General features: G+C 40.4%; 1 protein-coding gene across 1 annotated transcript; it reads right to left on the bottom strand.

The window, feature by feature from the left end:
• Positions 1 to 133,301: 133,301 nt before the first annotated feature.
• PABPC4L (poly(A) binding protein cytoplasmic 4 like) lies at positions 133,302 to 134,471 on the bottom strand. The gene has a single exon (XM_056134520.1). The coding sequence runs from the start codon at positions 134,469 to 134,471 to the stop codon at positions 133,302 to 133,304; it is 1,170 nt and encodes a 389-aa protein (XP_055990495.1).
• Positions 134,472 to 144,179: the final 9,708 nt, after the last annotated feature.

The raw sequence follows: 144,179 nt of genomic DNA, 5'->3' as shown, positions 1-144,179 counted from the left end.
ATGACTCCTGGGCAAGTGCTCCAACACTGGGCCACATTCCACTAGGCCTTGCCGTGGAATTTTTTGGTAAGCAAAAAATAAATATAAACAATAGTGAAAGCATAAATTGTCAAAAATAAGAAAATTAGTGTAGCATATTTCTGAATACAGTTTTCTTGCTACATTCCTTTTCCTTTTCAGAACCATAGTGTCTCATTTTTATGATCACGAATCACCTGCTCTCTACCGATTTCTTTCTCTCATTAGTAGAATTCACCAGACTCACTTCGGTAGATGAGTATAGCAAAACAATAACTAAAATAATGATTCCTGTGCTTAAGTTGAGCCTGCCTGATGTTAAAGAGACCCTACCTTTCACCATTGAGGATCTGGATTCGGGTGTTTCCATCACTTTATTCTGATTCTAATACAAAGATGTTTTGGAAACTGATAACTAGTAACAAGTGGCAGTGAAAACAAAAGTATGCAACTCCTGGTGTTAAAGTAAGACAGGTGATAAGGGAACAAGAGCGTGTCCCTTGCAAAGCCCCTGGGAGCAACATTCTTCCACTTTCCTGAACCAGTCTGGCCTGCAGGGCATGTCCTGCATTGGGAGCGTCTCAGTCGGAGAGTTCTCATCAGTATGGTCTTTTCCAGTGTTGTAGCAGAGATGCCGGTTCTGGATCCCAGATTTTCACCTAACGTGAACTATGTGGTGCGCTTGTAGCTTTATGCTCAGTTTAGAGAAGTGTAGGGGGACAGGGGTGATTGAACCCAGGTCAGTCACTTGTAAGACAAGTGCCTTACATGCTATATATTCTCTCTGGCCCTAGCAAAAATGTTTTGTTTTGCTTCTCACTAGGACTCAAACAGCTTTCTCTCAACTATCAGGGCCAAGGAAGGACTTCTGCACACCTCGCGCACACCAACCCTCCTCTCCACATAACATGAGCTCTACTATATTTATTGAATCATAGATTGCGTTTCGCTCCGAAGCATCGTGTCCCAACCTTTTACTGACCATTATTCCCTCTGACCTTGTTTCCTTCCACTGCCCTCCCATCCTACCTGTTGCCCCTCCAGTCCTGTGCTGTGCCCCCTTGATAGGTGGTTCTCACCCAGGGAATGTCCTGTGTGTTCAGAGGGGCCTATGGCCCCCATTGAGAACACTTCTCTATCACTCATTTCCTAGATCTCTTACATCTCTACCATCTCTTCAGACATCAGCAATATGAGCTTGGGCTTTTCTCTGTCACAACGTTGTCTTCAATGACTAGGGAAAGGCTTGGAATAGCAGATTTCACTCTTTCGGAGATTAATAACATAGGTATCTTTTAAATGGGATCATATTAAAATTTTCAGTGTATCTTCTAGGTCAGGAACATCTTAGAATAACAATGTCACTTCGACTACACATTTTTGCCTCTCTGGGATATATTCCCAGGAGTGGTATTGTGACCAGCAATTTTTTAAAATTTGAAATAGAATACACATATGACTGTGAATGAGACCATTTCAATAACCAGTAAAATCATGTCCATAAAGTACAGTAATGTTTTCTGGGGAAATCTGAATTTTTTTATAACCTGACTCTGATTTCTGAGTGAGAATAAAAATGATTAAATACAAACCTGATTTATATGAGAGCTCTATGCAATTATATTTTATCGGTATACCCATGTGTCCTAGATGCATGTATGTGTGTATATTTCTGAACTATATACTGAAAATATAATATTTCTTGAAAAAATCAAGATGAACTTCACTGCCATTGATTGTGACATATTTTCTGTCCCTTATCCAATCATTCAGTCACAGGTTAGAGAGGAAAGGCAATTAAATTCCAGAAAACGTGATCAAAGAATGTAGAGATGCATAATCCTTAATAATAGACCTGGTAGGCATAGTCAACAAGCACCCAGTGTGTGCTTTGTGCCTCAGCAGCAGAATTATGAAATTTATGTTTAATACATATCATCTTCTATTTTCTCTCCATACCTGATCACTTGTATGGCATCATGATTCTCGCATAATATATCCTTTCTCCTTCTGCTTCAACAGCAAAAAATGAAAGCAATGAGATAATTCTTCCGGCAGGTCAGCTTCAGTAAAGCTATATACCTTCAAACCAAATATTTGTCTACTATTGACTCTGTCAATAGCGGGTTAAAAGTCGGAATTTACACTATTTCCTGACTTTCTTCTGAGAAAACCTTTTTTCCCCATTGATCACCAAGGGAAAGTAAATGCAAAAGAAGAAAGGAAAATAATAGAACTAGCAAATATTATACTCTTCTAAGTGTACTGATTCCTTCTGATAGTGATCTTATGAAATAGTAAAGCTGCAACTGATTGGTTGCCTACGAGAAGGACATAATTAAATTGGTAAACATAATCTGAATATGGCTCCTGAAAGATTCCCCTTCACCATGTCAAAAAACTCTCACTCTTTTGCACCAGCATAGACACATCTTTTACTGTGTTTTCCTCTAGTTCTCTCATTGTTGTAAAGGAGACTTTTGGTCCTCGAGAATCTCTTGGGAGTCCAGGACATAACTTGGAGATCTTTAGATCTATTACTGAGAAAACTAGAATGGCAATGCTTTTACTTTTTTTAGTTTAAATTTTTGACCTAAAACAAAAATCAATGGGAGTGTCCGAAGAAATGAATGTGTTATGAAAGGCATCTGGATGGATTCTAAGGACAAAAATCTGGGTGTAGGGGCTGGAGAGATAGCACAGTGGGTAGGGCGTTTGCCTTGCACGCGGCCGGCCCGGGTTCGATTCCCAGCATCCCATATGGTCTCTTGAGCACCGCCAGGGGTGATTCCTGAGTGCAGAGCCAGGAGTAACCCCTGTGCATCGCCGGGTGTGACCCAAAAAGCAAAAAAAAATAAATAAAAATTAAAAAAAAAATCTGGGTGTAATAAAAATTAACTATAGTTCTATTATGCTTTCCTGAGCCATCTTTAAAAAAAAGTATGTGTTTGAAAAGAGAATACTACATAGCTTTAAAAAGAACAAAATTCTGTGATTTGCAGTAATATAGATAGAACAAGAGTTAAGCCAGTCAGAAATAAAGGGAAAGATACATAATAAGCTCTCCCTTGGGTGGACCTTAAAATACACAGCAAGGGAGAAAACAAGGGTGAAAGGTAACTTAACAGGAGAACAACGTGTCCACACTAACGAGTTGGGGATGTCGAGAGGGAGGAGTCTCAGCATTTAGAAGAAGGAGGTAGGTTCATTGGTGGTAGATGTTTTTGGAATCATATGCATTGAGAAATCATTATTAAAAGCATTGTAAACTATAGAATCTCTATTTAAAAAATTGGGAAAAAAATGCCTATGATTGAAACCATGTGAGGAAATGGATATAAATTCGCATCAGTAGGCATTATGGAGGGTTTCTTGCCTTCCAGAGAGCCCTCTGGGGTCTAATTTCAATGTATTCCCGCGGGTTTTCTAGAAAGGATGAGCCTAGTTCTTTGTCTTACCTCTATTAATTACTCAGTCCTACTGGCTTCTGCTCCAGCTTTGTTGTTTTCTCAGTATTTTGGTTTGGGGGTCACACCAGGTGGTATTCAAGGGTCACTCCTGGCTCTGCACTAAGAAATTACTCAGTGCTCAGAGTACCTTATGGGATGCCAAAGAAGGACTCTGGATGAGTTGTGTGCATGACAAATTCCCTGCAACCCACGTGCTCCAGTTTTAGGGACTGGACCTTCCCCGCTTCTCTGGAACTTTCCCTCTTCAACACAATGCTGGAAAACTGGCAGCAGTGGTCTGAAGATTATTATTCATCTTTTTAATTATTCCCCCAGATTCCTGGCTGTTCTCCCATCTCTGTGCTCAGGAATTGCTCTTCATGGTGCTTAAGGAATCACGTCACACCAGAATCCAAACCCAGAGCTTCACACACGCAAGGCATGCGCCCTGCCATGGAATGGAAACATTACCGTAGCACCTGTGGAATTTCCAAACTGTGTTTTCTAATCTGATGGAGAGAATCGTATGTTTAAGGGTATTCAAGTTCCCTCATTACTGTTTTCACTACACATCACACACACCTGTGTTATTTTCTGTTATAAATAAAGCAAAGCTTGGCATGCTTCAATGATACGACAATCAGGAAAAAAAACTGTCAGGAGAATCTCTCTCTCTCTTTCCTCTCTCTCTCTCTCTCTCTCTCTTTCTCTTTCCAAGGGTCTCCCTCACCAACGGCTGTTTAAAGCTCCTGTCCACTAAACCCACAAGCCTGCCTGTGAGGGACCATGGCATTGGGAAGTGACCGGAAGTTAGGTTGTGTGTCACATTTGAGTTTCTTTTGCCCCTTGATGCAGACTGGGGAGACAAAGTATAAGGAAGAAACTGATGCCATGACAGGTAGCAGAAATGAGAAAATTCAGGTGGGCCTCAGGTTCAGTTCCTGAAACTGAAACAGATTCAGTTTCCCAGTAAGGAAATAATGTGTTAACTCTCCAGTCTGAACCCACCTGGGAAAGTTCCTGGGTCCAATAAAGGGGCTCAATCAATCACTATGCCTCATTAAAATGCCCCAGAAATTATCTTTTCTTAACCTTAAGGAATGAGTAGCGGATGTAGCCATAAACTGTTACTGGAAACTGTTGTTTAACTATTGCCTGACTACTGTTACCCTAGACTCTTGCCAAAATGCCTTTGTTGGTAACTAAGTAAGATTTTCTTCTGAAACAATAAGGCAGTTACTGCTTACAGTTATTGCTTATGTATAAAACGCTTGTACTTGGAGCTTGGGGTCGCTATCAAGAGACCACTCTGTGGGTGAGGCAGTTGACCCCGGTATACTGGAATAAGACTCCTACTGCTTTTGCATCATCGGGTTTGTGTCTCTGTTTATTTGGCCACATGGGAAACCAAAGTTTCAGGCTTATCAAAAGGAGGACGACTGTGGGGGGTTCCAGTTCAATGTCAACTCTTCCCCCGCAGAATCACAAGAGCTTTGTTAAGCCCAGCTCCCACTGCTCATTTCTAATACCCAAAAATAAAGAACAAGTAACACCATTAGAAGAAAGTGAGAGTCCCCGGCACCAGGCCTCTGCTCTGTTTACATCAAGAATGAAAATTCCCTCTGGCTGGAAGCACATGGTGGAGTGGAGGTGAAATCATTATCCCCCCTCTCTCCCCAAATTCACTGTTCACAGATACAAAGGGTTCAGCTCTCATTAACACCTTGTCACAGTTTACTGTTTCAGATGCTCTAAGAATTCTGTAAATAGCAGGGGGAGATTCCTTCCGGCTGGAAACCGAGGCTCTTGGAAGAAGTACTGGAGAGCTGGTGCAGGTCAGGCGCTTGCCTTGCCTTGAGGTTCAGCCCAGTTAGATCCTCAGCAGTGCGTGTATTCCCCTGAGCGCAGTTGGAGTTCTCTCCCAAGCACAGAGTTGGGAGTGTCCCCTGAGCCCCGGAGCTGAAGTCCAAGCCAGCCCCCCACAAAAGCAGTGAAACAGAAAACTCTAGGTGGAAGGGAAAGTTAATTAGCCTTTCTTAGAGGACCTCTGAATCCCCAGCCCAGCAATGAGGAGGCAGACAAAATAGCTGTAAGGATCCTCTCTGTTGGTTTCACTGGAGGATTTTTTTGTCCTGCTGCTATCACGCCTGTGACTAGACCAGGCAGCTATAATGTTTTCTTCTGTCTGTTGGAAGGGATTCGAGAAAAAGAACAGATATGAGGTCTTCGCGATGGTTGTGAAATTGCTTCAGTGATGTTGAAATATTCTAATGGTAGAGAAGGCTAAGCATTGGAACGAGCTTTTACACAGCATAATGAAATAAATGTCCTCTCAAAAAAGTTTCCATCAGGATCAAGACACTAGTAAGAGATCTTCCAGAAGACAAGGGGTACAATTAATTATCTTTTAAGTTGGTTTCTCTTTTTATAATGTCAATTTCGTAAGAATTTTGGTAACTTGAAAATCCATCTATATTTCATCTTTTTTTTAATGTTCATTTTCAGTTAAAGTAATTTAGGGGAAGAAAAGTCCTTAGGAGATTTATTTGTAATCATCTATACCAGAGGTAAGGGGTTAAGAATGACTGCTGTCTGCTGAAAGTAGACTATAGACCAAACATGATTGCCACTCAATGGCTCTTTTGCAAACCACAGCACCCAAAAGGAGAGAGAGAACAAAGGGGAATGTCCTGCCACAGAGGCAGGGTAGGATGGGGGGGATGGAGGGTGGGAGGGATACTGGGATTAGTGGTGGTGGAGAATGGGCACTGGTGGAGAGATGGGTATTTGATCATTGTATAATTGAAACCCAAGTACAAAATGTGTAAGTCTGCAACTGTACCTCATGGTGTCTCACTAATGAAAATTAAAAAAAAAAAAATGGCTGCTGTCTTTCTGTGGTTCCGTAATTCATAACCTTTACAAAAAATGTTGAAATTTTCTTTTACGAGAGAATGCAAGAATAAGCCCAGACTGGTTGAAGATGTTTAAGTGAAACGTGATTTTATGAGGGATAAAGTTATGATTTTCATTTCAACCCAAGCCGGAGAATCTCTGGTAATTAAAGCAATCACTTAGTCTTTGGGGTCATTCTTTATAGGGGAGTAGAGAAGAAACATTACTACTGCATTCCTCATGTACCTAATTAATTTATGCCTCATTATACAATGCTACTGAAGATACACCTATTAAACTTGGGGTTCTTTATTTCTTGCTTTTCCGCTCTCTCTTTCTTGTCTGTAACAAGAATTGCTGGTTCTATGGCTCAAATGATTTTCTCTTCTCATTTCCCTATGATATTGTCCCATTGCCAGTGTGATTTGATGAAAACAGAAAAGATGTTCCAATGTTATCGTCAAAATTCTTTTATTATGTGGAATTGCATCCGAATTCTTCAATACAGAGGTAGGAATATTAACAAGCGCCTTAGGCCTGAGGTAGATACCTTTTATTTCTTTCAAGTTCCTGAGTTTGAAAGCTTGGCTGGATTCTAATTACCCCTTGGGTATGAATAATGACATCAAACTCTGGACAGAAATCTAGATTTAGATATGATTCACATCACTTCAAGCTTCTGGGTCATAGTGTCACTGTCAAATGCTTCAACTACAATAGGGAGTCTCCTTGTCACAATTCACATCTGGGCAACAAATTATAATAATTTAGTGATCGTTAGAATCTGGCACAAGTTCTCCAAACTACCTGCTTCAGTAAGATCCAGCCTGATTACTTAAGATTTAAACAGCTGATGATGTCCTATAAAAAAAATATAACTCACCTTCAAATATATGCTGAGTCCAATGCATTATTTTGAGAAAATGACAATGGAGTGCAGCAAACTGTTTTTGAAGGTTGCACCAATCATAGAAACCTAGTGAACAAATAACCTGTCAAGCTTCAAAGCTAAATTTAGATCCCTTTCCTCTATTTTTTCTAAATGTAAATTAAATAGACGTTACTGTGACAGCAAGGAATTTTTTTTAACAGATAATGAAAAAGACGCCACGGGTCAACATAATTATTGAGTATCTCCTATTTTATTATTTCTGCTGTGTTATTTTCTTAGTCTGACAAAATATACTAGACTGATAAGAACTTCAGGAGTGATAATATAGGCGATTTTATTAATTTTAGCACTCTTGACTAGCTTAGTGCCAAGAAATTCAACATGCAACTGTTGAAAATAGCCCCTGTGTAGCTGTCTCACTCTATTCCCGTTATTATAACCAAAATCCCAGAGATTCTACACAGCAAGTTTCAGAGACTTGGAAGTCTGAGATCAAGGAACAGACAGACTGTCTGTCACGTCCTGCTTTCTCATCCAAAGATGGTCGAACTCTCCTGTATCCTCAAAGGAAATACAGGGGCTCTCCTATAAAGCCATCGATTCCATTCAGATAGACTTCTTACTCCCCGAATTCCCCACCTCTTAGTATAATCATACAGGGTAGTAGGTGGTTTCCACACACTTGTTTGAAGGCACACAGCGATACTGTGCTGTGACGAAAATGTGGTAACAGTATCTGCTACAAATTCTTTTTTTTTATGACTCACCATGAGGTACAGTTACAGGCCTACACACTTTCATGCTTATGTATCAATAATACAATGATCAAGTACCCATCCCATCACTAGTGCCCGTTCTCCACCACCAATGTTCCCAGTATCCCTCCCACCACCTCCACGACCCACCCCTGCCTCTCTGGCAGGCACATGCCCTTTTTCTCTCTCTCCTTTTGGGTATTATGGTTTGCGATACAGGTATTAAGTGGCCATCATGTTTGGTCTCTAGTCTACTTTCAGCACACATCTCCCATCCTGAGCGGGTTCTCCAAGCATCCTTTACTTGATGGTTCCTTCTCTATCTGAGCTGCCTTTTCCCCCAGCATGTAAGGGAAGCTTCCAAGCCATGAAGCAATCCTCCTAGTCCTTATCTCTAATATCCTTGGGAGTTAAGTTTTCCATTCTGTCACTTTATAGTCCACAAATGAGTGTAGTCCTTCTATGTCTGTCCCTCTCTTCTGACTCATTTCACTTAGCATGATACTCTCCATGTTGATGCACTTATATGCAAATTCCATGACTTTATCTTTTTTTAACAGCTGCATAGTATCCGTTGTGTAGATATACCAAAGTTTCTTTAATCAGTCATCTGTTTTTGGGCACTCAGGGTTTTTTTTTTTTTTCCAGATTCTGGCTATTGTAAACAGTGCTGCAACAAACAGGCAAATGTAGATGTCATTTCTACTATACTTTTTTGCATCTTGGGGATATATTCCCAGAAGTGATATTGGTGGGTCAAATGGGAGCTCAATTTCTAATTTTTTGAGAATTACCCATACTGTTTTCCAAAAGAGCTGAACCAGTCAGCATTCCTACCAGCAGTGAAGGAGAGTCCGTTTCTCCCCACAACCGCACCAACACCAGTTGCTTTTGTTCTTTTGGATGTGAGCCAGTCTGCTACCACTTCTTCCTTCTTTTCTTATGATCAGACCCAGCCTTTGCAGTCCCTTTAGGATAATTGGCTTTGCTTTGCAGAACTTTAACTTACGCATTTCTTGATCAACATGTTATTCAATTACTAGGATTATCTGATTTAGCCCTCCAAACGAAACATGTGAAATGAGTCTAATTCAGTTCATCTCACCAGTGATAATTTAGCAAAATCATAAAGTGTGAGGAAACCTTGTTTGATCACTTAGGAGAAGTCACCCTAGAACTTGGAAAATGAGTGCAGTTGTGAGATGTCAGCGTTTGATCTCAGTTCACCAGCGGGATCATGCTCCTGTGTCTTGTAGATAAATTTAATTAAAGCATTTGATATGTTGTGATTACCTAATGTGCACTCTTAAGACTAATGTGAAAGATTATTTAATAAGAAGAGAAGATTAAGAAAAAGGTAAGAACTTAAATAACATTCTGTTCTAAACCTTTCTTCAACATTGTAGGCTTGAGCTTTAAATTGGGAAAGCTTGGGACAGGCAAGAAGGTCATTTAATTAAGAGATCTCAGAAATGGGGTTTCTTAATTTAAATAGTGAATGACTCGAGACAATTACAAGTGCTGTTTTAAATGAGTCCAGATTAGTTTTAATTGATGGCAATGAAACAATATCAAGACACGGCAAATCGCTCCTACCCCATTTAGATCATTGAAGAAGACAGCCTTGAATGAAGCAGAACAGTATGTGTGTAGACATGCATAGGTGACTATTTCATAACAAGATAGTAAGAAGATGATAGCTTAGAGGTTTAAAATATATATATTTTGGAAATAGAAAAATCACTATTTTGACCTGATACTGCCCTCAGAAAAGGTGTGTTATCACATTTTTCCCCATCAGCACATATTTTAAAAAGTTTGTAAGTTCCCTCAGAAGAGGTCTATTATCCCTTTATTTCTGAATTATTCCATATATAAAGAATTTATATTAAATAATAGACCAACCTCACCCAGTGCTAGATGCTGCATTTGAAGTAATTTTTAATTATTCTATTTGACATCAAAACAATTTTGAGCATTCTCGCTAACAGAGATCAAAAGCTAATACTTTTTAAAGATTACTGATTTAATATCAAAATGTAATTATGAGATTGACTAATCAATACTTTCATCTGGTCACTAAACCCAGTTATCAACTGAAACCAGGTATATAGAAGAAATCGTATTTGACATATAAGCCATGAAATCCAAATTTTAAAATTCTAGGCCCGATTTTTTAGAGAGATATCTCTTTTCTGTGGCCGTAACAGGGGAGTCAGGGACAGAGTGAAAAGTAGAACAAACATTGCATCCAAATGTCAATAAAATGAAGACAACTGAAGCTCTAATTGTGTGTGTGCGTGCATACGTGCCTGCGTGCAAGTGTGTGTGTGTGTGTGTGTGTGTGTGTGTGTGTGTGTGTGTGGTGAGGGGTGGAATGATGGGACTACATTCAGTGGTTCTCAAGGTCTACTCCTGAGACCATTTTCAAGGATCATGGACTTGCTTGGGGCTGATGCATTCAGGCACCTAAGCCCACACATGTTGTAGTTGTTCTGGCCACAGTTACGGAGGTGCCTGACAGTGAAGCCACTGAGAAGGGTTTGGGGATTCTTTGCCAGCAGAGCACCACAACAGGAGAAGCACCACTGCGGGTTTGAAATCGGAGACAGACACAGCTTGCACCATGAGAATCCCCACTGCCAGCTGGGGATTCTGCGTACCGTGCTTTCAATAAGTGATGGAGTCAACACAAATTTAGATGCACTGATTACTTTAGCTTTCGGGGTAAAGGATTTTATGAGAAAATGTTCTTTTTAAGCATTGAAAAAAATCTTTAAAGTGTAAATAAGCCTTGGGGAGTTATTTCCGCTAATGACACAGCCCGAAAAGAACTGAAGCAGCAAAAGCCCCGTCTGAGGTTGAGATTGATCGTCACTGAGAAGAGGAGTTCACAGCCTCTCTGGCACCCTGGAAATAGCACCTTGGAATGCGAAGCCGTCTCTTAATTTTCTTAGCTAATGGGAACTCTTTTGCTGACTTTCAGTGAGTCCAGGACGAACGCTTAATGTGTACATATGCTTTCAGATGTCATGTGCATCCCTTCCATAGGACAAGAAAATTAGATGGCATCATCAGAGAGAAATCAAGCAGGAATTGTGTGCCCTTTCCTTGCTTATTTCATTCATTTATCAACATCAATTTTATTAACGCTTAGGAAGTTATCATCGTGTTAAAGTTTCTGATCTAGGTGGGCAGAGTTATTGCATCCAATCACCACCAAAGTGCGTGTGACCCTGCCTCCAACACGGCCTCCCTATCACCCTGCCCGGGCTTCTGTTCAACAAGGATAAAACCAATTAGTGAGAAGTGGGGGGAGAGAGGAGTGGAAGACCAGACCATGCAAAGTGTTGTGAGGATCCTCCCAGGGTGGGAGAAGCATGCTGAAAGTAGACTATAGACCAAGCATGATTGCCACACAATGCCTTTCTTGCAAAACACAGGACCCAAAAGAAGAGAGAGAGAACAAGGGGGAATGCCCTGCCACAGAGGCAGGGTGGGATCGGGGGATGGGGCCTGGGAGGGATGCTGGGACCCGTGGTGGTGGAGGATGGGCGCTGGTGGAGGGATGGGTACTTGATCATTGTATGACTGAAACCCAAGCACAAAAATTTGTAAGTCTATAACTGTACCTCATGGTGTTTCACTAATAAAAAAAAAACATGGCTTATTGGACAAAGGGAGAAACAAGAAGCGTAGTTTTGATTTGAATAACTCTATATGTATATATTCTCTGCTTGGCTATGTTAGTAGGGTCACCAGCTCAGAACAGAAGGGAAATTCATGGAATACATTGAACGTAAAGATTTTTAGGTTTCTGGGCTACCAAATCTCTCTAAGTTGATTTCCAAATATTCTGTTTTCTGCCACAAATATCACACGAAGCCAGGCAACACCACAACAGTTAACATTTTAAATTTATTATTCTTAATTTATTACTCTTCTTCCCTTTCGTTTTTTTTTCAGTTCATACACACGCATGCAAGCTTTGAATACATATGTGGAAAGAGGATATATTTAATGTTTGTTTCACCTGGGGACCACAAGAGTAGTGCTCAAGACTTATTTTTGTCTCTGAGCTCAGGGAGCAATCCTGACAGTGCTCAGGGAGTCACATATAGCACCTAAGACTGGACCATGCGTCAGCGTCTTAGTATCTGTACTGTCTCTATGGCCCCAGAATTAACATCTGCCCTCTCACATTTAGGAAATAATGCAATATTCTCAATTGACCTATTATTAAGTATTTAAAGTTCTATGTCAACTTTTAAAATAATTAGTTGTTATTTTTTTTCACTTTTCCTTGATAACTTTGGATCTGTCATCAAAATTAGAGACTGATTTTTTTTTAATTTTTATTAGTGAGACATCATGAGGTACAGTTGTAGACTTACAAATTTTTGTGCTTAGGTTTCAATTATACAATGATCAAGTACCCATCCCTCCACCAGTGCCCATTTCCCACCACCACAGATCCCAGTATCCCTCACACCCCCCACCTACCCCCCATCCCACCCTGCCTCTGTGGCAGGGCATTCCCTTTTGCTCTATCTCTCTTATTGGGTGTTGTGGTTTGCAAACGAGGCAATGGGTGACAATCATGTTTGGTCTATAGTCTACCTTCAGCAGGCATCTCCCATCCTGGGAGGATCCTCCCGACACCCTGAGACTGATATTCTTTAATCTCTGCTGAGATTTGCTATGAAAGTAGCCCATGGTCAAAAAATTTTGTTTGGTATATAAAATGGAAAATGCCCAGATTTACTGTTTTTAAAAGAAATAACATAAGACAATGCCTAAAGCTCATATGCTGGCATCTCTGACTTTTGTTTTAAGTATATAACAAAGAAAAACGTACACTAAATTGTGGAAAATACTTAATTGGGTCACAGAGAAAGGATTTGGTTGATATTAGAATGATTTGGTAGCATTGGCACTGCATGGTTCTGATGCAGGAATGGTGTTTCTTAAGAGGTAAAATGCATATGCAGTCCTATTATTTTGTTTTGGTTTGTCCTCTAATATTTTTTGATCACCAGTAATTCATTGTTGGTGTTCTAACAAAAGAAGTAGTGAAATGAACAGTAAATAGTTTAAATTCTTTTCCATTTCATAGAGGTGATTATTTTGGTATCTTTTGAAGAATTCCATTGCCTGAACTACTTACACCCATGCTGTGGAGTGGCTATATAATATATATGATGGAGCCACTGATTCGTGACTTGTTTCCTTGAAATCCTAGTTGCAAATTAGAGCTTGACCACAGTGAAGAGGAGCAATTGTGTTTTACACTTAGTTCAACTTCAACAAATTCTTTCCTCAAGCCACTTGGAAACAAACAAACAAACAAAAAGCCCCGTACAATTTAATCAGCCTTGAATCTGTAATCGCTTTTAGAAATGAACTTGGTACGTTTTTAATTAGTTTTCTATGTGCAACTAGAAGCTGCTGCTTTGGTGACCTGCATTGCCGAGTGCTGCCGTTGCCCGTGGAAAGACACCTTGGTCCGGGCGCAGGGCAGCGTCTCCTCAAGGGGGAGCAGAAATGACTCATTACCTGTGGGCCACATTGCTCCGCTCCTCACATGACCGCTCTAGAGGCATGCGAAGCGAGGGAGGTAAAATCAACAAACACGGGCCAGGTCCGGAGTAACTACCCTGTAGAGAATAGAGGTAATTACCTGGAAAATTTAATGCAACACATAAAATATTTAGGAAAAACCGGACTGAAGAAAACATCCTGAAGTCAACCGTTTGCAACATTTTTCCCAATCTGTGAGAAAATTGCACCTGTTTCTCTCGACCACCTTCTCCTAAGGACGGGACACATTTTAAAGTATCAGATGTGCACATTTCATAGGATGGACTTCAAAAATACATTCGTTGAAAGAAACAAGGTGTACGTTAAAAAATCCTTTGGGTGCTGGCGTGATAGTGTCAGAAATTGGGTGCTCACCTTGCATGTGGTTCGCCCAAGTTTGATCTCTGGCACCTTTGTTGTGTACCGGACTGCACTGGTGGTGAGGCCTAAATACAGAGCCAGGAGTAAGCTGTGAATATATCCAAGGATGGCCCCAAATCGCCAAAAATCGGTGGTTAAAAAACTATTTTAAAGAATACTTTTATCATTGAAAGAAGACTTGAACTTCATAACATTTCATCTATGATCAACTAGCAAATACATGACCATATTCAGTCTGTGTGTATCTACTCGTAACACAAGCCTCAATGTTACCCCCTACCTCTACTTTTTTTCTGTAGAATGATAATAATTCTGAATAAAATTTTCTAATAGTGAATACCGGTCATTGTCCTCCTGTTGTTCATTGATTTGCTCAAGCGGGCCCAGTAACATTGTGACACTTGTTACTGTGTTTGGCATATCGGATACGTCACGGGGAGCTTGCCAGGCTTTGCCGGGTGGGTGAGATACTTTTGGTAGCTTGCCGGTTTCTCCGAGAGGGGCGGAGGAATTGAACCTGGCTTGGCCAGGCTGGCTGTGCACAAGGCAAACACCCTACCTGCTGTGCTATTGCTCCAGTCCAGTGAATAGGTAAAATGAATGAATGAATAAATAAATAAATAAATAAAATCCATGAAGGGAAGGAACATCTGTGCATTAGTTTTCCATAGCCAATTATTGCCTCTCTGTGCTATAACAAACAACAGCTTAACAGAAATTAATTATGAGACTTTACCGAACTTAGTGACTGACTTTCAGAAGAATAAGAACAAATCTGTCAGAATAAATTAGTCATTTAACTATACACATAGTGTCTCAATTATGCTATCTTTGTAATATAGTTTTGTATTTTTAAAAGTAGCAGACTCATAATTCTCTACATTGATTTCATTATATCATAATTTCTCTTCCTACATCATTCATTATTGAAATAATTGATGGCTAATGATGTTGAGTATCTTCCAGTCTTCTGTCCTAGGGGCTGGAGCAATAGTGCATGGTACAGTGCTTGCCTTGCTTGTGATTGATCTGGATTTGATATCCCAACACCACATATGGTACTCCTAGCATCACCAGGAGTAATCCTTAAACACAGAGCAAGGAGTAAGACCTGAGCACAGGTGTGGTGTGGTCGCAAAATAAAACAAACATGATAACTAATATACAATATGCTTAGTCTTACATTCTTATATTCTGTTATAGTAATAGTCTTACATTCTGTTATTTAAGGAATTCGTGTCCAATCCAAAATCCTTTGACCTTAAAATGAAGGTGTTTGGGAAACGGGTCGAGAAAAAGATAGGAAGGATTCAATAATGTCATAAAGGGTTTTTTTTAATGATATTTTCCTGTGCAAATGGGGAATCAGGAGACAAGGGGGGAGGTGGTTACCTTTGAACACTGGAGCAAAGGTTACATGGGCACATGGGAAGGACTTAGAAGAGAGCTTCCAGAATACCCCTCGCGGCACTGAGCCCCACACTCCCAGATCACACACTAGGGGCAAACTCATTTCTTATGCCCCAATCTGTGTTGACTATAACTGGAAGCCCTAGAAGACACACGCATATCTTTCATTGAGAAAAATAAACAGAAATAATATGTATGCCATGCAATATATATATCCCATATAATGTATCCTATTCTCTTTCTATGTTCATTAAAATATTTCTTCACTTCCTTTGCTCATACTACAATTGTTTCTAAATCTGAATTTTAAGATCTTTATATACTCTAAATAGTAGTGCATTGTCATAAGCAGTAGCAAATATTTCTTCCAATCTAGACCTTTTATCATCCTCTCAACCAGGTGTGCAAAGAAAATTTTGCAAAAAAAAAAAAATTAGGTTTAATGATTCTATTTATTCCTTGGTTTTAGGGGGTTATTTTTGGAATTGATATGCTTTTATTGTCAACTTTAACTACTCTACTTTAGCCTGAGTTTTCAAGATCCCTCTCCCCTTTCTTTTCAGCTCAGAGAGATGGGAATATTCCAACCCTCTAGTCATATTAATGCACCCTCTGACAAATAGTCCCATCCTCCAAATGTTGCCTAATCAGCATAAACTCAAGTGTATTAGAAAGGGGGTTATCATGCCCTATGTGATAAGCAGTAACACCTGTAAAACTCAGGAGATTTCAAGCATTTAGGAGCTTTGAAGTGGGAGTCAGGTCATATATATATATATATATATATATATATATATATATATTTCATACTATTTCAGGAGACAATATTATGACTTCTTGAGGTCCTTTGCCAGAAAGGGGGAGAGGGGGAAAGAGAAAGAGAGAGAGACAGAGAGAGAGAGACAGAGACAGAGACAGAGACAGAGACAGAGAGACAAAGATAGAGAGACAAAGATAGAGAGGGAGACAGAGAAACAGAGAGAGAGGGAGGGAGGGAGGGAGAGAGGAAGCAAGACAGATTGAAAGAGGCAGAGAGAAGGAGCCAGGGAGAGAGGGAGGGAGAAAGACAAAGACAGACACAGGGCCTGAGGAAGAGAGGAACAGAGGGAGGGAGAGAGAGAGAAGGAGAGAGAAAGACAGAAAAAGAGAGAGAGAGTACAAGAGTAAGGCATAGGCACTTGTCTTACATGAGGATGACCCTATGTCAGCACCATCACCACCAACAGAGCAACCGGAGTCATCTTGGAGCACAGAAACAGAAATAGAGAGAAGAATGACCCTCCTCCCTATCCCATAATAAGTCTTGTTGTTGTTGCTATTTTTTTACTGTCTCTCCTTTGATTAATCAACTTTCGACATATAGGTTCTATGTATTTGTGTTAGTTTTATATAAAATATTTTATTCTTTTTTAAAATTTTTAACAGTGAAACACCATGAGGTAGAGTTGTAGAATTATAAAATTTTGTGCTTGGGTTTCAGTTATACAATGATCGAGTATCCATCCCTCCACCAGTGCCCATTTTCCACCACCAACAATCCCAGTATTTCTCCTAAAATATTTACTTCTTGAATATTTGGCTTATAATTTAAATACTGGAGTGCATGTGCTCATTGCTGGAATATAAAATGCAGGATATTTTTCAACATTTATTGCATATCCCTCAAAGTGACCAAGGTTGCCTGTAAATTCTAGGAAGTTTGTTTTGGTCATTTTGGGGGGGAATTTTTTAAAAAGATAATCATATCCTCTCCAATAGGGACAGTTTCATTATTTTTGTTTTTTGTGCCCCCTTTTTTACTTTCCTGAAATATTCCACTGGCAAATACTTGCAGCCCGATATGTAACAAGAGTGGTAATAGCAGATATTTTTATTTTTTAATTTTAGGGTAAAGACATTTAATCTTTTATCATTAAGTATATAAAACTGAGCTATAATTTGCTCTGTAGATTTCTAGATTAAGATATTTACTCTCTATTCCTATAAATAATGTTTTTAATGATCTCTAGTGTTTTTATTGCCTTGAGTTACATACTCATATAACTTTGCTTCTTGGGCTCTGCCCTTCCACTCTTTGGCTATAAGAAGCAACGTGTCATTTATTATCTGTCATAATCAACAGAGGTGCTGAGGCTCTTATTTTGTTCAATTTATCTCTGAAAATCAAATAAGTAGTTTATATTTTTCTATCCCCGGCTCAAGAATCTTTGCTCTGTTTTCTCTAATCTATTGCCCCTTCCTTTGAGATGACTATATCAGTTGCTGTATGTTTGTTAATACTAACGTAGACATTTTGTTTTTCATATGTTTATTTTTTCCTCACTTTATACTTTGGTGTTTGAAATGTCTTTGTAACTCTTCCTTGAAATAATTTATGATGGCTTTTTATTTTGTTTTTAAGATCACACTTGTCTGTGCTCAGGTCTTACTCTGGGGGCGTGCTTGGGGGACATATTGAGTCAGCCAGCTCAATGTGACCATGTCCAAGGAAAGTGCCTTAAGCCCTATCCTAGGTCTCAAGCTTCCGTGAGTGTTTTTATTTATTATTTTTTTATTTTGCTTTTAGCTTTTTGGGTCACACCTGGCTTTGCACAGGGGTTACTCCTGGCTCTGCACTCAGGAATTACTCCTGCTGGTGCTCGGGGGACCATATGGAATCCTGGGAATTGAACCTGGGTTGGCTGCGTGCAAGGCAAACACCCTACCCGCTGGGCTATTGCTCCAGCCCCACTGTGAGTGTTTTTCAACCCATCAGATAATTCTCTAGGTCATTTCACTTTGACATCTTTTGAGTATCATTGACACCTTCCAGGCTTCTGGTTGGAGGAGTGATTTTTCTAATGAAATCTGAATATTTTGTATGTTCTTCTGTGATAACTCCACAGCTGACTGAAATGCTATGTTTGGGCAGAACGGTAGCTAAGGGTGGGGCATGGAATCGTGTCATCCCTTCTCTACAATAGGCAGTCCTGCCTCTGCGTGGCCCCAGGCTCCTTGTCACTGAGGATACCTGGTAGAGATGGAGGGATGGGGGTGAAGTGATCCCTGGAAACTTGGATACTGTGGCTCTTTTCCCTGTGATGCTTTTGAGATTGGGAGGAGTCGACATTCCTCCTTTCTGCTCCCACATGCTTTCCACAGGGACTGTGAGTGGGGGATGCTGATGACTGCTCCATCTTAATTGTGACGACAGTCTTGTGTATTTGTGTGTGTGTGTGTGTGTGTGTGTGTGTGTGTGTGTGTGTGTGTACGTGCGCCTACATGTTCCTTTGGGTGGAATCAACACTCAATATTCATCTCCTTCCTCTGGCTTTCACTGAACTGTTCTTTATGGTAACTTTCCACTTCTTGGACAGTGGGAGCAGACGCCTAGTATGCATTTGCTCTAGGATGATGAGTAGTGCCCGGTCTCTCTGTGCTGTTTCTCTGGAGTATTGTGATTGTTTCAGAACAGTGTTTGCTCTGCTTGGATGCTGCTTTCTGGCCCTTTACCTAAGAAGAGGAGGCTGTGTGCCCAGAGAGCTCAGTCAGTACAGCATGAGACTCTTAAAAAGAGGAGACCTTGTTTATTTATTTATTATTTTGTCTTTACAAATGTTTACATCTGTACAGTCTGGCTTTTTCAGCTAACCTGAATCACGTGATGTAACACGAAACACAGGGAATTTATCACCTGGACTTCATTTGTTCTCTCTCTCCACCTTTAGGAGTCTTCTGATGTTTCATTTATATCGTGTGTTCAGGATTCCATGTGGTCAAGTAAACTCTATGTGCATTGTTGGGAGGAATATAATAGGTATTTCTACTCTTTCTTCCTGAAGGCAGATAAGCAAGGATTCTTCTAGGGGTGAGGGGATATATTCAAAGATCTTTTATGAAGTGTAGAAAAACTGCTTCTCATGTATAGTCACATCCAACTTGTGACAAAAATAACATTCTCTGATATAAGTTGAGGTGATGAAAAATAATTAGGATCCAAGTATCTAGAGAGGAATTGGAATGAAGTTATGTAGCTCAGAGAATTGAGCGAGATTAGAATTTTTAATTTGAAAGCTTCTTACATACTGGTAATTGGTCAATTGTAGAAATGATTGAGATTTCCAAGAAAAATTATAAAGCAAGGAAAGAAAATGTACAAAAAATTGGAGATAATTGATAGTGAACCAAGTTGAAAAAAAGCACACAAAAGAAATGTCTATTTTTCCAGAACCTATGCAAAAAGAGAAAAATCCTAATAATTTACTCTTATATCATTCCCTAAATATAATTTGCAAATGCATAATAAACTTGACAAGTACACCTTATTATTAACCTGATCTTTACTTCAAAATACTATTATTATATTTCATTTTATTTTTTATTATAAAAGTAACTCCACTTTAAAGATGATACAGATAGGAAATAACAGTCTCTGACACACACAGACACACACACACACACACACACACACATGCATGCTTGTGCTATTGAAATTCAGTAAGCAAAAAAGGATAGTCTGTTTCTCAGTCTCTTCGTTACGATGCATTATTTAAGCACTTTGGAAGCAAGGGACACTGAGTGTAAAGAAAGAAAGACATGTTCATTCAGTCTTAAATTTTACTTTTTATATGTAAAAAAATGAAATGCTTACTGATCACATCAATAGATATAACTACCCTTGCTCTTGAAATCAACTCTAATTCTCTCAATAAACAAATACATTGAATTGAGAACCATATTTTCCTTTTCTCCTTCTTGCAATTCTAGCATGTTTGACAGTAAAGGCACACGACTCTATAAGCAAACAAATAGATAAAGTCAAAGAGAACAGGGGAGAAGATGACAGTAGATGGGAGATATCAGTGAACTTTCAGAAGACTAAAGAAGTTTAAGATAATAACGAATTTAGATGAGTAGGAACATTGAAAATATTATGGAAGAAACCAAAAAGAAGCAAGTGGAACTCCACTGAAATTCCAGGAAGATTTAGTTATTAAAGTGAACAAGTACCTCCACAGACAAGGGTGAGTGGAATGTTGGGGACAGTCAGGAAAAAAATCATGACTAACCTCTTCTAGGCTTCCTATCACATCTCTAAGTAGTCAGACAATATCTGCGCTTCATCTTAAATGAACAACACTTTATGCTCTACTCAAAATTATCATACGTTTACCTATAAGGTTACCTATAAGAAGCCATCTTTACATACAGTCTTATTTTTGGGGGGTGAGTGTGGGGGTTTTACTTGGCGGTATTTAGGCTTTACTCCTAGCTCTGTGCTCTGGGATCACTACATGATGGACTTGAGGAATCTTCTGTGGTGCCAAGATTCCAATCCAGATTGGCAGCATGCAAGGGAAATGTCCTACTTATGTTATCATACTGACCCCTCATCTAGCCTTACTTCTCTGCATAAAGTTCCACCTCAGAGTGATCAGAAGACTGAGTAAATATTTTTGTCACAAAGGTCGAAGATGAAAGAATTTACTAAAACATCTAATGAAAGAAGTAGGGACAATTTATGGATCAGGAACATATATCTACATAAGTATGCTCTACAAACATACTGAGCAATAGCACAGCAGGTAGGGCATTTGCCTTGCACACAGCCAACATGGCTGACCCGAGTTCGATTCCTCCACCCCTCTTGGAGAGCCCGGCAAGCTACCGAGAGTATCTCGCCCACACGGCAGAGCCTGGCAAGCTACCTGCGACGTATTTGATATGCCAAACACAGTAACAACAAAGTCTCCAATGGAGACTTTACTGGGCCTGCTCGAGCAAATCGACAAACAACAGGAGGATGGTGACAGTGATATAATGTACCTATTAGAACAAGTTTATATTCATATATGCAACACATAAACATTATTATCATCAAATGATCATAAAACTGATAAAACCCGCAATTATATATATATATAAATAAATAATATTTATGGACATTGTAAATACTATCTGAATTTTAAATATGATATGAACTGAAATTTCAATTTCAACAGAAACGTTGAATTAAGAACTTGGGATACAACCAAATGTATAGAACAAATAGATGCAAGTCAAAAGAAAAAAACACGAAAGAGCTGCAACTCCTAAGTATTACGAAACAAAATAAACCACAGAAATGGAAGAAATGATCAATGAGGAATTTGAAAATCTTCCCAGAACTTCAAGATGCATTTTTATGCCAAAGGACTCTTAAAATCAGCATATCAATAGATGTTAAAAATCTCACTCTAAGCACATTATATCCTTTTGTGAAATAAAAATCCCTGGAATAAGATCTCAAAATGTACTGGGGAGAGATAAAAAGAAAGAGTGAGAAAACCAAAAGCTCTTTAAGAAGAAAACTTCTACTTGATGGATACATGTAGAAAGGCACATAGATGGGTAATGCAGATAGATCTTTTCATTGCGTGTATACACACACACGGATGTGGAACCACAATGCTTGTGCCTTATCCCATAGCTTCAACACTCTTGGCTTTTATTGTTAGAGACAGTTAAGGAGGTGGGAGTATAAAAGTTTCCCGTGAAATTTCTGGACTGAAAATTGACCTCAGTTCAGCCAAATCCTCATGCCCTCGAGTCATGTCTTGGGGAGTCTTATTATTGGGTTGGAAAGATAAAAAGAGAATGTAAGAAATGAATGGAAATGAAGAGAAAAAAAAAGACGAAAGAGGGTAAAGGAATGGAGAGAAATGAATACAAATAAAATACGAGTGAAAGAAAAGAATTTTATTTCATTTACTTGTGTTTTCTTCCATTTTGTACTGTTGAGCCCAGTTGTTGGGCTAACCTTGCTCTGTGCTTGGAAGTTGTTCCTGCAGGTACTCAGGGCCTCTCTGAGGACAGAGATCTAACTCGGGTCTTTCGCATGCAAAGCAAAGACTTAGTTCATTGAGCACTCTCTGTGCCACAATAAAATAGTCTAAAACATTTAAAAAATGCTATAAACATTGAAAAGTAGCCCCCACTGGATGCGAGTCAGGCATCCAGGGGTGGTTTGTGGAGCGAGTACAGCAGGTAAGACTCTTGTCTTGCACACAACAGCCCAGGTGTCATGGCCCTGGCCAACACATGCAGCCCCTTGTGAGCACCCGAAGTACCTTTGATTACACAACAGAAGGAAGCCTTAGCATAGTCACGGGTGACCCCCAAATAAACAAAAATATAAATGAAGCCTAAAATCCAGTAATCATAGAAGTTGTTAACGCAAATTGGAAAAAAATACATCATCATAATTGGTAATCATACGAATGACTTTACAGTCTGGGTTATAAGTAAGCTTTCTGAAAATACTGAGATGTCAGTTTTCATCAAAATCAGAAAACTGATGCTCAGGTAATAGAACTCAAATCAGAAAGACCAGTTGCCTGAGCTATTAGGCATGTACCCGTTTTCCAGTACTCAACTCCAGATCATCAACTGTCCTGTGTTGTCTAGATTATTATTAGTCATACTTCCCTTTTTTTTTTCCAGCCATGATCCTGCTCACTCACTTTCTAAAATAAAGACATTTGCTTTAATCCATTCCACATTATTAGTATTGTAGAGGATTTTGCGTGGATATAAAATGCTCCAAGACCCCAAAGAAACAGAACATTAAACATACATTGAAAGTGCTGCTGCTATTACAAGAGTTGCAGGGCAACCAGTCACTGCAACTGAAGAGGAGTCAATTCTTGGATTTCTGTGACATTGATTAAAACTTAATTGTTACCAGACGGTGAAAGTTATGCAAATTATTTGAATATGTTAATTTGGTGATAAAAATATTAGGCAAGGTCTAGAGACTATGTACCAGGACTAAACTACCTGCCTTGCATGTGGTTGACCACAGCTTCAAGACTTCAAGCTCCCCCCCCCCAAATACATATATATTAGAAAAGTCATTGAGTGATGCTGTTGCAACAAAATTCTGAGTCATAGTACTCACTTTCTATGTGAAAGCCCTTACTTTTTATAAACATATATTATATCCCATAGATTACTAGTATAGTAATATCATAAGTTATATTCCTAGTAAAGTAACATCTAGTATATATATTTTATATATGGTATTCAGGGATGGCTCGATGATGAGAACCATCCTTGCTCCAGGGAGAGGACAAGTTCAATCCCTCACACTCTCCACACATGACAGTTGTGGTGCTCAGAGGCCTGTTGTTTGGTACATTTCCAGTACTGCAATAGAGTGTGCAATTGTGCACCCCAGTCCGGCATGGAAAAGCACCACAACTAAAGTGGTTTAACCCCAGGTCAACATCACAACAAAAACTGTGTGCATACCATGACCAGGTGTGCAAGCATTGGATATCACATGTTCAAGAATTGGCCACAGTGCCTGGATGCCCTAGAAAGCATCATGACCAAAGTGCCTGTGGCATGCTCAGCCACTGCAGCAATGGCAGAAGGAAAAGTGGAGTTCAAGTGAAGTGAAAAACTAAAGTGTAAGACTAAAAGGAATGGCAAAGCCCACATTATCCTCCAGAAGTGCGCTACGTGTCCACTGATGATGCATAACCTATTTGGAAAAAACGAGACGCGGGGGAACGCTTCTCCAGCACACTGTTCTTTCAAACTTCCAAGGTATCTATTACTTCTATTTCTGGCCATGGTGGCGTAAGTAATTCAAACCATTCTTTTCTCATTGAAGGAAATAAGCAGGGCGAACTATTTCTAGTATCTTCTTCGAAGACTTCTGAAGGCTTGAAGAAACAAGCAAGGATGTGAAAGCTTGTGGATTTGGGTCCAGGAAGGAAGACGGTCCAGGGAGCTTAACTTTCGGGGTGACTCTTCCTGAGATTGATGTGTTGCCATAGGGAAAATAAAGCAGAACAGAGACTCAAGGAATCTGCGGTGCTTTTAATAGACTTGCTGCATGGAGGGGACACAATTTAGATTCCAGGGCCTGACACGGAGAAGGTTCATTATTAATAGAACTCTCTAGAATCTCATCCCCTTTGGAGCGCCTTGTTCTCTTTCTAATTTCTTAGTACAGTGCTGTCAACATAAAAGAGCAGGAACACAGGGCAAGTCAGGACACTGCAAGTGGATGGCAAAGGGGAAAGCACATGCATGGAAAAAAATTCTATAGTAATATGTGCTTTAGAAGGAAATCATGATAATAGAATTGATGACTTTAAGTGGGCAAACAACAATAACGAGAAAAAAAAATTGCGGTTATTGACCCTAGAGTAGTCACAAAGCTGAGCTCAACACAAATCTGTTATCATTAGAAAACACAGTTATCATTAGAAAACACAGTGAAACTATACATTATTAATTTTAATAAGGAAATTCCAGCCTTATTTTAAATCTGAAATATGAGTATACACATTATCATTCTAGTCAACATGCAAAAATATCATAATACAGGATGAGAAAACATACATAGGTTGTTTTAGCTTCACTTCAAATAAAAACTAGTCCTCTCATTTTCAGATATATTTCTCTAATAATCTTTTTCTTGTACACTAAGGTGTTTATGGATAAACATATCACTGTATCACTGTCATCCTGTTGTTCATTGATTGCCTTGAGCAGGCCCCAGTAATGTCTCCTTCGTCCTAGCCCTGAGATTTTAAAAGTGCCACATTCAAGGCTCTTTCAGGGTCAGGAGAATGAGACCAATTATTGTTACTGATTGTTGGCATATTGAATACGCCACGGGGAGTTTGCCAGACTCTGCCGTGTGGGCCGGATACTTTTGGTAGCCTGTCAGGTTCTCCAGAGTAAGAACTAAATGATAAATTGTCTTCCAGGAGCTGGGTTTTATAGTCTCTGGGTCTTGGCCGTTGATGGATTACACGAGCGCCTGGGGCAGTTGGTGGGTATAACTCCTGCATACTGGAAGATGGGGGATATGGGTGGAGGAGGCCCCAGTCCCAATCTGAGCAGGCTTGGAGATCTACGCCCTGGGTCCCACACACCTGGGTTCCTCTGCTGGTTCCTTCATGCATGAGGCTCGTCCAAACGTGGGGAGAGTGGTCTTAAGCATGGCTGTGGCTAGAACCGGAGGTCTTCAGCTGCCAGGGCTCTGTTTGGGGTGGGAGGGAAACTCAACTCACCCTCCTCCAACGGGCCCCGGTGAGGACAGCCAGGCGGAATAAACATACACTAGCAAAGAAACTAACATTTACAAATGTTGATGGTGGCACTCGCCAACTAAATTTTTATCTGATTCCAGAACAAAAATATGTTCAAAAAAAGGAACAGTGAACAATCAAAAGTTATTTTCTATGCCTAATATGTTTTATGGGCTGGAGCAATAGCACAGCAGTAGAGCATTTGCCTTGCACGTGGCAGAGGAGGGTTCGATTCTACTGCCCTCTCGGAGAGCCGGCAAGCTACTGAGAGTATCTCACCCACATGGCAAAGCCTGGCAAGCTACCCGTGACATATTTGATATGCCAAACACAGTAACAACAAAGTCTCACAATGGAGACGTTACTGGGCCCGCTCGAGCAAATCGATGAACAAGGGGAGGACAGTGCTACAATGCTAACATGTTTTATATATTTAGAAATAGGTGCTGCAAATATCAAGAGGAGTAATACCTAAATTCATGTGCATGAACTTGTCCAAATGAAAAGTTGGCCTTGTTTCTCATAAAGATTTAGGGTGAGTCAGATGAGTCAAATCACCAAAAAGAAATTAGATCAAATTCCAGAAGTATGCACTATAGCACTGTCCTTCCATTGTTCATCCATTTGCTCGAGTGGGCACTAGTAACGTCTCACAACAAATTGTGAGCCTGTTGTTATTGTGTTTGGCATATTGAATATGTCACAGGTAGCTTGCCAGGCTTTGCAGTGTGGGCGAGATACTCTAGGTAGCTTGCCGGGCTCTCCGAGAGGAGCAGAGAAATCAAACTCAGGTCGGCTGTGTCCAAGGCAAATGACCTACCTGCTGTGCTATCGCCCCACCCCTTGGGGTACTAGTGGAAGGAAATGGGGATGATCTATGCACAAAAGTATGTTTAACAGTATTTTAAATCCTGATGCCTCAAATAAATTGGTCAAAAAAAATGCAAAAAATGGGGGCATGGTGCCGCCAGTGGGTCAATCTCTACCTGTGAGGTGAGTGCATCAGCAGCCTGATGGCGCCTTCAGACTTCCAGATACCCCAAAATTGCCGCTGTGCCTTTGGCCAGACCCCAAAAGCTTGGGGCAAAGCTTACCAAGAAAGTAAACGGCCAAAAGTTAGGCATGTGGGAGACACACCCACAAACCACCTCCAGCTCAGCTATATAATTGGAGGCAAGGCCTCTCTGGTTCCTGATCAAACTGCTTAATGGCCATGATCCCAGAGACTCAGAAACAAATCTTGAAACCCAACGGCTTTTCGCAGAACTGCGTTCGGTCCCTGCAGTTGGTTACCGGTGCTGGGTCACCCCAGGTGGGAATAGGTTTTGTGCCTTGGCCTTTCCCCCTGGTGACCCAGTGGTCACCATCCTCCAGAGTGCACTGGACAGTCAGGTTTGGGCCCGCAGTGGTGAGATATGCAGGGCTTCACAGGATGGGGGTGGAGCCGGCCCTTTCCTTCCCATCCCAACAAGACCCTGAGTCGCCACCCACAAACAGCCTCTATGGCTCCTGATCAAGCTGCTTAACGGCCATGATCCCAGATACTCAGGAAAAAATCTCAAAACCCAGCGGCTTTTGGCAGAAATGCATCCAGACCATGCAGTAGATTACTGTCGCCGGACCACCTCAAGGGGGAAAGGGTCCTGTCCCTCTGCCTGTTCCCCTTTGGCGGCTCGGTGGCTGCCATCCTCCAGAGGCCATTGGGCAGTCAGGTTTGGGCCCTTAATGACGAGACACATGGGGCCTCACAGGATGGGGGTGTAGCCGGCCCTTTCCTCCCCATCCCAATGAGACCCCGAGTAGGATTTATAAAATTAAAGATTAGTATTTATAAAATCTCATGGTATTCTACTATTAAAGCCTTAATATATGATATATAATTAAATATAACTCTATGATTTATTAAAATAGGGAACGCAAGAAATTAAGATGAGGACCATGTGGTGGATGTTAATTGGTAAATTAGGATGAAGGGGCCCCCATCAGCTGCAGGGGCCTTGGGCAGTGATGCACCATCTTTCAATGTGAGCGTGGATGTCATCTTTATAAAGATAAAGGCTACTTTCTTCTCCTCTGTCATAGACAATGATGATTTCATTCAACAAATAGTTGTATTTGACAATGGGGTAGTTTGCCAGTTTTGAAACCCTGACCCCCTCCATTTCCATCAGAATTATTATTATTAAAATCTTTGACAGTGGCCTTAATCTACAAACTGAGAAAGCCACACTTGTTCCTCAGGCTTCTCTTCCAGGCTCTGCCTTCTAAGCGAGATGATTCTCTCTAGACTGAGCTCTGAGAGCCTTTAGGAACATGGATAAAAATGCTTGAGACACTTCATATATTTTAGTAGGGACTAACTCTGTCACTCATTCACAAAACACTTTTGTGAATCAAGATGACACTTATATTGAAAACATAATTTGCCTTTTTTTTTAATGAATCTTCATAACTTACAAACCTTGTCAGGGACTCACAGTCAACCTTCTAGCCCGACAGGCCTAGAAATGGAGGGTATGGCTATTGGACTTCTGAGATTCTGACCCCTTCAAAAAAATTGAGATTATCTCTATGCACGCCCATGCATGGCAGGTTGGAATAGATATTGGAAAAATATCTCTGAAAATTAATTGTTTGAACTTACTTTTTAAAAATATTTTGGTGCAGTATTTTCTTGGCACAATTCTATTTCTTATAGTTATTCTAGTAAAACAGTAGAAATATACAGGTGACCAAACATATAAATATTTGTTAGTGATTTTGAAACAATGAAAATGATCAGTTAAATAAATAGTAAAGTAAAAATTCTCTCAAAAAGCCTGTCAGATCTATGTTAAAGTGGAAAACATATTGATATGCCTTAAATATCTTGTTTATTTTAATCACAACAATGTATATTCATTATTTTTTAAGAAATAGTTAAGATAATGAGTATTGTATCTGAGTATGATTCTAATCATTTTCATGCCTATGAAAAAATTGCAAGGAAAGAATATGGATAATGTAACCTCATATCTCTGAATTAAATCTACTGAATGGAAGACAGGTAGATGCTATATAGTTACATTGGGTGTTATTAATATGTTTTATAATTATAAAATAGAACATTAATATACATACTCCATTCAAGATTACTGAAGTCTATATGAACCAGCAATATAACCCGCAAGCTACCGAGAGTATTCGATATGCCAGACACAGTAACAACAAAGTCTCCAATGGAGACATTACTGGGCCCGCTCAAGCAAATCGACGATCAACGGGAGGGCCTTTACCTTTACCATATATATATATATATATATATATATATATATATATGTGTGTGTGTGTGTGTGTATACATACATATAGAAACTTTTCTTAGGATTAAATTATATGAAGAGAATTGATTGCATATGTCTATATATTGGGTAGAAGGTTGAGATTGTTTGAAAAGGAGACTTATTTTCATGGTCAATTGTGAACATGGTAATCTACAAAAACGTAATCTGCAAAAATGTATGGACAAGATGAGTGGGTCAGGTATTTGAGTAAATAATTTAATATCTTCAGTAAAGAATACCAAAGAGAAAACCAATTTAGAGAAATCTTGTGGAATTTCTGATCAGTTTAATGGGCCTTGTTAAATATAATGAGAACAACTTTACAGCTGCCTGAGTGAGAAACGAACTTTGGTAACCGTTGGCAACCCAAACCCAAGTGTGAAGGAAGAAGATCTTAAGATTCCTCTAGAATAGTTGTCTTATCCACCAAGAAATGGTGAAGGGAGAATGCACAAAGAATTAACATACTGACAAATATGAATTGCAACATGAGCATAACTTAAACTTTGTTTTAGGACCTAAAAACTATAAAATTATTTTTTATTGATTTGGTTTTGGATTCACACCCAGCTTGTTCAGGCCTCATTCCTGGTTCTCTGCTCAGGGATCACTTCTGGCAGACTGGGGAGGGGTGGGAGGACTATATATGCCTCCAGGGATCAATCACACATGTCTGTAGGACAAGCTACGTACCCACTTCACTATCAGTTTGACCCCCAGGATATTATTCCCATTTGGAACTTTTTTTTCCTGCGATAGCAAAATATTAGAGAACAATGAGTCACATAAACTCTGTGAAAGTCTTCAGACTTCCTTGCTCTCTCTGGAGTGCAATGTCCCCTAACACCTAGACATCATCCCCATTGGTTCCAGTGCCTTCCATGAAGAACAGATGTTCCATGTTCTTACTGCTTCTAGGATTCATTAGGCAGTGACTTATTATCAATACTGTCACGTGGGCTAGGTCTCCTCTTGAGTTTTCAGTAACTATTGGCGTACAAACGAATAAAGGAGCATGCTGAGTTGAATGAGCATTCATATTCAGTGAATCTTCCTTCAGGATTTAAAAGAGGGATTAGAGAGGCTGGAGAGATAGCACAGCGGGTAGGGCATTTGCCTTGCATGTGGCCGACCCAGGTTTGATTCCCAGCATCCCATATGGTCCCCTGAGCACCGCCAGGAGTGACTCCCTGTGTATCAACAGGTGTGACCCAAAAAGCAAAAAAAAAAAAAAAAAATAGGGATTAGAGGTATTTTAAGGACTGTGATGGAGGGCCTTGTGTAATTTGATGGTGATGAACATTCAGTAACTTTTTACAGAAAAAACATAAACATTTAACATTATTGAAATCCTATATCCTAAATAACAATAGCAATGCATGGTTCCATGTTGAAGTCTTGTTCGTTTTCATTTGTTTAAAACACAAAAGTTCATTGTCTCTATATTTTAGAGACAGTCAAAAAAGTGGAAAAGCATGGTTCGGTTTTGTTTAGGTTTCTAGGCTAAACTTGGAAGTGCTCAGAGCTCACTCCTCAGGGCAGGGAAGAGCTTTGGAATATTGAACCCAGTTTGGCTGGATGGAAGGCAAGCACCCTATCCACTGTACTACTGCCCTGGGCTGGAAAACCAGGAACTGGGAAAACAAGACTTTGGATTCTAGAATTTCAAGAATGCAATGTTTCTCATTAGTTTCCACAACAAAGAAACTAAGATACCCTGGCTAATCTCTTTAAAAAACATTTGACAATAATCACAATCAGTTAATCTCATTTGAATGAAAGAGAAAAATCATTGCATATTCATTGTTGAGTAATATCAAACCCCATGTGAGCATTTATTGGAGTGGTCAATAACAAAATTAATAGGAAAACACAAAGAGGTAAGTAAACTGGGTATTTCCAACAAGTTAACGGAAGCGGAAGTTGTGCATTCTTGAGAAAGCAATCTACTGGAATCGGAGGGCAAGTGATAGAAAAGTTGCAATACTTTTAAATAATTGCAAATGATAGGATGTCAGTTTGGGAGCAGGTAACACACTGAAAAAGGGAAAAGTACTGTGGGTAAGGAGGATCAAATCCGACGATTTCAAAGGGTCATCCGTGTCTTGAACCTAACCAAACAGTACAGTTGTTAAAAAGCAGCATGGTCCTTGCTAACAACACAATCGTGAGAAGCGAAGGGAAAAAAGACACATTAAAGTCAAATTAAAAATTTTAAAGAAAAATACAGTAAAAAAATTTTATGTTGGAGCAGGCAAACGAGCAATGAAATAGAAGGTGGAGGTGGTTTCCTGTCAGTTGTGCTTATCTGTTTTTGCCTCCTGCCTGAAACAAATTTCTCCCAAACATCAATAAAATGTCTTTGCTCTTTTCTGTGGTTGGGGGTCTGCATTCAACTTCCATATATTCTTTCATTTTTCCATAATTTTCCTTTAATTTAGGTATTTTCCTTGATTCTCCTTTAATTTAGGTATTTTCCTTTAATTTAGGTATTCTTTTTTATTTATTTATTTTATTAAAAAATTTTTTAATAGTGAGACATCATGAGGTACAGTTGCAGACTTAGACATTTTTTGCTTGGGTTTCAATTATTTAATGATCAAAATTTAGGTATTCTTATGCCTGTTTTTTTTTCCCCCTTGAACGACTACTGTCAAATGACATTTCTGTTCTCATATATTCTTCCAGGTGTGTTCTTCATGTTTGCAACCATGTGACTTTGATCATGCTTTGACAATCACGGAACTATTTGATTAAATTACACAGAATGGCACGGTTTGGACATATGCCCATGAGGAGAAAATGAGAAAGATAAACAGACCCTGAAAAAATGGAAAAACAAACTGTGAGCATTGAGCTACTTAACTAAATCAATTCTTTAGAAAGTTAATGATTTAAGGAACGTAATGACCGATTTCCAAAAACCAGTGTATACATAAATAACACTCAGGTGCAGGACAAGGATTATTTGAATCAGTTCAGCCATGCTTGGCACCCTACCTTCCTAATCAAGGCATAACATTTGTCCCTGAACTTTTCCAAAAATGGGATAGCAAGCACCAAAAGCATGTGCATAAAAATAACCCACATAGGATGCTTTATTTCCTAGTTGATATCACTTGTAGATGTGTCACATGCTGTGTATTTAAGAGGATCTAAAGGAAAGTGGATACTGAAACAGGAAATGATACAACTCCAACTAGACAGCATTTGCTCTACTGATGAAAATTTACAAAAGGGAAAAGAAGAAAGAAAGTAAGCCACATTGGCCTAGTATCCAGGAGTTTCCTGGAAAATCAAGTCCTTGATCATTGCAAAAGTCTGACAAATGCAGTCTGATGTTAGGAAAAGACATCATGTTATTCAAAATTACTAGGCTGGAATTTCTGGAGAGAGAGATATATTTGGAAGCATTTACCTTTTAATATTTGCATCTTTTCGTGATGATAACAATGTAGAAGTATGTGATATTTTCCCCCTTTAATTCATAGAGATTGTGGTAAAATATCATTCTATTCAATTGTTGAATTTGATAACAGTTAAACTCCATCAAATAGAATAGTAATTCTAGAATGTAATATCAGGTTGTTTTTATAAGACTATTCTGGTTTGTTATAGCTATTCTAGTAGCAGGCATTCACCTGAATTGAAGTCTGAAGCTTGCATATGAAAATACTAGAATGCTAGACAGACACAATTGACAAACATGAAAGTTGATAATTACTTTATATTTTTCTCCTATTTTTTTCAATTAAAAGATGTTTTTAACCTGCACATTTGTTATGCTGCAAATATAGTAAAGAGATGATTTTCTACAGAAGATTGCTAGAAATAATAATAGCTTTAAGGCAAAAAATACACGCAGTTCCCTAAGTTGTTTCAGAATATTTGGAAAATATTCTTTTTCTGAAGTTTGGCTGTATTTTGAATTATGCAGTGTGAGCTAGAAATCAAGATTTTATCTCATTTCTTCCTTTACTACGCTATTTTTCAAGATGCCTTGCTTCAAAAGAGAATCTAAGAAGTCTCCTTCCAGAGTCTGTCACCTCTTAGCTGTCACCTTATCCAGTTTTGCTATTATACCCAGAGCAATGTTTCTCTTTTATTGGTGATTTGCATTTGGCATCTGATCAGGCATTGATTTTTGCTTCTGTTCCCAAGACAGCAGTAAGACTTGGAATGTCTAAGTTGTTTCTGATATTTCATTTGGGAGTTCTTACAGTGTTTCATTGCCATTAAAATCTATTCTTTAGAAGACTAGAGTTAATTGTTCAAAGATAAGAGTTTTAAAGCTACAATTTGGGAATAAAAAGTACCGAACCTGGTTCATGAAAGAGGAAAGGAATCACCTGATCTTTTTAACTAATCAAATATGGTCACTGTATATCACATAAAACAAAATATACGTTTACACCAAAATGTAGAGAACTGTAGGAAAAAGAAATAAAGACTTAGATTTTTAAAGTTATTATTCCTTTAGGGATCAGGGATGCGACTCATTAGTAAAATACCTTAGAAGCATGACACCTTGGCTTGACTTCTAGCAATGAAAAAAGTCATATTTGCTTTTTAAAAAATTTCTTTGGGTTTCCAGAGAGATAGTCAAGCATGCAGAGCATTTGCCTTACATGCAACTGATCCAAGTTTGATCCCCACAGCACACATGATTCCCTGCACAAAGCCAAGAGTGATGATCATTGAGTGCAGAGCCAGGATAAGCCCTGGGCACAACTGGGTGTCACGGTCACAGTCACGGTCCTCCCGTTGTTCATCGATTTGCTCGAGTGGGCCCAGTAATGTCCTCATCGTGAGACTTGTTGTTACTAGGTGTACCAAAAAAAAAAAAGGATAAAAACAATTGCTTGAGAGGTGTTACATTGAGTAGGGCACTTACCTTACACACTAACCTACTTACCCACTAACCAGGGTTCAATCCCTGGCATACCAGATGGTTCCCCGAGCACCACCAGGAGTGATCCCTGAGAACAGAGTAAAACCCCAAGGACACCAGTTATCATCCAAAAATCTAAAATAAATAAAACAAGTTTTCTTGGAGGCTGAGGGAGAGTCATATTTAAAAACATCTGCTTTGGAAACATTTGGTCTCAAGTTGGATTCCTATAGTCCAAAACTGTATATAGTATAAACATTCGGACTAGATTTATAAGAAAAAACTTGGAAGCAAATATAGGCATCAGGGATGACCACTCCTTCTTTCTAAGAGGCTCCTGGAGGTAAGAGGAAGTGCCCTGGGAAGAATGTAAAAGCAAGATATTTCAGTAGGTATGTTGGGAGGTGCTTGTACTAAGAGGGTGCTTATACTTCCCAACCCATAACACTATCCTACTCTTACCTTCCTGATGGAGGCATGTAAAACGCAAATACACTTAAAAATTCAAACAAAACGCCATACATTTCTGATTCACATTAGAACCCGTAATGATGCTCATTACAACCCTAACTGCATTTTAATGTTGAAATATAATACCTCTATTCATCATCGGAATGGAATTCGGATGCTGACAATTGACGAAGCTTAATAATAGAAGAGTTCACAAAATTCAAAACTCGCTGTGTATATTTTCAGCTCGGAAAGAAATGTGTGATGGATACTGATCAGCTCCAGGAAAAGTGCAGTGACACTTCTGATAGAGGAAATAAAGATAAAGTGATCGACAAAGGTTAAGCAGCTTCACTTCCATTAGCAAGCAGGCCGAAGACTGAGTGAAAGCTTCCTGACAAAATTAGCATGGGAGAGAAGGAGTTTCTGATGAGATAATTTTTCATTCCAAGGAGGGTTATTATAAACCATCTTCTCACCGCACCATATTCTGTCATCTTCCAATCTCCTCTTTCGAAGCCAGCTTGATTTGCTCCTGTGATTCTCTCTCTCTCTCTTTTTTTCTCCTTGAGAAATATGAGCTTATTTGTTGTTGCTCCTTTTAATAAGATCTTGAATTTAGAGACAGAATTCAGACGTGTTGGCCAGCATTAGTCTCATGAACAGAGAAATCCAAAGGTTACTAAAGGTTAGCTATCCTAGAGGGATGACTTGAATCTTCGAACAATTGAAGATTTGTACTGTTCTTCCATGATTGGGGCTCAAAGATATCCCTGCCCGTTCAGAAATTCTAAACATTTTTCTTTGATTTTTTTCTCCACACCTTATGTTTGGGAATTTCTTCCCTACCTAATTGACTCTGTATCACTGTGGATCCAAGTCAGCACGCTAGTTCAAATCTCAAAAATTATTTCTCATAGAGTTTGGAAAACGTGCCATAATAAAGCAACCCTTGATGCAGTATAAAATGCAAAAAACGCTTCAAACATTGTATTTTCCTTTTTTTTTCCAGAGATGCATGACTCCCATTGTTATTAAGAAGTCTCGTTAGCCATGAGCCAGCTCATTCCAGACTAGCCCCACTGCATGCAATGAAAGAGGATTGTACTTGATAAGAATTTGGACCGACTCTTGTAGATTTTTAAATAAGCTCTAATATATCAACATCTATTTTTTTGTTATTTGTTCTTAGGATTATCTGCACTTGGAGGCTAGAGAGATAGTACAGCATTCAAGGTGTGTGTTTTGTAAGTCATTAGCCTGGATTTGATCCCCAGCATTCCATGTGGTCCCCTAAGAACTACAAGGAGTGATTCCTGAGCACAGAGCCAGAAGTAAGTCCTGAGTGTAGTCGGTGTGGCCCAAAACAAAAATAACTTTTGTTCATCCCTTGATCTGTTAGGGTACTACAGCTCTTACCATCATTCTATAGCATTTACTTGAGCAATACATTCGCTTAGTGTGCAAAATAACATAATGCGGCAACTTAAGAATTTAGGTTGAAGTGATGGTTTACATTAGTCTAAAAATACTGATTAAATTTTATTCTATTATAGAAACATATCATTATAGTTTTCTTCACCTAAGATGTCTACCTTATACTTGTAATAACAGATTTTTCCACCATTTGCCAACTTGCTAAAAAATATGTTTAGATCACTGAAAAATACATAGTAGACACTTAACAAATAAATTGCTATCAGTGAAAAGATATTAAAGGCAGCATTTTTCTTTTAAAATAATGTTACCTGTACATTAAAGTGGCAGATTCTGAAGAAACATCCAGGAAGGCAAATGATTCTGTTAATCTCATTAGGAAAATGTGAAATATAAATTGCTTGTGAGAAAATAGAACACTGTAATTTTTCTTCTGCAGGTTCCTTTTTCTCATGGAAACAAAAAATGCTAACCTGTTCTAAAATACTGCCTAGTAACATAATTTGGGATTTACACACAAAACAGCAAGCTATCATTTAGTATTAATTCACCAGTCAAATTATTTTTAAAAAGCCCATTAAAATTCACAACCTCTTAAAGTTGGTTATTTCAAAGTAATCTATTTTTCCCAAACCTTATCCATATTCTTGGTAATTTTAATTCAATAAACATGTTTTTCCTTCTTTATCTTTGTTGTCTATTTACCTTCAGATTTTAAGAGATATCTATAATCTGGAGCATGACACTACACTCCAGATGCCTTCCATCTTATGGCATCATTTTGAGTGTATAATAGACTTAACTGTTTTTAGTTTTTCTCTCTAAATGTAGCCTGCTAATGTAATGTCTTTAATATTTTACAATAGTCACAGATTGAAGAAGACTGTAAAATATCATGAAGATATGTTCCCTGCATATCAACAAATGCATGATTATCTATGCACATACTTATTTCTTTGATCATGTAAGGCTCTTCTCTGCACAAAATGCCTTGAGAATAGTAGTAGGTTCTGCCAGTCGATGGGACATTAGACAAACTATAAATTCCAAATCACCTTTTTTCTCTCGCCCTTCTGAGTCTGGTCACATGTTATATCCTAGCTCTCTCTAACAGTGATTCATATCACTCTAAAGAAATCGTTCCTAATCATGTTGGCAGATGCTCATTTTTCATGAGCCACTCCTACTTATATGTTGATTTTATCTGTTGTCTTATCACCAAAGTGTTTAGTGAATCACCATCATCATAATCTTCATTATTGTTACATTTTGCTGCCCCCTGTCTTAGAACATTCAAGATGAAGTGACTATTCTTCATCTAGAAATAAAGATATTAGGGGTACTGATGAACAGAAGATCATTGAATTGAAAGCTAATCTCATGTAAGCATGGCATGGCCTCTCAATGCTCACAAGAAACTTCTTATCACTAAAGATTCCCTGACCAAATCCTGGACCACAAAACACAGCAAGACAGTGAACCTCTCTCTCTCTCTCTCTCTCTCTCTCTCTCTCTCTCTCTCTCTCTCTCTCTCTCTCTCTCTCTCTGCCAGCCTCACTGGATTTATCCAACAACACTATTTCAGAGCTTTTGCATTTGCTGTTTGTTTTCAGAGAAGTCGTTTCAACTCTATGCTTTGACCTGTTCCCAAGGTATATTTAGCGCTGTGCTTATTAAGATGGAACCTCCTCTCCAGAGAGAAATGTTGAGACCTCTCTCATATATGGCATCTATAAAGATGCCATATCCTTTTCCTCAATTTGTTTTTAATTCAATGCATTTATCACTAATCAAGATAACTTTGCACTTTTACTATTAGTGCCCAAATAATGTAAGCTCCATAAATCAGGGATTTTATCAGTTGTTTATTATTATATACCTGGAATGCACTGCATTTTTAAAAAATATAAATTTTTCATATAATTTCTGAATAAATAATTTGATTTCCTTTTATTTTCATTTTTTGACCTTCTCAGTATCAAATATATAAAATAATTGGAAAAAAATTGGGGTATCTTCACTAATTTTCACTGTGTAGATTGAAGGGAAACTTAGAAGGGTGGTTTTAACAATCATGTTGGGTGGATAATAAAAGTTTTATATGAAAGTGTTAAATCGCCATTAAATCACATTTATAAGACTCTTACTTTAATAGTGAGCACTTATGTCTTTAGTGCTTACACTCCTAATTTTGCCTTTTTACTTAAATAAAGACATGTTTTTTTTTTTAAGACATCTTATTGTCTTATTCCTACTTTGGACAAACTTGCAGGCTATTGAATGTAGCCTGCCCACAGGGCAGAGTCTGGCAAACTCCCCGTGGCGTACCAAATATGCCAAATACCAGTAACAATGATGGGTCTCATTCTCCTAAATAGCCTTGAATATAATCTCAGGGCAAGGATGAAAGAGACGTTACTGGGGCCTGCTCGAGGCAATCGACGAATAACAGGATGATGAAATGAAAAAAAAGACATCAAAGCAGAAGATATGATGTGGTAGAATATATTTGGGCTTGATCCCCAGCCCAGCAAATACGTTATAAAAATAAAGGCATAAGACAATTGAAGGACCAAGATTTAATGGGCAAATCAATCATGACAATTCACAGACGCCAGCATTTTGTGTCTATATTACATATATAATTTTCTAGGTATTATCCATTTTCAGTGGTCGCAATAAGCATGAAAATAAAAAAGGGAAGAGCGTAATTTCTACCGTCTTCCAAAGCAATATCTCTATCAACTCTTTCCCTGAGAACTACTAGGGTGTCTTTTGGTAAGCAACTCTTATGTTCATTAAATCTCTAGGCAAGGACCCTCCTTAGTTTCAGGGAAAACAGGTTTTTAGAAATGAAAGAGAGAAACGCCAACTCAATAAAAAGATATGAGATATATCTTTTGCAAATTGAGCTTACATTTTTAATAACACATTTTAAATCACATTCAGTATCCAGCAACTTTTAGTGTAGCTCTATATTCTTATGCAGATTATGTAAAAATGCTACTTGCATAACATTCTGGGAAGGAGATTTAGAAAGTGTTATCTTCTAAAGATCATTTAAATATAAGACTATGGAGCAATTATCCATAGATGCTTAAAACATCAGATGGTGGGAAAAAAATCACCTCATCCCGTTCAATGGGAACAATCTGGAGGCAAGTTGTGTGCAACGTAATTGTTTTTTATTATTTTTGTTAAGGAGAAAAGGCTTGTCAGAACTCGCTTACCTACCCAAGTCTGTACCAGTATGATCAAGTAAAAGACACACCGTACACACACACACACACACACACACACACACACAGCTATACACACACACACACCCCTTTGCAAATGTGGCCTGTTCGTCAAAGACATGCTTGCATGCTTGCATTAAGTTTGCGTGTGATGTTTGAAGACAATTTAAAATTAGAATCAAGGAGACTCTTGACATACTTTTAAAGCTTCAAGGATTACATGGAAGAAGACGCTCGGGCTCATACTGCATCCCATAAACAGCTAAGCATCAGACTAGGGAAAGGGGAAAAAAGAATTTTTACTCTCAAGCTGCTATATCTTGGAAATAACTTAAAAAAAAAACACCAAATGGAAATTATTCCTGCATTAGTCTACTCTTTGCAGACCAACTACATCAGAAATGGAAAAACGAGAAGGAACAGGAAGAGCCCAACTTTCCAAAGATGTTTCCTCTTTTTAGACCCTGGTGCCTTAGTCTGTGGGCCGCGACTCCATATGGGACCATGTGGCAGAATGTGGGGTCTATTGTAAGTTCATTTCATATACATTTATGATTTAATATCAGTAAATATTTGAGTCGTTTGCCTCTTTTTTACAAGTGGGATCACATAAAATTTCCCTGGGTGAAAAGGGAAAAAGTACAAGTGAAGCTTATATACATTACAGATTCTTAATTCATCTTTTGATTCTACTTTCTGTTTCAGCTGCTCTCAGCGAACCTAGAATGTATGCTCAAGATTGGAACAGGTAACTGTATTTCTTTACTCAACACATGCACAGATGCCACCTAATGCCTGGCACCCTTCTTTGGCCTTTAGATATAAAAGACAATTTCAATGGGGCTTAGAATCTAAATATTTGAACAATCCACCTTTAAAAGATAGTGTCCAAAAGTTTATCATTGGTATATTTATTTCATCTCCGCTTCCTGTAACGCGTGCGTGATTGTAATCAGACTTGTCTTTCTTTGAGTTATTTCACTGACCGTGTTGTTGCATTGGAGAGGGTTTTATCTTTCTTTAAAGCTTCCTTGTGAACCTTCATCCACTGCCATTTGATGGACACTTGGGTTGTCTTCTAAAATTCTTAACTTTTGTAATTTATCCAAAGAAATGTGTAAATTCCTTCCAGCTAGGATTTTTTTTTTCTGGTAAATGGAGGAATAACTTCCCCTTCTTCCCAAGTAGAATAACTTTTCTCTGACTTCCATTTATTTCTCACCACCATGTTGAGACCACTCTCCGCACACATGAAGGTACTGGCGAGGGACAAAGCCACGCGGGTTCCGGGGCCGAGATCTCCAAGCCTACTCGGACTGGGGCCAAGCATCCTCCTGGCCGAGCATCCACACAATCTCCTGGCCTCAACCCTAAAGTGTCATCTCCAGGCTCCGTTTCCAGCTGCTTGAAGACAAAAGCCAGGGCATCTGGAATAGACCCTTGTCAGAAAATAAAGCTATGTGATGTTGAGTACAGACATTTGCAGGCAGGCATAAAAGTGGGTTGATGAAATGATACTGAAATGAAGAAATAGAAGAGCTGGAGGTCTAAAAGAATTAAGTGTGGCAAGCTTCAGGGGGAAATGAAGCAGGGCCCCGAACAGTAAGTAGCACAGCAAGTAGGGAGGTTGCCTTGCACACAGCTGATTTGGGTTTGATCCCCTGAGCCCTAGCAGAAATAATCCCTGAGCACAGAGCGAGGAGGGAGTCCTGAGCCATGCCAGGTGTGGACCAGAGAAAGAAAGAAAAGAAAAGATGACTAGATAAACTGTTTAAGCTTCTGTCTGTCATTTGCTGTTAATTGTGATGGGAACACGGCACCTTTAGGGGTTGAGAAGAGAAGAGAGATTGATTAAAACCTTGGTTGGAACTTCAAACGCGTTTAAGAAGAAGATAGCTTGTTAGTACTTCAAATAGAAATCCCAAGCAGATTGCTATATGTACAGATCCATAATTTATGACAGAGACCCAGGTTTGAGAAAAGATGCTTTCTTATAAACATATAAAATTTAAAATTATAAGAGGATAATTAAGGGGAGAATATAGATGGAAATGGCATTAGTCCACTGAACTCTTTAAAAAAACTGGAAATAAGTGAAACGGGCACATAGAGAATGAAAGAAATGATTTTTGTGAGAGGCATTGCTAGCCTTCATTCCAGCATTATAATGTCCCAACAGTCAAATAAGGACCAGTTTATAGTAGCAAAGAGTGATCCAACAAATCAAATGTTGATAAATCAAGTAGGGTGAAGATGAAAACATTGCAGTTAGCACTGTGATACTTCATCTCTGTGGGCTTAGGAAAGAAAAGGAAAATTCAAAAAGTGATTCAAGATGATTCCTTCAGGACGTGTGTCCAATGGAATGAGGGGAAAGAAAACCACCATTTGCACATATTCTGAGTTTGTTCTGCCAGTGCGAGTCAATGAGATGCTTCTTGCTCATCATATTCTCGAATATTTAGAACTATTCCTGGGAGTAAATTTCTATATTTTTACTATCCAACTCAATCTACCTTTTATTACATAAAAATACTTCTTTATTTGACAAATATGACTATTTTAACTTGCGGTTCATTGAAAACACAGCATTCAAAGCCAGGTATAATGTTGTCTAGGAAAAAAAAAAACATTAGGTTTTATAACCTCAGGCACATCAAATGTGTAGATCTTGGAAAAAATGCACTTAACCTTTCTATGCTTCATTTTCCTCATTTAGGAAAAAGTGCTGACAAAATTACTTGCACAAAACGAGTATGTAAATACCGGTTATTTGGCACCCATACAATCTTTCAAGAATTCTAAATGACACAAAACACCTATATTTTTCTCTTCTGCTACTTTTCGCTCCCGTGAATCTTTCTCATTCTTATTTCGAAGGAACGGTTTTCTATTCAAAACTTAAAAAAAATCAATTACATAACCGAGATTTCAATCTCTAAGTCAACTCCAATTGTAAAGGAGCTGGATTGGGAAATAAGCTTGACATTCAAACATCAGAGTAATGGTGCCATCGCTGCTTACCTGGGAGATGTAATCCTCACAGAAATACTATTTGATCCGAGAGAGAGAGAGAGAGAGAGAGAGAGAGAGAGAGAGAGAGGAGATAATGCATCGCCCTCTCCACAACACCATGAATCTGAGTTCTGGGTTGCTGCCATTCAAATGAATAGAAACAGGCAGCAATTCTTGCACCTCTCCAGTTTTAATTTTCTAACATCGGCAGGCATCCTCTGGAAATGGTAAACATTTTTATGGTCAGGCCCTGTCCCACTTAGACATTACTATTTCCAGTATTATCCCCAATTTCTATCGAGAAAGAGAAACTAAAAGGTGACAGATTGCTGTGAATGAAATCAAGAGGTCCTATTTCCATTCCCAGCAATGCGAGCGACTCCCCCCTTTGCCTCTGTGGTCCTTCAGAGATCGCCCTTAATGCTTCAGAAAATTCAAGGGTCAGACGTTTGATACTAACAGACTGAACTCAAGCACAGGCACATGGATTGATGTGAGAGCATCAAAAAACTTCCTAACTACAGTCCATGTCTTCTTCTTAAATACAAATTAATTTTGATTGAATTAAGATTGAAGTGACACCATCTGTGAACATTGGATTTTCAGAAATACTAAAAAAACTTTTTAAAGTGTCCAGTGTTCACTCACTGACACTTCAAGTTTTTAAATTCAGAAATAAAATAATACATTGTTAACTTTACATCAATTTGAAATCTGATTAAATAAAATCGTTGCATTTTTTTAGATCCCCATATTTAAGAATAAAATTAGTTTCAGTTTTCAAATGAGCTAGAATAGAAGAGTCATACTTGGGAGTAATTCAATATGTACTGAATAAATGAATACTGATACTTTATCTAGACCGATATGCACTTATTTTACCTGTTTTTGTAAATATGCTAAGCAGAAACTTTTTCTCTTTACTATTTCTAAGTCTACCTAAATCTGGTACCAGATCAAATTGTATCCTGGATTGTACAATGTCCGATGCTTTTCTAAAGTAGTTTGCCTCATTCGACTGACCAGTTAAAGGTGAAACATTACTATAAAACAAAGTCAAGTAAAAGACCACTTACTATTATGTCACAGCAGTAATTTACTATTCTAATTGCTTGATAAAGAAAACCCCTTTACTTTTTAGAGCAAACCTTACTCTTAGAACACACTGAATTCCATTAAATAATAATCTAAGAAATAAATACATGTGATAGGGTTTTAATTGGGTATTTATTTATAACCAAAATGAAACCACATGATACAATTATAGTGATATATTTTTTCCTGTTTTCTGTATATTTTTATCTTTCAAAAAAATCTCAATTTCCAAGAAAAAAATTCAATCATAAGGAAACTCGAGAACACCAATCACAGCTAACATATTCAAGTTCTGGAACACATATTTTAGCAGTTTCAGAATCTTTATTTTGCAGGTCTAAATACTTACAATCAATCTGTAACATAGTTTACATGATGTAATTGATCACTCCCAAAGTGTCAGATAAGTGTTTTTCAATCTTTTTCAGTGAATGTCACCACGTGGGTAGAATCAAACGGTTGCTGGGAGCAACGATCCCCCAACTTAAAGAAGGCAGAAAATGTTAGTTCACAGCAATGGGGGTCTTAGATGTGGGCCAAAAACTCAATCCTTTTCCTAATACTGACCATTTTTCCACCTCTTTTGAGCTAGAAAAAATGTAGTTTAGGGGATGTTCTATCAATCCCTTATACTTTTATTGATGACTGAACATATCCTGTCTGAGAAAAATTTTACAGTCTTCCAACAAAAGAAGGAGTCATCACTCTGTCATGTGACTGCTCCTTCTCTCTGAGATACTCAGACTCCTAATTACAGAAGAAATATCCAGGGTCTCTTGCCTTTTACTTTAGAAATTATGGTCCAGTAAGTCATCCATACATATTAATAACTTTTGGATATTTTTTCTCCTACATTTCTGTCTGATACTAATTTGTTCAGTCATTTGCACTCAGAGTAACCTGAATGGGATAGAGGGTATTCCTCAATACTCTCATAACTCCATCATCAGCAAGTTATTAATTACAATTTCATATTTATATTACTTCTTAACATATTTATGTAGAGGATGTAGAGTTGATATAACCCGGTATAATAGTAGAGATGTGGAGATAGAAGAATGAGCCTATAAAACGCTCTTTTCAGCACTTGCATTTTGAATCATTTTAATAAATTTTAATATTAACATCTGCACAGATTTGCGATAACTGTGGATTTTTATGTAGGTAATTAATATTCTTCTGACCAGAATTACTTTTCCTTTTCAGAATATAAACTTACTCCAATCGATGTTTCTAAATGTCACAAATTCTCATGAAAGAGTAACGTTTAATAGACCTTGCAAATTGTTGGGGGTACGTGATGCAAATAAGAATACATAGAATTTGTGAGCTGAAGTGACTGTACAATGGCTCCGGAGCTTATCTTGCACACAGTCAACACAGGTTCAATCCCAAGCACCCCATATGGACCCCGAAACCCTTCCAGGAGTGAGCCTTGAGTGGAGAGGTCTAAGACCTGAGAACCGCCAACTGTGGCCCCCAAACAAAACAAACAGACAAGAATAAAGTTGTAAAGAAGAAATCTTTCTCCTCCCGCGTTAAAAAAAAAAAAAAAAAGGTCGCAAAGCCCCAAACTGTCAATTTTAAATTACACACAAGATTTTTCTTTTCATTCCACTCTGGAGTTACCAACCACCACACCAGGAAAAGGGAAACCAGCAGGAGCTTCGGTGGCAGCTTTCAGTTATTTGAGGGTTGAGATTGATTGGTGGAAATGCAGTAGTGTTATTTACTCTTCTGTGTTTGGATAAAGTAGGAAACGCGGCCAATCAATCCTATGCCAAATAAAAATGTGGCGAGGCACCTATCTCAGCTAAAAACAGATTAGGCCTTCAGTTCACATCTGATTTTAGGTTATATCTAAAAATGCCATGTTTCATGCAATACTTTTTAGTATGTCAACATTCACTACCCCGGCTAACCTTTCCTTATACAGAATTTTAAATATTCCAGTTCATCAAAGCTGAGTTTAAATCGTTTCCAAGTGATTCAGCATGGATAAATCTAAATTCTCTAGATATTTTTGTTGTTTCTGCAAAATCTAGGTAATGTCACTCATCTCTACAAGTTCTGACATCTCACAAAATTCAACATTCTCATTAGATAGTTAATTAAAATAATTTCGTGGCAGAGTAGAGTTCACCCAACCACAGAACGACCTACTGCCAAAGTACATTTTACTTACATATAACTTTAGCGATCATTTGTGAGGCGTAGGAAAAAAAAAAGTACCAATTGCTTCTCAAGTTTTGTTGAGTGATATCTTTCTGCTGTGACTGAGGGAGCAATCAACTGGTACGTTGATTTTGCAACTTTGACATGCAAAATAGAATCCAGAGCAATTGAATTAGAAGTGTTGACTACCTATCCTAAGAATTCAGAAGTTTAAGAAACTCTCATCTAGTTTGGAAAACTCCTCCCTCAAGACAGGGTTGATGTTACACTTGGACATCACTTGAATAGAGTCATTGTAGTCACTCTTAATGATTAGTCAAAAAAATAGGCATCATTCGCCCGCCTGAGCCACATATAACAGTTCTCAGGAGTTATTCTTGTTTCGGAGCTTGGGGTTGCTCCAATTGGTGCCAGGAATCAAACCTGGGATTCTCACATGTAAAGCACATGCTCCAGCTTTTTGAGTCATCAACCTGGCAGAGTCAAATATTTTCTGTTGAAGACCGAGGTGATTCATGCACAATGAAAATTAGGATTTCCAAAGAGGCAGAGAGACATGGCATATGTGGAATATAGATAATAAAATATAGCATGCATATAACATATTTTTGAAGGAGTGGCTAGGATCAGAGTTCATGTAGGTTATTTTGGTGTTAGGCTGAGACTGCAGGTGAGCTTTTGTGTATTTGGTCTGTGACCACACCCACAGGTGTTCATAACTCACTCCTGGCTCTCTGCTCAGGGATCTCTCCTGGTGGGGCTCAGGCAAGTATACGATGCTGAGGATCTAGGTGGGTTCAGCTGCAAATAAGGCAAGTGCCCTACCGGCTGTACTACCTCCCATTCCTTTTCAAAGCATTTTAAGGGCCAATAAGGTGATTTAGAGGCATAAAGAGCAAACACAAGCTTGCAAGTGTGAGCACACCTGCTGCGGGATCTTGGCTGCCAGATTATTTCTGCATATGTGGTGAGAAAGGGTTGGGACTGTGTCAGTCTTGAAAAAGAGCCCAGAACAAGCTTGCGATGGTGAGTTAAATTCCCAGGGCTGCCATATGCTCTGAGGTGATCATCCTGACAGACCCTCCTTCTAGGATACCAGGGAAGAAAACAAGAAATGAGTTTTTTTCTTTTGTACAGTGAAGAAGTGGGAGAGCTATTCAGTCATTCAGGGAAGGATTGGTAGGTTAGCCTGAAAAGAAAACTTAAATATAAAAGGATTAATGGCAATATGTTTCAAAGGCTGCCTGGGATATGCTATGCCCCTTGGGAATCATCCCTCAGCTGGGCAGGACTGTCTGGGATAATTACAGACTGTGGCGTGACAGGACCCCGGATCCCAGGGCTGAGGTCTCCAAGCCTACTCAGATTGGGACTGGGCCTTCTCCACCCAGACCCCCAATCTTCCAGTAGGTAGGTGTCACACCCACCAGCTGCCGCCAGCGCCAGGTTGGTCCCATCAACGGCCAAGACGCAGAGACTATAAAACCCAGCTCCCGGAGGAGAACAGCGCAGAGTCTCCTGCACCCACGCCTGGCTGCCTTCACCCGGGCCCCTTGGAGGGGGGAGGGTTGAGTTTCTCTCCCCCAACCCCCTGGGGCCCCGAGCAGAGCCCCAGAAGCTGAGGACCTCTGGAGCTAGCCACAGCCATGCTGGGACCACTCTCCACACGTCCAGATGGGCCTCATGCATGAAAGAACTGGCAGAGGAAGCCAGGCATGCGGGTCCCGGGGCTGAGGGAAGCCTACTTGGATTGGGACTGGGCCTTCTTCAACCAGACCCCTCATCTTCCAGTAGGTAGGCGTCACACCCACCAGCTGCCACCAGCGCCAGTTTGGTCCCATCAACGGCCAAGACACAGAGACTATAGAATCCAGCTCCTGAAAGCGCTCGGCCGAGAATGCAGCCGCTCAACATCTTATTATCTTGTTTTTCCTTTGGAGAACCTGGCAGGCTACCAAAAGTATCCTGCCCGCACGGCAGAGTCTGGCAAACTTCCCGTGTCATACTCAATATGCCAAATACCAGTAACAATGATGGGTCTCATTCTCCTAATCCTGAAAGAGCATTGAAATGGCTCTTTTCTTCAGGGTTAGGAAGAAGGAGATGTTGCTGGTGCCCGCTCGAGGAAATCGACGAACAACAGGATGATCGTGATGGTGATGTTCCAAAGGCTGCCTGCGATATGCTATGTGCCTTGGGAATCATCCCTCAGCTGGGCAGGACTGTCTGGGAGAATTACAGACTGTGGCGTGACAGGTCAGCCTCAAATGCGGCCCCCTGAGCTGGAATATCTGAAGCCAAAGGAGTTTGAGGAAATGGCAGGAGCAGGAAGTTTTCTCAGACAAACACTTGTCCATTCCTCCCTGAGGGTAGAAAATGCATCTTCCATGAACGCTCTCTGGACCAAGGAGCAACCTTGTCATCGGAGAGGGTTGAAAAGTCTAGGTGAACAGAACACATTAAACTAGTTCATATCTTCTTAGCGGTCCTTGTTCTATTGGTTGGCTTCCTAGCATGGAATCCCCTGTGAACAACACCCTCCCTGTGTCGGCAATTTCCATCTGTACTCCACAGGGAATATTCTGAGGAGCCACTGTGCCCAGAAGGCCCCCACGTGAGGAAAACCTATTTTAAAAATGCTGAGTGTCAGGTCTCACCGAAGACTGATCAAGAAAATCTCAGGCTTCTTTGAAGGAATCAGCAAAGTAATGTGTCTCCACATTCAATTGTTAGAAGCTCCCAAGACTGCGTGCGTGTATGAGTATGAGTGTGTTTGTGTGTGTGTTTGTATTTGTATTTGTAAGTGTGTGTGTGTGTGTGTGTGTGTGTGTCAGGGGACACTTTATTCCTGAACAGCTAAGAACTCATTTACAACTGTGTCGAAGAATTTTAGTATATCTGAACCATACACTGATGATCTCACACCTATTCCAAACCCCAGGTTATCAAATATTGAAGAGGAGGAGGGAGGGGAGAATAAAGAGGGTGAGGACGAGGAGTAGGAGGGGGGAGAGAAGAAGAAAGAGGAGGAAGAGGAAGAGGGAGGAGGAAGAGAGGGGGAGGAGGAGGAAGAAGACCATTTATCTTTTCTTTCAAGGGTTCACTTCACAGGTCTGCCTTCTTTTATTCCACCATTTCTCTCCCGTGTTTTCAGTCATCATCAGTCCCAACCATCTCTTGAAACATCTCTTTGGATGACTTCTAGCCTGTTTGTATCTGCAGCAAATCGTTGTCTTCAGTTCATCTGCTTCACACAAGAAAGAACCAAGAGGCTGAAAGCAAATGGGAATCAGGCCTGGCCAATGGCACGTGGCCGGATGCTCGTGTCTCAACAAAGCTGAGAAATTAATTCAATGTTTAATGCTCCTCACAGCAGTGTTGCCCAACAAGATACAGAATGATGGATGAAGACCTCTTAGAATCACTAAGGTAGAACTTGTAAGAAAAAATTATTAATACAACCATGTGATTAAATAAGTATCAATGAATCACGGTGATGGGATTAATCTAGAGTTTACCTAGAGCAATGAAAAATGAGGTCGTTAGTAAAATCAAATGCAAATATCATCATATTCTGGAACATTTCTTTTAACACGTTAAATAAAAGGCATTCCCACCACTTTGCAGAGATGTTTAAATGTATCTTTATGGTGAGTGAAGTTACTTTCAGAAAAATGGCCAAGGACATGTCTGAAATAGTTGTGACAATATTGAAAAATAAACTGTATCCTAAAATGAAATCTAAAATAAACAATTTAAGATAATATATTTATGTGAAAACTTGAATATATATTTTCGTTGCTAATTTGTAATGACAGGCAAATAAAACTAAAACACTCTACTTTTTACTTTAATTTTATTTATTTGCTTTTTGGGTCACACCAGCGATGCCCAGGAGTTTCTCCTGGCTCTGCTCTAAGGAATCACTCCTGGCAGTGCTTGGGGGACCATATGGGATGCCAGGGATTGGACCCGGGTCAGTCGCAAGCAAGCAAAATGCCCTACCCGCTGTACAATTGCTCTGGCCCCTAAAATATTCTATCATTTATTTATTTATTCATTTTGGTGACACCCGGCAATGCACAGGGGTTACTCCTGACTCTGCCCTCAGGAATTACTCTTGTCAGTGCTCAGAGGATTGTATGGGATGCTGGGAATCGAACCTGGGTCGGTCACGTGCAAGGCAAATGCCCTACCCACTGTGCTATCGCTCCAGCCCCTCTATTTTTTAAAAGAAACTTTCCTGGGCTGGAGAGATAGGACAATGAGTGGAGCATTTGCCTTGGACATGGCTGACCCAGCTTCCCTCCTTGGCCCTTCAAATAGATCCTCAAACGTGCAAGAAGTGACCTAGGCACTGAGCCAGGGCTAACCCATAACAACAGCAGGACTTTTGCTGACCCCCAAACCAAAACCAAACAAAAAATTGAAACAAAAAAAATACCAGCATGTCTTAAGTGGAAATTCATTGGACACTAAATTTTGGGGGGGCTTCTTTGGGGAGTTGGTCACACCTGGCGATGCACAGGGGTTACTCCTAGCTCTGCACGCAGGAATTACCCCTGGCGGTGCTCAGGAGACCATATGGGATGCTGGGTTGGCTCCGTGCAAGGCAAACACCCTACCCACTGTGCAATTGCTCCAGCCCTGTACAATAAAGTTTTAATATTCACTTTTAAGATATTAAAATTTATATTTTTTTCATATACACACATCTTGAAAACAAAATAGGATAAGTGAGTTGCTTACTTCTAAAATAGAATTAGATTTCACTATCTGAGTGCAGAAAAATGACAGTTTTGAAAGCATGTCTGAAAAGATGCCGCAGTAGATTACAACTCTAAGACGGATGATGCCATGGACTTAATTCTGTCAGTGTTGGAAGTCGTAAGAGGGTACTCATACAATTGTAAGACTTAGGGTTTAACAGTTAACTCTTGAAGAAAATTTTAAGACGTTTCTGGATAATTTAAATTCAGATTGTCTCAAGATATAACTTCAGTTATCCAGAAGAAAACCTTACTCTTCTTTTAATTTCTCTGTCGTAAACTTCCCCAGTGATTCAATTATTTCCAAGGTCATGCTCTTCTTCTTCCATTGCTTTCTCAGGTGTATACCTTAACTAGTTCAATGTCTCTACTGTAACATGGTCAGTATTCTCTGATTAGTAACTACTTGTGTAAACTCACAATGACAGATATTGCTTTTGCCCAAGACCTGCAATTGAATATTTGTATGGACTTATTTTAACAAATAAAATTCAAACTGACTTTGAAATGGTAAAAATAAAGGTAATTGATTCTTTGATCCATTGTTCAAAAGTAAAAGAAACATAAAAATAGCTCTCTATGCAAGAAAACATCACAAATCACAGGAATAAAGAGGAATGTGGCAATAATTGCTTCTATTGAATTTAATAATTATTAAGAGAGAAAATCAGGAAAAAAGAATTATTTTCAAAAAAATCATTACTAAGCACTCTAATGATGAAGAAATAGGAAAGGAAAAAGAACTTAATTAAGACAAAGGAGTGAAAAAGAACTGAGAATTTCTGAGACAGGTAACATGTACGAGGTGCTCATGTGACTGCTTGTACAAAAACCAATACAGCAAACTCTGAATTTGGAGAGTTAGTGGGGAGGATGCCTTCTTTTCTGGTATGCTTTTGGAGGATTCCAATTCTATATTCTTCACTTCTACCACAGGAATTAGTTGTAGAAGCTTTTGGGGATGATGAACGTATAGCCAACTCTTTCTGCTCACAGTTATATATCTTTAAAATACTATTTATGGGGCCACATAGATAGAGAAATACAGCACGTATGACTCATGGTTTGCACATCACTGACCTTGGACTTAGAGACAGTGATAACCTTGAACACCTCCAGGTATAGCCCCCCCCCAAAAAAAAGTAAATACTATATATTAGAGAGTCCACCACTCATGCTTTACTATTGCTAAAACCAGTTTCATTAGAACAGAGAGGTTTTCATTTTTCAGTATTGATCTTAAATTGAAATTATTTCCAGAGACATTGATTCACAGAAGTGGGGACAGAGGTTTTTAATCCATGACCTAATTTGATTATACACAATAAAATATTCAAAGTATTTAAAACATTTTATTCATCCAAGTCTACTGAAAAGACTTTTAACATTTGGAAAAGATTTTGGAAGAGATCCAGATAATAATAAGGTGACGAGTGCTCAGAGTAAGCTTTCTTTGGGCGTCACTCTGAGAGTGGAGAATGAGTGCCCCCCACCCCCCACCCCGCCACAGTCCCTCTCCTCCGGGGTCACCCAGCAGAAGAACGGGGCAGGAAACTCCTGGCAAGCCCTGGAACGGAGGCTCCTGGGGGCTTCCATGGCCCATGACATTTCTTAGCAAGAAGAGGAAAAGTTCCGGGTCAGGATACTCAGAGGAGTCACAGGGATTGTGTCACCAAGGGTCCAAGGTTTATCTTATCTCTCGTGAGCAGATTGGGCGAAGTTTAAGGAGCAGGCAGGCAGGAAGCTTTAAGTATCTAAACATCTGCTTATGTAGCTGCCCTGAAAGCAATTTGATGTGAAAAATTTGGGGTTGAACTGCTGAGCTGAACCCAGGCTGCTGCAGCGGTGAGGCATGCAGGGCCCACATGTATGGTCTCTCCTCAGCCACCGGCATAGCAGGCCCAGGGCATGTCAGCATCTATCAAACGCGACTTCTTTCAAGTTAAAATGAGTAGCTTGGGAGGATCCTCCCAGGATGGGAGAAGGATGCTAAAAGTAGACTATCGACCAAACATGATTGTCACCCATTGCCTCTTTTGCAGACCACAGCACCCAAAAGGAGAGAGAGAACAGAGGGGAATGCCCTGCCACAGAGGCAGGGTGGGATGGGGGGTGGGATGGAGGCGGGGAGGGATCCGTGGTGGTGGGAAATGTGCACTGGTGGAGGGATGGGTACTCGATCATTGTATAACTGAAACCCAAGCACAAAAATTTGTAAGTCTACAACTGTACCTCATGATGTCTCACTAATAAAAATTAAAAAAAATAAGAGTGGCTTAACTAATTATAATAAACAAAGGATTTGCCCCCACGGTATCTTTTATTTACCTTATGTGCTACATTAGCATATTTATCTTGTGACTTCATAGCCGAAAACTACTTTCAACATGTGATACCTTTTTAAAATTGTAGTAGAAGTCACTGTCTCTGTCCTCCCGTTGCTCATCAATTTGCTCGAGCGGGCCCAGTAACGTCTCCATTGTGACACTTGTTACTGTGTTTGGCATATTGAATACGTCACAGGTAGCTTGCCAGGCTTTGCCATGAAGGCGAGATACTCTCGGTAGCTTGCCGGGCTGTAGAAGTAATATGGGTAAAATTTTACAATATAATCCTATAATTGTATGCTTTTTCATATGTGAAATTAATGTCTCTCCCCTAGTCAGTGCACAAAACCTTGCACAATGGCATGGAGTCCTTTCTTTCTTTTTTCTTTTTTTCTTTTTTCTTTTTAGGCTTACAAGTTGTTGTGCTTGGGTTTCAGTTATACAATGATGGAGTACCATCCCACCACCAGTGCCCATTCTCCACCCCCACCATTACCAGTATCCCTCCCACCCCCCCCCCCCATCCCCATCCCACCCTGCCTCTGTGACAGGGCACTCCCTTTTGTTCTATATCTGGTTTTGGGTACTGTGTTTCTGCAGAAGAGACATTGGGTGGCAATCATGTTCGGTCCATAAACTACTTTCAGCAGGCATCTCCCATCCTGGGCAGATCTTCCCAGCACCCTTTATTTGGTGCTCCCTTCTCTATCTGAGCTGCCCTTTCCCCTAGAATACCCGGCTGGCCTCTAAGCTATGGAGTAATCCTCCTGGTGTTGATATCAGCTATTCTTGGGTATTAATCTCATATTTTGTTGCTTTGTATCCCCCAGATGAATGCAATCTTTCTATGTCTATCCCTCTCTTTCTGACTCATTTCGCTTAGCATGATACTTTCCATATTGTACCACTTGTATGTAAATTTCATGACTTCATTTTTCCTAACTGCTACATAGTACTCCATTGTGTAGATGTACCAAAGTTTCTTTAACCAATCATCTGTTCTCGGGCACTCAGGTTTTTTCCATATACTAGCTATTGTAAAGAGTGCTGCAATGAACAAACAAGTGCAGATGTCACTTCGACTATACTTTTTAGCCTCTCCGGGGTATATTCCCAGGAGTGGTATTGCTGGGTCAAATGGGAGCTCAATTTCTAATTTTTTGAGAGTCGTCCATACAGTTTTCCAAAAGGGTTGAACCAGTCGGCATTCCCACCAGCAGTGAAGGAGGGTCCCTTTCTCGCCACATCTGCGCCAACACAGGTTGCTTTTGTTCTTTTGAATGTGGGCCAGTCTCTGTGGTGTGAAATGATATCTCATTGTTGTTTTGATCTGCATCTTCCTGATAATTAATGATGTAGAGCATTTTCTCATATGCCTTTTAGCCATTTGGATTTCTTCTTTGAGAAAGTCTCTGTTCATTTTATTGCCCCACTTTTTGATGGGGTTGGATGTTTTCTTCTTGTGGAGTTCAACCAGTACTTTGTATATCCTTGATATCAACCCATTGTCAGATGTGTATTTGGAGAATATCCTTTCCCATTCTGTAGATTGTCTTTGTATCTTGGTCACTGTTTCTTTTGAGGTGCAGAAGCTTCTTAGTTTAAGATAGTCCCATTTATCTATCTCTGTTTTCACTTGCTCGGCCAGTGGCGTGACATCTTTGAACATACCATTAGCTTCAATGTCATGGAGAGTTTTGCCAACTTTGTCTTCAATGTACCTTATGGATTCCGGTCTGATGTTGAGGTCTTTAATCCATTTTGATCTTACTTTTGTATATGGTGTTAGGCAGAGATCTAAGCCCAGTTTTTTGCATGTAGTCGTCCAGTTTTGCCAGCACCATTTGTTAAAAAGGCTTTCCTTACTCCACTTCGCATTTCTTGGCACTTTATCAAAGATTAGATGATCATATGTTTGAGGGGAGATGCCAGTATATTCAACCCTGTTCCATAGGTCTGTAGCTCTGCCTTTGTTCCAGTACCATGCTGTTTTGACTATTACTGCTTTGTAGTAGAGTTTGAGGTTCGGGAGGTTAATTCCTTCCATTTTCTTTTTCCCAAGAACTGCTTTAGCTATTCAAGGGGGCTTATTGTCCTTTCTAATCCACTGTTTCTCTGCCCTCTCTTTGTTCATGCTCTTGATAATACTCTAAATCCAAAGATTTGTTGTCATTAGATACCCATTCTTTTGCTTTGTTTCTTTCTATATCACAGATGAGCCAGTGTCTGTCCATTTCTCCTGACTTATATAACTAAATATTATCTTCCCCTAGTTCCATTCACAATGAAGCAAAGTGCAAAATTTCATGTTTTCTTATACCTGATTGATATTTGGTTGTGTATGCCAACATAACTTCCTTCTCTACTCATCTGTGCTTGGACATTTTCACTGTTTCTTTATCTTTGCTCTTGCACATAATAGTGCAATGACCCTGGCTGTGCATAGAACTTTTCCAGTTACTGTTTTTATGTTAGAAGATAGACACTTGGTCCGAGAATCTGCCTGTGTTCCAGGATGCAGTACACTTTCTTAAGCTCCAACTGCAACCTTACAAGTTAATATTTTACCCTTTTGTGTTTCCTTATTCTCTCACATAGTTTAAAAGACCTACGATAGCACAGCAGGTAGGGCCTTTGCCTTGTATGTGGCAGACCCAGGTTCAATTCCTCTGTCCCTCTCAGAGAGCCCGGCAAGCTACCAAGAGTATCCCACCTGCACAGCAGAGCCTGGCAAGTTCCCTGTGGTATATGCCAAAAGTATTAGCAACAAGTCTCACAAAGGAGATGTTACTGGTACCCGCTTGAGCAAACCGATGAAAAACAGGAGGATAGTGCTACAGTGCTACCTATAGTGTATATGAATTTGTGAAAACAGGAAAGTGATTTGGGAACTCATTTTGTAAAGATTGCTTTTTCAGTATACTCCATCTATAAAATAAAGCTGCTGTAAGCTTTGATCTCTCAGGATGCTTCCAAATTTAGGGATACTGATTAATATTTTAATATTTTCTTCTCTCACTGAAGAATTCTGATGTTACACTATTAATTTGCTTAGTAAACCATTTTATTTATAGATAGTACAAGTTTAAACCTCAGTTATGTTTGGGCTGGTTTAATTACAGGAAAGAATAAAATGTTTTTATGAAGTGCCAGGCAAAAATTGGATGCACTGCACGGACACCATTTCCTTTAGAAGCCAATGTGATGAGACCGTACCTAATTTTATTAAGCAACTTCTGTATACCCGGGTTATTACTACATTATATTTTAAGAATAGATCGCTTCAGTAGATAACACCTTCCTCATCTTGGGAATAAGGAAGCAAATCTCTAATTAATAAATAATTTACTCAAGGTGATTCAGCTTATAGATGGTGTTGTCTGGCTTCAAGTCTCTCTTCATTAAAACCTCATAACTTGATGCATTATTATGGATTTTCAATTCCAGATGTTCAATTAATAAGATTTGTGACTTCAGCTTAAATTAAAATTTAAATATACTTAGCATTAAATATTAAATGTTTTCCATCTAAATATAATTGTGAATGCTTTGTTAATTCTTTCTAAACCCCCACGACACATATCTACATTTATTCTATTTCCCTGTGAAAGCACATATTTAGAGTCTAAAGATGGGATTCATAAATTTGTTATATCAAAGTTTAAGTAAAGAGACCAATTCACAAGTTCCAAGTGTCAAATAATTAAAATCTTCTCATACACACCCAGATTTTTAAAGTTAAATAAAAAAAGTGAATCAAGAGCCAGAGGTTGAATAAGGGATTAGGTGCTTTCCTTGCACAGAGCTGTCCCAAGTTTAATCCTTAGCACCACATAGAGTGCCCAGCCACCACCGTGAATAATTACTGAGCACAGACAGGTGTTTGCTCTGAGCACCTCTGGGTGTGGTCTCAACCTCCCTATGCCTTCAAAGAAGTAAGTTTTAATTTTAGTTAGATAAAGAGGCATGAGATCTTACCCTCCTCTTTATCTATAGCCTTTATTTATGACAGAAGAAATAGTACACATATAGAGTCTTAGAATTATGACAAGGCTAATGATTACGATATCACATTACAATTATTAGATAAATATCCTATACTTTACATAACTGAAGTTATGTGACATAAGTCAAAATAAGGATAATATTACTTTAAATTTTATGTTATAGTGAGTCATGTTTTTAAAAAACTTGAAAAGCTTTCTCTCCCTTGACAAGGGAATAAAGCCTCATTGTACTGCAACTGTTTTGCTTTCAAAACAACCTAACTATAAGTACACTATTAAGAAAAGAAATCAAAACATGAGCATAGCAAAAAATGTCTAATATTAAAGTCTTCCATTATACCTATCAAAATGTTATTGCAATTAATTAGGGTGATTCTATAAGTGATCATCTAAACCAAAACATTTTCAAGAATAAAAGGGAGTGTTTGAATGCATTTGGGTTTAATTAATAAGGATGCTTCTAAAAAAATAAGGAAGTATATCTACTGTAGTTAAATTAGAGGTAATTTTTAATTGAAGAGAAGAATTTTTGACTCAAAATTTGACTTGATTCATTTGTAATCTTTTCTTTCTACCTAGTCTCTGTGGAGAAGAGACACAAATACTGCAATTATTTTACTTTATAGAAAATCAGGTATTTGTGAAACTCACTTTATTTGTATGGTTAATTTATGGAATCATCAAAGTTATTATTCTGATAAATTTAGTTGACTATCTGGTAATATTTTTTTCTCGCAATATGAGTCAGAAAGTGCTTCTCTAGTCTTACCCATTAGGAAGATGTTCATCTGAGATGTGTATTTTAAACCCTGAAAAATGAACAGAAAATTATGATCTGAATTTCCCAAAATTGGTATTTTCCTAAGTATGTTATTTGTTTTCTCATTCTTGTAATCTTGTATTCATCACACATATCCAATTTGTTTAACTATATTTTAACCACATAAGTGAAAAAATCTAGCCTTACTCATACTCTTATTCTCTGCTTCATCTTCGGGGTTTTATAAAGACCATACATTGACTAAACATTTTTTTTTACTTGAAATATAAAGATTACTAAAGCATTATTACCCAGGTTCTATTAAAGTTACAAGTTACGTAAACTGTTAAAAATAAAATTACTGGTTGTAGCATATTATTTTTAACTTGATTTGAACACTATATTTTCATGAGTTTATCCTTCTTGTGATCAGTTCAAATTCATAGTAAGGAAAAAAGAGTTTGTTTCTGAAGTGGGCCCTATAATATAAAAAACGAATGAAATCAAAGCGAATTCTGGAATGTGGGCTAATGCTCTTATCTAGCACTGTGGGTTTGCCCTGGTTTGTGTCCCCATTTCCAGAAGTAGATTGGTCAGCTGCTCAAGAGTCCATAAATCTGTATAAGAAACTATCTTTTTCTCAAAACATCTGTAGTATTAGGCCCAATGCAAGTGAATGGTTCCATCTTTCCACATCCAATAGAACCTGAACACAATATGTCCTTTCCAATATCAAACAATCTCATGATTAAGAAATTACTTTTCATTCTTTTGATCATAGGAATAAGTATAATGCTATTTTTTTTTTCGTTTTTTGTTGCTTTAACTTCCCATCCCAAGAGAGTGCTCTCTAAAGCAGTAAACCAAGTACAGAGAAAAGGTTCTTAACTCTTCATGTTAGAATTGAATTGTTCCCACTTTTCAGACCTTCAAACTGACAACTCTGAAATCCAATGAATCATTGCCCAGGCCCCTTTCAGACTAAGGCAGCATGGTTTTCTCCCTGTGTTTATGCAGGCAGGATCTACAGTCCTTTGGTCGGCCAAAAGAAGCTCCAGAAAATGTGTCTTCACCCACTTTCACTTAAAGATTTAAGGCAGCTAAATGCCTAGGATGGAAAATGCAGCAGGCAGGCATTACATAAGGAAAGACCCCCATAGCATGAGTCCTGGAAGTAAGGAAACCAGTAGCCCCAGTCTGTAAAATCACTCTTTCTGAGCATGTAAACTAAGGCCTGGTAAGTACCTGCTACCAACACTGACCCACTCTGAGAGAACCTTCAGCAGAAACTAAGGCCAGGAAAGGAGTATCAAAGAAGACAATCCACTACTCCCAACTTTATCCCCTTGGCAACCACCCTCGGAACCAAATTTCACCTAGGAAAGAAGCTCCACATTGATAGTTTGGAGAAACCCTATAAAACTCAACTTGAACAGAGGAGGTCTCTCTCCATCTCTCGGTCTCTCTGTCCCTGTCTCTGTCTCTGTCTCTGTATCTGTCTCTCTCTCTCTTTCGCTCTCTCCCTCACTCCCTCCCTCACTCCCTCTGTTCTTTCCCATCCTGGAGAAGTCTATGTTCTTTCTTGAGCGCGCACACACACACACACACACACACACACACACACACACACACACACTCACACACACACACTCACACACACACTCACACACTCACACACACACACAGAGAAATTATCTTCCTCTCTGTCTCTCTCTCTCTGTCTCTCTCTGTCTCTCTCTCCCTCTCCTCTTTCTCAGATCTCACAAATAAAATGTTGTACTTCAATAAATAATACCCATTCAAAGGAAACCTAGGCCTTAAGTGTATTTCCTATTATATGGTTGGAGAGATAGTACAGCGAGTAGGGCATTTGCTTTGCACATAATTTTCAAGCATCAGGATGTAGTATTCTTCTAGCATTTTTTGAACCACAAGTGAAAGGTTTCTTAGCTTACAGGACATAAGAAAATAAGAAAGCGGCAGGATTTGTCCTGTCAGCTGTATATATAAGCCTTGTCCCATCAGGGATTATCATTCATTTCCAATCATACCCACGTTAACAACCAAAGGTACCTATAATTCTCTCTAGACTATTTTCAATATAAAAAAAACAAAAAATCTTATTTTAGCCACTGCATGAAAGCTGACTAAATTATGCTAAATAAAGACATGAAATTATATATATATTTGATGTGAATATGAAAGCATATGTGGTAGTCCTTGCTACTGTCCTATTGAACAAAAGTTAGAATATATTTATAGATAGATAGATGTAGATAAAGATAGATGGATATAATTTTTAATTGAATTGAATCCAAAGGTAAACTTACCCTCCAATGCACAAAATTAAACTTACTAAAATATGTTTATTCTAATTCCAGTAGTCAAGCCAGATTTAAAACCTGCAAAGATTATGTATAACAGGATACACTGGAATTATTTTTTCCTATTCAAGAATTATTCTTTTCAGTATATTAAAAGAAAGAGGCATGATAATTACTTTTATGTATAGAAAAAGCTTGAAATTTTATTATTGGTTATTCTGATATTCCCTACAATTTTTCTCTTGACTGATAAAAGCCTCCACTCAAATTTAATAAATTTAATAAAAATTGCTACCTAATAATTACAAATGAATAGAAATTTAAATCTAAGGGCTTGTCATCATTTGGGTTTATCGCCAACTGATGTCTGACCTATTAAGAAAGAATCCGAATGAGTGAGAACCCCCACTCCATGCTTATAGACATATTCATCAATTTTCTTCAACCACCCTTGAACTGAGCAATTAAACCAATGTGTCTCTGTGTTGGAGAGCTTTATTGTGAATATTTGTCATGTACTCAAAACTCCCCTGTTTGAGTTCTCAAGTCCTTTCTCTCCTGTTTATATACCTACTTTCTGGGCTAAACACTTAGTTTAACTTGGTTTCTATGGTCATTTTCTCTTTCCTTCATTTGAGATTTGGATTATCCCTGTATCAGTAAAAGCTGAAAATATTGATACATTCAGCTTTATACAAACATATAAAAACAAGAAGGACACATTTATATGGCTATTTAAATATGGTTTAACTGGCTGATGAGATTTGGAAGAGACATTTTGACTCACAACTAAAACTCTGCAAACTATGCATCATACTTAATGTCCCAATTGTTGGTTTGTTGCTGATTTGGGGGCCACATATACAGTTCCGCAATGCTCAGCACTTGACCCCACCTCTGTGCTCAGGGATTACTGCTGGTGCTGCTTGAAGACCATATGAGATGCTGGAGATGGAACCAGGGCAAGCGCCTTATCTCCATCTCTTGGACCCTGAATGGTCCTATCTAAAGGGAAATATACCAATGATGAGAAATGAACACTCATGCCAGAGAAACAGTTCAATATTCTGAGTTGTAACTGTAGTGAGGCACTTTTTTTGTTTGCTTTGGGATAACACCTAACAAAGCTCAGAGTTTTTTTCTGGTTCTGTGCTCAGGGATCATCTCTGGAATGGCTTGAGGGAGAATAGAGGTCCCATGAGTACAGTCTGGCCAGACACATGCAAGGCAAGTGCCTTGCGTCTGTATTCTCTTTCTGGTCCCTTAAGTAAGGTATTTTATAGGACTGTAGCACTGTCATTCTATTTTTCATCGATTTGCTCGAGCAGGCACCAGTAACGTCTCCATTGTGAGATGTGTTGTTACTGTGTTTGGCATATTGAATACCCCACGGGTAGCTTGTCAGGCTTTGCTGTGCGGGCAAGATACTCTCGGTAGCTGCCGGGCTCTCTGAGAGGGGTGGAAGAATCGAACCCGGCTCGGCCGAGCTGACCACATGCAAGGCAAATGCTCTACCACTGTGCTAGTATTTTATACAAGTCTATATATGATATAAAACAACTATATTAGTTGACTGTAATACTTATGATTTTTTCCAAATGGGAATACTGAGAAACATCAAATTATAATATGTATAAATATATGAATATAAAGAAATGTCTTCTTTATAATGCCATATAAATGCCATATCACAGATCACAGATCATCCTGTTATTCGTCGATTGCCTCGAGCAGGCCCCAGTAACGTCTCCTTCATCCTAGCCCTCAGATTATATTCAGGGCTCTTTAGGAGAATGAGACCCATCATTGTTACTGGTATTTGGCATATTGGGTACGCCACGGGGAGTTTGCCAGACTCTGCCGTGTGGGCAGGCTACATTCGGTAGCCTGCCAGTTTGTCAAAGTAGGAATTAGATGTCATAATAAGATGGTTCCGGGAGCTGGTTTTTACAGTCTCTGAGTCTTGGCCGCTGATGGGATTACACGGCGCCAGGGGGGCAGTTGGTGGGTGTGACCCCCGCCTACTGGAATTTGGAGGATCTGGGTGGAGGATGCTCAACTCCAATCCAAGTAGTCTTGGAGATCTCGGCCCCGGAACCCACGTGGCTTTGTCCCTCTGCCGGTACCTTCAAGTGTGCGGAGAGTGGTCTCAGCATGGTGGTGGCTGGTTCTGGAGGTCTTTGGCTGCTGGGGCCCTGGCCAGGGCGGGGAGGAAAGCTCAACCCGCTCCCCTCCAAGGGGCCCCGGGGAGGAATAGCTAGGCGCGGGGGCAGGAGACTGCACTGTTCTCCCTCCAGGAGCTGGCCATGTTGACTGCTTGTAAGGCAAACGCTACCTACCACTGTGCTATCGCTCCAGCCCATAAATTCCATATATTCTTTATAATGCCATATAATGCCATACATCTTGGAGAACCTAGCAAGCTACCGAGAATATCTCACCCGCACGGCAAAGCCTGGCAAGCTATCCATGACATATTTGATGCCAAACACAGTAACAACAAGTCTTACAATGGAGATGTTACTGAGCCCAATCACGCAAATTGATGAACAATGGGAGGACAGTGCTACAGTGCTATAATGCCATATAAAGGAAATAACTAAAAGGTAAAGGTAAAGGCCCTCCCGTTGATCGTCGATTTGCTCGAGCGGGCCCAGTAACGTCTCCATTGGAGACTTTGTTGTTTCTGTGTCTGGCATATCCAATACTCTCGGTAGCTTGCCGGGCTCTCCGAGAGGGGCGGAGGAATCGAACTCGGGTCGGCCATGTTGGCTGCGTGCAAGGCAGACGCCCTACCCGCTGTGCTATCTCTCCAGCCCCAATATTCCTATTTTTTTCCACATAAAATAATGCTGCCTCCCCCCAAAAAATAATGCTGTCACTGTCACTGTCACTGTCCTCCCGTTGTTCATCGATTTGCTCGAGCGGGCCCAGTAACAGCTCCATCGTGAGACTTGTTACATAAAATCAGGCTGGCCCCTACCAGGGTTTAATGGTTTAATGCCTAACCTAGTTGCAGTTTCAGCATCTGCCCAAAGTGCAAGTTGGTTTATTTATGGATTTCCGGTTTGAGGGGGAGGTCACACTAGGCAGTGTAGGCAGCTACTGTCCCGTCTGTGCTCTGTCCCTGCTTATGGAGTGCCCAGGAGGCCGTGAGGTGCTGGGGATGGAACAGGGCCTCCCACATGCCCCTCACACTCCCACTCGGCTTTTATTCCCAATGCTTCCTTCCTATGTTATAGAAATAGTTTTGGCACCAAAAAAAAAAAAACTCATCTTGTGATCACTGGATAATTAGAGGCCTGCCTTGGGGGTTCTCGATTGAAAGTGAAACAATGATTAAGGACACTTAAGAGAAAGATATTAAAATCATGAATATCACAGAGGAAAAACATAAAAATTAAATGACAGTGGATTGAAGAATTATCATAAACAAGTAACGAGAAGACAAAAATAAAGTCAAGGAAGTAGCACAATTATTCTAACAAGTGAAAACTAACATTCTAAAGATGAGCAGTAATCTAAGTATGCAAATGTCTATCATTATGTTGGTGGGATTAATGACAAAATACAAATGGAGAAGTGAGAAAATTAGAAAGAAATCCTTAAGACTCACAAGCAAAAAAAAAACAGAAAAACCCCCCAAAATGCAACAATAGCTGAGTAGGTAATTAGACTTCTCTTCACCAACACTGAGGCCTAGAGATAAGAGGCCGTAGTCCCTTAGCTATTGAATCCAGCTGCCCATGGGAGTCCTCCCTGGGGCAATGAGGTCATCCCTGTGACAGGTGGAAGAAGCCATTGTGCACTGACAAAGACAGTAGGATAAAGACAGTACATGGCTCACTCTTCTGAGAAAAACACTTGGAAAAGAATCTAGCGAATCAATGAAAGAACGGGAAGGAAGCCTCGAGAAAGTATAATGACCGTGAAAGGAAATTGATAGTGAGCAATGTACTGTAGTAAAAAAATGATTAATTCTACAAGAATGAAATTGATACCAATTCTATCATTTAAAAAATGCTTGTCATTTAGTTATTATATGTGTTGCCTCAAATTGGTATTTTTAGGGCAGAGTGATAGTACAACTTACACTGCACACAGCTGACTTGGGATGTGTAACACTACATAGGGTCCCCCAAAATATAGAATATACTTTGCTGGGGCAGGAGAGACTCTAGAGCACAGAGCCAGGAGTGAGCCCTGAGCACAGCCAGGTGTCACCCCAAAACAAAAACAGAGGAATACCAAATAGCATAATGTAGAATATTATGAGCATATTTTGAAAAATTAGAGAGGTGATCCCTGCGGTTCAAAGGGTTACAGCTGGTTCCTGAGGTTTGAGCTGTGTGTCTGAACTGCAGTGGCCTTTTATCCAAGAGCAAAATGTCGGGGGAGAGAGTCACGTGAGCAATCAAACCCTTAGAAAGGCCCAGAGGAGCAAGAGAGAAGGTCATTTCCAAGCATCTATAAATAATCAACGTGTAGGGAGAAGAGGGGAGCATAAAGGAAAAAAGGAATATAAATAAGTCAGGCAGCAAATCATACTCAACCTTTTCCTGAATGTGATGGGAAGGTACGGAGAGATTTAAAGCTGGGTGAGATGATAAATTGTTCATTTCAGAGGGACCCTCTGGAAGCACTTTGGAAGATCACTGATGTCCCCAGAAGTAAGGGAAAAGCAAGTTAGGAGCAGTTTGAAAGTTCTCTGTGATGTAGGGCAGAAAAATGAACAAGGCAGGGGAAGCTGGGACAGAAAGAGACGACAGGGAAAGAAACTATGAGGGTCTCCATGTGCTCCAGATATATTTTAGGAACTTTTTCACATACATGCATCACACTGGTAAACACTGAAGTGAATTCACACAACGGTGTGAGGACATGTCAGGTATTATGTGTCAATGCACCTTATCAATAAAAATTAGACACAAACATGCTTGGTCTTCACCCTATTCTATGAATATCAGGCGTACTATGAGAGGTTGAGTGTTCCCTTTCTAGTCCCCCTAAGTCCTGTGATTGAGCCAGAACCACTGCATGCTCCGCCTCACACTCCCTCCTTCACTCCCACATCTACTTTCTTTTCATCTCTGCAGCCTCTTCCTCTCTCTTCCTTATCGAGTCTTTAGAACATTGGCACAGAACCAGAATTGGGCATAGCATTGAGTTCTAATAAATTCAGGATATTCTTGAATACATTATTCAAGGTCAAGGTATACCCAGATACATTCATTTAGCTGTATAGCTTCACACTGTGGTAAACTGGAAAAAAAACATAGTTTCTACCTTCACGAAACATCAATATAATCCATTAAAAGAAGTTTTGGTGTGTGATGTGTGTGTGTGTGTGTGTGTGTGTGTGTGTGTGAGAGAGAGAGAGAGTATTTCAATGAGATCATAGTGCAGGATTTGTTTTTAGGCAGAGAACTCGAATGTAGGAATATGGGGGATTTATTCAATTTCATTTTTTCCAACAAAGAGAACTGCCCCCTTCAAAGTCCTGATACAGAAGATTATATGAGAACTCAAAGGCACCCACAAACCCAGGTGGTCTGATAAATCTGTGTTGGAGAAGAGGGAGCTCACATCGTGACACCAAGGGACACTTTCAAGCTGACCTTCAAACATGGAGTGAAACTCTTGAGACAAAGTCACGGAAGGACAGCTGTTTCCAAATATCTCTGAATAGGATCCTGTGTGAGATGACAGGGCATTCGAAACTGACTGGATAGAAGTGGCCAAACAGTGTATTTATATAATTTGCTAACTATTTCTTTACATGAAAATCAATCTCTCATTAGATTTTTAAATAATCACTTATAGACTGGAAAGCAGATGAAATAGATTGAAACAGCTTGCATAGGAAAAAGAACGTATTTGCAAAAGGGTGTATGAGTGGCGCGTAGTTTAATCACATAAAACACTCCAAGGTAGTGCTATTATCTCCCCGGAGACGAGGGACCCCACTTAGTGATAGACCAGAGGGAACAATTGACAGGCAGGAACTGCATCCCCCACTGCAGAGCAGAAGCGCATCATCTCCAAGGCGTGACCTCCATTATCCGCAGCCCTGTCACTCACGCCCACGCAGGAGGCTCCGGGTAGCATCCGAAGAAGTCGACAATTACGGAACCAAGTGGAAGAGTCACATTACCTGTAAGTAAATTGCCTATCAGCCTTCTCAAGAAATGATGCAAAGGTCAAAAGAAAAGTAATAAAAAGCCCACTGACCAACAATGCTCTAAGACAGAGACAGCATCGTCTTTGAAATTACAGCTCTCTGATATTTTTCCAGAGCTCAAAAAAATGTATTAGAAATTCTACAAACCCCTTTGATCAGAAATGATGCAATAGAAATGACTAAAATCTGTCCGTGGGGGAGGAAGACCCAACCTGGTTGACCAACTGATATTTAAGTCTGAATGAACATAGCCTTAATCATAGACAAATGATTAAGCAATCGGTTGTTTATACATTTTCCATTTATGGATACCCATTAGCATAAGAAAATGGAGTTTTGGGTTTGATCCAAACTACTCTTCTACTCTTTGGCTTCAATAATGTTATATATATATATATATATATATATATATTCCTATTTTTTTTCTTTCTGGGTCACACCTGCTGATGCACAGGGGCTACTCCTGGCTCTTCACTCAGGAGTTACTCCTGGCGGTTCTCAGGGGACCATATGGGATGCTGGGAATCGAAACCGGTTCGGCTGCGTGCAAGGCAAACACCCTACCCACTGTGCTATCTCTCCAGCCCCAATATTCCTATTTTTTTCCACATAAAAATAATGCTGCCTCCCCCCAAAAAATAATGCTGTCACTGTCACTGTCACTGTCCTCCCGTTGTTCATCGATTTGCTTGAGCGGGCCCAGTAACAGCTCCATCGTGAGACTTGTTACATAAAATCAGGCTGGCCCCTACCAGGGTTTAATGGTTTAATGCCTAACCTAATTGCAGTTTCAGCATCTGCCCAAAGTGCAAGTTGGTTTATTTATGGATTTCCGGTTTGAGGGGGAGGTCACACTAGGCAGTGTAGGCAGCTACTGTCCCGTCTGTGCTCTGTCCCTGCTTATGGAGTGCCCAGGAGGCCGTGAGGTGCTGGGGATGGAACAGGGCCTCCCACATGCCCCTCACCCTCCCACTCGGCTTTAATTCCCAATGCTTCCTTCCCTTCCATTCGGGGCTCTTGTTCTGTACGGGCACCACCGTGTGGTTTGGGATGCTGGTACCCAAGCAGGGTGACCTCCCAGCATCTCTCTTGGCAACAGAGGCAGTGCCAAGGAGGGCACTCAGGCCGCAGGCCAGTGAGAAAGTTTCTACTGTGGGCGTCTCCAGTGGAATCTCAAACCAATAAACTGGATTTTCCTGGTCAGCCCTAATGAGGGCAAGTGACTGAAAGCCCAAGGCCGTCCTCTAAGAGAAGGCGCCAGGCCTGCAATAATCGCAGCTTTTTCCTTCTGATGCTTTACAGTACCCTTCTCCTGACTGGACAGTCTTTCCCTTTGCTGAAGCCCTGACAGAGCCTTCCTCCTTGCTGGAAGGGACTCCTGACCCAGTTCAAGCATGGTTGAGTGAAGCAATTAGATCTCTTAACCTGGTCCTATCCATTTTGTTTATTAACACTGCTGATGGAGGAAAGAAAATGGCAAACAATGTATTAACCTAAAAATAGGAGACCTTAAAAAGGCAGAACTGGAGACGAAGACAGTGCCTCAAGGGCTGGAGTGCTCGCTCTGTAGGGGGCCACTTTAGATGTTGGTTGCCCCTAAGCAGAGCCTGAGGCAATGCAGGCACCTAGCTAGGTGCAGCCCCAAACAGAACCAAACAGAACAAAAGGCAAGCTTATCTGGGATCTAACAACTCCAATTCAGAGTGAACAGATTCAGACAGCAAACACAAACTATGCCCAAAAAGGGACACAGTTTGCTTGAGATGAGAGGAAAATGAGAAGGTACCTAAGAATTTGTTAAAGTTTTCCCTTTAATTTAAAAAAAAATTAAAAACTTTTTTTTAATTAAGGCACCATGATTCACAACGGTATTAATTACTGAGTTTCAGGCACACAAAGTTTCAGCCCCACCTTATCTGCAGCACTGTCCATCCCTTCATTGATTCACTCCAGCAGGCACCAGTATCATCTCACAAAAAATTGTGAGACTTGTTGTTACTGTTTTTGGCATGTTGAATGCGTCACTGGGAGCTTGCCAGGCTTTGCCATGTGGGTGAGATACTCTTGGTAGCTTGCCGGGCTCTTCGAGAGGGGAGGAGGAATCGAACCCGGGTCGACCATGTCAGCTGCGTGCAAGGCAAACGCCTTACCTGCTGTGCTACCCAACCTTATCACTCCATCAATTTCCCCCCACCAATGCCCCCAGTTTCCTTTCCTGCCAAGAATGATCAACTCTTCTTGATACACAAACTTGGTGACGGATTCTATAGAGCAGATAAAAGATAACTGATCCTATCTTCGTATTAAAAGTCAGTAATCATCAGTTCTCCTAATTTAGGTAATTTCTGAAATACCTGTTTGCTTGATAATTTCTTAAAACAGTTGCTTCTAGAACCAATCTTTTGAATAGAGCTCTCTTCAAAGGAGACAGGTAATGCAATTTTTCTATAATGGCTCCTTTTAAAAAATTTGTTTCGCAGATGTCAACCTTTCACAAATGTGAAGATGCACGCATTTATTTTTGAACAGATTTGTTATCAACTTTCAATTGCATTTCTGTATTTTTCATATTTCATTCACTCCAGAATTCCATCTCCTGCTTTAAGCTTGAGAGAAACCTCTATTTTCTGTTTGTCCAGACTCTATCACACAAGGAAAGTACCTGGCTGGCTCAGGGCTGGCCAAGTTTTGCTGCAAGCATCCCTGTGCCCGGCCATCCTAGCAGCCCCGCGGGGCAGCTGTGGGCTGAGCCTGGAATCCCGTTGGTCAGAACATGCCCCACTGCTTAGTCTTGAGGGCCGATTCAGGCACGAGAGCACAGCTGCTCTTTGCAGAAAAAGAACAGTTGGATCTCTCTCTTCCTCTCCCTCTCTCACTCTCCTCGTGCACTCTCCCATCCCCACCATCCCCCACCCGTTCTCCCCCTCAGCCTGCCCCTCACTCTTGTTTTAAGTTCTTGGTCCATGCCACTCTTGGCTCTGCGCACAGGGATTATTCCTGGCAGACTCAAGGAGCATATGGGGTGCCAGGTATTAAACCTGGGTTACCAGTGCAAGTAAGCATCCTACTCACTGCACGGTTGTTCCCGATTCCTCAGACCTAAATCTTGCCTAGGCTGCTCAGGATCATTACCTCCCCTTGCAGAAAATAACTTGAGGATGAAGTGAAAGGAGGAAGATACAGACAGACAGAGAGAGACAGAGACAGAGACAGACTGAGACGGAGAGACAGAATAAGCTTGGAGAAAATGCAGACTGTGGCCTTTGCAAAGTTAGTTTTATCCTAGGGCTTTTTGGCCATCTACAGTGTGGCAAAGCTACTTCAGGGATTTGGTAACTTCTTCTAATCCTCTTTTATAAAAAACTCCGAGGGCGACCGGGCAGTGACCCCGATGACTCTTCCCCTGGCCATCCAGGTTCTGGGGCCCCAGACCACGCCCCCAGCCGGGGTGACCCAGGCCATGGGGCAGATGGCAGAGGAAGCGAGGGCCAAGCCGGTGGATTGATCAGATGCCATTTATTCCATTCTCATCCCCACTCACTCCTGTCTCTCTCTCTTCTTCTCTCCCACCCCCGATCTGGAACCCTTTTCTCCTTCAGCCTCTGGCTCTGGATCTTGATCTCTGGCCCACTCTTATAGTCTAGTTAAATCCCCAAACCATGAGGGGCTGGGCTTACACATAGGTGTGGTCACAATCAATAGGGTTAAAATTCTTTCCCTCAGGGCATGCTGCTTCTAGGACAGATTCTCTTTCAGCAGGATGACCCACCCCAGTGCAGAATCCCATGGGTATGTTTCTCCTCTCCTTGTCCAACAAACATATAAGTATTTATAATATTAATAATTTTGTATGGACACAGTAAGAGATGCATTAAGCTTATAGAATTGCTCTCCTGGCATCATCTCGATCTCAGATTACAGTGCTCAGGCCAGATTAATCTTTGCTATCCCTAGCAGGGTCCTAGTCTCATCATTACTTTTGGATCATGACAGCACTTGTCCATGATCAAACTCTTAACTTATAGTTAATAATTGTGGCACTTTGGCCATGCTCATCTTGATGCCACGGTAGCACATAGCTTACCGCTTGCCCTGGTTCCATCCAGTCCCTTGTTGGGACCCTGCTTTGCGGGGCTCTAGGAAGTGAGGGCAACTGAGGCCTAAGTTGAGAAAGCAGATACCCACGATTGAATAATATTTGAAGCCAATTAAATCCCAAGTTACAAAAGCATACTATTAATTGTCTTCTTGTGTCTATACAAAAGGACATTGCTTTAAAGTAAACTATTCAAAAGACATAAGGAGAGGAGAAAGGCAATATTAATTTACAATACAAGTTCAGTATCCTAGAAAGATCTGCCCTTACAAATTAACAGAACCTGGTTAGGGGAATAAGCTGATTAACTGTTTGGGGAAGAGAGCATAGACAAGTGGTTACAGATAAAAGAATGGAAGTGACTCAGGAGCACGGTGATGAGTGTGACCCAATAAACCTAAGCACCTTGTGGCAAGGGAGAAAGGAGAAAGCGAAGTTATCCTACACCCTTTTAGTATTATTTATTCCTTCCTAAAAATCTCTGCCAAGCACCTCTCTTTCTCTCCCTACCTACAACACTTCCCTCCCTCCCTTCCTGTCTTCTTTCTCTCCTTTCCTTTTTAAGTTCCTATACCCACCATTTCAGCACGAGCTGGGAGGGTGTCCCCACACCACCACCAAATAGTTGTCCAGTGCCAGCTCAGTGTGGAAATTTCCAAGGAAAGGAGCTTCTAATCTCAGCGACTCAGGCTCAGGCGGAGGACATACGAATGACTCTGGCCTGGCAGTCTGGAAACTGCTCATAAGCCTTTGTCTGGGGCTTCTATTGAGGCCTTGTTTATGCATGGTCACTAATGATGTATTCAAGCCCAGACATTTTTCCTCTCCAGAGGCCAGGAGATATGGCTGTCACCTACCTGCCCCTTCACTGCAGCCATTCATCCACCAAGGAAGTTCAAAGTGAAATCAAGATAAACCCATGCATCTGAAAGGGTTTGAGACTTCGCCAATCCCAATGGCTCTATGAACTCAGGAGAGGAGGAATACCAAGTCTATCTTTCGTGTTGTAAGTGACAATATCACCTCTTCTTCTTTCTATCCCATCTTCCCTTTCCTTCAACAAAACTGCATCAGGCCACGTGGCAGCTTGCATTTTTGACACAGAGACACCATTACACCCATCATCACATGGGATCATCAGAAAAGAGAATCTAGATGTCCCTGAGGCCCATACCAAGCTCCTATGTTCTCCTCCTTGGAAAGCATCAGGCTATGCCTGTGAAGGGACAGAGATATCTCTGTCTTCCTTTTTATTTTTTTTCTTTTTGGGTCACACCCGGTGATGCTCAGGGGTTACGCCTGGCTTTGCACTCAGAAATCACTCCTGGTGGTACTCGGTGGACCATATGGGATGCTGGGAATTGAACCCGGGTGGGAGACGTGCAAGGCAAACACCCTACTCGCTGTGCTATTTCTCCAGCCTCCTCTGTCTTCCTTTCAAGGACACGCATGTATGGAGCAACCAACTGTGACGTAGGGAGGAATAAACTAAGCTGTGAAACCCTACGGGTACTTGTGAGGACTGACCACCTGGATGGAACTGCCTTCCACAGAATCAAGCAACAGGCAGAGAACCTTTCTCTCATCTGCAAGCCCAAAACTGAGCCCGGAGGTCTTGCTTGAAAGCCTACTTGAGAGGGATCCTGAACCCGAGTGACCCAGGCCAGGCCCATGTCAGACCCTGAAAAGCAGAAGTGTGATAATGACGTTCTCATTGCTGGGATCAAGCTGAAAGTGACCCTTCAGGCAGCGTCACAGAGGAAGAGGAGACAAACAACAACAATAATTAAAAAAAAAGGCTTCTGTGATTCAAAAATGCTAATATCACCCAAATCAACTGCACTCTTCTCTCTCAACCAGATCACAGTCCAGTTGTAGGAAGATAATGGGGAAATCACAAATGACAACACAAGACAAAGTGTGGAGAATGTGAGTAGGCACAAGACACAGGGAGATTCGAGGTCTAAAGGAAGCTGCAGAGAACTGAGAACTTTCGTGAAAGTTCTTTCTGGTATGCCAGTGTTGGAGTACAAGGAGCTTAGGTTTATCAGGTTGCATCCATCACAGTGCTCCCAAATCACTCCCATTACTTGTACTCCAACATGCCAGGGCCTGTTTCTCAGATTGCGTCTCCAGTGCTAACTTCAGCATGGCTGCATGCTGCTCCCGGGTCTGTGTCCCTGCCCTTGCAGTGCCATACTTTCGGCTGGCACTTGGGAACCATGGTGGACTGCTCCTTGGGCCCCTCAAAACACAGCAACTCAGCCGTGGTCACAGCTGAACTTCTGTAGCTTCTTGGGGTTGTCTGGGCAAGCCCACCCAGTTTTCCTTTTCATTTAAGCTGACGGTTTGATGACTATGACCTTAAAACTAGTGCTTTCAAATGTCATTTTCTGCTAAAGAGACAGGGTGGGCGGAGGGCCAGAGCCCTGAGTCCTTGGTGGGGTGTCACTGACACTGAGGCTGGAGCTGGAACCATGATTCCTGAAAGTTTAGGTTTCCAACGGCTCTGTGAATCACAATTGCATAAATGATAAGGAAAACAAATATCATTTTAGAAGTGACATTTTGATTCTATGAGAGATCAAGATTAGAGTTCGTGTTAGTCAGGACAAGATTGCATGAGACAAATTTGATTTTAAAATTAGGATTTGGGGGTAACTGGATTCCATCCAGGGTATTAGGCTTCACAGAAGACATTCTCTTTGTACGTGATTTCCTTCACTTCTACCTTGCATTTGCAATGGGTTCTCCCTCCTCTGTGTGAATGGACTGGCAAATTCTTAATGAGTAATTGACAACTGTCATCTGCTTTAAAATAAATGTGACCAGCTTTGGTCTGTCATAATATGATTCTTCAACTTAAATGTAGATCAGGAGAAATAGAAATTTTTTCAAGGAAATTACTTATGCCTTGAAAACAACATGAAGAGAGTTTCTTATTAACGAGCATCCATATTTTCCAAAATGCTTTAATTTCCCCACAATTAGGGTAATAGATACAACACAATAATTGACATCAATGATGTTAACATTACTAACAAAGATTTTTAACATGATTTGTCTATGTAATGGCATTTTTTCATCTAGGAAGCATATATTTGGATTCTCAAATATTTAGTTATGAAATTTGACATATGGTTCTTGAGCAAGTATTGTCACAAAATCACATGCAAGATGTTAATATATTCTAAAGCAAGAGAAGATTTTATAGTGCCATATTGCATTTTATGGCTAAAAATAAGTGACACTGATGCTATCTCAGTATTAAACAGAAAGTTAAGGGAAGAACTGCCTAAAATCGCAACATTCCTGAATACAAGTTAACATGACTTGAAATTTATCTTTTCATAGAAAAATATTCTTCTTGCACATTTTTTGGGGGGTTCATGTAATTATTTTTTATCTCACTTACTGCAAAAGAACAATGACTTTCAATGTCTGAGGAAAAAATGTCACAGAAGGATAAGAAAAAAATGTTTCTTATATAAAAGACTTAACTGAGAAATGTGGATAAATGATTGGCTGAAGACATTTCACTAGTTTATTTTTACATATCTTTTAAAGTAAAAAGTATGACAATTGGACCAATCTTACACTTAGAGATCAATAGACTATTACCTTGCAAACACAGTCACTCAGCATCACGCAAATCAGTCACAGAAATTACACATATGCCTCTCCCTTCCATCAAGCTCCTCCAAATACATTCAGTGTTTGACTTCTGTCACCAGAGATTAGTTTTATTTTTATATTGTTCAAATTTACATACACGGTGTCTTATGAAATGTATCTTAAAGTTTTTAGTTGTATCTTAACATGGTAGACACTTCCATCTTATTCTTGTGGAAGTATTTTAAAAGGATCATTATGAAACTAAGTGAATAAATCACATTATAATGTATTGCAAATTTGATGGGCGTTAAATTCATCTGAACACTGATGGCACTTGAAGTAGCTTGAATAATGTTGAATATTACATATACACATACATATATGTATACATACATGTATATACACATACCTATATACATAATAACTCAAGTGAAAGTAGAATTTAAGATCTTTGAAAGTTAAATATTTATTAAATCTGTTGTCCCGGAAGTCAAAGCTGGGATGACAATCTAGGTGATCTGCTTGGTCATTTTAAATCTCTCTTATTTAGGGTGTAGACATTCAGGTGACAAAGGAAGCTAAGAGTGAGGATAAGTTGTGGTACAAAGGCAGGTCTAAGCAGCTCTCTCTTGCTTCCTCTTACACATGGGCACACAACGAGGGGAAACGACCATGCGACAAAGAGCACTGGCCAGCAAGCTGCAGAGCACTGCAGGTCCAGTAGCATCTCTCAGCTCTGCAAACAGCAGATGCACACAATGTATGGAGATCTGCTGATGACAGTGACTGGGGACGGCAAGGACAGATACAACCAGCTTGCAAGACAGTGATGAGCAAACAATCCCATGCCAGCAGGTGATCAGTTGCAGGGACAGATTGGCCCTTGAGGACGTGGGCAAGAAACGTGAGTGGGCAGCAGCCCATGAGGGTGCCGTGTGAGTCCCAGAGGTCGTGGTTGTTGGGGCTGCAGCAACCCGCAGAGATCACCTACGTGAGCCCTTACACCAAGGAGCTGGAACAATCAAGGCACCTGCTCTGGGTGCCGATCCTACACGCACTCCACAAGGACTCTTGGTGCTATAATGGTTCTATACTAAAATAAAAGAGAAATAATCACCTATTCTAAGCACTTGGGTAGGAGAAGTAGTTTAAATATTGTTCTCAGCAGTTGAAGTCTGTAGTATAGATTGTTTTTCAATAAAAGATATTTCCAATCTATTAGTCTGCTTTTCAAGAGTCTGAGACAAGTGGATCCTAACCAGTTTCAAATACAACGGTCATATAAGAACGTGGATAACAAAATTAACTATTTCAAAGCTAGTAAAGGGACTGTGGGGTGTAATCCTACATATAAAGTCCAATCTATTAAGACCTTTTTCATCCCAGTAAGTTTAAATGATATTCAAGGATATCTTTATAAAATCATCGGCAAAATTACAGATTTTCATAATGTTTATATAACTAAAACAGAGGGATGTGCACTAAAGTGTAAATGAACTGTAGATTAAATGATAAATTTCTATGTAACTATCTAGTCAATCTATTCAACCAAAATAGGAATTGTATTTTACTTTGAGGAAAACCGAGAATGTGTTTCTCCCTCCTCTTCGACATCCTGCTGAGATCTGGAATGGGTTCAGTGGAATAAATTCTCTGAGGCCTTGGTAAAGTAAGGTGGGATTAAAGTTATGGAAATAACCTGGAGTCACAAGAAGGGCAAACAAAAATCCCACGGCCAGAGTGATAGTACAGCAGGTAGGGTGCTTGCTCGCACACAGCCAACCCGGTGTGATCCCTGGCGTCCCATGTGGTTCCCTGCCAGAGCTGGTACCTAAGCTCTGAGTCAGGAGGAAGCCCTGAACGTCACCATAAATGGCCCCCAAAACAAAAACAAGGAAACAAATAAACAAAGATACCCATAGTAAGAGGATGTATAATTTAAATTTAAGCCATGCAAAGATGTGATGAAAGCAATTTCCCCAGCATGAAGTAAACCCATAGAATTTCCACAGGTTCAATCATGAGTGAATCATTTAATCACGGAGGAAAAATTGCCAAACAGAAATATCAAAATGTATTTTAAAATCCAAAGTTTTGAGATGGAAAACACAGCAAATTGAAAGAAAAACAACAAAACAAAACTTGTTTTTCTTTCCTTTCTTTGTGATTAGTTTTGGCTATGGTTTTCTGTTAATTGCCCAAATTAATGGAATAAAGTAGAAGGTTTCTGATAGCTGCTGATTGCATTGACATGTCTGCTTCTCCAGTGAATTCCTGCTTGTACTCAGATTTCAGTTCTGAGATAATGCACCTACTTGCTACAATAATCTCCTGACTCTAGGTTTCGTTGACCAACTCCAGTTGAATCAAGACTGTCTCTCAACACCCAACTTTCAGTTTCTTAACCCCAATGCCTGATAAACATCATTCCCAAGGTATCTTAAAGGCACCTAAACCTAACACATCTCATAGTATTTCATGCAAGTTTTCTAACAACAACAATAAAAAAATAATAAAGGTAAAGATAAAGGCCCTCCCATTGATCGTCGATTTGCTCGAGCGGGCCCAGTAACGTCTCCATTGGAGACTTTGTTGTTACTGTGTCTGGCATATCGAATACTCTCGGTAGCTTGCCGGGCTCTCCGAGAGGAGCGGAGGAATCGAACTCGGGTTGGCCATGTTGGCCGCTTGTAAAGCGAACGCCCTACCCGCTGTGCTATCGCTCCAGCCCAAAAAAATAATATACTCTAAAAAATACAGGAGAGAAAAGAACAAAGTCAGTGACTTTCATCAGCATTAACCACTACTGTTTAGTATTGTTGTTATTGGTTTGTGTTTAACCTCATTTTTTTTATGCAATTGTAAGAATTATATGCTCCTATTGTAAAAAAATATTAAAAATTACCAAACAAGTGAGAAATGAGATTGAAAGTGAAATATGAAACTTAATCTCCTGCCCAAGCTAGGGAAATGAATATGGTTTGAGGGAAATGATCATTCAAAGCAGAGAGGTATTTCTGGGCATAGCATTTAAATCTATCCTTTATTTAACTGGGCATGATAGTCAAGTCTCTTCACTAAGCCTGTCTCTGTCTGCGAGGGTCTCTCTGCTCATGTTGTTCTTCAATGACCACCATTTTGGTATAAATTTTCTAGCTATATTCATCTTCATGGGCTGGAGCAATAGCACAGCAGGTAGGGTGTTTGCCTTGCATTTGGCGGAACCCAGGTTCTATTCTTCGCCCCTCTCTAAGAGCCCGACAAGCTATGGAGAGTATCTCGCCTGCATGGCAAAGCCTGGGAAGCTACCTGTGACGTATTCGGTATGCCAAACACAGTAACAAGTTTCACAACGGAGATGTTAATGGGTACACCCGAGCAAATCGATGAGCAGACGGAGGACAGTGACAGTGATTCATCTTCATGTTTTATATAATCTTTGATATGTAATGTCTGTTTGTTTGTTTGGGGGGCACCATGCTTAGGAGAAAATATAGAGTGCCAGGGTTCAAATCTTGATGGACACATGCAAGGCAAGCTGTCAGCCGCCTATGCTGTTGTTCAAGTCCTGATGTGTGTGTGTTTTTAAGGCAAACTAAATCTGGTCACTGTATCTTTGCAATGACTTTGTTTTCCTAGCTATTCTTTAATTTTAAATATATATGTCTATATTTGGCTATATATTTAGCTATCTTCTCCAAATATTTTTCTTGCATCTTTGAAAAATAATTGCCATATTGGATTTTGTTTAGTTCTCTATTTGTTTTAAGAAAATGTATTCATTTCTATTCTGTGTTTCTACTCTGGAAAACCATATTATGATGTGCTCTTGTTTGTTTCAAAGGTTTTGTATCTCAATACTTTCACAGCAGGAGAGACCTTCTCGAGTCCTGCCGTTATTATTGTGATTTGATTTTTTAAGGGTATATTCTCTCCTGTTATTTTTAACTCTGGAGTCCAAATTTGAATTGTGCTGATTGTCAATTTTCTTTGGTCTGAAATCCTTTTTATTTCTTATTTTGTGTTTAATCACTTAGTGTGTAAGCTCTTATTTTATTAAAATAAATTCTTCAATTTATACAGCCAGAAGCAATTATGAGAAATATCTCTCCTTGAAATAGCTTCATAGATTTTGAAGTACTATGTTTCCTTCTGTTTCTTTCTTTTAAAATTTTCCCCGTTAATTTAGTAGATAATAACTCCTTCATGACCTGCTATCATTTTTGCTGGCTTCCTTTTCTAGACCAACCCATCCATCCAAAATTTGCACAGATGATTATATGAGGATGTATCAGTTTTGCCATTGTGTCAAAGGACAATTTGCTTCTCCATCTGGCAGAGGTTGGAGGTCTGAATATGTGTTGGTGTAGAGGGTGACACCAGGTAGGAATCCAGCAGTGTTGAGAGATGAAGTCTCATTAATAATAAATGGGCTGTGATCATCCCTCTTGTAGTTTAAAAAGCATCGGTACTGAAGTCCACCCTCTGTGTGTGTCAGGGACAGAGAACACAGATATTTACTGCTTTAGCCCTGGTTGACTGAGGGGCTTCAAAGCAAGCCATGGCCTCTGTCATTTCTCTTTGACATCATGTTGAGTCCCAGAGTCCCCTCCATCAATTTTCAAGTGAAAAGGATAAAACAAAGAAACAAAGAAGCAGAACCTTTATTATTGGGCTTCCTTCTTCCCAGTTTAGCGTGTGAATCAAGATACTTGGACACAATGAACTCAGCTCCGTTGTTGGTTGGGTGTGGGCAGTGCATGATGATGGGTAAGATTTCTCTGTGGCGGTCAGTGCTTGGCCTCCACTTGGGCCACTCACTTTCCCAGGTGACCTTGTCAGGTGACTCAGTACTATTTCACTTGACTTCACAGGATGCTAGGAAAGTCAGCTTGCCAGCAGCCGGAGAAAATCAGGAGTTGGATTCAATATTAGAAACCACAGAACCCATCTGGGTTGGGGGAGTTAAGAACGTCGAACTGGTCCCTCTTATCTTTACCTAAAAGATAAAAATGGTAGCCTTCATCTCAAATCTTTATTCGCAGAATCGACCTCTGAATGAATTTACCGATCACCCTGGTATCCAGCAGCTATAACCCACCTTTCCTAAAAATGCCCATTCCTCTTATCTTCCTCCATCAAGACCCTTTCTTGGGAATACAGAGAGCAGGTGCTTATTTTGAGCACTGGATCCCGCCACCTTCCAACTCAGTATCCTGCCAATAAAGCTCTTTTGCTCACACTGGACCTATTGAAGAAATGAGCCGAACCATAAGCAATGGCAATGCCATGACAGATGGCAAAAGTAAAGAAAATCCAGCTAGGGTTCAGTTTCTGAAACTGAGTAAAGTTTTCATTTCCCTGAAACGGAACAATATAAAACTAGCCAACCAGACCCCCTCCTTGGGAAGTCCCAGAACACAGCCAGAGGGCTCAACCAATTGACAAGTGCCGAATCAGTAGGGTCAAAGCCAAATATAAACCGTTATATAAACCATTGTTAACTGCAAAGAATGGGAAGCTTATGTACCCCGATGGTATGAAATGCTGACAAAAATTAGAGTCGGGTTTCTTGTCAAGACTCCACTGCTTTGGATGAGACTCAGACCCTGGTTCCAGTTAGCAATAAAATCCCTTGCTGTTGCACCACAGAGTGGTCTCTTACTTCTATCCCGAGTCTAGTTTAATACTATCACTCTGAATTCCTATATTTTACTTATCAGCATTAATTCTGTTCCTAACCCCTTCTGGTGTTTTACTGTTAATCTAAGAACATCACTTTTGTTTTTTCAAGCACAAACAAAAAAAAATAGTTCAAACCTAGAGCCTTTCTTTTGCTCTGTTATTTACTCCACGCACTGGCTTGATGCATCATCCAATCAGTCATCAAGTTAAGCCAATGATAGAGTGATGAAGCTTGATTGGACCCCAGCGATATGCAACATGGCTTGATGGTGCTTCCTCTGTCTATCTCTGCATTGCGTTGTAAATACAATCCAACATCCTTTCCATCATCAACTGGTAGGCAAATCTCTTCATTAGAATTTTATTCTTCTTAAACTAAAATAATACAGACATAAATCTTTGTTGAAAACAACTCATCAAAGTACAGTTTATGCATCTATTCAATGCTGAAATATGTGGCAACTTCCCTATGCATACAATCACTTAACAAATGACACAGCAGTTGATCAAGGGTTGAATGTTGAACTAAAGTTATATCTGACAGAAACTATTCTCCGCAGCATCCCAATAAATGTACTTTATGATACGCTTTCTATTTTGATACATTTAAGATTATTAGTCCATGATGAAAATATAAAGTTAAAAGGGCATTAGGAAAATTTCTTTAAAAATTACTCATCCTTGGGGCTGGAGAGATAGCACAGCGGGTAGGGCGTTTGCCTTGCATGTGGCCGACCCAAGTTTGATTCTCAGCATCCCATTTGGTCCCCTGAGCACCGCCAGGAGTAACCCCTGAGTGCAGAACCAGAAGTAACCCCTGTGCATCACCAGGTGTGACCCAAAAAGAAAAAAAAAGTTACTCATCCTCAGGGACTGGATAATACAGTAAATAGGGCACTGGTCTTGCACACAGTCAGCTTGGGTTCAATGTTTGGCACCCCATATGGTACCCTGAGCCATGCCAGGAGATCCTTTAACACAAGTGATCCAGAGTAAGCAATCACTTAATCACTTAATCACTTAACTTCCCGTTAGTCGTCGATTTCCTCGAGCGGGCGCCAGTAACGTCTCCATTTGTCCCTGTCGCATGCTAGTGTAGCCCAATGGCATCTCTTCGCTCCGGGAACATGGAGGGCCTCAAACCGATCGTTCATGATCTTGACAAAGAAGTCTGACCATCTGGTAGGTGGGCGGCCACGCGGTCTCTTGACATCCCGTGGAATCCAATCAGTAACAGCTCTAGTCCAACGGTCGTCTTTAAATCTCATTACGTGACCAGCCCATCTGATTTTCGACACCTTGGCATATGAGACAGCGTCCCTGATCCTTGATCGTCGACGGATGTCAGAACTCCGGATTCGTTCTCTCATTTGAGTGAAACGTGATATTCCAAGCATAGCTCTTTCTATTCTTCTTTGGGAGACCTGAATGGCGTTCTCATCTTAGAGTAAGCAATAATTCCTGAATACTACTGGGTGTAGCCAAACACGTAAGCATGCATGTGCACGTGTGCACGTGCACACACACACACACAAACACACACACATTTCATCCTTGTCTGATAATATATCAACAACAACCACAAAATAATCATGCAGTGTGTGCTTTAGGACTAAAGCATTGGCAAAAGGTACTCACCATATTTTCCTATTGAATATGAATAAAGAAATAAATACTACTACTCATTAAAATGCAACTGTTCAAGAGTCCATATCAATTGGGAAGTTAAAAAATGAAGGAAAGAGGATGATCTCTATTCTTTTTTTTTCTATTCTTTATTTATTCATTTTTTTGGTTTGTTCTGGGACCATGGAGTGAAAGGTTTACTCCTAACTCTGTGCTCAGGGATCACTCCTGGCAGGACTTGAAGTTTATGTGTGATGCTTTGCAAGTGGTTAACCCAGATTGCCAAACCACTTGCAAAGCAAGTGCCCTACTCATTGCATTATCTCTCCAATCTCTCTTTTCTTAAAACTAAAAATTTACAGTTTAATTCAGTTAAGGAGAAAGCGCAATATCCTAGCTCAAAGAATATTCTTTTGTCTTCTTTTTCCACTCACACTACTGACTATACATTTATTAACCAGTAAAATAAAACCATTTAATTTAGTATTCTTTTAAAATCATTCTTTAAAGAGAACACATTTTTAAACTTGTATCATATTAATTAGATATACATATTTTTTCACAGGTAGGAGAATTTTAGACTCTCACATTTAAGAGCGGATGGATTCCGCAGGTCTTAATGGAGTTTAATTTTATCATTGCTCCAAATTTAAAATTTCTCTTCCATTGAAATTGCAAAGCCACATTTAAGGCAGGGCTGTTTCCCATATATGTGTAAATAATGAGTTCAATAAATTGCTAGCCATAAATAATTTCTATTCTTCCAAGTGAAAAGAAGCAATTTCTTGCCTTTTGGAGAGCTATAACACCTTTAGAAGGAAAACATTATAGTAAACTTCCAATTTACCTCTCTGGTAAGAATTAAGCTTGCTGTAGTTTCTAAATCTCCTACATGAAATTCCTATTTCCCAAATATAAACTGATCATAATTAGATAGCTGGGGATGGAAAAAAAAGAGTTTTGCTGAGCACTCAAGATTAATAAACAATATAAATATATTGGGTAATTTATAATCTCATTCAATGCTGAAAAAAGGAAAATTCTACACAGTCATACTTTCTTCCAGCTCCATGAATCTGTGTGTAGATATGCCCAGGGAATTAGAAAGATGTTGGGCCTCCTCCTTGGTGCCCTAGGGATTATAACTCAGACTTGAAGGTTCTAAAGGACCTATTATCTCTTGCACTCACTCCCATATTGATGTAAAATAAACAAGCCTTATCCGCCCACCAGGCAGTGATGTGCTCTAGATGTGCAAGGGTTTTTTTTTTTTTGCCACATTAGAGAGTTTAGCAAATTTACCCAGCAAAACACAAAGTAACATAACACCACAAATATGCTCATCTACGAATATGTTGTTTCCATTTCACAAAAGGGCACTAGCTGCCAAATTCACATTTGTTTTCCAAGTGTATGCATAATTTTCCTCACTCCAAACTCTGCCAACTGCTTAACCTTGGAGTGATATTTACTTAATCTAAGGTCTGCAGAGATGGATCAGGGACGGCTTGAGATAAAGGGATTTCCAAACAAGGTCTTTATGGTGGGCAGGAGAAATAAAATAAATATATACTAGTTCATGACATGAAGCAATGAAGCATCGCTGCTGACTGCTAGAATTGACAACAATCAATCAATTTGACACAGAGCAATTAAAAACAAGGTAGCTGTAATTGAGCAAATGTGTCAACTAGCTTCTAAACTAAGAGGCAGAGGGAGAGACACAGATAGTGACAAGATCTAAACATACTAGATCTTTCCATTAATCACAGGTCAGAATTCATAGCTATGTAACGTGTCTTCCACGTGTATTTTTTTTAATTGTTTAAGTATCATCTGAATTAAAAAAAATATGGGTCTACTTAGTGTTAGGCGTAATTATATCACACTTGAATGCTTTACAAGAAAATTTCCATAAACTTAACCTTTATTCTTTTAAAGAAAAACTCAAAACAAGGGTTCTCCAAAGTGAAGGAATTCAAACAATTTTACATGGTATTCGTGCAGCATGAAATTGTGGGTTTCTACAGAATACAGGCTATTTCTTACAATACACAGTACACTGCCAATCAAAAACTTTTGAAAACTGTGAGTTATTTATAATGATGCATTTAAATACAAAGAAAATAGTATGACTTTACATTTTGTTAATTTGGTTCTTTAATTTCTAAGAATGCAGCAAAGAGCGTTAAAACTAATTTTAGTAGCAAAAGCAACTGGAGGTGATTTAGTGGTTTAAAATAGCCACTGTGGTGCTGGAGTGATAGCACAGCGGGTAGGGTGTTTGCCTTGCACGTGGCTGACCCGGGTTCGATTCCCAGCATCCCATATGGTCCCCTGAGCACTGCCAGGAGTAATTCTTGAGTGCAGAGCCAGGAGTTAACCTCTGTGCATTGCCAGCTGTGACCCAAAAAGCAAAAATAAATGAATAAGTAAATAAGTAAATAATAAAATAGCCACTGAGTTACTTTAAGTTTAAAATAACTTGGAGACTGAAGTCCAAAGTGAAATTAAAATATTTGTATTATATAATGCCAGTTGCAAAAGCAAAGTCTTGGAGTTCAACAACAGGATGGTAGTTACCAGTGGGGAAGGAGGAGATGGCGATGAGAGAGATGAAGTTGGTTGGGTGGCCCCGGTTAGGGATGAGCAGTAGAATTTACATAGGTGCTGGGTGAGGTCTGGTAAGAGGGGTTTTTTTTTTCCCTGAACAAGGTCCTGACTACTATATAATAGAATTCCTGAAACTCAGAGCATGCTGTGAGACAATAATAGACCATGATGGATAGTTACCTTAAACCTTTGATTAGTAACAAGTAGGTGGGTGTGAGAGGAGATGAATGCAATGATCATTGTGGCCACCACGGCTTCAGGGGGTTCGCTCCCATAACGTGTCATATGGAAGGGGGATCACCTGTCACTTAGTTACCTGTTTCAGAGAAGAACAGAACTTGTATTTGATATTCTATTATATGCTACTGGTACTGGCCCCCTGGTGCCGTGTAATCCCATCAACGGCCAAGACCCAGAGACTATAAAACCCAGCTCCCGGACATCTTATTATCTCATTCTTGCTTTGGATAACCTGGCAGGCTACCAAAAGTATCCTGCCCACACAGCAGAGTCTGGCAAACTCCCCGTGGCGTACCCAATATGCCAAATACCAGTAACAATGATGGGTCTCATTCTCCTAACCCTGAAAGAGCCTTGAATATGGCACTTTAAAAAAAAAAATCTCAGGGCTAGGACGAAGGAGATGTTACTGGGGCCTGCTCAAGGCAATCGAGGAATAACAGGATGGTCGTGATCGTGATCATCATGATGCTACTGGTACAAAACATAGCACTGATTCATGGACAGAGATAAGTATATGCTGATTCAATATGGAGATGTTTGCAGAAATGTTATGGCATGGAGTTTAATTTTAGAGAATGAAGATCATATAGGAGGTGACTAGATGACATTAGGGGCAGATTTGTGATCATTGATTACTGAAATTAAAATAAGTCCTCAGAAAAGTGTAGATTAAGCTAAATTATAACCTAAGATTTTGAAGTCAACGTAGAGCTCAGGGTTTTTCCATTACATAATGATATAATAATTGGTTCTGTCTTAAATATTTGAAAAAATATTATGTCATAAATACACATGAAATTAATATTTGATATGTGGATTTTATTTTTTGAGGCGAATAATTCAAATAGATAATTGATATTGTCTTTGGTAGACATAGGAAAAGAGTGTGCAGAAAACCACATGCTACATTCAGAGCAAATAAATCTTAAAGTTACACCATTTTTCTGAAAATTGAAGGCAATAAAATCACTCAAACTACTGAGTGCCTTAGACACACAGACCAAAGGAAATAAGAAGCTATATTAATGGTAGAGTATACAAATATCCTCTATATTTATTATTTATTTATTTATTTATTTGCTTTTTGGGTCACACCTCGTGATGCTCAGGGCTTACTCCTGGCTGTGCACTAAGGAATGACTCCTGGCGGTGCTCTGGGGACCATATGGGATGCTGGGAATCGAACCTGGGTCAGCCGTGTGCAAGGCAAACGCCCTTCCCGCTGTGCTATCACTCCAGCCCCTCTAGATTTATTTTTAATTGGCCGATTGAGAACAAAGACGGTAAACAAAAAGCATTCCTGTTAATAAAGCTACTTCAAAACTGAAAGGGAAAAATTGGCAAAAAATTTTTTTAAGTTACTCTACTTATTCCTTTAGCTTGATGAGCAATAATTTTCCAAGATTAGAAAAAGGAAATATCTTTTTTTTCCTGGCACTTTAACCAATAAGTATTTTCAAAACAACTATTTCAATAATCCAATATAAGAGTGACATTAAATCTGACTCATTTAATATAAGCTACACATTGATGTGGCTTAACTAGCTCATGAATTTGGAGATGGGCAATTTATATAAGTCAGGCAAATGGTGCTGTCTCAGTGCTAGAGCCTTACAAGCTTTTTAATCAATGCTTAGATCGTAACCGAAACAAATCCTGCTCATTAACGTTATCTGCCTTTCCCCCAAATCACTACGCAAATGCTTGAGTTTTCATTCTCACTCTTTCTGTGCTGCCATATACTCATAAATACCAAACCACTAGGGTGATGGAGAGATTGAGAGCCTTTCCTTTAAATCACATAAAGGCCATGTCAAAAGGTCATCACAGTCGAGAAATGCAGGCACCTTCTGAAATATTGAACACTGACTGCTAACCTGCACTGATAGACACATCAGAAAATATCTCATAAATGCAAATGGCATTCCAGAACAAAGGACTGTCACTTCTTTCTTTGAAAAATAGCTGTCTAGCTTATCTGTCTTCCTTCTTTCTCACGATTGCCTTTGTAAGAAATAGAACATACACAATATGTATTGAAAGACACATTTCATGCTTATGCAAAAGAAAAAGAATCTATAAGAATAGAAATAGGAATGTGAATTAGTAAGAAATACCTGTATGCAATGTGAACTTCCAGAAAGAGTCTGAACCAAGTCACCCAAAAACTTTGCCACTCCTCCCCAGTAGCAAATTCAAGCTCATTTATTTGAGTGTGCAAATTTACTTTGTTGTTGTTTTTGTTTGGGGCTACACCCAGCTATGATCAGGGTTAAATCTTGGCTCTGAACTCAGTAATTGCTCTCAGCAGTGCTCAGGGGACCATTTGGTTGCCCAATATGGAATATGGAGCAGTCACATGAAAGGCAAATGGTCTACCAGTTGTACGAATGCTCTGGCCAAGAACATTCATTTTGAAAACACGATAAACTTAGAAGATTTTCATAGTAATAACGACAATCAAAAATCAGGTTTAAGCAGCTTTCAAAAAACTTTCCATCTTAGTAATTTGTATTGAAAAATATGAGAAAGAGGCCTACCATCAATTTGAGATAATGAGAGACAAAGGAGATCATTTTATACTGTTAAACATAATTTATGTGATCAATAGGAGAATGATTTGGAGAAAACCCTCAATCACTAAGTACAACATTTTTTTTATGTGTTAACTGGACTTGGGAACAGAATGCAGTGGTCCTTTTGTAGGGGTGTTTGGGAAAAGATAAACCTGTGAATAGGTGAACTGTCTAAGCAAGTTTCCCTCCAGTGGAAGGTCCTCATGTTCTCATCTGAAGACCTGGAAATAATATCTGACTCATCCTGACTCATCCTCTATAAGTAATAGGACCTTTTCTACTTGACTGCCTAAACCTGGGACTTTAGCTTTGAATATTTTGCCTTAAAGTTTATCTTTGGACCTGAGTTACAAGCCAGCCAACTTCTGTACGGAAACCCCCTAACTTCAAAACTTGCTATAAAGCAATAGTAATCAAGTACTGGCCAACGATGGACAACCGATAGATGGAGTGGCACCGGTGGTGGTGGAGGATGGGTGCTGGTGGAGGGATGGGTACTTGATCATTGTATAACAGAAACCCAAGCACAAAAATTTGTAAGTCTATAACTGTACCTCATGGTGTTTACTAATAAAAAATAATTTTTAAAAAATATGTTTTTTGCATGTTATCGGAGATACGCAAATAAAAACAATGATAAAATGCCACAATACACCTGTTAGAATGGCCAAATCCAGAGAAATGACAGCATCAGGTGTTGCTGAGAATTTGAAACTTTTAAACAACTTCACACACATCATACATTGCAGAGAAGTACATAAAACCGGGCAGGTGCTTTGGAAGACAGTGTGATGATTTCTTACAAATCTAAATACACGTTTAACACATAGCCCAGTAGTCCAACAATAGTGTTGCTTGATGTTTGCCTAAAGATTGAAAAACTCAAGTCCACACAAAAGTATGCATGTGAAAGTTTACAGTCTTGCCTGGTGAAAACTTGGAAGTAAGTGAGATACCCCTTAATTTAAAAATTTTAAAATAAAAAAAATGGTTTTAATTCCCAGCAGTTCCTCCCACCCAAACACACAACAATATATTTTTGATTATATTATGATTACACAGAGCCCTGGCAGCTGAAGACCTCCAGGTCCAGCCACAGACATGCTTAAGACAACTCTCCACACGTTTGGATGAGCCTCACACATGAAGGAACCGGCAGAGAAACCCAGGTGTGCGGGACCTGGGGCTTAGATCTCCAAGTCTGCTCGGATTGGGACTGGGCCTCCTCCACCCAGATCCCACATCTTCCAGTATGTAGATGTGACACCCACCAACTGCCCCTGGCGCCATGTAATCCCATCAACGGCCAAAACCCAGAGATTATAAAACCCAGCTCCTGGAAGACGTCTTATTATCTAGTTCTTACTCTGGAGAGCCTGACAGGCTACCAAAAGTATCCTGCCCACAAGACAAAATCTGGCAAACTCCCCGTGGCATATTCAATATGCCAAAAACAGTAACATTCTCATTCTCCTGACCCTGAAACAACCTCAAATGTGACACTTTCTAAAATCTCAGGGCTAGGATGAAAGAGGTGTTACTGGTGACTGCTTGAGGCAATCATTGAACAACAGAATGACAGTGATATAGTGAATGATTACACACAAAACAAATCAAAACATGGAAAGCCATGGAGAAAACTATATTATCAAGTGAAAAAAAGCTCATCTCACTGGCTGGAGCTATAGTACAGTGGGTAGGGCATTTTCCTTGCACACGACCAACCCAGGTTTGATTCCCAGCATCCCAGATGGTCCCCAGAGCACCGTCAGGAGTAATTCCTGAGTGCAGAGCCAGGAGTAACCCCTGTGTACCCCCGGGTGTGACAAAAAAAATGTTCATCGCAGAATCTACATGATGATGTTTGATCTCTGCCACTCCATGCCACTCTGGCCATGCCCCCTGCCCCAAGCACTGCCACGTGTGACTCAGTGGCCCTCAGCACCACTAATTCCAGCCAATACCACATTCCTGTAAGCAGTGAACTGCCAAGCTTGCAATCCCTTTCAGTCTCAGTGGATGAGTCCCCCACGCCCAACCGCACCGAGGGTGGCCTCCATTAAAAAAAATACGAAGAAGAAAATTAAGTTTCGAGCAAGTTTGTGTTTTCTATAAAACAGAATTTAAATTATTGTTGGGTTCAGGCAATTTCTTTAAGATCAAAATAACAATGGACCACTGAGGTACACAAAACCCAACAACTACTATTTATTTAGTTGCATGGTTTTGAGATACAGCAGTTCCAAGGAGCTGAGAACACACTGATTGAGGAAAAGTCAGCTCCTGGGCAAGTAAATCAGATTGTGTTGCAATCACACACTGTCACTGGGGGAAGAGGATGAGGCGAGCCCTGGTGTTTTACCAACTGCAAGTGGGTCCATTTAGGTTGAATTTTCCTATTTTTGATAAAGGAGCGGTGGTTAGTGGTTATCCAATATTAGCTCGTGTTAGATTCACATATTGAATACTGTGATTTGATGCATATACCAAATTACAATTTTCCTTTTTCTAGAATTTTAAATTTCTATCCTATTTTTTCTATAATAAGCATGTCTTATTCATACAAAGAAAATTTGTGTTCATATACTCTTTTCTTTTGGAATACTACTATAAAAGCACACTCATTGTAAAGAAAAGTGTGTAACACTTCCTTGTGCTCTTAGAATGTAATTTAATGCTGCCATTTAGCGTAAACCTTAAGAACAGTGTGTCTAAAATAGACTGTAACGTGTGTCTTTGAAGATGTCTTTTTTCTCATACAGCCATGAAAGGAACACCCGGACAACAGACCACACTCATGTTCATGAATGTCAACTTATACTTCTCCAAGATACATATTTTCCAGTTAGTTTTATCACTTTTATTTTTTTTAATAAGTGATATGTTCTTGAGTACTAAAGTTTGTTCATTTTACATAAATAATGACTACTTATATATCTTACTTACAAAATAAAAATGGCTCTTTGACCTTTCTCTTGTGTAATTTTATATTTTGACTTAGGGTTTTGCTCATAATGTGTTTGTTGATTTGTTAGAGTTTCAGGCACCAAAATAAGTGTAGAAGTCTTTGACTTTTTTTACTTTATACGTTTTTCATTACCACTGCTTTAAAATATGTATATATCTTATAATTATACTGTATATTGTCATATAATTTTTTTCTTTCTTTCTTTTCCTGAGATACTCCTGGCTGTGCTTAGGGCTGACTCCTGGTTCTGTGCTCAGGAAATACTTCTGGTGCGGTTTGGGGGACCATATGTGATGCTGAGGATAGAATCTGAGTATGCTCTGTGTAAGGTAGCGCCCCAACTATTGTATCATTGCTCCAGTTCCTTACCTTTTCTTTTTAAACCCTTAAAAATTTATGAGAATGCATAACTCTTAAATATGTATTGGTGTTTATTTTGTAATTATTGATGTATATATTGTATCTCTGATTACCATATTTAATTATACAACTTATGTATAATTAAGTATTTTTTTGAGAATTGAACTAATTTTTCTGCAATTTATTCAAGCTCTTGAACCACATTTATATATTTTGGAATTTACATGTATCTATTCTCAATACCTTTATGTATAGAAAAAAACTTTCTATAATTGTTTAAAATTACCTTTTATTAATCAAAGATTGGGCATTTAAGTGTACATGATAAAAGTAATCCAGGGCCTTTGTTGTCATATGTCTAATTATCCACAACTAAAATCAGAAACCTTTAAATACACAACATTTTTATTATAATTAATATTATTATTTTACCCTGAGTTGGATAAAAAAGAGAGCCAGGCTGACTCCTGGCTCTGTGCTCAGGGATCACCTCTGGGTTTTTGGAAGGAACTTATTGGGTACCAAAGATTGGGTTTGCCATATGCAAGGCAAGTGCTCTACCTGCTATACTTTCATTCAGGCACTCATCTATATATTTGTTATTTTAATTTTTGTTTGCTTGTTTTCCTTTGGGTCACACCTGGTGATGATCAGGGTTACTCCTGGCTTTGCACTCAGGAATTAATCTTGGTGGGGCTCAGGGAACATATGGAATGCCAGGGATTGAACTCAGGTCAACTGCCTATAGGGCAAAAGTTCTACACACCATACTTTTGTTCTAGGCCCACATTTAAATTTTTTTAATTTTATTTTTGGTGCTGCTGATCAAGATCAAGATCAGCTGATACTGTATTATCCAACCACTGGTTTTATTTTATTTTATTGTAATGGAAATTATGAAAAGTAAAGATAACTGGAAATTATTTCTGGAGATGTATTCTTTTGAAATATAAAATATAATTCTAGAAGCAAAGTATATTGAAAATATTAGCACATTAATAAGGTTGAAAGTAAATTTATATTTTTTGGTCATTACTCATCATTACAAACATTTCAATAATTCCTTAAAATCAGTGGAGCCTGCAGTAAGATATACCATTAAAAGTAAGAATTGTTCATATTATTCTTAAGAACTATTAAAAAAATAGCTCTGGGAAGAATGCATGTAAATGATGCGTGTTGTTTTCTCCTTTACAAACAATATGTGCATTAAATAGAAAAATTATCGCCTGGCAATTAGAAGACAGGGAATTAAAGACATATTTAAAAAAGGGGGAAAAGTAAAAGTGAAATATTCTCCAGAGAAAAGCATATATTAGGCGCTTAACCAATATTACTAATTTTTAAAAGATTAAAATCATGCCAAGTATTTTTCTTATGTTTATGATCTTTAGGAATTTTGCATATGTATATTAGAAAGTTCCAATGGAACTACAAATTACGAGAAAGAAAAATGGAACTTTTATTAATGTGTGGAAATTAAATGGCATATTCTTAAACTGGAAAAAGAAGGCTAATTGAAACTAGAAACCATCTTTAGGAAAATTTCTATAAAACACAACAAGAAAATATATTTACATATTTTATATATAAATGTAGAAATGAAGAAAATGTCTTATATAAGTATTCACATTAGGGAAAACGATCTCAAAATATCAACACAGCTTTTTATCTCAAAAAAAAATGAAAGGAAAACAATACCGTGTGATATATGACCAATATGTGACCGATATATGACCATGACTAGAGTGTTTGCCTTAAATGCGGCCATCCTAGGTAACCCCTGGCATTCCATATGGTAACAAGCCTTGTTAGGAGTAATCCCTGAGTATCACGGGGTGTGCTCCCCAAACAAAAGCAAAAACAGAAACACAAAGAAAGGCAACCCCCAATCTACCAAAAAAATAAAAGGGGTGGGTTAATAAAGATTTTGTGTAACAGCATATCATGTAAAAAAAAAAAACAGAAAATAGGAGTAAAACCTAAAAATGAATCTTTGAGATTAACAAAATTAACAACTTTTTGGCTAAATTAACTAAGAGATTGTATAAAAGAGACAGCATTAATCATCAGGGAGATGCAGATCAAAACCACAATGAGATACCATCTCACACCTCAGAGACTGGCCCACATTCAAAAGAACAAAAGCAACCAGTGTTGATGTGGTGAGAAAGGGACACTCCTTCACTGCTGTTGGGAATGTTGACTGGTTCAGCCCTTCTGGAAAACAGTATGGACGATTCTCAAAAAATTAGAAATTGAGCTCCCATTTGACCCAGCAATACCACTCCTGGGAATATATCCCAGAGAGGCAAAAATGTATAGTCGAAGTGACGTCTGCACTTGTTTGTTCATTGCAGCACTCTTTACAATAGCCAGAAACTGGAAGAAACCTGAATGCCCAAGAACATATGACTGGTTAAAGAAACTTTGGTACATCTACACAATGGAGTACTATGTAGCTCTTAGAAAAGATGAAGTCATGAAATTTACATACAAGTGGTACAATATGGAAAGTATCATGCTAAGCGAAATGAGTCAGAAAGAGAGGGATAGACATAGAAAGATTGCATTCATCTGGGGGATATAAAGTAACAAAATATGAGATTAATACCCAAGAATAGCTGAGATCAGCACCAGGAGTATTACTCCATAGCTTAGAGGCCAGCCGGGCATTCTAGGGGAAAGGGCAGCTCAGATAGAGAAGGGAGCACCAAATAAAGGATGTTGGGAGGTTCCTCCCAGGAGGGGAGATGCATGTTGAAAGTAGACTATGGACTGAACATGTTTGCCACTCAAAGCCTCTTTTGCAGACCACAACACCCAAAAGGAGAGAGAGAACATGGGGGATTGCCCTGCCACAGAGGCAGGGGGGTATGGAGGGGATGGGGGTGGAGGGGATATTATCCATGGTGGTGGAAAATGGGCACTGGTGGAGGGATGGTATTTGATCATTGTATAATCGAAACCTAAGCACAAAAAATTGTAAATCTACAACTGTACCTCATGGTGTTTCACTAATAATAATAATAATAATAATAAATGTTAATTACAAAAAGAAAAAAAAAAGAGAGACAGCAAAAATTACTAAAATTGGTGAAAGTAGGAATGTTATCTTTGAGTTAACAAAAATAACTGCAACTGCAACTTGACTAAATTTGTTAGAGTATTAGGCTAAGTACAGAAAAAAATAGAAACTTTGGCATGCATGAAATCCCCAAATTCTCAGGATCTAATCAACTATCAAAACAAAATCATGAAGAAATAGAAAATTTGGTAGTCCTATAAGTAACAATGGAGATGGAATCAATAATATCAATAAAAAAAAGACTTTCCAACAAAGAAATCTCTGCATCATTGCAATTCACAGGTAAATGCTACCAAACACTGGAAAAATAGATACCAGTTCTCAAACTCATCTGAAACACTGAAGAAAAGGAACAGCTACAAATTCGTTCTCTAATCTCAGAAAATTTCCTGGCATCACCTCCTCCCACCACCAAAGAGTAAAGCAAAGATGATATATGTGATGAATGTTGATGCAAATATCTTAGGAAAATATCAACACACTGAGTTCAAGGATACATTAATAGTATTGTCCACCACCATGCTAAGTGGGATTTACAAACGCAAAATGATTTAACATATGAAAATTGATTGTTGAATTATACCACGTTAATAAATGGGGGAAAAACAAGTTATCATCTCAATTAATACAAGACAAATATTTAATATAATTGACATTCTTGTTTGATTAAAAAAACTGAAAATAAGGATGGAAGGAACTGTCACAACTAATAAAAGTTATATAGCAAAATTTCACAGCTAACATCATACTCAGTAGTGAAAGATTTAAAACTTTTTTTATATGATCAACAAGACAAGAAACCTGATTTTGTCACTTTTGATCTTGTTACTTCTGTCAGAGCAAGTAGGTAAGAAGGAGGAAAAAAGGAAATCCAAATTTGATATGAAAAGTAAAATTATTTCTATTTGCTGATGACATAAAAGTCTTAAGTATTCCAAAGTCATTAGAAAAAAACTGAACAAATTTACAAAAATAAAAAACTGAACAAATTAACAAAAATATTTTATTACTTCTTTTTCCCAGTTGCTCAAAGTATAACAGCAGTCCTGTTATACTTTGAGCAACTGGGAAAAAGAAGTAATAAAATATTTTTGTTAATAATGGCACCAAAAAGAATAAACTGAAGAATAAATTTAGGGGCTGAAGAGGAAGTTAAGTTGGTAGGGTGCTTGCCTTGCATACTGCCAACTAGATTCAATCCCAGTCACCCCATATGGTTCCCCAAACTCCACCAGTGTTTCCTCATTGTGGAGCCATGATAAGTCCTGAATACAGCTGGGTGTAGCCGCACCCACACCCCCACAAAAAAAGTAAAAGAAAAAGAAAAATGTTAAATTTATCAGACTGTAAAAGTGAATATAATGGAATTCATATTATATAGAAATATGAAAAGAGGCAATTAACAACGCTTGATCTAGATCAATTCTAACTGTTCTTTAAATTGCATTTGTAGTTTCTAAACATAGGAAAGAGTTTGGCACAGTAGGAAGCACTCGAATTGTCAGGAATTGGGAAAAATTACTATAAAGATATGCATTTATCTTTACTTGGTATATAGATTTAATGTGCATCCTCTGAAACTCTAAATGGTTAATTATTAAACTCAAACAAATATTTAAAAACCGATTTGTAACAACAAAAGGTGGCAGTTATAATGCGATTTTAGAACTAGAATAATGAGTCGGCACAATAATTTTCACCAAAAAAAAAACTATGAAGCAATAATTATATGCTATAGTTACGAAGTAGAAAAATCAATGGAACTAAATTGTAATCTCAGAAATCAATGTTAGTAATTATATGCAACAAAATATTTATTATTTATAATATTTTTAGTGAGAGACTTGTGGGGACATGTAATGATTTATGTTTTAAGTGATTCCCACAAGCTTCCTTTGACAAATATAAAAGATTAAGAATACAGAAGTGATTTAGGATTTTATAAATGGTCCTCTATAAGGAAGCACAAAAGTCTGTGCTGCAGGTGAAAAACAGAGAACGGTGGAAAAATAGAGAAATTCTGGATATTTTCATAGAAAAATTATTTAGGGAATGGAAAAGCTGAAGAAGTAGAATATATAATATGACGACATGTGAACATTTCCTTAAGGAGATTTAAGGTTGCATATTTTGAGAGTATGGAGAGTATCATGCTGGGTGAAGTGAGTCAGAAGGAACGGGACAGATAAAGAATAACTGCATTCATCTGTGAGGTAGAAAAAAAATAGTGTAAGACTAACATCTAAGGCTAGGGCAATTAGGGGCCAGGAGGGCTGATCAATGGTTGGAAGTTATCACAAGTGTGTAAGGTTAAGAGGGGCAGTTAGAACAAAAAAGGGACCAGTATGACAAGAATAGTTGGACATGATCACATTGGACAAGAATGAAGTATTGAAAGTAGGTAAAAGAATATGGGTGTTTGATAATTGTATAATTGAAACCCAAGAACAAAATTTGTAAGTCTACAGCTATACCTCATGGTGTCTCACTAATAAAAATTTTAAAAAAAGCAACAAGACAAAACAAAACAAGACAAAAGAGTAATATATACACCATGATTCTTTTTTTATACCATGGAAGATATGAGTATTAAAACATTTGTTCTCTCTCAAAAAAAATATATATATATGATAACCATTTGGTATCTGCATTGTAAATTAAAATGGCAAAAAGAAAAAAGAGAGAGAGAGGGAGAGAGAGAGCAGAGACAGAAAGAAAGGAGAGAGAGAGAGAAGAAAAGTGCCTGCCATAACGGGAGGGGGGGTGGCGACTTGGGACATTGGTGGTGAGAAATGTACACTGGTGAAGGTGCAGTTGTTAGAACATGATTAGACTGAAAACCAGTCATGAACAATTCTGCAGTTGTATATCTCACTATGATTCAGTTTTTTAAATTCGAAAATGACCATGGTCACATAACCCACTCGGTGTGGGGGGGGGGCTGTCAGAAAAGTAAATAGTCTGATGGCGTTCTGTCTTCTGAGAAAGAGGATAAAGTCTTCATGAGGACTGCAATCGTTAGCTCGACAGGAGGGACAGACACTGCTTCTGAGAGGGGGTGGAAAGACTGACTTTGAAAGATAATGTGTGCTTATTACAGTCCCCTCTCTACCGTTCACTCCCATGCCTTCTCTTGGCTCATATTTCATTTCATTTTTCATTTCATCATCCTGTTAATCGTCGATTGCCTCGAGCAGGCCCCAGTAACGTCTCTTTCATCCTAGCCCTGAGATTATATTCAGGGCTCTTTAGGAGAATGAGACCCATCATTGTTACTGGTATTTGGCATATTTGGTAGGCCACGGGGAGTTTGCCAGACTCTGCCCTGTGGGCAGGCTACATTCGACAGCCTGCAAGTTTGTCCAAAGTAGGAATGAGATAATAAGATGTCGCGCGGTTCCGGGATCTGGATTTTATAGTCTCTGAGTCTTGGCCGCTGATGGGATTACACGGCGCCAGGGGGCCAGGTGGTGGGTGTGACCCCCGCCTACTGGAATTTGGAGGATCTGGGTGGAAGATGCTCGACTCCAATTCGAGTAGGCTTGGAGGTCTCGGCCCCGGAACCCGCGTGGCTTTGTCCCTCTGCCAGTACCTTCAGGTGTGCGGAGAGTGGTCTCAGCATGGTGGTGGCTGGTCCTGGAGGTCTCCGGCTGCCGTAGCCCTGGCCGGGGCGGGGAGGAAAGCTCAACCCGCTCCCCTCCAAGGGACTCCGGGAAGGAACACCGAGGCGCGGGGGCAGAGACTGCACTGCTCTCGTCCGGGATCTGGATTTTATAGTCTCTGAGTCTTGGCCGCTGATGGGATTACACGGCGCCAGGGGGCCAGGTGGTGGGTGTGACCCCCGCCTACTGGAATTTGGAGGATCTGGGTGGAAGATGCTCGACTCCAATTCGAGTAGGCTTGGAGGTCTCGGCCCCGGAACCCGCGTGGCTTTGTCCCTCTGCCAGTACCTTCAGGTGTGCGGAGAGTGGTCTCAGCATGGTGGTGGCTGGTCCTGGAGGTCTCCGGCTGCCGTAGCCCTGGCCGGGGCGGGGAAGAAAGCTCAACCCGCTCCCCTCCAAGGGACTCCGGGAAGGAACACCGAGGCGCGGGGGCAGAGACTGCCTTGGCTCATATATATATATATATATTTATGTAATTATATATATTATTTATATATTTAATTTGTACTTCACTTGACCACTTAACCTCCTGTTAATCATCAATTTGCTAGAGCGGGCACCAGTAATGTCTCCATTTGTCCTTGTCACGTGCTAGTGTAGCCCAATGGCGTCTGTTCGTTCTAGGAACACAAAGAGCCTCAAACCGATTGTGCAGGATCTTGATGAAGAAGTTTGACCATCTGGTAGGTGGGTGGCCACGCGGTCATTTGACATCCTGTGGAATCCAGTTGGTAACGGCTCTAGTCCAGCGGTTGTCTCCAAATCTCATTACATGTCCATCCCATCGTATTTAATTACATATATATATGCATATATATATGTAATTCAACTGAAGGGACCAAAGCTCTGTGCTCGGGGTTTACTCCTAGTTCTTGGCTCAAAAATCACTCCTAGTTTTGCACAAGGAACCATATATGTGGTGTCAGCAAGCAAACTTGGGTCAATTGCATGTGAGACAGGTATTTGACCAGTGGTACCAGCTCTCCTGTGGGCCCACAACTAACTCTTGAATAACTAGAGTTTATACGTCAATGAAAGTGAAGCTTCAAATGCTTTTAATTTAAAAATCAAATAAATCTCTTTTAAAAATGTATTTCGCAACTTTCTGGAATTGTAGACGCAATTCTAAAATGTCAGTGTATGGGGATGCAAGGCTGGTTTAACACTAGGAAATCAATCAACATAATCCACCACATCAACAAAAGAAAAGATAAAAATCATATGATCATATCAATAGATGCAGAGAAAGCATTTGACAAGATCCAGCACCCATTTATGATGAAAACCCTAGCCAAAATGGGGATAGATGGGACTTTTCTCAATATAGTTAAAGCCATCTACCAAAAGCCTACAGCAAGCATCGTCCTCAATGGCGAAAAACTGAGAGCCTTCCCTCTAAGATCAGGGGCGAGACAAGGATGACCACTCTCTCCACTGCTGTTCAATATAGTACTGGAAGTACTTGCAATAGCGATTAGGTAAGAAAAGGATATTAGGGGCATCCAGGTAGGAAAGGAAGAAATCAAGCTCTCAGTATTCGCAGATGATATGATACTATACTTAGAAAACCCTAAAACCTCTATCAAGAAACTTCTAGAAACAATAGGCTTGTATAGTAAAGTGGCAGGTTATAAAATCAATGCCCAAAAGTCCATGGCTTTCCTATATGCAAATAGTGAAAGAGAAGAAAAAGACATGAAGAAAACAATCCCATTCACAATTGTGCCCCAGAAAATCAAGTATCTAGGAATCACCTTAACTAAGGAAGTAAAGGACCTGTACAAAGAAAACTACAAAACTCTACTTCAGGAAATAAAAGAGGATACGAGGAAATGGAAAAATATCCCCTGTTCATGGATCGGGAGAATTAACATTGTCAAAATGGCAATACTTCCCAAAGCACTGTATAAATTCAACGCAATCCCTATTAGGATACCCATGACATTCTTCAAAGAATTGGAGCAAACACTCCTGAAATTTATATGGAAAAATAAGCCCCCCACGAATAGCTAAAGCAATTCTGGAGAAAAAGAAAATGGGAGGAATCAACCTCCCTAACTTCAAACTCTACTACAAGGCAATAATAATTAAAACAGCATGGTACTGGAACAAAGGCAGAGCTGTAGACCAATGGAACAGGGTTGAATATACTGACGTCCCCCCCCCCCCCAAGTATACGAACATCTAATCTTCTATAAGGGGGCAAGAAAAGTGAAGTGGAGCAGGGAAAGCCTCTTTAACAAATTATGCTGGCAAAACTGGACGGCTATATGCAAAAAAATGGGCTCAGATCTCTACCTAACTCCATGTACAAAAGTAAGATCTAAGTGGATTAAAGACCTCAACATCAGACCGGAATCTATAAGATACATTGAGGAAAATGTTGGCAAAACCCTTCATGACATAGAAGCTAATAGTGTCTTCAAAGATGTCACACCGCTGGCCGAGCAAGTGAAAACAGAGATAGATAAATGGGACTATCTTAAACTAAGAAGCTTCTGCACCTCAAAAGAAACAGTGACCAAAATACAAAGACAGCCTACAGAATGGGAAAGGATATTCGCCGAATACACATCTGACAAGGGGTTAATTTCAAGGATATACAAAATACTGGTTCAACTCCACAAAAAGAAAACATTCAACCCCTTCAAAAAATGGGGAGATGAAATGAATAGAAACTTTGTCAAAGAAGAAATCCGAATGGCTAAAAGACACATGAGAAAATGTTCCACATCATTAATCATCAGGGAGATGCAGATCAAAACCACAATGAGGTATCATCTCACACCACAGAGACTGGCCCATATCCACAAGAACAAAAGCAACCGGTGCTGGCGTGGATGTGGTGAGAAAGGGACACTTCTTCACTGTTGGTGGGAATGCCGACTGGTTCAGCCCTTCTGGAAAACAGTATGGATGATTCTCAAAAAACTAGAAATTGAGCTCCCATTTGACCCAGCAATACCACTCCTGGGAATATATCCCAGAGAGGCAAAAAAGTATAGCCGAAGTGACATCTGCAATTGTCTGTTTATTGCAGCACTCTTTACAATAGCCAGAATCTGGAAAAAACCTGAGTGCCCGAGAACAGATGACTGGTTGAAGAAACTCTGGCACATTTACACAATGGAGTACTATGTAGCTGTTAGAAAAGACGAAGTCATGAAGTTTACATACAAGTGGTACTACATGGAAAGTATCATGTTAAGCGAAATGACTCAGAAAGAAAGGGATAGACATAGAAAGATTGCATTCATCTGGGGAGCATAAAGTAACAAAATAGGAAACTAACACCCAAGTATGGCAGAGATTAGTACCAGGAATTTTACTCAATGACCCGGAGGACAACCACACATGTTAGGGGAAGGGGGAGCTCAGAAAGAGAAGGGAACACCAAGTGAAGGGTGTTGGGAGGATCCGCCCATGATGGGAGAGCATGCTGAGGGTAGATTGTCGACCAAGCATGGTTTCCACTCAATGCCTCTTTTGCCGACCATTGCACCCAAAAGGAGAGAGAGCGAAATGCCCTGCCACAAGAGGCAGGGTGGGATGGGGGCTGGGGGGGGGAGGGGATGCTGGGATCCGTGGTGGTGGGAAATGCGCACTGGTGGAGGGATGGGTGTTTGATCATTGTATAATCGAAACCCAAGCACAAAAATGTGTAAGTCTACAACTGTACCTCATGGTGCCTCACTATTAAAAAATAAATAAATATTAAAAAAAATAAAAATAAATAAATAAAATGTCAGTGTAATAGTGACTGCTATATTCTAGGATGAGACATGTAGAAAGACAGGGTTTTAATGGCTTTAGTTTTGTTATTTATACATCACACCTGCATATTTTACTCATGACAACTGAAATGTTCAAAGATTATGCAAAATAGACCAGATGACTACTGATTTAATTTGAAAAGATCATCCGCCTTAATCTGTCAGGTGACCTCTCAGCCAAAGGCCAGAACAGTACAAGATTTAGATGCCATGTTGCACTCACTTACTTGAGTGTTGAGTTCCTTTTTTTCCCAGTACTCAAAATCACAGCAAAACATCCTGACAGCTATCTCTAAAAATATTTGATTATCCATATTTGCTTTATACTGTTTAGCCACAAATTTGCAAAAGTGGTAGAAAATTGTGCTCAATTAAGAAATATTAGAAGGCGGGTCAGACCAATAGCACAGTAGGGAGGGGGTTTGCCTAGTGACATCTGAACACTGCTGGGTGTGTCCCAAAAACTTAAAAAAAAAAGGAAATGGTAGAATAATCATAATTTCTTAAATATTATGCCTATATTCTTCAATCAATGTGATTGAGCAGGCTCAGTAACGTCTCCATTGTGACACTTGTTACTGTGTTTGGCATATCAAATATGTCATGGGTAGCTTCCCAGGCATTGCCGTGCAGGCAAGATACTCTTAGTAGCTTGCCGGGCTCTCCGAGAGGGGAGGAGGAATCAAACCCTGCTCAGCCAGGCTGGCTGCACGCAAGGCGAACACCCTGCCACTGTTCTATTGCTCTGATACATAAAATACAGTTGACAAATTCCCATAGGTAGTCAAATCTATTATCTATGTATTTATCACCAACTATCCAAATGGTTATACAAGCTTTACGTTAAAAGTGCAAATTTACATTTAATATATTTATTGATTTCATAAATCATTGTATCATAATTAAGTTGTCATCAAACTGAAACAGAAACACAGGAAAAATGAAATAAGTGAATGAACTTCCTCTAAGCCATTGCCCACCCGCTTAAAAAGCAGTTCAGCCTTGTTTACATGAAAAAAATATATTTCTTTAGATCCACTGAAAACTATGGATTTACAGTTATAATTATTTTTCCCATCGATTTCTCTATTATACTCCGAACCCTACTGTGATTCCGTATCTGCTTTTAAATGTACTTTCATTAAGGATTTTCAAGGTATATCTGCATATACCACTTCAATTATCCTAAAATCATTTTAATCTAAACTCTATCTGTTTAGTTCTTCTCCCTTCTGCTCCTCTGAATGACTCCGTCTTGTTGTGAAAAAATTCATGCAGCCTTTTTCATTTTTTCCAAGTTCATGATTTGAGAACCAACTTTGATCCATCTAATTAAAACTTCTCTGAAGGACAGAACACAAGATGACTGCCAGTAGGCAGTCTGAAATTATTTGAAATGATCTGAGCATCAGTGCTCTAACTTTCTCTAGCACCCACCAGTGTTTGCAGACACAAGTAAACAAACTGCATGATCTTTCCCAGGCATAATTAGAATTCAGCTATGCTACCCAGTGATGAAACTAAAACACAGCTATTCTAAGACGATAGCAAAATAATTCAAATGATGATAGGCTCTCTATAGATAAATATTGGCTATTGGCGGGGGAGTAAAGGACTCTATAAAAAAGGAAATAAGATAAAATTGAATGCAGAATTTGCTTCTGTTTAGAAAGGGAAAAAAAGAATTAAAAAAAGAGGAAAGATGGAAGTTGACATAACAATGAATAAAAGAAAAGGCTAACTCTCCGAAGGTTCGTGGAAACATGAAAATAGAGACGTTTACGAAATGTAAATCTCGAGCTATTGGTTAATTTTCCTGTCAGTGTATAGCTTGCTTCTTTCTAGAAGCTCTGCAGTATTGCTGGTGAGTAAGCTAAATGTAAATGAGGCTATTGGAGCATAAATGGAGACCTAGAGGTGAGAAAATGTTATGCTAATAGTCAAAGAGGTCTCTGAAGGTCATGGGTAAAAATGCGCATAAGCACCAAGAGAGTTTCCTGTTTGGTTTCTGAAACTTGTTAGAAATGATATTAATTATTTTTTAAAAAAGATTCTTAGTACTTTTTAAAATGTCTGCTCATATACAGTGAATAACAAGTTTTTCTAAGGTAGTAGTTTTCAGCCAGTGTAGTTCTTAGGACTGTAATAAATATTCATTAAATTCATCATAGCAAATCTGCCTTTTTCTGATGGGAGATATTTGGAAGCATTCCATTTAAGGAATTACAATTCTAGAGTGAAGAAATGATTGAGGGACGGAGGCAGGTGAGTCCCACAACTTATGCCCAAATAGAGCCAGCGTGTCTGAAAACCTCCACAATTCCCAATCACCACTGTCCTCCTGGCTGGACTCCACAGCTCAGATGAGCCTCGTCCAGATATTTTTATTTTCATTTCATCATTTCATCATCCTGTTAATCGTCGATTGCCTCGAGCAGGACCCAGTAACGTCTCCTTCATCCTAGCCCTGAGATTATATTCACGGCTCTTTAGGAGAATGAGACCCATCATTGTTACTGGTATTTGGCATATTTGGTACGCCACGGGGAGTTTGCCAGACTCTGCCCTGTGGGCAGGCTACATTCGATAGCCTGCAAGTTTGTCCAAAGTAGGAATGAGATAATAAGATGTCATAAAAAAAGTTCTGATAAGATGTCGCGCGGCCGCGAATGCGGCCACGCGGTTCCGGGATCTGGATTTTATAGTCTCTGAGTCTTGGCCGCTGATGGGATTACACGGCGCCAGGGGGCCAGGTGGTGGGTGTGACCCCCGCCTGCTGGAATTTGGAGGATCTGGATGGAAGATGCTCGACTCCAATCCGAGTAGGCTTGGAGGTCTCGGCCCCGGAACCCGCGTGGCTTTGTCCCTCTGCCAGTACCTTCATGTGTGCGGAGAGTGGTCTCGGCATGGTGGTGGCTGGTCCTGGAGGTCTTCGGCTGCAGTCTTTTGCCCCCGCGCCTGGGTGTCCCTCGCCGGGACCCCTTGGAGGGGAGCGGGTTGAGCTTTCCTCCCCGCCCCGACCTGGGCTCCGGCAGCCGAAGACCTCCAGGACCATTCCAGATATTAATTTTTTGAAAAACTCAAGTATGTGGGTATTTTGACTAAAATCTCCATTTCTCTGGAGAGCTAGGGGACAGGCTGCCTTCTCCCATTTCCTCCTACTTCTGGAAGCCTGGCAGTCACACACCTCAAAGTTGCCCTTTAGTTAAGAATTCGACTCCAGCCTATCATTCCATTAAAATTTTTGAATTTCCTAGAGCGCCATTTCAAACTGTTTAACACTGAAAAACCAGGAGAAGCACATGAGATTGGATGGGATGTAATGTAGAAGGCAATCAATCTCGAGTAACAAACCATAAACACAGAAGTCTTAACCTGTAACAACATTTTAGTAATCTTGTATACAAGAGCTTAATGGCTCCAGGGTGAGATACAATAATATTCACATACTTTCTGCTAAGGAAATATTTTTGATCATCCTTTTAGGAAATTATTTATAATAAACAAGATAAATTAAATTATTGAGGGCCTGCTATGGGGGAAGGCTAATGGGGTGATTGGAAAATCTGGAAATAATAGTGATGGGAAGGTTTAGTGGTGGTGGGATTGGTGTTGAAATATTGAATGTCTGTGATTAAATTAATGATTTAATAAAGTTATTAAAAAAAGAAATGGTTGAAATGGTAGTTTTAAATAACAATCATTTCATATGCATTGAATATGACAGTGGTTCTTGGAATTATTAATACACACAATTGATGGGCTAGCTAACATCTAAATTTTCGAAATTATAATATAGTACAGGATTTATGTTGGTGTAAGAAAATACTTTTATTTACTTGGGCAATAAAGTAGATGACTTTTATTCAGTTTAGATTTTATTAATTTTATTCATCTCTAATAAAAATAAGAACTAGGGGCTGGAGTGATAGCACAGCGGATATGTTTGCCTTGCACGCGGCCGACCCGGGTTCAATGCCCAGCATCCCATATGGTCCCCTGAGCACCACCAGGGGTAATTCCTGAGTGCAGAGCCAGGAGTAACCCCTGTGCATTGCCAGGTGTGACCCAAAAAGCAAAAAAAAAATGAGAACTATTTTATTGAATTATGTAAGTCAAAATTCTGATAGTTTCTAAATTTGGCTTTCTCTTGGTATAATATATTTTTCTTAAGTTAATAAAAACTAAAATAATGATTCTAAAGTTTATTTTCAAAAGTACAGATTAAAAGAATAAAAACTTGAATTGTTCTTTTGATGTCTCAATAATAAAAGTGAATCAACTGTGTAGTTAATATAATTGGGGTAAATTTATTTTACTACAAGCTAAAACTCATGTCTAATAGTCATAATATTATCTAAATAAAATTATTGAAAGATACAATTTAATTAAAATGCAAGGGGAAGATTAAAATATGAAATTAGCATATTTTTCTATAAAGAAATGTACTATGAAACAAATAAATGAAGGCCAGGAACATAATAATCAAATTGGTGAAGTATGGTATATTTTCACCTTGCTAAAGAACATGAGGAAAATATTATCATTTCAAAATATTGCATTTGTTCCATAAATCAGTGTTTCTCACATAATGGATTGTGTTGTTTGTTTCATTCACATTTGAACTACAAATTCAGCTTGTGTCAGTTAGGAAGAACAAGTCATAAATCTATATTTTTAATCATATGCTGACCCAATCGAAAATTTGAACTTCATCACTTTTTCAGTTTTGTTTTACAAATATAATGACCTTTATCTTATCACAAAGGCTTGTGTATTATGTAGGAAATTAGATTTTTAGAGACTTATACAAAAACATACTTTCACACTTATAAACTAGAGCGAAAATCAGGGTTTCTCTAGAAAGACATTTGCTCTGGAAATAAATGGTCATCTGAAGCCTTAAAAAATGCTACTGGAATATTCAAGGGAAAACACCTCTTTTCTTAAACAATATCTTCTGAAAAGATGAGCTCTGTAGTATATAACACTGAATGTAAATTGTTCCCCTTCCTTTGCTAGCAATTGCCCATAGATCAGTGTGTGTGTGTGTGTGTGTGTGTGTGTGTGTGTGTGTCTTTTTTTCTCTCTTTTTTTTTTCTCTTTGGGTCACACCCGGCGACACTCAGGGGTTACTCCTGGCTCTGCACTCAGGAATTACTCCCGGCAGTGCTCAGGGAACCATATGGGATGCTGGGATTCGAACCTGGGTTGGCTGTGTGCAAGGCAAACACCCTACCCGCTGTGCTATGGCTCCAGCCTCTCTCTTTTTTTTTTTTTAATAAGAAATAGATCACTGAATCACTGACCATCCTGTTATTCGTCGATTGCCTCGAGCAGGCCCCAGTAACGTCTCCTTCATCCTAGCCCTGAGATTATATTCAAGGCTCTTTAGGAGAATGAGACCCATCATTGTTACTGGTATTCGGCATATTGGGTACGCCATGGGGAGTTTGCCAGACTCTGCCGTGTGGACAGGCTACATTTGGTAGCCTGCCAGTTTGTCCAAAGTAGGAATGAGATAATAAGATGTCATCATAGGATGTCGCGTGGCCGAAATAGATATTGAAAATAAAATTGGAGTGCAAAGAGCTATGTGCAGTTACACAGGTCAGGGTTGAGAAAAGGTGGTAATAAATGCTCTGTCTCCCTTACCTCCCCAGCTGGGACATAGTATCGGATTTACCCGGGAACCTCCAGAACAGAGTGTAAAATCATCCCTCAAAGCCCTGTCCCTCAAGAGTCAAGGGGAGAGAACCCACCCAACTATGGGGAAGTGCACAAGCAGCACCCCAGACATCTCTTCCTTGCCTTCCTCCATTGGGTCTCCCCCAGGCACTCAATGCAACGCCCTTCACGTTCTCGTCACATCCCTGCCCCTTAAAGGTTTGTCACATCATCTTTGATGGAAAGAGCCACAAAACTCAAGCAAGTGCTAGATGCGGAAGTTGGGGGGTTCAAACCATCTCCCCTGCACCCCTAAAGCCAGTGCTGAGAGGGTTGCAGCTGGTACCCATGCCCAAGCTCCTTCCAGTGCTGCCCACTGTGCATTTGCAGTCAGTGAGCATCCCCTCTGCAGACGGAGCTTCCAGGGTCTGGGCTTTCCCTGGATGTCTGTGAATGAGGCTTTCTGGCAACTACCCCAACGAAGCACCACGACCCACTGAGGCAGCCCCTGTTGTCCCTGCAGACCAGCTACTTCCCGCCACTAGAAACCCAACAGGACTCACCTCCACAGGGCACCATGCTCTGAGAGCTAGCTTCTCCCACGTTTCGTTTTAGAGGCACAAGAGCCTCAAAATGACAAGGCTGAGTGGATGACTTTGAGCTGAGTGGAATCCATCCACTACATGAACAGAGTGTTTGAGCTGTGCACCAGCCCTGCCTACACACTGTCACACCCAGGTGCTGGCCTGGGGCTATTTCAGCTCCCACATCCAGGGCTCACCAGGACTTTGTACCCTTCATCACACCTCCTTTGTGGATTGATTGGTCCAGGTTCCTTCCAAGCAACATTTGGGCCAGACAAATGTCAATGGTTAACGGAGTCCTGAGTCCGACTCTTGCCATACTGGCCGAGAAAGAACTGCAAAGGGAAAAGGCAGCAGAGAGGATGGGTAGATGTGGTCCAGGTGCAAGGGAGCAAGACCAGGTGTGGCACAAACCCTAGGGCACCAAAGAAAAGAGGAAAAATAAATGAAAGGGAACAAAAGGAGAAGTGGAAGGAAAAGGAGGGAAGAGGAAGAGAAGGAAAGGGAAGGAGGAAGGGGTGCACTCTTCTGCCCCCCACCCTGATGGATAATGACCTTCCCCGATTTTTTTCCTCTTCTCTGGGATTAGATTCCCTGAGGGGTCACTGTTTCTGCTGAATTCAGGCCTCTCCTCTCCCAGGAGACCAGCACCACAGCACTCCCTCCTTTGCTTCTAAAAATCTCCCAAAAGCGACTTCCTGTCTCTGAGAAGCCAAGTTACAAACCTGGCAATAGCCTGGATGACAGTAGGCTCGCATTTCAAAGACACCCTGGAAGAATTCCTAACTCAAAGTTTCCAGAAGTGGGTGCTCCCAGAAAAGGCACCTCAGAGGGCTGCTTCCCAGGAAACCTGAGCAGGACTTGAAGGTGGTCTAGTTGCCCCCCGCCTGCAGCTGCAGGATAGGGAGTGTTTACGCTCAAGAGTTGGAAGGATCCCTGCTTTCCCGCTAGCTTTGTCATGGCTTGGACCCCTGACCAGTGCAGGCCTTTCCAGTCCCTGGGCCGGAGATAAAGCATTCAGTCTGGAAGTGTGGGAGGAGGCTAGTGACGGGCAGTGTTGGGACCAGCTGCTGCTGAGGTCAACCTCATTCCTGGGACACTGTCCAGATACCAGGACACAGCTGACGATGGAACAGTTTTGTTGTTCTCTGCATTCCTTGGTTTGGGATTTTATGTTTGACATCGTAACAAAACTACGATTCAGAAAGTGGTAGATGGAATTTTTTTGGTCGGTGACCCAAGTCCATCTCATTCCTAGTTGGATTATCATGGTTATGTGACGATACTTTGGTAGCAATGGCTGTTTCAGAGGAAGTCCTCTCCCTGCCTTGTTTTGTATTGATGTGATGAAATGGGGCCAGGAGGGAGATGGGTAGGATAGCAGGTGGGACACTTTCTTGCATGTCACCATCCTCGCTTCAGACCCTCAACACAGAAGGTCCCCATATATTGCCAGGAGTGAGCACAGAACCAGGAGTTAGCCTTGAGTAACCAGAACTCGCCCCCCCACCCAAATATGAGATGGTGAAAATTTTGATTAATTTTAGGACTAAAGATGCTTTCAATTTGCACCGGAATCCCTTTAATAGTCTTGCTTTTTCTATTCATTTTCTCTCTCTTCTTCTTCTTCTTTTTTTTTTTTTTTGCTTTTTGGGTCACACCTGGCACTGCACAGGGGTTACTCCTGGCTCAGCAGTCAGGAGTTACTCCTGGCGGTGCTCAGGGGACCATATGGGAAGCTGGGAATCGAACCCAGGTCGGACGCGTGCAAGGCAAACGCCCTACCCGCTGTTCTATCTCTCCAGTCCCTCATTTTCTCTCTTAAGGCCAAAGATCTTCCGAGTTCAAATAGTGCATAGAACATTCCCTGCCTTAATTTTTCTGGCCCCAGAAACCCCAGTCAGCTCAGGCAACAGGGTTTGATTCATTGGTGAACCCCTCGCCTACTAGAAACTCAGATGCATACACAGGATTTTATGTTCCAGAAAGTTCCTGAAGTTCTGTAAAATCAAAAATTATAATTTACATCTGGCCACTCTAAGTCCCTCACAACGTTTCATAAATAAGGAGGAAAAAAGACAGATATTGTTGGAGAATAGCTTACTTAATAAACTAAATCCTGCTGCACTACTTTCTGGGCAGGAAAATGTAAGCTAGCAAGATTATGAAATAGGATTATGAGATAAGATGACTTTTAGTTTCAAGTTTGTTGATTTTCAATAATAGATTCATAATGTCTTAGAAGCTGAAACAAGACATGCTTTATATTAGAGTTAATCCAAGTCCTTCTTCAGTTCAGGCTATGGGATTCACATAACAACAACAGGACATTAAGTGTTTAAGTACATGAAATGAAGATATAGTGAGATATGACATTGGCTTTATTAAAGTATGCAAGTTATCTGAAGTCTCACCTCATAAGGGTCATAGAAACTTTGTTAGGTAAGTATAGTAAAATAATGGAGTGATAGCACAGTGGGTAGGGTGTTTGCCTTGCACGCGGCCCACATGGCCGACCCGAGTTCAATTCCTCCACCCCTCTCGGAGAGCCTGGCAAGCTACCAAGAGTATCACGCCTGCACGGCAAAGCCTGGCAAGCTCCCCGTGACATATTCAATATGCCAAAAACAGTAACAACAAGTCTCAGGATGGAGACGTTACTGGGCCCGCTCAGCAAATCGTTGAACAATGGGAGGACAGTGTAGTGCTACTAAAATAATGAGGTAGGAGTTAATGGACTTAGAAAACTGAAATTAAAGTGAAAAATTCCCTATATATTAACCTAAGATACACATTTATACAGATGTATACTAAGTAAAGGTAAAAGGTAAAGGCCCTCCCGTTGATCGTCGATTTGCTCGAGCGGGCCCAGTAACGTCTCCATTGGAGACTTTATTGTTACTGTGTCTGGCATATCAAATACTCTCGGTAGCTTGCCGGGCTCTCCGAGAGGGGCGGAGGAATCGAACTCGGGTTGGCCATGTTGGCCGCTTGTAAGGCGAACGCCCTACCCGCTGTGCTATCGCTCCAGCCCTATGCTTTGAATTGCATAGGCTATCAACTTGAAGTCTTGAGACCAGCTGGTACACAACATATAAAAAGTTATCATTATTTATTTGAACATGACAGGATGGTTTCTAACTCAGTTGCATTACAGCCTCTCTCAATATTGAGTATTCTGTTTTCAAAATCAAGAACAAATAAAACATCAGAAGCTACAAAAAATTTGTCATTCTTCTACATCTCCATCTTAGGGCTTTAATGTACTAAACAGAAATTTGATACGCAGAGTCTGTGTTCAGAGGTTGGTTAGCAAAGTACTATGTTTTGAAATTTAATCCGTGGATAATTCCCTTAGTACTATATACTGGGGATACTATTCATGCAAATTTTCATAAAGGTTAAAGAACAAATTAGTATTTATTCTCATAGGTAAGCAACAAATCACACTTTGGAGTTCAACAAATGTTGGAAGATCTTATGTTCAAACTTAATTGCTCGTGTGATAATATCTATTTAATGTGAATCAAAATCACCTGAGCTAAAGGCCATGTATTTTTAGGTACCTTTTTCCAGATTCATTATGCTAGTTTGGTTAAATATAAATTTCTTTATATTTAATGAGCCTTTCTTACTTTCTGCATATTTTAAACGTTTCCTAGAAAGAATTAATGCTGAACTGAAAGTGGAATTCCTCTTTCAATTTCAAAGAGAGAAAATGATGCTGGTTACCCTGTTTAGTCTCACCAGAAATATAAAACAGACCCCGAAGAGAACTTAGTTGCAATCAAAAAGAAAGGAAAACCCCACTGCAGAAAGAAATTTTGTGGGACAGCCCTTAAAATACTTTTCTCTCAGGCAGCCAACCACTGCTCTACCTCTGGCACTGGAGAAGTTCCCCTGAGTACCCCCAGGGGTTCCTGAGCATAGAAATAAGCCCGGAGCACTCAGATTGACCTCGAGCATCCCCACGCCCAAAGGAGAATATTTTCTATTTTTTATTTAGAATATTCGTTGAAAATGTAAAGCTTTCATGTATAGGAAATTTTGACTCCATGGAAAAATGATACATTGTAATATCATAACATGGTCATATTGTTTATTGTGGAACACTATTTCACCTCTCCATTTCCATACGAATTCTCACCACAATTTATTTAGATTTTATATATCATAGTTTCCATAATATTCTATGATACATATGTGGCTTCTCATTTTAATATAAAACCGAAAATACCACCATAAATGGGCTGGAGCGATAGCACAGCAGGTAGGGTGTTTGCCTTGCATGCAGCCGACATGGCTGACCCAAGTTCGATTCCTCCACCCCTCTCAGAGAGCCTGGCAAGCTACTGAGGGTATCTCGCCTGCACGGCAAAACCTGGCAAGCTACCTGTGATGTATTCGCTATGCCAAACACAGTAACAAGTGTCACAATGAAGACGTTACTGAGCCCACTCAAGCAAAATGATGAACAATGGGAGGACAGTGACAGAGACAGTGACAGTGACCACCATAAACAAAATATAGCGATATAAAGATACTGAGCTCCAAATTGTTACTCTCTTTAGGAAACCTATTGATGTATGTCCAAAGTTCTAAATTCCATCATTATTCATGTTTTCCCAATTATGCATGAATTGTACAAGAAAGATCCACAAAAAAATACTAAAAGATTAAGTCAAATACCTGAGAAATTAATTTTTGAAAACAAACAACAAACAAACACTGTCCTCCCATTGTTCATCCATTTGCTGGAGCAGGCCCAGTAATGTCTCCATCGTGAGACTTGTTGTTACTGTGTTTGGCATATTGAATACGTCACGGGGAGCTTGCCAGGCTTTGCTGTGTAAGCGAGATACTCTCGGTAGCTTGCTGGACTTTTGGAGATGGGTGAAGGAACTTAACCCAGGTTGGCTGCATGCAAGGCAAATGCCCTACCTGCTGTGCTATCGCTCCAGCCTCCCTCCCCAAATAGTGGTACTGCTATAAAATGTTAAAACATTTCTAATAGGAACTGCACAGACTGTATTTGGCCCCTTGAGTCCCAGCGGGAGTGATCCTTGAGCAGAAGCAGATGTGACCCAAAACAAAAATTATCAGAAAAAAATTAAAAAGGCTGAAAGATAAAAACAACTAAAGGTTTCTGGGAATGAGCTTCCACCTGGTGTAGCATATTCCACGCCTGTGTCAGGCCCAGAGCTGGCTCCCCTGCAGGGCATATCCCACTGAGCACTGTTGGCTGAGCCCTTGGTCGGGGCAACCACAAGACGCGTACCCACGAGAGCATCAAGCCAAGCAAAGTAAGGTTGTTAGGCCAAAGCTCTAGTCAGAAGCATATTCATGCTTTCAGAAACAAAAATTCGCCGAGAAAGAGCTAGCAGGTACCTGGAGATGGCTTTGGCTAAAATCATCTGCTGGGAGGACTTGGGTCTGATCCCTGGTCCTGCACACATGCACCATGTCCAGTCCCGGGGAGCTCTGTTGCCTGTGATGCTCAGGCTGCCGCAGCCGGGAGCAGTGTTCCAACAGACTGCCCTGTGCTGCCCTGTGTGTGGAAGCAGCACAGCAAAGGCCCTGAACCCTGTAGCAACAACAGAAGGAGGAAATGCAAAAGCCTGGGAGAATTCCCAAATGCCGGAAATCAACTCTATTCCAGCTGTAAGTGCAGTGAGTCACTCATTGATGCAGGAGACAATGGTGCATAGATGCAGCTATTTAGGAATAAACTTTGAGAAAACTAAGGATCAACAGAAGTTCACGGAAGTGTTCAGAAGACGAAAAAAATCTACGAAGAGTAAGAGTCACATTAGCATTAAAATGTCCTCAAGAACTGTGAATGTTGTGAAACGTTGACTGAAAATTATGGAAAGATGTTTGGAAATTTTCAAACTCCAAACTCTTAAAAATAGGAAGCATCACAATGACTTTAGATGTGAAAAATGTCAACAGGTTTATGGTCTCTGCATCCTTTACGTAAGAGATAGTTGAGAAATAATTCTGCTTTGGGAAAATTAAAATAAAAATGAAAGGAATAAATTTCATGAAGAATAACGCATAACAGAAAAGGTAAAAATCTAAATATGAATCAAATTTTAAAAGAGCATATTTGGATCAAGTGATATGATAAAAGAAAATGAAACCCATTTTTCCACATACTTGCTATATTACTAAGTAAATGATACCAACTTGGTTTCATGGAATGACATTTTCTTCTCCGCAAGCCTCTTCGTGGTACTTGTTCGGCAATATCCAATAGCTAATAAATCATAATATTCTAAATATGTGTTTGGGGATTTTAGTCTTTCATAATCCTTCTAGAGATGAATAACTGTATACTCACATCCAGGCTCCAAAAGAATATAAATGTTATAAATTCTGACAACCGAAAGAAGGAACGATACGTCTGCTAGCAGTGGGAATAAGCTTTTGGAGAGAAAGGTTAGCTGAAAAGGAACTGAGGCGACTAATTCTCTTCCAGGGATAATGTGGAGTGAAGGGAACATTCAGTAATCGAAAGTCATGCAAGTCACCAAGATAAACACCAAGTGTTCCGACTTAAGTGTACAAGGAAAAAGATCCGAAGGTGATATTTGTGCTAAACCCCTCCATTACCTAATTACCTCTCAGAGTAAGGCGACTTAGTCTCCTTAGGAAATGAAAGCAGGGGCAGATCTGCAAACCATCTTACAGACTCCACTGAATTTGCAGGAACCATTATTTTAGGCAACTCGCAGTCTTTTTCTGGGTGGCGGCTGTATCAGACATGAATACTCCAGAGCTGGGGCCCAAGCACAGTTGGTCCATTCTAGGAAAACACCAGCCCTGGAGTAGACCTTCTGCAGGCCCCAAGTGCATGTGCACTTCTGGACCACCCAGGGGCCGTCCAGATGCTCGGCTGAAGCTCCCACATCCTATCTAGTCCCCGGGATTCTGCCCCTGAAGCCTCTCATCATCTCCCCCCACAGTTCGGAACCTGCATCCAGCCTCTCAAACTATCCATCACCTGCCTGCGTTGGAGATGCCAGCGAGGTTAGGAACCAGCCCAGCTCCCACAGCGATTCTTTTTGGCTAAGTGCTAGTGGGCAGGTGCCTGGGACTCCGGAGAGACACAGCTGTGCTCCCTGCAGAGGCTCGAGGGTCCTCCCTGTTGCCTCTGATACCCAGTGACTCGGTCTCTGTGTGCACAAGGAGCTTACCTCTGCATTCCGTTGCTCAGCTCTGCCCTATGCATCATAGACACATGCAGGACCTTCACCGGCTCCCCAAACAGGGCTGACACAGGGCATATAAGGACGTTTTTTTTGTTGTTTTTGTTTTTTTTTCATGATTTTTTTTTATTATTATTAGTGAAGCACCATGAGGTACAGTTGTAGATTTACAAATATTTGTGCTTGAGTTTCGGTCATACAATGATCAAATACCCATCCCTCCACCAGTGCCCATTTCCCCCCACCCCTCCTCCCACCCTGCCTCTGTGGCAGGGCATTCCCCTTTGTTCTCTCTCTCCTTTTGGGTGTTGTGGTCTGCAAAAGAGGCATTGAGTGGCAATCATGTTCAGTCCATAGTCTACTTTCGACATGCATCTCCCCTCCTGGGAGGATCCTCCAAACATCCTTTATTTGGTGCTCCCTTCTCTATCTGAACTGCCCTTTCCCCTAGAATACCCGGCTGGCCTCTAAGCTATGGAGTAATCCTCCTGGTGTTGATCTCAGGTATTCTTAGGTATTGATCTCATATTTTGTTGCTTTATATCCCCCAGGTGAATGCAATTTTTCTATGTCTATCCCTCTCTTTCTGACTCATTTCGCTTAGCATGATACTTTCCATATTGTACCACTTGTATGTAAATTTCATGACTTCATCTTTTCTAACAGCTACATAGTACTCCATTGTGTAGATGTACCAAAGTTTATAAGGATGTTTTGAAATTTTTCAAACTCCGACCTCTTAAAAATATGAAGCATCGCGATGACTTTAGATGCGAAAAATGTCCACATGTTTATGGTCTCTGCATCCTTTACATAAGAAATAGTTGGGAAATAATTCTGTTTTGGAAAAATTAAAATATAAGTGAAATGAATAAACTTCATGAAAAATAACACATAACAGAAAAATAACAAATAACATGTTGCGGAGAGGATGCTTATAGATTATAAAATAAAAAACACCGTCATACTACTGAGTACTTCTATCGCCTCAAGTGACACTTTCTTGAATGTAATCCTCATAGGTGTATGCGATTGTAAATAAGTGTTCCAACTATTTGCATTTTTGACATAGGTCATTAAATTAAAAAATAATTCTTGCTTCACTTACCATATTTCTTATATAAAATGTGTAATATGCACATATAATAACGATGATAAAGTATTCTAAAGCAATCCTTTTAGTGAGAAGGAAATATATTCAGTTATATCCTAATACATCTCAAATTAAAAAAAATTATTGTGTCATTATATGGGCTGGAGCGATAGCACAGCCGATAGGGCATTTGTCTTGCATGCGGCCAACCTGGCCAACCCAGGTTCGATTCCTCTAGCCCGGAAAGCTATGGAGAGTATCTCGCCTGCATGGCAAAGCCTGGCAAGCTGCCCGTGATGTAATCAATATGCCAAAAACAGAAACAAGTGTCACAATGTAGATGTGACTGGGAACAAATCGATGAACAATGGGAGGACAGTGACAGTGACACGCATTATATAATAACTAATTTAGCAATAGAATGTTACAATAGGAGCTGAAAGATAGTACAGTGGGTTGGGCACTGGCCTGGCACATGGCCAACCCAGGCTCCATCTCTGTCCTCCCACATAGTCCCCTGAGCACTGCTAGATGTGGCCCAAACTTCTCCCCCAAAATGTAATAATATATCATTTAATACTGTAAGTTATGATTTTCTTAATTATATATGTTTATATATGTGATACATTTATATTTCTTTTAAGTCTCACAGCTACACTCAGACTAAGATAAAATAGCATTATACTATTTAAAGTCACCCACAGAAACTCTTAAAAGTTACTAGAACTTCCACTAACTTGAGACAGAAAATGGAAGAACTGGGACTGAAATCTAGACTTTTTATTCCAATATTTATTTCAGTTCCAGACTAATTTATTGGGACAATTTCTATTAGGAACAAAAAAACCAAATAATTTTGGCTATCTGTCTATAAATGTAAAATATCTCTTTAGTACCAATCACTATATAGGCCACCCATTGGTAATTTGTTAAATTAGATTTTTTAATTAGGTTGCAGAATACGTTAAGCACATGCCAATTATTCTGATGGCCAATGTCTTACCAGAGCAAACTAAGGGGGTTTCAGGTAGGACTTGAATATACTTTGACATGTCTGCCCAGAAATTGGAGTTGATTGACAAGACTATGGTACTACTAGACTCTAGAAATTTCTTCAAGGCTCCGAGAAGATAATTATCAAAGTAAATTCTGCTCATAAAGAAAAACTATTAGGTGGGAACTTTACATTTGAAAACTATTTCTTTTATGTTGTTAATTCTTTTACTGCCTTTCATTTTCTTAAAATTTCTTTATGTAAGAAATCTAGGAAAAGAAGGTTACAAATAAAAATATTTAAAAATGATAAAATTTGCAGGTGTTTCTATTCAGGCATATGTGCTGGTATAATACTCTCAGTAGCCTGTGGGTTCTCTGAGAGCAAGAACTAGAAAATAAGAAGTCGCATGGCCACAAATGTGGCCACATGCTTCCGGGAGCTTGGTGTTATAGTCTCTGGATTCTGGCCATTGATGGAGTTACACGGCAGTTGGTGGGTGTAACTGTCTAGCTACTGGAAGGCCCAGCCCTGAACTGAGCAGGCTTGGAGATCTCAGTCCCGGATTCCACACACCTGGGTTCCTCTGCTGGTTCCTTCATGCGTGAGGCTCATCCAAACATGTGGAGAGTGGTCTCAGGATGATTTTGGCTGGGTACCGCAGGTCTTGTGCTGTTGAGCCCTGGTGAGGACAGTCAGGCACGGGGGTAGGAGACTCTGCTTTGTTCTCTTCTGGGAACAGGTGATGAGATTTAGAGACGACTGCTGGACTAGAGCCATTGCCAACTGGATTCCACGGGACATCAAAAGATTGCGTGGCCGCCCACCTACGAGATGGTCAGACTTCTTCGTTAAGACCCTGAATGATATGTTTGAGGCTCTTTGTGTTCCTAGAACAAGCAGATACCATTGGGCTATGCTAGCATGCAACAGGGATGAATGGAGACATTACTGACACCTGCTTGAGCAAATCGATGAGTAATGGGATATCAAGTGATCAATTGATAAAATTTGAATTAACCTATCTATAAGATATTGTTGTTCACACTGCAAATAAGTGAAAAAAATCGTAGTGTTTTTTATGTAATCTATTTTAACTAGTTCACTTACTGGCTGAAATAACAGATTAACAAGAAGTCAAAGAAAGGAAAGAGGATGAGTCTAGAGTAACAAATGTTCATTTAAATGCAACCGTACCCACAGTTTAAAAAAAAGATGGAAGTTTTCAAACCCACAGATACTCCTCAGTTGAAGCTCATTTGTGGAATTTAAACTGAACCAACATTAGTAAGAGGAACGTGATTATACCGTACTAAGAAAATAAAGTTTTATCATTGAATGGTTTACCTAGTTAACCTCACATAATACTCTCAGTGGTTTTGTGAAAGCACTATCTTTTTATTTTCTTGTATTCTACCCATTCATACCACAGCTTTTACTGAATTCCTACAGGTGAATCGTGTTGTTCTAGGTGACCCTTCAAATGAACAGACAAGCATGCAGTGACTTTGGTCATTACCACATTTGGGGCACTAATAGGACCTCCAAGTGTCCCCTCATAATTCTGTCTGCAAATACATCTTTCTTCCTTAAGAGAACTGAATCTGCATCAAGAATATATTTGCCCAAGGAAAGGAAATCACTGGCACTGTGCATGCAAATGACAGACACACAGCACTTTGGTCCCAGCTAGGAAGGGCGGAGAACTGAGTTGGAAGGAGGGTGAACTCCATGGACGCCAAACTGGGGAGTGGGGTTGCAGAACAATCCAGAAGGCCAGGACTTCCATGCCCACAGCTGGGGGCTCTCCAGGCCTCCCATGCCATGCTTTTTTAACTCTTGCTCCCGTTTCATTGGAGTCATAGGGTGGAGTCAACTAACATAAGGAAGCTATTTCAACTAACGTTTCATATTGAAGCAGTTTTCATGTCTCTTGTTTTGAAAAAATAATCTGACATAACATGTTAGTTATGTCACCTAACATAGGGAAGCTGATAGAAGCCAGTAAATCCTCATGTTTTCAAAGCTAAACATGTAATAGGTGCTAATTGCCACATAATACTCTGAAGGTGCCATCATAGATAATGAGTTCTGGGTGATAGGAGAGATCGGGGATGGGGCCAGACCCAGGTCCGATATGCACCATCATTTGTGTCCCCAGAGCTATCCTGAAGGAGTCCATCATGTCCTAGTGTCCCTGGCGCCCTCGGGCTCTGGGGACTGTGCCCCCCGGGGACCCGTTGAGGGAGAATTGTCTGTGGGCAAAGCATCACCTGAGCATCTCTGGAAGCACCTGCAAAAGAGGGGGAAAAATTATAGACAACATGGCTTGCAAACATTTACTTGTCAGTATATCGTGAATGCATCTGTAATCTATGGAGGGTAAGAAGGGACCGTTTTTTAAAAAGATGCATCTAAGCCCAGGTACCACATCGAGACGCGTGGGGACACCTGAACACCTGAATGAGGACGGAGGTAGCATCATCTAGTAAAGCAGCAACTGTGTCTCAGTGTGTGGGATCAGGTCGCTGCGCTCGCCAACACAGGACCCCTGCCTCCAATACATCGCAACTTCTATCATGACCAAGAAGTAGGTAGAAGAAACTATGTGATGGTTGCTTTTTAACCTAGGTATCGGAGTTTTCAGTCGAGGTCATATCAGAGTCACACGGCCACTGTCCCTCGGTCCCCACCCCTCCTCCCTCACACCCTCCTAGTTCCAGATCTATTTGATCCTATCTCGGCAGTTGACAAACAAATTTTAATCAACCACAGAAATGAAAGCAATAACAAAAGCTGTAGCAATCTATGGGATAACCCCCTGGGTGGGGCATCAAAATCATATTATTTTTGTAAAACAAGAAAAATGAAAACTACTTCAATATGAAATACTCATAGCTTGGATATATCTAACCTTCTGGCAAAAGAATGTATGACAATAATAAAAATCATTTAAAATAAATTCTCATAACGAATGGCAATGTGATCAATATTTTTTATGAGTATACTAGGTTTATATTCATTTGTGTCTTAAAAATTATCAAACCTCCTAAATAGGAGATTTCACAAGATTTCTGTAATTGGTTTTGTTATAACTTCACTATAGAAATCAATACTTTTTTTTTGGAAATCAATAATTTTGTAGTAAAGTAACTGTATATATGTCTATGTACAGAATAAGCATATATTACTTTCCAAAGTGGTGAGCACACAAGTCTTAAACTGCTCAACTTTTTATACCATTCTTTTGCCTCAAAGTCATATTCTAGATCAATTAATTCTTCCTCCAAATTCTTGGTTAACATATTCCACATTCACTTCAGATTAATTAATGACTGAATATCATATCTCAGGCCCATGCCTCTTCGGAATAATAATTCATTTTTTAATGAGGTAATAGCAATATGTTTCCAAATCAATTTGTTTAAATCCCTCCTCATAAAATTTCAACCAATATGGGGAACTTTAAAAATTCTCCTGAGTAAGGCTATTTCTGTTTTATGTGCACTTTTTAGTTATTCCTAGGTCATTCCTTCCTCTGTAATGAGATATAACTCATCTCTCTGCTGCCTAAGAAGGACCTCTTTTAACTTTGCAAATCTATCTGAAAAATTTACCACCCCATTCTCTATGCTTTACTTTCAATTTCTAAAGCTCACAAATAAGAAGTACACTAAGAAAGAGTGAAAAAAGTATCTGGAAGCAATTTTTAGAGAATCCTGGTAGTTCGACGTGCAAGATAAAACTTTACCAATTACCTATGATTCCAGAATTTACGATACATTTTACATTTTAACTAAACTCTATGAATTAATAGTCCAGCAACAGCAATGATTTTTGAAGTCTTTTTCAAAGTTCCTGGCAACTAAGTATGCTGATGAATAATGTAATAAATTGCTAAAACACCTGGTGTTTCTTTTTGAAGTTGGCTGTAAACCTGTGTCACCCACTAACCCAAGTAAGTGAGCCATCTGCTCTACAAGTGAAGTCACTGGGAAAAGGGAACGGGTTTTTCCTGTGAACTACTTTAAAAGACTTCAAATATTGCCATGCTCTGTGTGTTACTGTCTATTGTTCTAAATGACATTCCCAGTAGGATGTCTTTCATGCCGGAATGGGCTGTGCATATGGAAATTCCCTTCTATTATGTGCCTCTTTCTTTTGCCTTCTCATTGAGGAGACAACATCTTCAATGAAAAGGAATTTTACATTTGGATTATCTTCTATCACAATATAAAAAATCACATAGAGCTGATGAGATTAATTTTTCTCTGATGTTATCTGCTTCATCTTATTTTATACCACTTCCACTTGGCGTAGAAAGAAAGGGAGCCATGATTCTTTGGAATCTAGTTTTCATACATTCTGATGGTAGCAATGCACTTCAAAAATTGACTTAAATTTTAGAATTACAGTTACTGTATTTCTTTTTAAATTTTTCATTTATTCTTGTGCTCCTGTTTTTAATTAAAATGTAAAATATTAGCTGATTAAATATATCCCAGATGTTCACTTTGAGATGACACAATAAAGTTTACCGACATTAATTTAATCAAATAATATGAGAATTTTTTTATGAACAGCATTTTAAAAGAGGACATAAAATCACTAATATTGTACAAATATAATCAGAGAGTCATACAAACATGTCACTGTAGGGCATATTTTGGCAACTCATATATCACAAGAAGTATTGCCAGGGGGAAAATGATTGACTCAAATGTTGAACATCTTTTAGTTAAGTTTTTCAAAGAATCAAAGTACATTCTGGTTTAAATGATTCCAGTACTTGTTTTGGATTCATGAAAGGTGCTGAGAATCTATTTTGTATTTATGTGCAAAATCAATCATTTTGTAATAAGAAGTATATATTTATGTAGTATTTATATATTTAAATTATATATACATATATAATTTATTACTTCCATAGCGATAGCACACAATTCTTAAATTGGATTTTGCTTTGCAAAAATCAAAAGTAAAGAGGCATTCTAAGGAGACATTTTATCCTAGCCACTAGAAATTAGACCAGTTTATTTTCTTATACCATTTCATTAACTCAGATCATTATTATTTTTCTGTCCCTCTGTTCACAGTCTATTTTTCTCATTCTTTCACACTCATAGACATATTCACACACAAAACACACAGATATGCGTGCACAAATACAGTTTAAAAGTGGATATATTGATTAGGTTTTCATTATTTTTTAAATATTTTTAAATATTATTTTTAAAATTTAAAAAATATTTTTAAATTTTAAAAAATATTTTTAAATATTTTTCATTATTTTCACTGCTGTTCCCCAAGTTTTAGACTAGTATATTATAGGCACTCAATTTTATCTTAATATGTGATTTAAATTTGAACAAAGGTAAGGTAAGGCTCTCCCGCTGATCATCGATTTGCTTGAGCGGGCCCAGTAACGTCTCCATTGGAGACTTTGTTGTTACTGTGTCTGGCATATCGAATACTCTCGGTAGCTTGCCGGGCTCTCCGAGAGGGGCGGAGGAATCGAACTTGGGCCGGCCATGTTGGCTGCGTGCAAGGCAAACGCCCTACCGCTGTGCTATCGCTCTAGCCCAAATTTGAACAAAATGTATTAAAATAGTTTTACTTTTGGTTTTGTGTTTTGGGGGCACCCGATTATTTCTCAGATTCTCAGGGACCATGCATGGTACCTGGGCAAAAAGCTGAGTTGGCTGCAAACACCCTATTCTCTGTACTATTTCTCTAACCCCTACAATAGCTCAAGACACAAAATAATCACAAGATTAGAACAATTTAAATCAAATGCCAATTTGATTTATAATAGCAATGTCTCACTTGACTGTTAATTTCGATTACAAGAAAGCCTCTTTTATCTATCAAGCAAATTTTTATAGTCTGAATTTCTAACTTTAAATTCAAATAAGTTGATTCTGATAATTGTATGAGTTATCCACTTCTAAACACTTTTGTGACATTTTTAGTTTCTCATATAAAAAAGCAGCATTGTAAGAAATGCTGTCATCAAAATGAGTCAAGTTACCCTTTCCCAGAAATGTCGAATTCTAGTTTGCCCAAGGAATAGCAGGATTGCTCACGTTTGCATATTTAGATTAATAGTACATTTCGACAAGGTTTGTGCTGTAATTGGAACTTAAGAAACATTTGTAAAGTGTTATCTGTCAGAGCCTGAAGAGACCCAAGGAGAATTATGTCATTATGCAAAACTACTAATTAAGTACAAGTAATTTAGCACATAATTTACATGCTCATTTTATAATAGAAATTATTTAGTTTTAGGGTTTCTTTTGTATTTCTAAAGTAATCTTGACCCAGGGGATCACAGATTGTTAAGAAAAAGAAGTATAAATTATACAATGAAACATATGTTTAACTGACTCACAGAGGTTTTGTTGTGGCTAATGATTCCTCAACAGTAATTGCATAAGGGAAAACATTTTCTTTTTTTTAAGTAAATAATGTTCATTACCTCTTAAATCTACTGTCACTTGACAACATTAATGTGGAAAAACTTCCACCTTCTTGATTAGCTCTCCAAGGATACCCAGCAGCTTTAAATTAATATTGATCAAACAAACCATTATATCTATCAGAATGTTTTTATGAATGCGAATACACAGGAAAAATATTTCAATAGGTTCTGGAAAGAGAATCATTCTGCTGAATGATACTGTAAATATTTGGACATTCTTAATATGAGAAAATTAAACTGCAAGGAGATTTTTTTGGTGTCTATTGGTAAAAAGTAACACCACTCATAAATATGAAATACTTCAGTAATCAAGATTTATGTTGTGTCAATAATTGTAACTTTGGGAAGGGAATAAAGGCACTTTGCCTTTGCAAACCGATGCATTTTTATCAAATCATGTTAAAGTTCCGTAAGAGAAAGTTTCATAATGCCACTGCATCCTTGATTTGGGTAATTTACTCAAATACTTCTCTTATTTTGCTTTTGATTTAATTATTTTTGATTTAATTTAATTGCTTTTGATTTAATTGCTTTTTGAGTAACTTAAAATTTCAATTTTGAGTTTTTTTTTCTTTCTTTGGCTCACACCCGGCAATGTACAGGGGTCACTCTTGGCTCCTGCACTCAGGAATTACTCCTCGAGGTGCCTGGGGGACCATGTGGGATGCTGGGAATTGAACCTGGGTCGGTCGCATGCAAGGCAAACACCCTACTGGCTGTGCTATCACTCCAGCCCCTAACATTTTAATTTTCAATTAATTTTTTTTCTTTGTACAATTTTGTTTTGGATGTGGTAAATGTCTAATGTACTCTAAATCATGTCTTTAGCAGCAACTCAGGTCTGGTTAAAATGTTGACAAGTATTTTGAGTTTTATCCAAGAGCCCTTAGCCAATGTGCAGTTCCTAGGTAGAAGAATGTTCTGTCAATTTCATGATAAATTCCTGGTTTTAATGAAAGGAGTTCAGAGAATGTTCTCTTCTTTGGAATTTGTTAATACTTCCATTGTGACATTCAAAGAAGCAGCTGTGCCCTTCAATGAAGGGTAGGAGTGACACCTATTTGAGAATCTAAAATAAAAATGTCACAGTTTTAGTGACAAATATTCAATATCACAGTTTTTACCAAACTTTTCTTACTTTATTTGCCTTGGAACAAGAAAGGTATAAAATTTTGTTTTTTTTTTTTCAGTTATTTCTCGTCCTTCATACAACTACGTATAGTTGCTTTTAAATGAAATCATCATATATTTTGAATAATAATTAATGACAATTATAGTTTCACTCGCGTTGCACTGCACTGTAGCACTGTGGTCCCATTGTTCATCGATTTGCTTGATTGGGCACCAGTAACGTCTCCATTGTGAGACTTGTTGTTACTGTTTTTGGCATATTGGATAAGTCACAGGGAGCTTGCCAGGCTCTGCCATGCGGGCGGGATTCTCTTGGTAGCTTGCGGGCTCTCCAAGAGGGATGGAGAAATCGAACCCAGATCAGGCCCGGTTGGCCACATGCAAAGCAAACACCCTATCCATTGTGGTATCGCTCCAGCCTGATAGTTTTCCCTAATTATTTTGAAATATACAGAATTATTTCATATTTTACACTTCCTTTGATATGTTTTATTTTTTCAGAATCCATATTTTATCCTAGACTTCATTTACAACGCATTTGAGTCACATTTTATATTTGGGTGTGTATACTCCATTTATATTTATATTTCCATATATTAAATATGTTTAAATAACTATAATACATATTTATATTCCTATTTATTTATATTTAATGAATCACATTCTATATTTATATCTATTAATACATATGCATAGCGTGTGTGGCTATCTGCTATTTATTTAGTATTATTTCTCCTCTTTACAGTTTCTTTCCATTATTAAACTTTAACATTTCTTTACCATAATGGTGCTTTAATATCTTTAATATTTCTTTAATTCTCATTTTTAACATGATCCGATGTGGGAAATAGTTCACTGATAATAACCCCACGGTCAGAACAGTTTCCTGCGCAAAACAAGTCTAGTTTAGTTGACCATGAGGGCAACAAAAGTGTGCCCAGGCAAGAATGGAATACAAAAGTACCCTGCCTTTAATACTGTACCTTACAGGTGCTAGCTGACTGGGTCTCATCCTATGTGACTGCACTATGTAAATATCCCACTCCTTGCTCATAATGTACCTACTAACTTTTTATAATGTGCTTCTTAAGGGGCAGAGTCTCCTGCACCCATGCCTGGCTGTCCTCACCAGGGCCCCTTGGAGGGGGGCGGGTTGAGTTTCCCTCCCCCTGCCTCCTTGAGCAGAGTCCAGCAGCCGAAGACCTCCAGAACCAGCCACAGCCATGCTGAGACCACTCTCCACATGTCCGGACAAGCCTCATGCATGAAGGAACCAGCAGAGGAACCCAGGCATGCAGGTCCCGGGACTGAGATCTCCAAGCCCACTACCTTTACCTTTACTTGGATTGGGATTGGGCCTTCTTCACCCAGATCCCCCATCTTCCAGTAGGTAGGTGTCACACCCACCAGCTGCCGCAGGCACCAGCTTGGTCCCATCAACGACCAAGACGCAGAGACTATAAAACCCAGCTCCCGGAAGCGCAGGGCCACATTAGCGGCTGTGTGACATCTAACTTATCTCATTCTTACTTTAGAGAACCTGACAGGCTACTGAAAGTATCCTGCCCGCACGGCAGAGTCTGGCAAACTTCCCGAGTCGTACTCAATATGCCAAATACCAGTAACAATGATGGGTCTCATTCTCCTAGCCCTGAAAGGGCCTTGGATATGGCTCTTTTTAAAAATCTCAGGGCTAGGATGAAGGAGACGTTACTGGGGCCTGCTCGAGGCAATCGACGAACAATAGGATGATCCTGATCGTGATCTTAAGGGGGATAATGGCTCATGTCTGGAAACTGGGAGTCAGGCTGGGAGGGCAGAAGTTATAATGGATCAGTGGCCAACTGATTTCCTGGTTCTGCTGGTGAGGAGAGATTGCAATTTGGGCATACTACGGGATCTGTCTGCCTCATTCTTTGTGACAAACTTTGCTGCGCAGAGGTCAAAGGGGGCCAATCCTGTTCACTTTGTGGTGGTAAATTACCACACGTTGTGTTTTCCCTCACATATTTCGACATCAACTAGTCTAATCTTATTTCTGGATCTTCTAATGAGCGATACTATTTTCCTAGTTTCAAGTATTTTTCTTTCAGCCTTTAGCTAACTTTGCAAGCGCAAAGTAAAACTTTGATTTGCTCTCTGTGCATGTCACCTGAGCGTGATCTTCACCATGACAGTGTTATTTTGGGTAGTGCTATTATAGACTAAATCAGGCCCTCCCTCCCCCCCAAATCACATTTAAGTCCCAACCTTTAGGGCACCTCAGTAGACTGTTAAGAGATAAGATTTTGGAGGTGAAAGTTCATTACATGGGTCATCAGCAAGATGACTGGGTGTGTTTGCAAGAAGAGGAGAAGCAGACATAGGTATACCAACAGGAAGACACCTTGCTCACAGAAGCAAACATCAGAAGGGCATGCAAGGCAAGTGCCTTTACTCAGTACGATCTCTCCCTAATAAGAATTGTAAATAATAAACAAATCAATATATCTCCTCGATACTGCAATTTTTTCTCAGCTGTTTGGCCATACTCTTAGATGCATGCTGTGACGATGTGTACCAATGCCAGCAGCTCAAAGTCTCAAAAGAACAGATTGGAGAAGTTGAACTTATTGGCTTCTGAACATTCTTTCTCTACTCTTCATTTTTTTCCCGAGATAATGTTTTTCTTACAAGGGTAACACGATGTCCTCTTCTGTTTCTGATATAAGAGCAGATTCCCTAAGTTACGAACCCAGTCTACATTCCAAAACATGAATAAGAATAGGTAGGACAACAAGAGAGAAGGAAAAAAAAATTAAAAATCGTGTTCTAGGGGCAGAAGAGGGAAGGCATTTGGCAAGACTTGCCTTGCATGTGGTTTGCGCTGATTCTGTTCCCAGTACCATGAGGGATCTCTCCTGAGAACAGAGTCAGGATTCCCTGAACACTGTCATGTGTATGTTCCTCACCCCCAAAATAAAATATTCGAGGTGGTTGAAGGGGATCCTTCCTTGTTTGTGTCAAAGGACTTGCGTTTTTCCCTATATAACTCCAGAACAGGAGATCTACATTCAAAATAGGTACAACCACATCTGTGGTGTTACATTCGATTGAGAACCCTCCTTCTTGGGATGAAAAATAAATCGAAAAGGGAATTTCATATTGAAGAGTTCTTAATTAAATTTTCTAATCAACTACCCATTTTTTTTTTAACGAAACCAGTCAGAAGATTTCTTTAATCCCTTAGAGCTGAAGTAGGCTCTTGACTGAAAGTTAACCTTTTGAGTAAGAAAAGGATCAGCTTGTGACTGTAAATGAGATCAAAGATATTTGGTTTATGACCAATATATTGGTGAGAGTTAGTAGAAAAGAAAGTTCTACAGGGACAAAGAATGCAAGGACTTCCAAGTCATGACAAAGATAACCAATTCCAATAGGAAGTGGTGGTCACGTGAGATTTTCAGCAGAATGATATGATTAAATTTGAAAGTGCTATTATTACTTTGGCTAACATAAAGTTAAATAATGAGACTACAAGTGTTCCAATGGCTTTTTATCAATTACAATCTATGCAATATAAAAATAATTTGTGTAAGTACTTTGTACGAAGTATTAATGAAGAGCAGAGAATAATACTAGATTATCATTTCTAACACCTTCCATAGAAATTCAGTAAAATAGCAATGTGTCAAAATAGTCTAGTTATAATTTTGAGATTTGGCTTGCATTCAAGTTGAGGCACTTACTTGATTAACAAGTTTTGCTGAAATTATTATTATAAAGGCGTACTTAAAGTACAAGGAACTGAAGTTGGCAATATGTCAAAATTGTGGTGCTTTGGTATGCCAGGGCACACGTACAAAGATCAAAAGGGATGTAAATCAAGATTCTGGTTCGTTATAGACTGTTAGATATGATGTTTGGAGACAAGAAAAGCCCATTGGAAATACCTATTTTAAATACAACACAATAAATCATGATCAGTATTCACTCTATTCCAAAAATTAATAAGTCCCACCATTTCAGTTACACAGTCTTTGGAACCCAAATATGCTGTTAGTATTTGGCAGAAGTTCAAACTGAAATATTTTTAATATCTGAGATGATATAAATAAAAATGGGTTAACTAAATCTGATGCAGTGTCATTGAAGAAACTGCCAAAGTCTCTTCCAAGCCAAGTATTTTCCTTTCTTTGGTAAAGACTGCAACTAAAAGGCTCATTTTTCTCCTCTTGTGTAATGAATCTGATTGTTTCATTCAGAGAAACTTCAGTATTGTCAAGGATATTTGGTGAAAGCTAAGATAAAACAGGATCATGAGGCAAAAACACCACGAGCCACACATTCTGTGAGGAAGGCCACCACATCATCTGAACTTACAAATTCATATTCAAGTGTAACATCAGATGTGGGAAATATATATGTATTTATATATGCAGTTTTACTTACATATTTTATATATACCACATATTGCATACAGAAAAGAAAGCCTTAGTAAGCGGACTTTCACTCATATTTCTAATTTGTGTATGTACATATCTGGAATAATTTCAGTAAAGAAAATCAATACCCATTAATTTATCATTGTTTTTTAGTTATATATATATATAGGTATATATGGACTATTTCATAAGCATGGAGATTTTTATATTTCCCTACAGATTTATTTCTTTCATTTAAGGTGGAACTACTCTTAAAATTAATTATATGGATTATCAAATAGGGATATAGAGTCCCTTTCCTCTGATGATAGAACTCAAAACATTAGTTCATGTAACAATATATTTGATTTAGCTACTTTAAATAAAAACTCACAAAACCAATATACGTTCCAATGTGGATTTTCTTTGAAATATTTTTGACCATTTGTAATCTGTTGTTGAGTTTCTATCAAAATTAATTCGTAATTAATTTTGATAGAAACTCATTTGGATGACTAAATTGAATTTTGTCTTTTCAGTTGAGCCTAATTTAGACCTAATGGAGTCTGATATGTAAAAACCAGAACCTTGTTTCCAAACAAAAATAAACATGATCTTGTATACAATATTTGAATAGTGTTTGCTTCAAGTGTTTCTTGAAAACTAGGTGTGGGAGAGAATGAAACTTTAAGAACTGTTATTAGGAAAATAGTCTTAAAAATACCTATCAACTACAAATAGCAAATAGATAAAGAAATTCAAGTTTAGATGTAATTATTGAAAACTATCCAGGGATTAGTGAAATGCATACCTTTTCATTTCTGCTTTTTTCTGTAGGACTATGCGGTAGTAGGGATAAAACCCAGCAAGGTAAGGATGCTACTGCTCAGAAACAGCCCTGGTCACTACTTTTACTTTTCCTATCATCAGTCTATTTTGCAGAGAACTTGGACACTTGGGTTCTTTCCCTATTCAACTGGCAGGTTTTCTTGAATCACTAAGGAGGGGAGGAGTGCTGTTCAATGGTTCCTTGGCAAAGTGTTGCCTGTGGGATGATTCGAAGTCCCAATGTGATGACAGAGACCCATACCGCCATCTATCCGCCCCACTGATGAGGAAGCAAAGATACAGAATGGAAAGGGCGAGGAGAATTTAGGAGAAAGGGTACCAAAGGCCCAGAGGGAAATAAAGATGACTAAAAAGATGCATAGATGTGAATAACATTTCCTTTTTCATTCTGAAGCCGGATTTTCTTTTATGCCAAAGGCTTCCCAGGGATATTAATATTTTGTCAATGTATCCTTTACCTCTGTTTTTTTTTCCAAATCTGTTTTCAAGAAACTGCTTATTGAGGTATGTTTCTAAAATACAATGCAAGGAAGCTAATGCTAATATGTTAACGGAACAAACTGCACTTGAACAATTACATTCACAATAATTTCCAATCACATTCCCAAGATGATCAGTGGTTGCACAAGGAATACTAATTCACATGAGTTGATCTTTGAAAACACGACGTAAAAAGGATCCGCATTTTACAATACAAGTTGGTTTACAGTTTATTCCTCAGAGAAACTGATCTGAAGACAAAAGGAAAATACTCATAATTAAACTTTAAAAATCATCTTTAGACATGGCACAATTATCAGGGGGAAGATTTAACTTTATTGTTTTATTTTCACAATGGATTTGTAGAAATACTGAAACATGAACATACCAATTCTAAACAACTTTAAAAAGTTAATTTTTACCAGCCATAAATTTCCACTGAACAATTAAAATGTAAAAAAGCACATTATTAAATTGGGTGCACATGGCAACAGCATCCATATGAAACCTTGACAAAGCAGGGTGCAAGGAGGTGGAGACTCTTACAAGCCTTCAGTACACACCGATTTTACCAGGATGTTCCCCACCCTGTTTACATCTTTCTCACTTCTCTGGGCACTATGATACTTGCTTGAAAGTTTGAAGTTCTCCTGCCATCTACAACGACTTCATACTCACACACAAAATTTGGAATCAGAAAAATTGCAACCAATCAAGATAACTCATAGACTCAGATGCTCTTGTGTCAGACGGTCGCTTTTTTCATGACTGATATTAAAAGCATGCCATTCTTCCTCAGCGGGTACTGGATCGGGGGCTGCAGCCACAATTCCTCTAGACATCTGATTTTATATCCTATTAATCCCTTAGCACCTAAGGGAGGGGAACACAATTCCCAGGTTTAATCTTGATAATCCATGCACACACATTACGAGAGATTGTTCAAATATTTGAAGAATTTGATTGACTGAATGATTGGGAAAGAGATATTAAGATTTAAACTCACATATGATACTTCTTAGTCCTGTTGTCTGTTAACCATGGCTTAAATGCTCTGCTTTGGAAGCAGTTATTTCTCAAGGCAGTGATTCATCTCTACTTCTGCTCTTCTCCCCTCACTTATGTTTGCACAAAAGATTCCTTTAACATAGCAAATGTGTGATGAATAGTTACTGTAAATAAAATAAAAAGTCTCGCCATATTTCATAACAAAAGTATTGTCGAAAAGGCCTTTTAATATTTCTTTAATACTCTAATATATGAAGCACAACTCTGAATATAAAGTTGCAAGAATCAACTCAGCAGAGAAAAAAAAAACCAGCAACAGCACAATTATTTTCTAGGTAGCTTTGGTGTAAGTGAATGAGAATTCTAAAAGCAACTTGATTATTGAAACGAATAACTATTGCCTCTGTTTCCAAAGTGAATTTCAAACTTAGAAATATACAATAAAAGCCAATATGATAAAAAAATCTTTTAAAAGAGTATAAAAAGGAATAATACAGAATCAATACTATAGACAGGAATCAGAATAATATAAAATAGTGAATAATAATAGACAAAAAGCAGGAGATAAAGGAAGATCTGGGAATGGAACTAAATGAAAAATAATGCCGGAGAACAGGCTCAATGATGTCATTTCAATTTATCAGCTAATTACTTAAGTGCACTTCTGACCAAAGCGAAAAGTGGACCCTAATGGGTTACATAGCTCTTACAGTCTAATGAAAGGAGACATGAGTTCATAAGATAAACTTTTACTTTTCTGAACCCTGAGACAACATCACTACACGAAACAATTAAAAGATAATAATAAAACAGAAGCTATTACACAGACTTCCTATTTTCTACCCATCTGATTTCAGTAACAATTTGGCTATCTGGTCAAAACTTCAGGCATACTATTACATGTTTAGGTACAGAGAATCATTCGCAGGCCACAAGCTTACCACCTCATCTGATAATGGATTATACTTTGAGGAATGTGGAGGTTAAGTTTTACTCTGCAAGTCACAATTTAGATTTAAAAGAAAAAAGTCAGTCGATGAGAAACTAGCACAATATTCTCTATCCCAGGATTGTACAGAGCATTAGAAATCTCCACTATTAACTTCAATTTGTCAGGGAAAAAAAACAAAACACACAATGTCAGAATATAAACTTAACTGTAATTTTTCCCTCAGAATGGAAATATCAACTTAAAAAGAACTAAAGCCTTCACTGAGCTTTTCTTTCTTACTTACACACACAAAAAAAAATTAGAAAACTTCTGTAAAAATAAATTACTTAGCAATTCTCCAGCATGAGACTTACTTGGGGCCAACCTTCAGAGAAGAAATTAAAACTAGACATAGTATTAAAATAAGAGAGAACATATGTGATCAACTCAAACAATTACCTGACTTCAATTGGTTCAAAGCATAATAAAATATATATCTAATTATCCTTATTGCTCGGAATACATCAAAATGAGAAAAGCGCGCTACTAGAAAGTGTGCGAGGAAGTGCGGCTTTTTAAACGGAACACGCTTGTAAGATCCATCGAATTTTCCCTAAAAGAAAAGTAGTATATTATCAAAAAAAAAAAAACCTTTTATCACAACATTTAATCAACTCGACAAGCCTTCAGCGGGGATCTGCAGACCCCGGCCAGGGAGATGGGGCCACTCAAACCCACAGCTGCTGGGTACTGGGGACAGGCACTGGCTGGGAGAAGAATCTAACAGTCCCCCACTTTCTGCTGCAGAGGTGCCAAGGACCATTCTTAACTGCAGGCACCGGTGGGAGGGGGCACGGTGAGAAAGGCACTGGTGGGGGGGGGGCATGATGAGGGGGTTTCTTGTCTCCCCCTACCTGCAGGAACTGTCTGGGGAAAGTTTGGGGTATGGCTCGTTCTCATCCCCACCTGCAGGCACCGCTGGCGGCAGGGATTGCCCACCTCTGCAGGCACAGTTCAGAGTGAAGTGGGGCAGGGAGCAGGGTTCGACCCCATCTGCAGGGCTGGTTGAGGGGGTGTTGAGAGTGGGGGAGGCACAGTTAGGAGACATGGGGGGTCGGGTTTACCCCATCTGCAGGGTAAGGGATCTCTCCCACCTGCAGGGATAGTTGGGAGGATTTGGGGGCAGGAACCACCCCCATCTGCAGGGATGCAGGGACAGGGACCAGCCCCTTCCGAAGGCACAATCGGGAGTTAACGTGGAGAGACCCGTGTCTCCCTAATTGCAGGATGGTGGGGGCAGACGTATAGAAGGGGGTCACCCCTTCTGAAGGCACAGTCGGGAGTCTTGGGGGAAAGAGATGGACCCCACGTGCAGGCCTGGATGGGGGGTATATGGGGGGAAGGAATCTCCCCCAGATGCAGAGACAGTCGGCAGTTATCTTCCCTAATTGCAGGGATGGATGGGGCGAAGGAGGGCGTAAAGAGGGGGAGAGATCACCCCTTCTGAAGGCACAGCTGGGAGTCTTGGGGGGGCAGGGATCAGCCCCTTCTCTAGGCACAGATGAGACTCACATGGGGCAAGCTCCCCCCCCACCTGCAGGCCTGGCTGGGGGGTGGGGGCGTATGGGGACGGAGATCACCCCGTCTGCAGGCACAGTTGGTATTCATTGGGTGCAGGGATCACCATCACCTGCAGGCCAGGATAGGGGGACTGTATTGGGCTGGGCATCACCCCGTCTGCAGGCACAGTCGAGAGTCACGGGGGTGCAGGGATTTGTACCCCACCTGCAGGCCTGGACAGGGGGGCGCACACATAGGGCTGGGCATCACCCCGTCTGCTGGCACAGTCGAGAGTTATGAGGGAGCAGGGATTTTTCCCTGACCTGCAGACCTGGACAGGGGGGCGCACATAGGGCTGGGCATCACCCCGTCTGCTGGCACAGTCGAGAGTTATGAGGGAGCAGGGATTTGTCCCTGACCTGCAGACCTGGACAGGGGGGCGCACATAGGGCTGGACATCACCCCGTCTGCAGGCACAGTCGAGAGTTATGGGGGATGCAGGGATCACCCTCACCTGCAGACCTGGATAGGAGGGCACATCTAGGGCTGGACATCACCCCGTCTGCAGGTAAAGTCGACAGTCACGGGATGCAGGGATTTGTCCCCGACCTGCACACCTGGATAGGGGGGCACATCTAGGGCTGGGCATCACCCCGTCTGCAGGTAAAGCCGACAGTCACGGGATGCAGGGATTTGTCCCCGACCTGCAGACCTGGATAGGGGGGCACATCTAGGGCTGGACATCACCCCGTCTGCAGGTAAAGTCGACAGTCACGGGATACAGGGATTTGTTCCCGACTGCAGACCTGGATAGGGGGGCACATCTAGGGCTGGACATCACCCCGTCTGCAGGCACAGTCGAGAGTTATGGGGGATGCAGGGATCACCCTCACCTGCAGACCTGGATAGGAGGGCACATCTAGGGCTGGACATCACCCCGTCTGCAGGTAAAGTCGACAGTCACGGGATGCAGGGATTTGTCCCCGACCTGCAGACCTGGACAGGGGGGCGTACATAGGGCTGGGCATCACCCCGTCTGCAGGCACACTCGAGCGAGAGTCACAGGGGATGCAGGGATGACCCTCTCCGGCAGGCCTGGCTGGCTGGGGGCGGCCAAGGGGTCAGCCCGTTCCTGTTCCCGCGGTGGGGGTCGCGGGCATCCTCAGGGCCTCTGGGCCAGCGCGACGCTGAGGACCTTGGAGCCCAGGCGGCGGCCGTTCATCGCGGCCAGGGCCTGCGCGGCGGCGTCGGGCGCGCAGAAGCACACGAGCCCGAAGCCCTTGCTGCGCCCGTCCTCGCGCATCACCTTGGCGCGGCTCACGGCGCCGAAGCCCGCGAACTCGCGGCGCAGGCGCTCGTCGTCCACGGCCTCGTCCAGGTTCTTGACGTAGAGCTTGGTGGGCGCGGGGGGCGGCGGCGGCGCGGGTCCCGGCCTGGGAGGGTGCTCCTGCTCCGGCTGGGGCTCGGGGCCCCCCGGGGGCTGCTCCCGGCGCCGCCGCCGCAGCTCGGCCTGGCGCTCGGCGCGGCTCTGCGCGCGGCCCACGAAGAGCGCCTGGCCGTCCAGCGCGCGCCCGTGCAGGCCGGCCACGGCCCCCCGCGCCGCGTCGGGGCGCGCGAAGCTCACGAAGCCGAAGCCCCGCGAGCGGCCCGCGCCGTCGCGCATGACCTTGACGCTCAGCGTCGGCCCGAAGGGCGCGAAGAGCTGCCGCAGGCGCGCGTCGTCCACGGCCGGGCCCAGGTTCTTCACGTACACGTTGGTGAAGTCGCGCGGCGGCGGCGGCGGCGGCGGCGCGGCGCGCTCCTGGCGGCTCTGGAAGCGCCCCACGAAGAGCGTGCAGTTCCCCAGGCGCGCCCCGTGCATGCGCTCGATGGCCCGCTCGGCCGCGCGCGGCTCCTGGAAGTGCACGAAGGCGAAGCCCCGCGAGCCGCCGCGCTCGTCGCGGGCCACCTTGGAGGACAGGATCTTGCCGAAGGCCGAGAAGCGCGCGTGCAGCGCCTTGCCGTCGATGGAGCGGTCCAGGTTCTTGATGAACACGTTGCCCACGCCCGAGCGCCGCAGCTGCGCGTCCCGCTGCGACCACATCAGCCGCATGGCCCGGCCCTGCAGCACGTCGAAGTTGAGCGTGTCCAGCGCGCGCTGCGCGTCGGCCAGCTGCAGGAAGTTCACGTAGGCGTAGCCCAGCGAGCGGCGCGTCCGCGCGTCGCGGCACAGGCGGATGGACAGCACGGGCCCCACGGCGTTGAACTTGCGGAACAGCAGGTCCTCGGTCACGTCGGCGTGCAGGTCGCCCACGTACAGCGAGGCCTGGCGGTACTTGGCATCCACCTGCATCGCCGCGGGTCGGTCCCGGGGTCCCCTCGGCTGGGGGCGCGCGCGCCGCGGGTCCCTCTGCAGGCGCAGGCCACGAGGCCCGGCGTCCCCGGGAGTCGCCAGGGGCTGGCTGCAGGGGTGGGGGGTCCCGGTGAGCTCGGTGTCCCCTGCGCTGCGCTGCGCTGCGCGGCCCAGCCTGCAGTGTCCGGCCTGCCACGCGCTCCTTGCACCCCCGCAGGCCGCGCTGGGCCCCTCGGAGCGGCCGCGGCCTGGAGAGGGCCGGATCCGGGGGTCCTGGGCGCGGGGTGCAGACGCGGGAGCGCCCGGTCTCGGCGACGCCCCCAAAGGCGCAGGCCCCCCGCGGGTGCCGGCCGCGCGGCCTCCCACCCACCGCTGCCCGGAGCGGGGCCTGGACCGAGTTGGGGGCGGACGGGGCCGCGCTCCTGAGCGCCGAGGGGCGGCGCGGGGCGGCGCGGGGCGGCGGGGGTCCGCGCGCACTCGAGGGGCTCACCCAGGCGCCGGCGGGACCCCCCGGAACTGCCGCACGCAACTTCCCGCGCTCCCGGGCCCGGGCGGCCGTGCTCAGGCGGCGTTTGGGGAGCTGGATCCGCCTCCCCGCCCCCCTTCCCGGCCGCCGCGCCCCGAACGGGAGGCGGGTCCGGGGGTGGAGAGAGGCCTCGGGGGGCGGGGGACCCCCGCGCGCCCCCCCCTCCCCACCTTCCCCGCCGGGCGCGCTTCCTGCCTGCACCCCACCCACCCACCCGCACACCCGCCTTCGCTTCCTGCCACGTTCCCGGCCGCTGCGCCCCTTTCCCTGCAGACCGGGCCCCCCGCCCACCCACCCCGAACCCCGGCCTCCCTGGCCTGCCCGTCCCTTCCCCCGCTTTCCTTTGCTTTTCCACTCCCGGTGCCAACTTTGTGAAAGAGTGGAAAGTTTCAGCGCAGAAACGCGCGCTCCGCAGCCCCCTCCTTTTCGCGGAGTTTCCAGCCCCCCCGCGATGCGCCCCTGGGCCGCCCGCACCGTCGGGGCCGGCCGTGCGCCCCGGAGCGTCCAGGGCGCGCGGAATGTGGGAATGTGATGGGCAGGAGAGCGACACCGCAGCCCGCCTGGCCTCCGAGAGCTTAAAGGTCGCACCCCTGCATGCCGAGGTGCCCAGCGTGCTAGCTGGCACGACCTCGTTTGGTTAAACAAATGCCCTCCAAATGTTAAACAACACGGTGCATCTTCAGGACTATCTCCTGCAAAGCTGGTGGCATGGGTTAGGGACGTGGGTTTCTAGAAGCGTCTGTCTGTCCAGGTTTTTTTTTTTTTTTCCTTTCAAACGCTCTGGGGATGTGTTTGGAAGCAGATGCTGATTCCGTAACTTGGAATTGGACTCGAAGCCGCATTTCTAAACTATTTCTGAACGATGCAGATTCTGTTGGTCTCCAAGAGGAGAAGGTTTCATCGCGTCTCCTACTGAGGGTCTTGTCTAATGCAAGGATTAGATGCCAGGAAATAATGGTATTTCAGAAGGGATGGTAATCATGCAAAATTTATTTTTTAAAATTATACATTTAAATTACTACACTTGCACTTGACAGGGACGAATGGAGACGTTACTGGGCCCGCTGGAGCGAATTGAAGAACAACGACGTGATAGTGATACATTTAAAAATAGCAAAGAACGTGGTTTCTCTATAAAGGCCCAATTGCTGTTCTGCCTATTTTTAAACTCATAATTTTATAATAGGTCCTACAGTGTCTCCCAGACTAGGGAGTTTAGTTCGTGAAGTTTATTCCCGTAGTAAGTGTTCATCATTTATTCAAATAAATAAGTCATCTTTCTTTGGGCAGTATATATCTGGACATTGTATTAGTATTAGACCCTCATACACTCGGGGGAAACAGTGACCACTATACCATCACAGAATACTTAAATAAAATTTCAGGCTACAAATGGTATTTTTTAAATAATATTAACAGTGATCATCATATCTATTAACACAGATTTTTGTTCTTTAAAATATTCAGTGCCACAAAAATATTTTATTAGAATTTTATTTTAGATGTAAGTATAGTTTAGAGTATTGTTTATGTGTATAGTTTTAATGTAACACAACTATGGACAGCAAAAGTGTCCAAGACCGGAGTCCCCTTATCACTTGTCTCCGTGTTTTTCATCCCCCCCCCCCATATGCTTCCTATTTGCTCACCTTAGTTTTGTGATCCATTATACATTATTTTCAAAAGAAAGTTCTGTAGTATACACTGTCTGAACTTTTTTTCTTTTTACTTCTAGAAAAAAAATTTAAAAAGGGATGGTAGACTTTATGTCACTTTAGTGCTTTGAACGAAATGTTTCTGTTATAACAACTGTTTCAAAAAACGCATGGTTTCCTCTTTTTCCTTCTCAACTTCAATTTTTATATCTATATCCTGGTCTCTAATTGACTTCTGTACAACAGACCAAAGCTCGGTTTGCTAAAAGATGGGAGTCACTCCGATTCATTTTACTCATTATCCTTCTCAAATTTTATGATTCTCGCATGTCATTAATTCTCCAAATTTCACCAGTTAGTCACTTGTGCTAATTCAACAGATCTTCCATTTGGGATTTGTCCGGTCCTATCGCCACGGTCACTGTATCAACTCGTTTCCTTGGGTGTCCCTCACTAAACTGCACAACTTCATCAAAACTCTCTATTCTAGATTGTGAGCAGATCACAAAGAGTTTTAAAAGAAGCTTATTTGTGATGTATTATCAGTAACTAATTTGTGTTCATATTTTATATGCCTGTGCCTGCATCACATGAACATTTTTCAGAGCAAAGAGGATGCAAATCGTATAAGTTTATTAAGCCCTGTTCTATATATCCATCTATCTGGGGGATGATCCATCAGGCATTTTGCTGCCAGAATCATTTTATTTGCATTTATTTCATAAAGCTTAGTAAGAAAATTTAGTAAAGAGTGCCAGACATCCAAAATTTTTCAACTTCAATCCTATTCTAGTTACACATATCTTCTGGCAATTAATCCCTTAACTAGTTTTATATACATTTACAGTACATTGAAAATAGCATATCTTGGGTGGCGAGATAGTATAGCCATTAAGTCCCTTATCTTGTATTTGGTCAGTCTTGTTTCAATCTCTGACACCAGAAAGGTCCCCAGGGCACCGGCAGGAGTCTTCTTTGAGCACAGAGCCACGACTAAGACCAGAGCACTGCAGGATATGACTGAAAAACAAAGCAAAAATCAAAACTAATGTAAAATTTCCCTAATGGGGTTGAGGACATAGCTCAACTTTAGGAAATTGCCTTGCATTTATGAGACTCTGGATTCCATCTTGAGCACTGCAAGATAACCACAATGGCAAAACTATATCTGTGCTTATTTGTATCTTTTTCTCTATTAGATAGATGTTACAACCTTTCCCCCTGATGCAAAGTCTCCATTGTTCAATCTTATTTTCTCCAATACTTTATTCTATCACTAGTGCGATTGACACTGATGACTTTTACTTTTCTAAAGCAATTTATTTAATGTATGTCTTAGATATATGTACTCAATCTTGGCTTGAGTTCATTGAATATGACGGACCTTGACTTAAAAGGAAAATTGCCTATGATGTTAATTCTTTTATGATTCCCTTAGCTAGCTGCCACAGATACTTATATTGCTGACTTGCAATATGTCATTCTTTATGAACAGAAAGAATATGAATATTCTTAATATGAATGGTAAGAATGCTAATATTATCTTAATGCCTCAAGTATTCTAACAAGTGATGGGTTTATATTGCATGTCAGAAAAGCACTGAAAGACAGAATTATGGGAGAAAAATAAGGGTTAATGTAATGGGACTTTATCAGCTGCTTCATCAGCAAATCTTTGCAGAATGTGAGTATTTGATGTAACAGGAAGCACAGATAGTGCATCTATGTGTGAATTATAATCAATCACCAACCGTGTTGAGGTGGACAGTACACCTGAAAATAAAACTGTGTTAGACTGGGCTGGAGCGATAGCACAGCAGGTAGGGCGTTCGCCTTACACACGGCCAACATGGCCGACCCGAGTTCGATTCCTCCGCCCCTCTCGGAGAGCCCGGCAAGCTACCGAGAGTATTGGATATGCCAAACACAGTAACAACAAAGTCTCCAATGGAGACGTTACTGGGCCCGCTCAAGCAAATTGACGATCAACGGGAGGGCCTTTATCTTATCTTTATCTTATTTTTCAAGGGCTGGAGTGATAGCACAGCAGGTTGGGCATTCACCTTACAAGCGGCCAACATAGCCGACCCGAGTTCGATTCCTCCGCCCCTCTCGGAGAGCCCGGCAAGCTACCGAGAGTATTCGATATGCCAGACACAGTAACAACAAAGTCTCCAATGGAGACGTTACTGGGCCCGCTCGAGCAAATCGACGATCAACGGGAGGGCCTTTAGACTGTTTAGACACTGGAGCTTTCTGAAGTCCAGTGAACTGATTTCTCTGATGCAGCTTAGTGAAATAGGTCCACACATTGAGAATATGGTGGTTATGAGGAAATAGCATCATGGGAAACATTTACTGAAGTTCCAGTCTGATTGACCTTGTTTGGTGTCCTGATGTCTCCGTGCTGACACACATGGACCTCCCTTTTCCACTGTCATCCTCTGAACTTGCTCCTGAACTCCCAGGTGATCTTTGGGTCTGCCCCAACTTCCCAAGGCCAGGCCAGTCTTGCACTGTGTTGACACATAGGTCCTCCCGTGAGTTGCTCAGTGCAGTCAGTATTCTCCAACACTGACTGTAGTCGGTATTCTCACCTCTCATAACACAAATCCCACCAACTTTTTACACCAAAAACACCATCACCTTCGTGATAAAGTTGAGAGTAGGAGTGAAAAAAGTTGAAAGGAGGAGTGAAAGGTCCAGAGAATCACCTGCCTGGACACCTTTCTTTGCTTACAGAACCCGCATTCCATAGAACAGTTTCGTCAGCAGAGGTAACGGATGCTACTTATGTGCAATCAGTGGAAAATCATGCCTGTAATGTGAGTCATCTCATTAGAAATGGTTGCACACAAATTTCCCCTGTGAATTTCTCTGATGTAATCAGTACAGCATCTTGGCCCTCAGTAATATTTATGTCAACCTGGAATCACTGTCCAAGTTTGTGATTTAGAATAGAATCACACAGATTTTGTTCTTCCTTGAGAGTCAGGAAGTTTCTGTACAATCACAAGTAAACACGGCTACTGTATGCCAAGCGATTCTCAATAAAGAGAAGAAAAAAATGTTAATCTGTATCTAAGACAGATGCTTAGGGAAGTTGTTTGTTGCTTGGGTCTAGAACGCTGGTGTTCATGGTTCAAAATAATATGACAGATTTGCTCATCCTGTTGCTCAGAGTGAGTCCTACTCGCATCCTTAACATAATCGATAACGCACAACATCAATAACATACAAGATAGATTGTTAAGATTTGCTCCCGGACTCTGTTGGTTAGAATATCAACAAAGTGGTGTGCTCATCAAAAATATGAGAGAATATGAGAGAATTCAAGGGGATACAAAAGAAGGAGCTTGATAGGAAATCCCTCTGCACAGGTCCTGTGTTTCTCCATGGGAGGAAAGATGCCTGCCACTTCTGTGGAGTGTCTTTTCTAGGGTATTTACACAGTGAACAGTCTTCAAAGACATGCAGTGTTTCCAAAACAAATACCAAGCGTTCTTACGATCCCTCATAAAATGATTTTATCCAGTTTCTGAGCCCAGCTGCTCAGCCTTTAAGACCACCTATTACTACTTGGGGTCACCTGATTCTCCTCCTCGGAACTTTTGAGAATCCTTAACCCTGCCCTCTGGCATCTGCTGTTGCTATAATCACTGACATTCCCTCTGACTCGGGAGCTTTCTTCCTTTTATGAGGAAATTATGGGACAGAAATTTGGTGCCTGGCTTCCCCACAAATCAGGGACATCTCAAAGTCTTCACAGTCACTGACAAAGAAGAAGAAAGTAAAGGATTGGATGGGTGGTCTTTCGTATGGGAAGCATGAAACCCTCATGGCTCTGGAGGAAAACTGTATATACTTCCATGCATTCTTTTTCCCCTTTCCATCACCAGTATCTGTTTGTGTTCATTCTCTGTGTCTCAGCCGCCTTTCTGCACTTCCAGTGGCAAAGTAGTGAAACTCCAGAGCAGTGAGGAAACGGTGATGTCCTCCTTTCTTTGTTAACTCTCGTTTTGCACTTTCATGCCATGCTTTCAGCCACTGCATTCCCAATGGCCTCCATACCATGAGCCCTATAGCACAACTAAACATCGTGTCCAGGAGACAGTTTGCAGCACACTATCAGAAACTTAGCTTGGGGTGTATTTCGCTTGTCCACTTGTCACAAGCTGAGAGAAATCCTGTGGCCTCTACTTCATCTTCTCAGCCTGCAACACTTCATTTCTTCCTTTGATGGCAAGTGCCTTTGCCACACGCCCGACAAAATCCTGCACCTTTACAACCTGAAGACACAGAGCATGTCTGAACTCTTAAAACTATTTTCCTTCTAAGGCTGAAAGTTCCTTTGTGATTTAAACCAAAATTAACAGGGATTCTTTCATTTGCCCTAAAATGATCCACAAACTGCATTCTTCCTTGCTCCGGGATTAAGATACTGGAATATCTCAGTAGCCGCCAAAAAACCTGCTTCATTTCAAATTTCCTGCAGAAAATTCTCTGTCTGGATCACCCTAATAAGCTTACATTAACATGCAAAATCTTGGCAGGGTTTCTTGCTGGAATACTCTCACTTTGATACCTGCACCCCTGGTGCCAAGCTAGCTGTCTCTTTGAGAGTCTTCTCTCCACAAGATCCTTATAGGATTAAAAATTTTTCATGCTGGAGCTACAAATAACCCGAGAGAGCTTTCTTCTAACAGTTTTTCAACAACAGTAACTATTTAAGATCGTCGGCTATTGCTCCAGGGTTGAACCATCCTAAGAGGGAGTTCTGCCCTAGGTAAGACCGTCCCAGCATCCACGGACACGCTGGGTCTAGGTGCAAGCCCTGAGCATGCGCAGCGGACTGTGGGGTTTGTCTGTAGTCAATCAGAGTATTGCCACATGCGCAACGCCCATCTCTGTTGAAAAGACGGCCGTTCCTTTGGGTAGCTAGTTCTTTCCTGTTGCATTTCTAGCTATTTCCTCAGGAATTCTGCCATATCCTGCATCGCCTCTGTTCAGAAGCAGCAAAGCCAGTTGACCCTGAACCCAAGATATTTTTCCAGCATCTTGAAAGGTTAACCCATGTAGAACAAAACACTTCTCAGAAAGCTTGTGGTGTTGATCGGCTCCTTGGGGGCTGCCAATTGTCTTTTAGGGTGACAGAGTGTGTTTCAAACAGATCCTACTCTGCTCGGGGGAGAATGACACCAGGGACAGCTGAGGCAAGAGAGGAATTGAGCTATGCCATTCTGATGATTAGTGATGCATGACTGGTGAAACCACTGGGTATAAAATAGTTTATATTTATTAAATCAACAGGCAATCTGGATGATCTTTTGTACATTAAATTTATTCTAATAAAATACTCTTACTAATAAATCAGTGATATCTTCAATACTGCATTGGTGTAAAATTCTTAGACAGAGTAAATGCTCACAAAACAGTAACTTTTTTTTTTTAAATAACTAGGATTTTTTTTTATCAGCTTCAGATATTCTTGCCTCTTCAGTTTGACAATAGTCCCCATGGGAAGATGCCATTTCTACTGTTCTAGCTTTTGATCTTAAACTCGGAAATTTAAAGCAAGTAGCCCCAGTAGCTGGAAAATACAAAAGTCAGAATTTTTAAATGCACATCTCTCTTCTTTGCAAACGCGAGTTGGTTCTTTGCATGCTACCTAGAGCATTAACTTTCCACTCTTGGAACTTCAGTGAAGATGTTCATGCCTCTAGATGTTTTCACAGTAACTCCTTTAGCTACAGGCTGCATTCTGTCTACAAAAGCCAGTGGGAACAAAGATTCAAGGAATGCTCAATTCTTCCTGTTCCTCTAATTCCCCGCACATGGACTCAATCCAGGTGCCATTTCCAGCACCCCAGGTGCATCCCCTGTGCCTTCAGTCCTGGGTTTCTCAAACTTTCCTTCCCCAAGGTCTTGCAAACATATCTCGTCTCCCCCTTTCAGCCAACTAATTAAACAATTTGCAAGACTTCCGAGAGCTTGAGCTCCTCACAGACAGTGTGTGAGAAAGACAGCGGAGACTAGTACATCACCAGCCCTGGGTGAGGCTTGGGGGTCTGAGAAGCTGTGCCACTTTGATGGACAGGGACTTGGAGCTAATAAAGTCCTCGGGGATCTCCCGACCCTCTGGAATTTTCACACCGATACAGACACAGCTGAAATCCTCTCCAGCTGTTCTGTTCCCAGAAGGGAGACGGGCTAATTTTAGATGAACCACAAAAAGTCCTCTGCTCAGGAAAATTTCAGAGGAGATGATCCAGAAGGAAAAAGAATGAGAGCGACAGGCGCCTTTGAGAGAATGGCTGCATTCCAGAAATCCTGGAGGCAGACCTTGAATCATGGCACAGTAACCTGAGGGAGAGGCTTGCATCTCTGGTGATGTGCAGCTAATTATCTTTATGAACTCTAGGGTGAATTTTTTTTTATATTTTTAAAAGGGATATTCTGACACACTTGGAATGCAGCTTTTTGGTATAGTATTGAACATGAACAGTTGCTGGTTTCTTCTTTTGACCTACATTGTATTAGACACCTATTACACAAATTACACAATTTAATTTTTATGGAACAGTGTGGGTTAAGGAATATTTTTGGATCTTTTTGCAGGAGAAGAGGCTGCGGCCCAATGTTGTGCCCTTGTCGTTGGCCCTGAATCTTGGCATCTTTCTCAGCAAAATGGTGAGAAATGGGTCAGTGGATCTTTGGACTCAGAAAGAAAAATGGTCATTCTTGGAGCCTTTTTCTGGAAAGGCAGTGTAGGGGCTGGCATTCACCTGTTCGGGATCTACTTGCAGGACCAACTTCCCACTGTAGCCAGCATCAGACAACATGCTCTGACTCAGACATTCATCTGTCTCACCAGTGATTTGTCTATTCACTCTCCTCACCCTCTCCCTCTCTCTCTCCCTCTCCCTCTCTCTCTCTTTCTCTCTCTCTCTGTCCTCTCATCTCTCTACCTACCCCTCAAGTTTTAATTCCAATGCACTGTTTGACTCAGTTTCCCTTATGCTGCTGAGTCACTCATGTTTTCCCTCGCTCTAAAACCACCACTCGTCTTTCAACATTCCTTGCTCATGGTTCCCTTAAGTGTCCATCTTACCATCATAATCACCATCCTCGTCCTGCACACACAGAATTAGACCAAACCCGATCATCCCTCTTCAATGCAGTGTAGAGAACTGAGTAACTACAAGACTTAGCCCCTCAGTTTCTGCTGGCAGAGAGTCTAAGCTGTGGCCACTTGTAGTTAGAATTTTATCGATTATTTTATTTTTATGCCTAGCGCATTTAAAAATGTCTTCAACAATCTGCCATCATCTCTTATGCTGATAGAACTCGTCTTTCAGAACAATTCAACCTCTTGCTTTTGCTCTAGTAAACCGCAGTTTCTTTATTTCTCTTGCTTCGTGGATTATTAGTAGGGTCATTTCCATGTTTGATACTTCATCCTATACTACAGTGTTCCCTTTAAATGACTGCTTATTTCCACTCTCTGCACATACACTCACAAAGTTT

Source organism: Sorex fumeus, unplaced genomic scaffold, assembly GCF_029834395.1.
Source record: "Sorex fumeus unplaced genomic scaffold, SorFum_2.1 ptg000099l, whole genome shotgun sequence".
NCBI classification, from domain to species: Eukaryota; Metazoa; Chordata; class Mammalia; order Eulipotyphla; family Soricidae; genus Sorex; species Sorex fumeus.
The sequence above is the reverse complement of the archived record's forward strand: the minus strand, read 5'-3'. Positions and strand labels throughout refer to the sequence as shown.

Bases quoted from the DNA above. Each gene is read 5' to 3' on its own strand.
- PABPC4L (XM_056134520.1), bottom strand. From the start codon at position 134,471: ATGCAGGTGGATGCCAAGTACCGCCAGGCCTCGCTGTACGTGGGCGAC.